We start from the raw sequence: 144,179 nt of genomic DNA, 5'->3' as shown, positions 1-144,179 counted from the left end.
TGATTTCCGTACACATCGGCCCATATAAGTGAAAATATCCATTATTTTAATTACATTCTTGCGAAATTTTGGCGATCTTGTAAAATCAATACATCTACAATCGCCTTTACCGAAGTGTACTACTACATTGAAAAAAAAATCAGAGGGGTTGTGTACAAGACACGACCGCATATATAGGTGACGCAGGACTACGTAAGACTCTTTGTAGTGATAGTAGCATGTATTCATGCTTGTAATCATTCGATTCTTCATGTATACATGCTATATGCAACATATATAGATGCTACATGCGTTGTATGTAACATTTATCAAAATAGTAACATTGCATACGTTCAATTCTCAAAAAATTGTGCATTTGAAAACAATTTAACAAAATCAAGAACACAAACTATTGCTTTCCTGCTACCTTACTGACATTAAAGATTGTTTTTATTACCCATGGTTCCCCACGTTGAAGGGATTTCACCAATTCAATCTTATTTTATCAACAGCACATCTTTTCAATACACTTCTAATGAAACGGTAAGCATGCGTATTCACGGGAAACTAGCAGTCATTGACTTTTCGTCGGAAATCCAAATTTCGGAAGCAGTTTTTCGGCCCAAAAGCGGGATTGTGTTTATAAAAATGTATATACCGCATACTTCTTGCCAATCTGAACATAGCGAATATATTTTCATAAACCGAAATTTTGTTTCAAACAAAAAAACTGCTTTTGATATTGGCAGAATCGATGATGACTAATTTCACCTTCATACAGAGTCGTATGATAACCGAACATTACAGCTGTAGCACATTTTTCCAACACAGATATCAAATTCGCCAAGGTTTAATCGTCTCGCAGAGTAAAGAATTTGCGATCTGTTGGGACAATGAACTTGTGTCACTTTTTCTGGCACACTTCCCTAACACAGACATCAAATTGGACTAGGTTTAATCGCGTTCGTAAGAAATCTGTTGGTACGAGGGGGATTTGTCACTCTTTCTGGAATACTTCCCAAGCAAGGACATCAAAATGGTCTAGGTTTAACCGCGGTGTTAAGAATTCTTGTTGAAATGAGGAAACTTTGTCACTTGATTTGGTTTACTTCCCAAGCACAGATATCAAATTGGTATAGGTTTAGATCATCGCAAAGAATCTTCCAACCAATCACGAAGCGAGAATTCTGGTAAAACATAGGCTCATTATTTTCAATTTTCAATAGTTCAACATTAAGAATCCATACTTTTCTTCATTTGGGTCAATTCTTAGAAGATATTCCGATCGATTGGTGTAAGAATATTGAAAATCGATCGGAAAACCGCTGAGCTATTAGCGCTCAAAACCTTTCATTTTTCGTGACGCTCGCATTTTTCGATTTTTTGGAATGACACCCTATCTCAAAACTTGCCGTAAGACGTAGTCCTACGTCAAAAACAACAACAATCTAGGTTTTTATCGTAATAATTAAGCCTAATTTCATCACATTTTACGTGACAGACATTCTCTAACGAATAAGGCGTTTCTACGCTTCAAATTACGGTGGCCCGACCTATATAATAAGCACTTTTGTAGTATTTTACCTTATCCTAACCAAACACCTAACTGGAAGGGATTTTTCTAATCTTCGTGTGAAACACAACACACTTAATACATTTTCAACATTTATCTCCAAAATTGCATTTCATGAATCGTTTCTCGAAGAAAAGTTTACTGCGCCTGCAAAACTTTTTTTGTCAGATTTAGTCACTGAATTCAGTACGCGTGTTTTGAATAAACGATTGAAACTCACAATATTGTGAAAAGTTAACTATCACAGTAAGAAGTATTACAATGCTTGTACATAGATATTATGAGTTACTAAAACTGTAAAAATTGAGATGACCCAATCATAACAGTGGCCCGACGATAACGACATTACCCTACATGCAATATTTATTGGGTATGTTTGGTAGAGACGATTCAGAATTACGCAGAAACAGCACCATATTACTGAGTAATCTGCCTTCTGTACCTAACAGCATCTAATAATTACATTTGAGTATTCCTACCCGCATTCAGTTACCTATCACAATTATTATCGCAATTGTAATTGTCAAATAATATAACCGATTTTTGCACTCCAAACACTATGTATGTTGTAGGTATCATAATTATACAATGTTCACACAAAATCAGCAAGCTTGCACCGAAATTTAGGCTCCAGCCAACTTGTTTTAATTGCTTAAATTGTTTCAATATGAGAAAGACATGCATGTCAGGACAATAATCGACGTGTGCGGGTGTGAATTTAACGAAAATTGCACGTTGGAGCAATTATGCTGCTAGAATACGGCATTTTGTATATCCTAACGAGATAATTTTCCAATTTATGCACCAGACGCGATGGTTAGCGTGCGGTTAGTTACCATACGATGGGTAATTTGCTGCATCGCATCAGCTGTATAGGAATTGTTTAACATATTTACGATAGCACATTTGCCGAAAAATAAGCGCCCAGAGTGGAGTGTGCACAGTCAGCTGAAAGTGTTAAGAAAACAAACAAAGTGTTGCTTTCCTGCCTTTCCTGCATCATAAATTCAAAACTGATTTGCTTGATCCACGTGCTAATTATGGGGTTTGTAGTTTATTAGCGACACTTTACACTGCAGTCGCCTGAATAAAGTAATATGAGTTTATGGTATAATTAAAATTCCGATTATTTCTTGCGGTTACTGTGTGTGAATGGGAACGATGGTGGAAGTTCATTAATTAATTCTGCAAAGTACAAAATGCTACGTTATCCGGAGAAAACACAAACAAATCAAGCAATCTGCAGGCAGCATTCGCTACGATAGCGGCAGTAAAAAGTGGTCGGCTGTTGTAATATCTAAAAAAACAATTAACATGAAAATGTGTGTAGGAAAGTTTATAGATATCCAAGTAATACATAAGTTAGCCAACGCCAACGCCAACGCCAGCGCCAGTGCCAACGCCAACACCAACACCAACACCAACACCAACACCAACACCAACACCAACACCAACACCAACACCAACACCAACACCAACACCAACACCAACACCAACACCAACACCAACACCAACACCAACACCAACACCAACACCAACACCAACACCAACACCAACACCAACACCAACACCAACACCAACGCCAACGCCAACGCCAACGCCAACGCCAACGCCAACGCCAACGCCAACGCCAACGCCAACGCCAACGCTTACGCCTACGCCTACACCAACGCCAACGTCAACGCCAACGCCAACGCCAACGCCAACGCCAACGCCAACGCCAACGCCAACGCCAACGCCAACGCCAACGCCAACGCCAACGCCAACGCCAACGCTTACGCCTACGCCTACGCCAACGCCAACGCCAACGCCAACGCCAACGCCAACGCCAACGCCAACGCCAACGCCAACGCCAACGCCAACGCCAACGCCAACGCCAACGCCAACGCTTACGCCTACGCCTACGCCTACGCCAACGCCAACGCCAACGCCAACGCCAACGCCAACGCCAACGCCAACGCCAACGCCTACGCCAACGCCAACGCCAACGCCAACGCCAACGCCAACGCCAACGCCAACGCCAACACCAACGCCTACGCCAACGCCAACGCCAACGCCAACGCCAACGCCAACGCCAACGCCAACGTCAACGTCAACACCAACTCCAACACCAATGCCAATGCCAACGCCAACGCCAACGTCAACGCCAACGATAACGACAATGACAACGAGGGAGGCCTCTACAACAAAGCCAAAGTCGAAGAGGACCCACAAGGATGATGCCTTGGTAGTGAAGCTAACAGGTAATCTGTCGTATGCTGATCTGCTTCATAAGGTGCACTGTGGTAAAGACTCACCCAGGCGAAGGAAATGCCCGACGGTCCACAGCTCGAAGTATAAGAAAAATGGTGAACAAGTCCCTGGGTGAGGCAGGCCAGGTCAAGGACCTGTCGCAGCGTACTCTTGCCGAGTGTAAAAACCTCGACGAGGTTACGACCTGAAAAATGCTCTGAGGGGCCAACTCAAAGTTGAGGTGGCACCCGCAGATATCAAGCTGCGAAAGGCATACGGTGATATACAAGTCGCAAGCATCAATGTACCAGAGACCATCCTCAACAAAATGTTGGCGTTTGGCAAAATTAAGCGGCGCGTGCAGCGCGGTTTTAAGTGCATGGGTTTCGGCCATCTGGTATGGAAGTGGCAAATCCCTTATTTGTCTAAGTTGGTAGGCGAAGTGGTAAAGAACGCCATTTCGCGAATAGGTGCGCTAAACCACCCACATGCTTGCTCTGCACATCAGAAGCGGGCGACAAGCACACAAGAGACGGATCATTGTGTTAGCAAGCACTAAAACGATAATGGTGCAGGTTACACAGATTATCCTCAACCACTGTGACACGGCGCAACAGTTGGTCTGCCAATCGGCAGCCGAGACGAGGTGCGGTATTGCCATTATTGCAGACCCCTAGCATGTCTTTCGGGGCAACGGAAACTGGGTAACGGACAATAGTCGGATGGCAGCGATTGCTATCATGGCCAGATACCCCATCCAAGAGGTGGTATCGACCTACCAAGAGGAATATGTGATTGCTGTGGTCGATGGCGTCTACATCTGCAGCTATGACGCTCCACCTAGGTGGTTACCAGAGTTCGACCGTATGCTAGATATGCTTACCGACAGGTCGCAAGCCGGTTGTCATTGGAGGCGACTTCAATGCCTGGGCAGTCGAGTGTTGTCGCAGGTTTATTACCCCTAGGAGGCAAAGCTTACTAGAAGCTTTGTCCAAACTGAATGTGAGTCTGGCAAATGTAGTTTCCGTCAGTACCATTTGCAGGGCATACAACAATTGATCATCGATGTCATCTTCTCCAGCCCAGAATTTCTAGCCAACATGGGCTGGAGGCTGTCCGGTAAGTACACGCATAGCGACCAACAAGCTACCCAAGCAACCAAAAGTTCGGATTTCGCTTAAGGAATGAACTCGGAAGTTCATATTTGGTTCAAATTTAGTTCCGCAGGACATTCTTGCTGAACAACATGATACTACATTTCTAAATCGAACTTGATTCCTAATAAAGTACCGTTAATATTTGTAGCAACTTGAAAGTTCATCATACGACTTGAGAGTTTAACATGCGACTTGAAAGTTCAGCAAGCGACTTGAAAGTTTAATATGCGACATGAAAGTTTAACATGCGATTTGAAAGTTTGAAATTGAAGCGAAACTTCAACGCAGACACTGAAACGGCATTTTGATTGAATAGTGAGATTTATACTCCGGTATTAAAACAAAAAATGGATTTTTCTAAAACAATAAAATGTTTGTTCTATGCCTGCGGTAAAGCGAGTGGTGGTTGCATTGGTATGGGTTGTGGCTGCAACGGTGCGGCGGTTGGTCGTAGGGGAGCGACTGGTGGTTCCAGCTTTGCAATTACTGGAGGTAAAGGCAGACCTGCACTATCCAGAACCAGCATGTTTTGAAAGCTCACAGGATTCTGGTTAACCTTTTTCTTGCGGTGTCTGTTGGCTGGTCGCGCATCAGATGAGGACCGGATGCCGTTTCGCTTGATCGTACACTTATATTTTAGCCATGCTTTTTTGGGGGTGATGTTGGCATCCCGAAGCATTTTGTTCACATCTTGAACTCGCTGTGAATTGGGCTACAGCATAATGTTTCCGGATTTGGAGCTTCGGATCCATTTTTCTGGAACCGCCGAAAGCTCATTGTGGCCCCTTGCGTTCATAGTCTCGACTACGGCAAACGGCATACGGCATGTAATCAATGAAACTGTAATTAATTTTGCGTCAGTCAATAGTGTTTGCATTGTATATAATTACTAACCTGAATTTTGCGAAAAATGTTGCTGCAGAAAAAATTACCGCTTGCTGCTGCTGAAATATTCAAAACAATCTGGTGAATTGTCAAACGCAAGTTCACATAAGGCACCGCGCGTATTTTTTCGAACCATCTAGTTCGAAAAATGTTTCGCGCGTACTTTTTCTGAACTGTCACGTTCGGATGAAGTTTCGCACGTACTATTTCAAAACTTTCACGTTCGGATGAAGTTTTGCGCGTACGATTTCTGAACTTCAAGTTCAGATCATCACTTTCAAGTTCAAAAAGAAACCTTGGGCTGTCCTTGATGTTACAGTAAATGAGAAATCAGTACATCGAGTGAAATTTATGCAGATCTCATATTTCAGCAATGGAGCAGTGGTTTGTGTCTAGGTTACCAAAAGGAGTACTCGAGTTCGAAACTCGTAGCAAGTTATGAAAATAAATGAATATTAATAAACAATCATTATTCTTCTGATCTAGGTTTTCGATCCAAGTTTATCATTAATAACCAAAACAAATGGTTTAGTTAAGGAAAAACAGGGAAAAGTGGAAAATTACTTTTTGATTTTGAGATTATCGAAGTTTTTTTTCGAGCTGAACAGCGTTCTATACAGCGACATAAGCAAACTTTTTGCGAACTTTCTAGTTCTGTATGAAAGCTGCTTAGCATTCCCACTTGAAACTTTAAAGTACGGTTAGTTGCTTAAAAATTAAGCTGAATAGAATTCTATTCATGATAACTTGGGTAGCTGATTAAGCTAAAAAATCCACTTTTATCTGAACTTTTGGTTGCTTGGGTATACGGTACACGACTGAATGACGAATGCCACGGCCACGCGAGTTGAAGTCGACAGGGAGGAGGTGGAAAGTGAAGTCCTTCGACAAAGATTTGTTCATTGAAGCACTCAGCGCAGAGAGCAACCGCTCGAACCTGAGAGCGTGTGAGCTGACCAACGTCCTAGTACAGGCATGTGATACCACTATGCCCAGGGCGGGGCAGCCAACGAACGGTCGTCGCTCGGTATACTGGTGGAGTGATACCATTGCCCAGCTCCGCTCTAGGTGCCACAGAGCGAGAAGGCTAGCGCAGAGGGCCCGGACCGATGCAGATGCTGAAGCTCGGGGGGTCGAACTTAGAGTGGCCAGGCTGGCGCTCAACAAGGAGGTTAGGCGTAGGAAGAAATCCTGTTTTCAGAAGCTATGCCGTGATGTGGATTCGAACCCCTGGGATGGTGCATACCAGGTGGTGATGAAAGAGATGACGGGTGCTTCCGCTCTGCAGGAAACCTGCCCCCAAAAGCTGAAAGTCATCGTGGAAGGGCTCCATACGGTCAATCGAATGAAGTCTTCATTCCGGTCACGAATGAGGAACTCATCGTAATTGCCAGGGGTTTAAAACGAAGAAAGCGCCCGGTCCTGACGTGATTCCGAACGAGGCACTCAAAGTGGCGATCCAAGCATATCCCAATATGTTTAGAGAGACGCTTCAGAACTGCCTAGAAGTAGGCGAATTCCCAGACAAATGGAAAGTCCAAAGATTGGTACTGCTGCCAAAGCTGGATCAATTCGCCTATTGGATACGTTAGGCAAATTGCTAGAGCGGGTAATCCTAAACAGGCTGACGCCTGTGGTGAAAAGTAATGTCGGATTGGCAAGACCGTGGTAGAGAGGGCCGAGAAGCCTATGAGACGGAAAAGACGAGGCGAGAAGTATAGTGCTATAGTCACAATCGACGTCAAAAACGCCTTTAACAGCGCTAACTGGGGTGCAATCGCGCTAGCGCTGCATAGGATGAGCGATGAGGGTACCGGATCATCTATGCAGGTTGCTTAAAAGTTATTTCGAGAACCGGACGCTAGTGTACGACATGGCGGACGGGGCGAAGAAGTACAAAGTGACAGTGGATGTTCCACAGGGCTCGATTCTCGGCTTCACGCTCTGAAATGTCATAAGACGGAAGCGGTGATGATCACCGAAAGTCGGCCTTACAGGCCAAAATCATCGTTGGAGGACAGGTGATTGTCTCCAAACGAAGTGTGAAGTACTTGGGTGTTATGGCAGACAACAGGCTGAACTTCACCAGCCATGTGGATTATACTTGTAGTAAAGCATCAACAGAGGCTACTGCGCTGTCCAAGATCATGCCGAACGGCTATGGTCCTAGCAGCAGTAAGAGACGTCTGATGGCCAGCGTTGCCATGTCGGTGCTACGGTAGACCCACACATAGAACGGATAAGTCGGAGTTCTTAGGCACGTCCTCCCTCCTGAAGTAAAATCTAACGGTAGCTCCGGGAGGGGTTCAGGAATGGGCTGCAGGAGAGTTTTTAGGCGCATGTTGGCACCTTGCGAATCCTGTTCGGCACCGTGAAGGTGCTGTCTATGAAGATTTTCTCCCTGCATAAACAATATAAAAAAAAGGAGGCAAAGCTTACTGGAAGCTTTGTCCAAACTGAATGTGAGTCTGGCAAACGTAGATCCCGTCTGCACCATTTGCAGGGCATACAACAATTGATCATCGATGTCATCTTCTCCCGCCCAGTATTGCTAGCCAACATGGGCTGGAGGGTGTCCGGTAAGTACACACATAGCGACCAACTAGCCTTCGATAAAGACCTATTCGTTGAAGCACTCAGCGCAGAAAGCAATCGCTTGATTCCGAGTACCAATGAGCTGAACAACGTCCTAACACGTGCATGTGACACAACCATGCCTAGGACCGGGCAGCCAACGAACCGTCATCGCTCGGTATACCGGTGGAACGAGATTATCGGTCTCCTCCATTCCAGACGCCACAGAGTGAGAAGGCAAGTGCAGAGGGCTCGAACCGAGACGGATGTCGAAGCGCGTGGGGTTGAGCTCTGAGCGGCCAGGTTGGTGCTCAACAAACAGGTCAGGCGTAGCAAGAAATCCTTTTTTCAGGAGCTATGCCGTGATGCGGATTCTAAACCTGGGGTGGTGCTAACCAGATGATGATGAAAAAGACGGGTGCATCTTCTCCGCCAGAAACCTGCCCACACAAGCTAAAACTCCTATTGGAAGGGTTATTTCTACAACACGATCCAGTGAGGTAGCCTCAGACCCTGTATGGTCAAGCGACTGACATCCTCGTTCCGCTCACGAATGAGAAACACATTAACTAACGGTTGTCAAGGGTCTACAAACGAAGAAATCGCCTGGTCCTGACGGGTTTCCGAGCAAGGCACTGAATGCGGCGAACCTAGAATATCCTGATATCTTTAGAGAGTCGCTTCAGAACTGTGAATTTTCAGACCAATGGAAAATCCAAAGACTGGTACTGCTACCGAAGCCGAGGAAACTACCATGGGATCCTCCCTTAACATTACTAGAGAGAGTAATCCTAAACAGACTAACGCCCGTTGTGGGAACCGTCAATGCCATCAAGTTCGTCATTGAGAGGGCCGAGTAGTCTATGAGACAGAAGAGGCGGGGCGACAGGTATTGTGCCGTAGTCACGATCGATGTGTAACACCGTAACACCGATAAAAGCCGTGAAGTAAAAGGCTGATAGCAGATAACAGCTCCTTCTACGGATTATGTAGTCAGCTTAGATCCCTTAGTCTGCAACTCCTCACGAAACTTGCGCTCTATAAGACTCTAATTCTCCCGGTGGTATATTATGGCCACGCAGCGTGTACGTTGAGTGAGCGCGACCGACGAACTCTTGGCGTTTTTGAGCGTAAGATCCTGCGATCGATTCTTAACGGCATATTAGAAGATGTGTGAACGCAGGCGTACGAACCACGAAATTTACCAACTATGCAAAGATTAGGATTTTATGATGCGAATAAAGCACGGCAGGATACAGTGGGCTGGCCACGCTGTTAAACGCCGCTTTGGCCGCCGCCGTACTTCCTGTTTACGTTGACTGTAACCAATTACGCAATGTAACGAAGGGGAACCAAGTGAACTTCATGGCATCTCGCACCGCCATAGACACAATTTGTATCATGCGTTATACCTTACAGAAATATTGAGAATACAACGGACCCATGATCGCATATACAATTTACGATTTCAAAGCAGCATACGATATAGTGTATCGAGAAAAGTTATGATGGATAATGAAAAAATACGGTTAACTGGGCAAACTGAAGCGACTGTTTAGAGCAACATGTTATGTGTGTGCGTCTTGTTCCTTCGAGATGCAGCGAAGGTTAAAACATGGTGATGGCCTATTCCTAACATCGATCTAAAGGGTGTGATACGACGTGCGGGCATCAAAACGAGAGGCACGATTTTTAGCAAAGGTAACACGCTCCTAGACTTGATATTATAGCCAGAAACGACTTTGCAATCTACGCTAGACAATAACTATAACTTTACGAAGACTATTTTAAAAAATCAGAGGGGTTGTGTACAAGACACGACCGCATATATAGGTGACGCAGGACTACGTAAGTCTCTTTGTAGTGATAATGGCATGTATTCATGCTTGTAATCATTCGATTCTTCATGTATACATGCTATATGCAACATATATACATGCTACATGCGTTGTATGTAACATTTATCAAAGTAATAACATTGCATACGTTCAATTCTCAAAAGATTGTGCATTTGAAAACAATTTAACAAAATCAAGAACACAAACTATTACTTTCCTGCTACCTTACTAAAATTAAAGATTGTTTTTATTATCCATGGTTTCCCACGTAGAAGGGATTTTACCAATTCAATCCTATTTTATCAACAGCACATCTTTTCACTGCACTTCTAATGAAACGGCAAGCATGCGTATTCATACAGAGTCGTATTATAACCGAACACTACAGTTGTAGCACATTTTTCCAACACAGATATCAAATTCATCGAGGTTTAATCGTCTCGCAGTAAAGAATTTGCGATCTGTTGGGACAACGAACTTGTGTCATTTTTTCTGGCACACTTCCCTAACACAGACATCAGATTGGACTAGGTTTAATCGCGTTCGTAAGAAATCTGTTGGCACGAGGGGGCTCTGTTACTCTCTCTGGCGTACTTCCCAAGCAAGGACATAAAAATGGTCTAGGTTGAACTGTGGTGGCGCGGTGTTAAGAAATCTTGTTGAAATGAGAAAACTTTGTCACTTGTTTTGGCTTACTTCCCAAGCACAGATATCAAATTGGTATAGGTTTAGATCATCGTAAAGAATCTTCCAACCAATCATGAAGCGAGAATTCTGGTAAAACATAGGTTCATTATAGGTTCATTAGCGCTCAAAACCTATCATTTTTCGTGACGCTCACATTTTTCGTTTTTTTTGGCTGACACCTTATCTCAAAACTTGCCGTAAGACGTAGTCCTACGTCAAATAAATTGCAACGCATTGTGATTATTTCAAATGGCGGCAAATTGGAGTCAGGTACGAGTTATCGACATTCATTCCATTAATAAGGCAACGCGTTTACTTGCAGGAAATAAAATTTATTCACAATTCCCTTCCATCCGACGTTGGTCGTTAGCTACTGTTTGACAGCGAACCAACAAATAAAGTGAATAATAAGTTGTCATGATGAACGGATATCCGTTTTGGTGACGCTGATGCAAACCATCTTTGAAGTGAATCGGCTTCATTTAATCAAACATATACCGTCGTAAAAAGCAATACGTACAACTGAGGTTAATTAGACTGTAAATGTACTGCTAATAGAAAACGGTAATTAGGATCTTAATAGTTGTTCACAAGCTGAATAAGTGTTGCCATAATGTATACAGTTTATTCACTAAGGATGCTCAAAATGAGATTACAAAAACCTTTAGATCTAGTGCGACCCTCGAACATATAACATCGTGCTCAGGTCGGTATAAAAAATATGTCTGCCAGTACAGAGACCCAAGCACCGAAACAAACTTGTGCTATCGTTAATCTGGTTCGTAAAGCTCACCAACACGCTCGTTCAACATGTTACTACACTTATGAAAGCCTCAACACCGCTTTTTATAAATCATTTCAGTAGAGTTTTTGTACTCTCTGTTTTCAGTTCGTTTCAGTACCTGTCAAACCGGTCAAGCTGAGAGACCACAGGAAAGCCAATCCACAGGGATTTATGGGAAATTTATTTGGCCCAGTTACACTTTCATCAAATTAACACGGCTACGACCCAATAAAAACGATTGTTTACTAGCGTTTTACGTACAAACACATTTTTACGGTCATTTTACTTGTCATAACCGAAGCTCTATTCCTGCGGGAAAAATTAATTCCAAACTGCGTAGAATTTCACATCGGAACGAGTTACTGCAACTCCATGATACCAAACAAATTCCAAGAACGGATTTTCTGCAGATTGCAACAATCAAACGAAAAGCTAGTGGGCTTTTCAAGAGTAAAACTATATGCGCTTGTGCTGCAATTAGCTCTGCGTCTGAATTTCACCGTTCGTTTCGCAGCGATAGAGTCGGAAAAAATGTCTCTTACTCGGAAACGTATTCACCCCGATAATCTCCAGATGTCAGCAAAATTCTGCTTCCATATTTTATAATAACATAGCGTTGAATGAAGCCACCGCACCGTTTCGAACCTATCCCGCATCGCATCTGAATCGCAGGACGGCAGTGCATTGCCGTTGCATCCCGGGAAAGCTCACACACCGCGCTACTGCGCTGATGAAATGGAATTCTTTTGCTGCTGGATTCCATAACTAGGTACACATACACATAACGTACCTGTATGATGAAGCAGTTAGATGCGAGATAGCTGGATGAAATATTTTTCGGCCTCGTGCCAAGCGATGTTATGGGACACCGCATAAAGTGGTTCTATGTTGTCGTTGGTTGAAGAGTTACAGCGAAAGCTGGCACGCTGGCTGCCATCCATATCATTCCACTTATTTTGCACACAAGATAGACGTACCTACAACAAGCCGGAAGTGGATATACACGAATACGCTTAATCCAATTTACCTTCACTAAAGGTAATAGCAATAAACAAATTACCCATTTGAGAATAATTAGCCGGGTGGCATTTTAGTTCTATTAGGCGGTAATTTCAGCTGTATTAACAAGTATCAGGTAATGATAAGAGTGTAAGAGTAGCTAGGAAAGTGCATTTTAACTTAATCGAATGTTTGCTTTGAATAATTCGGCCGTTTATGATAAGCATGAAATATTTTCTATTGACAATAATACTGGCTCTCAGATAAGTCCTGAATATGTTAAGTGAAAAAAATTACCATTTAATTTGACTAAAATTAAATAGATTCACTACTAACAATCTTCCTCAGCGTTTATGTGAGCTGTAAATAAGTGTGAGTGACACTTGGATAACATTTTTATGTGCGCAAATTTCCGAGGAGTACGGACGTGCATTTGAATGGTGCTGTGCAATTAATCTCTTTCTTCTTAACCGTTATGCGTTCCACATTGCCTAAATTAAATTTTTTACTAGTCCACTTGCAAGTCAGAGAATAAACAAGCTTGAGCCGTCACGCTATCTCTTGTGCTGAACCCCTGTCGGATCATACGAATGGTCACGTAGCATGATATAAATATACCTACTTTAAGCATATGTAAGTTACGGTCTGTGAGTTTAGCTAAAAAGAAATGCAGTGGAGAACGACTGCAGAAAACTCCCTGTAACAAATCATCATCAAACATAAACAAAAATAAACTGCAAAACATCACACACATATGCAGCAAACAGTTGAACAAAGTGAAAAGGGTTGAACAATATTTGCATTTAGAGAACATTCAAAGAGTCGGCTTGCTATTCGGTCTTTCAGCATGCTCCTCGTCAGAAAGGACAATAGATCAAAACTGGGCCGTTATTCAGAGAGCAGAAAGTGAAATTCTGCAGTCTTCAAGATGGAAAAATTGGTTTCTAATACAGAATCAGAAGGGAAGCTTTATATACGTATATACGATGGATTTAACCAGCATAAGGCCGACTTTATTGTGGATAGTATGAATTACGAAACTGCATTACATGCAGTCGTAACCAAATTGAAAATGAAGCATATTTTTCTGTTCAAAAATCAAATGAACAAGCTTCCTCCATCGAATCCAAGAAACATGTGGACGCATGGTTGTTCTTAAATTTGATGATGAACATTTAAATTATTATTATTATGCATAAATGTCATTTACCCACAGTTCTTTCAGGTTTAAGCTGCACAAGATCAAAGCGTTGGTCTCTTTTCCGCTTTTAGACCTTCATTTGGCCTACTTGGTGATCTGGATTCCTGTCCATCAGGACCTGTTTTGCACTTCGTCATCCGATTCCTTCGGCTGATTGTACAGTTAATGGTGTTACACTATCATCCATTGTATCGTATATTTGGGACAATTGGGACACCGACAATAATACGAGTAAGGAGATTCAACGACGTACTCAAGCTGGCGCCTACTGTTCCCTCAGCAAGACGCCTCGATTAAGGAGCATACGCCGCCGCGTAAAAAACTGTAACTGATGTAAAAAATGATGGGCTGGGCTGAGTGATGGGCTGGCAAAGGGTGAACATGTGCATTCCATAACCTCTGTTCATTAACTCCTATTCCTACCTCCACGAGGTGCCGGCTAGGGTACGCAACTTCGGTTGTCGTATGCTAACAGAAAAGGGGGCACAGTGGCTCCCGCCCACATTAAGATGGCAGCCCCATCAGCGGGATAAGGACCTTAGGTTAACAGCCTACTGTACCGGAACACAAAAAAGTAACCGAAAATGAAAGAAGAAATCTCTCTGGATTATTGGCAACGACCTTTAGCATGAAAACACGGACACGAATCGCAACATGGAATATACTGACCCTTGCCCAGCAGGGCAAGCTGGCTCAACTTGCAAGGGAAGCTAGCCGCCTGACGCTTGAAATCCTGGGGCGGCCGGATACTGGCGAACACAGGACATCATCCGGGCGAGTCTTGTTCTACGCTGGCATACGAGGTGAAAGTGCTGCTCGAGAAAGAGGAGTTGGATTCCTTCTGAGCCCAGGGGCACATGCGGCCCTGATGAAGTTGGAACCGATAAATAAGCGAATAATCGTTGCCAGATTCAGAACACGGGTTAGGAACCTCACAGTGATCCAGTGATATGCACCAACAAATGCTGTCGACTTGCAGGAGAAAGAGAGTTTTTACAGCCAGCTGAATAGCGTGGTTGAGAAAAACCCGAAAGGGGACATCCAAATCCACATGGGCGACTTCAACGCGAAGATTGGTTCAAACAACGCGGACCTTGAACGCGTCATGGGACGCCATGGCCTAGGAGAGATGAACGAAAACGGGGAGCTGTTTACAGAATTCTGTGGTACTAACGACATGGTCATTGGTGGATCGCTCTTCCCCCATAGACCAGTATATAAAGTCACGTGGGTTTCCCGCGACGGCCGAACAGAAAACCAAATCGACCACATCTGCATCAGCCGGAAATGGCGAAGAAGCCTTCTTGACGTACGCGACAAACGCAGCGCTGATATTGCATCCGACCATCATCTTGTTATTGCTGAGATACGTCTGCGCGTCGCACGTGTCCAACGACGGAAGGAGAAAGTTGGGTATCGCTACGACGTCCGCCGATTGGAGAATCCTGAGGTGTAAAGGGCCTTTGTCGAACAACTTGAATCTCGAGCCTCGGAGCTGCCACCTGGTGGAACCGTCGAAGAGCAATGGACCGACATCAAGAACACCTTCATCACGACCAGTGATGAAACCCTCGGCACAGCGCGCAGTGGGTGGAGGGAGTGGATTTCGGATAAAACTTGGAGTAAGATCGACGAGCGGAGAGAGGCGAAAGCCAGCATTAAGCGAGCGCGGACCAGATCGGCTAAGACAGCTGCCCGTCAACGATACGCCGAACTGGAGAGGGCTGCTAAACGTGCTTGTAGTCTGGACAAGAGAGCCTGGACTAACTTCCTAGCCGAACAAGCAGAAACCGCCGCCGCCAATGATGATATCCGTTTGTTGTACGATATTTCTCGCTGCCTTAGTGATGCCAGGATGAATACAAAGCTGCCGCTAAAGGACAGAGCTGGTCAGCTATTGACAGGCTGTACAGAACAGCTTAAGCGATGGACTGAACATTTTGAACAACTCTTCCGAGTTTCAAATGTCAGAAACCAACAAAACCAGCAGCGTATGACGGCTACAGTTGGTTGAAATTGTAGCAGCCATCAAAAGTATGAAATCCAATAGAGCGCCAGGGATCAGGGCTCGATAACGTCACCTTCAATTGCATAGCGTCACTCAAAAATGAAGTAGTGAAACTTCGGTTTCAACAGAAGCAGCACTGCTTCAGTTTTAAACTGGCTTCAGTCAGCGTCAGCGAAACGGGTTTCACTTCGTCATGACTATCGGTTTCAACTTTTCATTTGTACTTTTCTATCAAACATTCAGAAAAAGGCCGGCGATTAGGAATGCAAATGATTTGAATTTGACTAACATTTCCTACAATGCAACGCATATTAAAGTTGACCTTTTCAATGTCGACAAATCGTGCATGACTTTCTGCCGTCGTCAATTGAAACAGCTACCAACTTCAACTGAAGCTTGCTTGAAACGTTCTGTTCAATAAGTGAAGCAAGTCACTTCATATAAGAAGCGAAGGTAAGAGAAAGTCAGTTTCATTTATTTGTTTCGACGATGCCGGGCCCTTCCAGGGATAGACTGTATTTCAGCCGAAATGCTCAAAGCTGACCCATCTTTGTCAGCCCAGATGATGCATCAGCTTTTCAGCAATATATGGGAAACCGAACCTTGTCCGGTGAACTGGATGCAGGGCATATTGGCCAAAGTCCCTAAGAAAGGAGACCTAACTGAATGCGGTAACTGGCGTGGCATCACGTTGCTCTGTATTACTCTCAAAGTACTCTGTAAGGTAATCCTCAACCGGATCCAGGAGAAGATCGACGCTACTCTCCGGCGGCAGCAAGCTGGATTCCGTGCTGTCCGATCATTTGTGGACCATATCACAACGCTCCGCATTATATTGGAGCAGATCAACGAATTCCAGGACTCTCTTCTGTTGGTGTTCGTTGACTTCGAAAAGGCGTTCGACCGACTTAACCACAAAAACATCGGGGGCGCACTTGGGCGTAGAGGGGTTCCAGATAAGCTAGTCCATCTCATCGAGGCTCAGTACGAGGCGTTCTCGTGTAAGGTTTTGCACGACGGCGTCTTGTCCGACCCCATAAGGGTTACTGCTGGCGTGAGACAGGGCTGCATTTTATCACCGCTTCTGTTTCTCATCGTTATGGATGAGATATTAATTGGAGCAATTGACAGTAGACCAAATCGAGGATTGCCTTGGAATCCTCTAACGATGGAGCAGCTAAATGACCTCGACCTAGACGACGACATTGTCTTGCTCGCACAACGCCGAAACGATATGTAGAACAAGTCAGGTGATATCTCCGAGAGCTCCCAGGCAGCAGGTCTCACAGTCAATGTAGCGAAAACTAAGTCTATGGTAGTGAACACTGACAATTACACTAACTTCACAGTAGCGGGACAACAAATTGAGCAAGTAGACGCCTTTCAATATCTTGGTAGCCAGACAACGCCCGATGATCGTACCAAGACTGATATAGCCACACGGATCAGGAAGGCCAGGGGTGCCTTTGCAGGTCTGCGAAACGCGGTGCGTCTCAGCGGAGACAACGCAAAAACTTCAGGTATTCATTAACCGGTGCCTGCGATATATCATTCGTGCCTGGTGGCCTAATAACTGGATATCCAATGAGGAACTCCATCGTCGGTGTCATCAACGGCCGATAGCCACAGAAATTCGTGAACATAGGTGGAAGTGGATTGGACATACCTTGAGGAAAGGAGCGAACGAGGTTTGCAGAGAAGCACTTGACTGGAATCCACTATGACAGCGTAGAAGAGGCAGACCCACTGTCTCATGGCGACGGAGATTGGCCAACGACATCCGGGCTGTAGACGAGAACCTGTCCTGGCGACAGGTAAAAGCCATGGCGGGTAACCGTCAGCAGTGGAGATCTCTGATTTCATCCCTTTGTTCTGCCGGACCGGCGGACATGGACACATAAGTAAGCAAGTAAGTGATGTAAAAAACGTTAATCAGATCGATAGTGCTCTGCGAACTTTAGACAGTATTTGAGTCAAACGTGGACTATTTTTGGCGAAGTGCAAACGGCTAGTGGAGAGGGTCGTAGGTGTATAAACCACGAGTTGCAGGCACTAGAGATTGCAGAGATACCCATCGTACACCCGTTGAAAATTGGGAGACTACGGTGGGCCCGTCACGTCCAAAGGATGCCGAACGACTGTGCAGTGAAATCCGTTCTCTTCAAGAACTCCGCCAGTACCACGAATAGAGGAGCCTAACGTGCTAGATAGCTGGACCAGGTTGAAGCAGACTTGCGTGTGTCGAAACGCTCAACCAATTGACGACGAGTAGCTCGAAACCAAATACAGTGGAGAAGAATTCTTGATACGGTAAGAGACACCCCAGCTCAATGCTGTTAGAAGTAAGAAGGGAGGAAGTACCATCATTAATTGTACCCCAACCAAGTAGCAGTTTTACAAATCCAGGAAGCATCATTGAACTCCTGACGCACCAATTGCCACTATGGAAAACCTGGAGTCCCCCACCACAGACGCGCAACTCGTCGGTCAGCTTTCGTCGGTTGTCCCGGCCCTGGGTGTGGGAGTGGCGAAGGCGTTCTCCAAGCTGCCATGAATGGAAAGTATGTCTCTTCCACTTTTATCCATTCTCACAACCTGTCATATTGTTTACATATTTCTGTGTGCAACAACACAGTGCTTAGAAATCTCTTACTCAATTTGTGCAATACGCCTGAATTAATGCAATATTCCGCTCATTCTTTGCTGTTTGTTTTGAAATGAACTTAGCATTGCAAAGCTGAAACCAACGATTCGAGTGAATCACTTGCGTTCATGTTCGTGTTGTTCTCCACATTCATTCATTTTCAACAATAGCGAATGAAATCAAATGTGAAGCATTCATTCACTTTGAATCGCCGACAACGGCAAACGAAATTACAATAAACGTAAACATTGCTCCAAAGTGTTAATTTCATTCCGTCAGGTTTTCGTTGATTTTAAAAAGCATGCAATTCAAAAAACGAAACTTTGACATCCAAAATAACAGTCAAGAGCAAAAAAAAATTGACGGACAGGTTAGTCGAACAATCATTCAGCACTGCAATTCATGAATGAATCGTTTTGAAGGGTAGAAAATTGAGAAAGACAAACAATGTTAGTAGTTCAGTAGCTATGTCCATGAGATTGTCATCTCATGAATACTACCAGGAGTAAAACAATATGCACTGAATGCGTTTTATGTTCGCTTTCATGCAGGGCTGTTAATTTTTTCGAACACTGCCAGCAGCTATGCAACATTAACACTAACACTAACACTAACACGACTGATACAGTCACCGCATTGGATGACCATAATTTGTAAAGGTTCCTGTTAAAATTTGACGCCGACATGCACTCTTATACAATCCTCGTCTCATCTGAACGTCTCGTCTGAACAAGAAATTACCCAGACACGCTGACATAATTCATTCTTGGCTGTGGCTTAAAGCAGACCCAGGACGTATGTAATGCGACTGACAGACTATTCGTCTTGGTTTTCGTTAGCGACACTGACAAGATCGAACTTTTCGAATCGCTCTGTGGAGTTTTAAAACTCGACGCTTATCACACACGGTTTTCTATTGAATGTGATTGCATCTGAACTACTGAAGACACCATACCAGTTTACTATTACTATGACTTCAACTCCTGTGATGAATCTGTAGTTCATACACGCCTAACCATCGATTGGATAACGCTTGTACTCGATTGTGATGTTGACCACACCATTCTCCGGTCTTATAATGTGATCTTCGATATCATTCACGATTGTATCCAAATGAAACAGCGACTTCCCCGAGCGCAAAATTGCCAACCCTCCTGGACCTCTGAATTGCACAACCTTAGAAACAGATTACGAAAATCTATAAATCATTTTATTAGACTACAAATTGAGAAAAACATGCGGTATCTTCGTGAGATGGAAGAGATAGTGGCAATGAAGTGAACTTAAAGCGGGATCTGTCTACTTTCCAGATCTTTGTGAACGTAATAACGGCATTTCACACGACGGTTTCTACAAATAAATTTACGCGAACTCCCCTGGATCTGCGACCGAACTTTATGCAAGGTTCTTTAAGAATGTGTTCCTTCTCATACGTCGTACGAACGATGTAAATAGCTGACCGGTATAGCATGGAAACATGTATCTGCCAAACTTGACTGTGTAGAATCCTGCTGGACGACTTGAACGCGAACATTGGCTCAAACAACGCGGACCTTGAACGCATCATGAGCTTAGAAGACATGAGCGATAACGGGGACCTATTTTCAGATTGTTTTGACGTAGGACTACGTCTTACGGCAAGTTTTGAGATAAAGTGTCATTCCAAAAAATCGAAAAATGCGAGCGTCACGAAAAATGAAAGGTTTTTAGCGCTAATAACTCAGCGGTTTTTTTTTATCGATTTTCAATAGTCTTACACCAATCGATCGGAAAATCTTCTAAGAATTGATCCAAATGAAGAAAAGTATGGATTCTTGATGTTGAACTATCGAAAATTCTCGCTTCGTGATTGGTTGTAAGATTCTTTGCGATGATCTAAACCTATACCAATTTGATATCTGTGCTTGGAAAGTAAGCCAAAACAAGTGACAAAGTTGCCTCATTTCAACAAGATTTCTTAACACCGCGGTTAAACCTAGGCCATTTTGATGTCCTTGCTTGGGAAGTACGCCAGAAAGAGTGATAAAGCCCCCTCGTGCCAACAGATTTCTTACGAACGCGATTAAACCTAGTCCAATTTGATGTCTGTGTTAGGGAAGTGTGCCAGAAAAAATGACACAAGTTCGTTATCCCAACAGATCGCAAATTCTTTACTGCGAGACGATTAAACCTCGGCGAATTTGATATCTGTGTTGGAAAAATGCGCTACAACTGTAATGTTCGGTTATAATACGACTCTGTATGAATACGCATGCTTGCCGTTTCATTAGAAGTATAGTGAAAAGATGTGCTGTTGATAAAATAGGATTGAATTGGTAAAATCCCTTCAACGTGGGGAACCATGGGTAATAAAAACAATCTTTAATTTCAGTAAGGTAGCCGGAAAGCAAAAGTTTGTGTTCTTGATTTTGTTAAATTGTTTTCAAATGCACAATCTTTTGAGAATTGAACGTATACAATGTTACTACTTTGATAAATGTTACATACAACGCATGTAGCATGTATATATGTTGCATATAGCATGTATACATGAAGAATCGAATGATTACAAGCATGAATACATGCTACTATCACTACAAAGAGACTTACGTAGTCCTGCGTTATCTATATATGCGGTCGTGTCTTGTACACAACCCCTCTGATTTTTGGTAATAACAACATGGTCATTGGTAGATCGCTCTTCCCCCATAGACCAGCACATGAGGTCCTATGGGTTTCCCACGACGGCCGAATTAACAACCAAATTGACCACATCTGCATCAGCCGAAAGTAGAGAAGGAGCCCTCTAGATGTACGCAACAAGCCCAGCGTCGATATATCGCGATATTGGAACTGGACCTTGTTATCGCTAAGATACGCTTGCGCGTCGCACATGTCCAACGACAATTGGTTTTCGTTACGATGTCCGCCGACTAGAGAATTTCGAGGGGAACATGGCCTTTGTCGAACAACTTGAATCCCGCTCCCGTGTCTCGGAGTTGCACCAGGTGGAACCGTCGAAGAGCAACAGACCGGCATCAAGAACGCCAGTGACGAAACCCTTCGGCAATGTGCGCAACGGGCGGAGAGAGTAGATTTCAGATGTAAACTTGGAGGATGATCGACGAGCGGAGAGAGGCGGAAGACGGCATTGAGCGAGCGCGAAACAGAGCGAGTAAGACAGCTGCCCGTGAACGATAGGTTGAACTGGAGAAGGCTGTTAAACGAGCTTGTAGGCGGGACAAGAGAGTCTGGACTAACTTCGTAACCGATGATACGACAGAGCAGGTTAGTTACTGACTGACCGTACAGGACAGTTTAAGCGATGGACTGAACAACTGTTGAACTTGGACTGTTGGACTGAACTGTTTTGAGTCAAACGTCAGTGACCAACAAAATCAGCAGCGTATGGCGCTAATAGTTCGTCGCATCAATTCCCATCTTGGTCAGTTCAAACGATGCATCAACTATTCAGCAATGTATAGGAAGCCGCAACTTTTCCGGTGGACTGGATGCAGGGTATATTGGTCAAAGTTCTAAAAAAGGAAGACTCAACTAAATGCGATAAGTATCGTGGCATTACGTTACTCTTATAGTACTCTGTAAGGAAATTCTCAAGCAGATCTAGGAGAAGATCGACGCTACTCTCCGACGGCAGAAAGTTGAATTCCGGGCTGGCCAATCATGGTTGGACCATGTCACAGCGTTCTGCATTATATTGGAACAAATCAACGAAATCCTAGACTCCTTCCAGCTAATGTTCGTTGACTTCAAAAAAGGGATAAGTTAATCCATCTCATCGAGGCGAAGAAAGTCACTTATGAAATACTTGGTTGTCCGAGGGATACTCCTATTGTAAGTTAAACTTCGGAAAAGTCATAGATGGCGCTAGTGTTCAGGCAAAATGTGCGTGACGATATTTTTTGTGGGATTTTTTTTCGAAAAGTTATGTCTATGTCTTTTTTGAAAATATGCTTAGCCGTCTAGTACTAGGAATGACGATATAAGCCCATGAAATACTTTTACCAATTTTAAGTGCTCAAAAGTTACGCTTTTGTTATACATAATAACCCTTAATTGGATATAAGCAAAATTTAGCGTGCACGCTGCTACGTAGCTGCTCGTGGCAAACAATCAGACAGGTAACTACTATAACTTACGCGCTGTCGGTGATGCGGCTTCATCACTAGCCGGAAGCCAACTGATCATGTTAGGGAAGTTTGAATTTACCTACGTTGTGTACTTGAAGTAAATACGGATGAACGGATTCTACTAGCAATACGGTAATCTGGCTCAGTCGGTGTTTATTGTTTTATTGATAAATTTGTTTTGGCAGCTTTCAATTGTTTGAAAAGGCTATTTTTGAAGCTCGTTGAATATGCTTTAATTTTCGACGTGCTTCAATGTCTATATTGTTCCGAGTTAATACACAGTTTAAAATAAAGCAGGACCGTTTGAAAATGTGTTAAATCGAAACATTTGAAAAGTGTACATTATATTATAGGCAGGGATGGTCGGATCACTTGACTCAATTATGATTCATTTGACAGTACCTAGACGGTACTAGCCGAGCAAAATTTGACATTTGTAGAACTAGCTAATATTTTCAATTTTTCTGAATAAAGTTTTACTGTATCTTTTCTACTATCTTTTACGATACTACAATGCTAGTACCTCATTAGCAACTAAGTGAACGCTCATTTAGTCAATAATGTTATATTTTTCTCAATGCTTGTTTAATGTTTCCATACAGTTCTTTTGGTACGATTTATTTTTGGCCTTCAAATACAGCTCAGATTTCGTAATCGCTTTTCCAATGAAGTCAAAGCTTTTTTCATTGGACATTTTTTTCGGTATGCACACAAGTGGCAGCCAAATCAGAATACCACGGTAAGTGGGAAAACAATTCAAAGTGTAATTTATTCAAGTTTGGCATTGTTACGATCGAGCTAGACCGTTTCACATTGTATTGCTGCAATATCACATTTTTCATCACTAATTTATTAGATTTATTTAATGGCGTTGGCAAAATTAATCCTTTTTCGCGTTGCTGTCCACCCAACTGCTTTAATTTTGGACCGGAGAGAGAGGAAAATCCTAGCAATTGTGCGAAAACGGTTCCAAACAGCGAGTTGGCAATGCATTTTCGGGCTACTAAAAACAAACGATGCATCCACTTCGACTAAGCCCTTATTATTCACAGCACACAAAGATCAAATTTATTCTAGTTTTAAAACAGTACCCGATCATATGAAAATAACACATTTATAATTGAATGAATTTTAAATAGTAAGTTTTTTTTTTCAAAAAAAAGGTTTTTGTAACAAAATCTCCTTTGCGTTTTGTTATAAACTGGGCTTTTTTATTAGCAGATAAAATTATCTTCTATGAATATATCACAAATAAAAAGTGTTATAATTTGATTTTGTCTATATCAAGATTAGTTATAAAAATAAGAATTCTGTCCTCCTTTATAGCGAAAATGTAACTCATGAATTTTAAATCATGTTTTGGTGTGGCCTGATATGGAATTGGATTTGTTTCAGTGTATATGCCCTCGAAGATCGTCTTTAGCACTTGTGTCTCGAACACTCGCAGATCCACCTGTAGCAAAAAGACCTGTTTCGAATAATACCACCTTTTAGTTGCGTACTTGGCAGCTTTGAAGCTGTATAATTTATTAAATCATTAGTTAATAATATTTACGATAAGTAAGTAAGTGTACATCAATTACACTTTCAATGTGCTTTGCGTTATATGCCAGGTTTTACGTCTGCGGTCAACGGATTCACCGAGGGTTTTCTGCAGGTAAGAGTGGTAAATATTGTTCAATTTTAGGTTACAAATTCAATGCAACTTTATACTGCAGTATTACAATCACTTAATATACTAGTACTAGCTATTTACAGCTCGCTTTAACTTTTAACTTTAAATGATCCATAATTCTAAATCAATAAGATTACTTGAATAGTATTGTATTGTATTGTATAGTATTGTATAGTATTGAATTTGTCAATAAAGACAAATCAATAGTTTTAATTATATTCTCGAACGGCTTCAATTACAGACGATGATCAATTTTGCTGACTAATGCACTACTTTTTTTTGTTTATTCCCTTTTGGCACAGACCATAGGTGATCCATAAAGCTGCACTACTTTTTGTTTACATAAACACTGATCCGTCAATCCGTCAATGTATTTGGTCGTGATTAAAAGTAGGTTGTTCACTTCTTCCCCGTGACGAGGGACTCGTCGACATCCCCCGATCCGTGAACCACTTTTGTTTCTAAAGCGACTACCTCCATATTTTCACCGCCCAATACATCCAGCATCGCCAGTGTTTAACTGCAGGCTTAGCGAACACTCCTCTACTTGTCTGCACCTTAGCACGCCTCATCTGACTCGACCTAACCGAAAAAATTTGCAGTACACGCCCTCGTTCCCATGGATTCCTAGCATGTTTATCGGCAATCACGACTAGATCGCCCGCTTTCAGCGGCTTTATTACTTCGAACCTGTTTGTGCGCCTCGTTAAGGTCGGATGATATTCCCGCACCCACATGCGCCAGAAATTGTCTACGAGGTGCTGCGATAGCTTCCAGTTATCTCGCAGGATGTTTCCGCTAATCATATCAGTTATTGATTGTTTGGTACCGGCCGATCCGTACTGTAGGACTCGGCGTGACAGCTGTCGCGAGTTTACAATCGCTTCGGCCTCCGACATGATCGCTTCCAGTACCTCACCACTGAGAAGTCGCAAGCTTTCCGACACGACTTTCATCGCCTCCTTCATGGACTTAACCATTCGCTCCCATGGTCCTCACATGTGCGGAGTTGCGCACACATTACTAAAGGTAGTTGAAACAAACACAGTCCTTGACGACTCGCTGTATCTTCTGTCATTCTTCTGACAACTGGTAGTTAGCTCCCACAAAACTCGTGCCATTGTCCGAGAATACCTGCAACGGTACCCCTCGTCTGGCAACAAATCTTCTGAATGGCATGATGCCGGTTTTCCACGAAAGACTGTGAACCTGCTCGAGATGTATGATCCGTATCGTCAAATCCACTCCACTATCCACGTTTCCACCACTTTGCTTCCGAGTTTTACTTCGAAGGGTCCCATTTAATTTACTCCGACCTTGTAGTGCTGACAACTTATACCCACGTTCCGCACGAGAACCCGAAGCTTGGGTATATAATACCCCTTGCAGACCGCTTCACTGTTGGCGTATAAAAACCGTCGGTGAAACGACTGCAAAGGGTGTCCTATATCAAATTGCATCACGGAAGAAATGCGGTAGAAAATTACCTAACTGACCGGTCCTTTTCAAACTTTCAGATAATGAAATATAACCCCTGCAGTTTCGTCTGTACGGAGACCCACTTTTTCTTCATGTCTTCGTCAGATTTGACTTCCTTAGGATGCTTCCGCAGTGCCTGCATCATTATAGGCCAGTGTTTTTCATAGGGCCTTAGTTCCGGTGCGTTGGGGGAGTTCATGTCCTTGGGAACGAAAGTAACCCCGTTTGCTTTGTACCACTCCAGGACATCCTTTGAATAGTGGCACGAAGCTAGATCCGGCGTGTTGCTTGAAACAGAGATAGCAGACGTTTCTATAGACACTCCTTAAAGTAGATCTGCCCGTTTACAGTCCCGGTAGTCACGAACGCCGCACTAGGTTTGCCACATGAGCAGATCGCTTGCCAAATCATGTGTTTCTTGGCGTCATAACTAGTTCGCGTCAGTCCGAAGGAATACATGGTTGGTGACCACGGGTATTCCATAAGACTCGATCTTACGCCATGTACGGCGAGGTGTAGAGGCTCAAGCTGTCCGTTGGGGTCGAGGTCACCCGCTTCGCTGATGATATCTTTCTAAAAGTGATAGGCGAGGAAATGGAGATGCTGACATGGGATGGCTGACATGGAGATGGGGACAAGAACATGGCAGTTGGACGCATAGACTGAGCACTAACGTTGTCTAACTCATCTTGGATGGGCAGAAAACATTGGGAGGTTATTTTTTACCTTACATAACGTTTTACCTTGGATGTTATGACAAAGTTGGTAAGTTTTTTGGAGCGTCTTAGTAGAATACGAAACCTGAAAGTAAATAAAAACAAAACTATTTCAATTAAATTCTAATATGTGTATTTATTCGCGACAGATACGTATTTCGCCTATGACTTGCAGGCTTCATTAGTGTTTGTTTTCAGGATATAGGAGTTGACGAATAAGAGGTTAGAAACAGGGTGTAGGGTAGGGTGTATTTCATGATACGTTAGACACCGTTGGTACTGATCTAGCTGTTTACTAACCGAAGTACCAGCATTGCGAATTTGCGGCCCAGACGTATACTTTCAGTGTCAATATAGTACTTTAGGAAATGCAAATTTGTAATTGAATTGTTTTGAGTACCAATAAGGTACAAAAACCAATTAACATTGAGTCAAAAGTAAACGGTAAGAAAAATCATGTTGAATGTTGCCAGGAAAGCCTTTGAAATGGGTGATAGTGACACTCTAAGCCTGCCATATTTGGATCCAATCATTCCTCTTTCATGAATGCATAAAACTTATTCAAACGTACCAAGCATATATAAACTACACGCAAATGTTGTGTTAAGTATGTGAAAGAGCATCTATATCGTATGAAATTATTGTAAATTGAATCGTACATAAAAAATTGAGTGTTAGATCAAAATCTTTATCCAGAGTCATGGTTTATTTTAACATCCTTCAATAGTTTACGTTATGAGACGAACTTTTGCGTGTAGGTGCCATACTCTGGTAAGCTTTCCGATGTAGAAAAGTTCAATAGAGCCTGTCCCTTGTGAGCTTACTATACCATTAGCAAACCATAGATCGGCTCTAAGTGAATTGTTTTCGAAAATACAAAGAATGTTTGCACATGAATACATAAACATCATCTGCGAAAGTTAAAAAATTCAAAACGTAAAAGAGTCAGTAAATCAAAACAATGCTATGCACAGTAATGAAGTTTTCTTATGATGCCTTATGTATGTAATTTGTGTGTGCCCAACAACTCTGCAGAGAGTTCAATTCACTTTGCAAAGGCTCGCCACACATGGGATGCTCCGAACGGTTGGATGTAATCAATTCGCTCTACACACCACCAAAGTGGGGTCATCGGCCACCAGGTTCTGTTTTACCGTCCGGTCCGTGCGGTCGATGTGGCTTCGGGATTCAAGCTGGCTTGTGGAGATATGCCACTGTTGGTCCGTACCAGATGATATACCTACACTACACTGCCTCAAGAACGATGTTTGTTCTTAGGGAGAATTGCATGCAAGATGCGGCACAAATACGTTTTGCACATAAATTCAATTGTCGGTCTTACAATTGTGGTTTAATTTGCAGATAGAATCGAATGAAAACTTCCAGCCTTTTCAACGTTTCGCCTGGGAGCCCCTCTAGATTTGGCAAGTGACCAAGATAAATTTTCAAGTATATTTTTCTTATGAGTTATGAGCATATAGGCGCAATATCCTGAATGCATCGCCGAGGGGCGGAGTATGTGTTGAATAGAAAAATTGTCACCGCTGGATATATTTATGGTTTTGTCGGAGCATTGGCTTTTTACGGTTCAATTTTGTTTACGTAATTAAAACCGAGCTGTGATTTAGTACCCAAAGACCGATAACAATAGTTTGCAAAATATTTTTTTTTGCTTTGTCAACTTAGTAGTGCTAATTGGTGTGTAGGTATTAGTAGTTTGGTTGTCGATATAGGGACAGCATAAATTTTCACGCAAAATTAACGCCTGTTTTATTGCACAGGAAATTAAAAATAAATAAAAAATTAAAAAGGCTTTATAGCATATTGACATGTAGGGTAAAGAACTAGTTTTAAGCAGTCTAAGCGGGTCACTGATTGTTTTACCTTATTACAAGCGATGGGTTGACTAAGTGGGGGATATCAGCATACCAATCTTCTTGCTATTATCTTTAGTTCTTCAAGCTGTTACCATTGGAAGACACTATTGTTGAGCTAAACTTTTGATTTTTCGCTTTAAAAGTTGGAGCGGCGGAAATAATTTTGAACAGACCGAACCCATTTTCACCCGCAAGGTGCTTTCTTAAGCAATCCTGACATCTGAATTTTTTTACGTCCCCTTAAAAAATCCCTCGAACTTTTCCCCCTATTCAGTAAGTTCGCGTTCCTATCCGCGACCTACTAATCGGCATCTGATGCGTAATCGGCATAGCGTATCGGCATACATGCGTAAAATGCCATCTGTCTAAATTGTTTATCGGGGCATACACTCACCGCACCGTTCGGCAAACGGTATTCGTCGTCTCTTTTATTCTCTGCTGTTCTTATGGGAAACTGCGAGTTTGACGTCTCACTCGCTGTTCATAAGGATGATGGGAGAACAAAAGAGGTAAACATATAGCAGTACAAACGATCCGACTCAGAACAGTGTTGTCAAAGCAAATAACATTGAAACACATCGTTGCTTTATTAAATCACTGAGAAAATCTTCGAAAATTATTGAAAAAGCTGTCTTTTGTGTTGTTTTTAATAAAGAAAAATTAATTATGAACATACATTTCTCTTGAAAGTATTGAACCTCGTTTTCACCATAGGAGGTTTCAGTTAATTTCAAACTTAAAATTCTTATTTCCAGAACCGAAACAGTGTCTTGGCAACACGATAGTTCATCAGTTGTGCTGCAGCTGCTGCTAGTGGTGAACAGGTTCCGTCAATTCAGAATTTGTTTTCAGTTTTGTTATAAAATAATAAAACTTTTGGCTAGTGACAAAGCCTTAGATAATAGAAAAAAAGAGACTGAATAATATGGTATGTGACAATTGAGTGCTTGACTTTCAGAGTGGTTGTAATCAGTGCTGAAAATTTGATGAATTCGTTAGTAGCGAGGTGGCGATTGCTGAAGAGCAGCTGAAAAATGTACGTTTTTGGACAACAATTTTTAATTCATCATATTTCTTGTCGGAAACCCAGTTTGTTTGTGTGAATCAAATGTATGGTTAAGTGATTTGTGAAGATGATCCTATCAAAAGATTTTGAAAATATGAATAAAAAAGTGCATTTTCGGATCATTTATGCTCAACTGATTAAAATAGGTAACACTGCTTAACTCGTTCCTTACCCTATATACCAATTTGCGTCAAATGTTGCTATACGCAATTGTATCGACAAACCACCAATTATGCAATTGCATTGGTTGCTAAATATAAATCTTGCCTACGTTTCAAATATGCTGTTAAATATTTTTATCAGATTTTATCAGACGTGATTCAACAGAATTGTTGCTCAAGAATAAAAAATAGCACTGTCGCAACATAGATTTATATTTACACCATAGAAAGAATAAATATCAGCAAACAATAAAAACAATTAAATTTTTTATTTGATTTTGACTACAGTTTTCACAACTTTTTTGATGGCTTTCCACCAGTGTGAAAAACCAGTGTTTTTGGATTGTTGAGAAAAGTTACTTACATTTTCATCCAAAAATTTTTGTTCAAGAGAAATGCGTATAAGAAATAAATAATGTCAGAGAAAATTGGAACTTATCTCCTGTAACACTAAGGGAAGCAAAAGATGACACAATTGCTAGTGAAACTATCATATGAAGCAGTATCCTTAATCATTTTGCTCCTTAATCAGCCATGTGTTTGCCAAATTATCTTTGTCTTTTTTGGTTCGGTTTAAAGTGTTATCAATATAAATATTACATAATTGAACTAAAAACATTCGGTAATATACCTAAAAAGTGTGTAAAAATTGGAAAGTTTGTTCTTAAACTCTGAAATGTCTTTTTCATTTCGATCGATTAAATATATAAGGATGCATTGGAGTTGTATCTTTCATTTCTAGAAAGGTTCAGCTGAAGAAAATGAGGCTGAAGGGAGATATATGCTCTATTCTCACTTACCACGTATTCTCACTTGCCACTGGCTACCTTATTGCTTTCAATCATAAATCCATTAACTGTGCTCGTGTAGTTTATTAGTACTCTGGCCTTAGAACTAGACTCTGTGTACCAAACCTTTGCGATAATATTGATAATTGCTAACCCTTTGCCTTAACCCATCAGTCAGCTTGGTATTTGACTGCAAAATTCTATCAATCAATCAATCAATCTAATGTTCACTCAGCCAATTTGTTCATGGTGTTTGTCAGAGCTAATTTCAAACGCACATGTTGTCTGTATCAATATTTGCTATATACAGTGTGACACATATTTATTCGACCAAAAACAAAGTCATATATTTTTGTAAATAAAGTCCCATCACCTTTTGTCTGGAATCTGTATAACTCGCTTCAACCGCTGTTTGAAATCGGTACATGCGGTACGCACTGCTTTCCGTCCCATATCTTGTTGATAACTAACTTAAATTCATCCAAATTATGACGTTTATAATCCTTCAGCTTCTGCTGCAAGTACCCCCATATACAAAAATCCAGTTGGTTCAAATCAGAAGAACTGGATGCCATTTTTTTTCGATATCCAGATCCATTTTCAAAACTCGACGAAGAGATTCACTGTTGATTTTCAGCTCAACTGCCATTTTCAGTGTGGACCACAATACGCAATACGAAAATGAAACTACGTCAAGTAAGACTTGAGTCATGATGACACGCACACATATAGCCTTGATTTGATTGTATTAATTGTATATGCCGTTGAAAGCAACGTTTACCGCAGAAATGATAATTTAAAATGTAACAAAATCAAACATTATTTGATCAATGATACATTGTTTCGTCTTCATCTGTAGATTCGAATACAGATGAAGAAGAAACAAACTGTTCCTATATTTATAAATGTAAACATTGTGAGTATCATTGCTGGTCCAATCCCAATCCCAATCCCAATCCCAATCCCAATCCCAATCCCAATCCCAATCCCAATCCCAATCCCAATCCCAATCCCAATCCCAATCCCAATCCCAATCCCAATCCCAATCCCAATCCCAATCCCAATCCCAATCCCAATCCCAATCCCAATCCCAATCCCAATCCCAATCCCAATCCCAATCCCAATCCCAATCCCAATCCCAATCCCAATCCCAATCCCAATCCCAATCCCAATCCCAATCCCAATCCCAATCCCAATCCCAATCCCAATCCCAATCCCAATCCCAATCCCAATCCCAATCCCAATCCCAATCCCAATCCCAATCCCAATCCCAATCCCAATCCCAATCCCAATCCCAATCCCAATCCCAATCCCAATCCCAATCCCAATCCCAATCCCAATCCCAATCCCAATCCCAATCCCAATCCCAATCCCAATCCCAATCCCAATCCCAATCCCAATCCCAATCCCAATCCCAATCCCAATCCCAATCCCAATCCCAATCCCAATCCCAATCCCAATCCCAATCCCAATCCCAATCCCAATCCCAATCCCAATCCCAATCCCAATCCCAATCCCAATCCCAATCCCAATCCCAATCCCAATTCCAATTCGATCCAATCTAATTTAATCCAATGGAATCAAATTTTAACTACAGTGGTCTCTTGGAAATGTTAACCTTTATAAATGCTATGCGAATATTATCTCTCATGTAATGCTTTGAAAAGTTAATTTTCTTGATAAGTTTTCTGAGATTTTGAATTCCTTATATGCCTAAGCGTTCGTTTAGCCACATTTGTTTTCTTTCAATATCTATATTTTTAGTTCATTGTAGCATTGTGCACAGCTTCTAATTTAAAAATTGAATAATCAAATGTAAATATAAATCAAAAAATGCAAGACAATCTAGTCCAAAAGATCCATTCCAGTCTGGTTTAAATTCGATTACAGCAGTCCCTCGAGTTTCCTAAATTTCCTAAAATTGGGTAGGATTGGATTTGATCGGTGAACAACTTAAAGGAAACCTGCAAGAGCAGTTGAAGCACATCCGCGTTGCGATCAGTACCACAGTGCGAGAAGTGTTAGTTACTACTGCTTCAGCCACTTCCAGTGAGTTGTTCGACGCAGAGTACCAACGGATGACTGATGAGAAGCACCGAGCTACAAGTCGGTGATTTTCCTCACTTTGAGAATTGCTGCGTCACGTCACATGCACAAATATCCCCTCAGCACTGTTTCCGTGTGGCTGGCAAAGCGTGAACATGTGCATTCCATAACCTCTGTTCATTAACTCCTATTCCTATCTCCACGAGGTGCCGGCTGGGGTACGCAACTCCGGTTGTCGTATGCTAACAGGAAAGGGGGCACAGTAGCTCCCGCCCACATTAAGATGGCAGCCCCATCCGCGGGATAAGGACCTTAGGTCAACAGCCTACTGTACCAGAACATAAAAAAGTTACCGAAAATGAAAGAAGAAATCTATCTGGATTATTGGCAACGACCTTTAGCATGAAAACACGGACACGAATCGGAACATGGAATATACTGACCCTTGCCCAGCAGGGCAAGCTGGCTCAATTTGCAAGGGAAGCTAACCGCCTGAAGCTTGAAATCCTGGGGCTGAGCGAGGTCCGTACTGGCGAGGGGTACTGGTGAACACAGGACATCATCCGGGCAAGTCTTGCTCTACTCTGGCATACGAGGTGAAAATGCTACTCGAAAAAGAGGAGTTCGATTCCTACTGAGCCCAGGGGTACATGCGGCCCTGATGAAGTGGGAACCGATAAATGAGCGAATAATCGTTGCCAGTTTCAGAACACGGGTTAGGAACCTTACGGCAAACCAGTGCTATGCGCCAACAGATGCTGCCGACCTGTAGGAAAAAGAGAGTTTTTACAGCCAGCTGAACAGCGTGGTTGAGAAAATCCCGAAGGGGGACATCCAAATTCACATGGGCGACTTCAACGCGAAGATTGGCTCAAACAACGCGGACCTTGAACGCGTCACGGGACACCATGGCCTAGGAGAGATGAGCGAAAACGGGGAGCTGTTTACAGAATTCTGTGGCAATAACGACATGGCCAATGGTGGATCGCTCTTCCCCCATCAAGAACGCCTTCATCACGACCAGTGATGAAACCCTCGGCAAAGCGCGCAGCAAGCGAAGGGAGTGGATTTCGGATGAAACTTGGAGGAAGATCGACAAGCGGAGAGAGGCGAAAGCCGGCATAGAGCGAGCGCGGACCAGATCGGCTAAGACAGTTGCCCGTCAACGATACGCCGAACTGGAGAGAGCTGTTAAACGTGCTTGTAGGCCATCTCGCGCTAAATTATCTAATGTTACTATTGATAGTTTTTGGTGGTCTTGTTATTGATTAATGTTTCATGAGTGTCTAAAATTTCTCGAATTCGATTAGCTTTTAAGTTACGCAAAAATTTCTGTTTTATTTGTACGAGAGTCGTTATCCCCCTATCACAGGGGTGAGGGGTCTCAAACCATCATTAAGAAAATTCCTGCCTCCAAAACCCTCCACATGCCAAATTTGGTTCCATTTGCTTGATTACTTCTCGAGTTATGAGGAAACTTGTATTTCATTTGTATAGGAGCCCCCCTTCTAAAGTGGGGAGGGGTCTCAATTCACCATAAAAAAATTCTAGTCTCCAAAAACACCCACATATAACATTTTGTTCCATTTGCTTAATTAGTTCTCGAGTTATGAGGAAATTTGTATATTATTTATATGGGAGCCCCCCTTCTTAGTGAGGGGAAGGGTCTCTAACCATCATAAGAACCTTTGCTGGCCCTAAAAACCCCTATATGCAAATTTTCACGCTGATCGGTTCAGTAATTTTCGATTCTATAAGGAACATTCAGGCAGACAGAGAGAAATCTATTTTTATAGGCATAGATTTGTATGGGAGTCCCCCATCTTAGCGGGGGAGGGATTTCTAACCATCATAATAACCTTCCCTGGCACCAATAATCCCTTACATGCAAATTTTCACGCCGATCGGTTCAGTAATTTTCGATTCTATAAGGAACATTCAGGCAGACAGAGAGAAACCTATTTTTATAGGCATAGATTTATATGGGAGTCCCCCATCTTAGCGGGGGAGGGATTTCTAACCATCATAATAACCTTCCCTGGCACCAATAACCCTTACATGCAAATTTTCACGCCGATCGGTTCAGTAGTTTTCGATTCTATAAGGAACATACGGACAGACAGACAGACAGACAGACAGACAGAAATCCATTTTTATAGGTATAGATTTGCACCGGAGCCATTTTTACATATTGCTCTACAATATTTATAGCTAATGTCATTCATGCGCAATAATGTTTAGATCACAGATGTCGTGTAAACCTTTAGCTAAGATGCGGAAAAAAGTAAAGTGATAATATAAAAACTAAGTTATAGAAGCTTATACAAGAGCGATTCCGAAATTTAACTTCGTTGGTCATTTGTGACGGAACACCTCCGTGGTATCGTCTTCCTTGCTGGGCGATAAGATGCTATCGGGGGAGTGAGTGGTGGTAATAGAAGCTTTTGAAAATGGCAGCTGCAGCTGCCCCTGGTGGATGTGCTACTGCCGGTATACTGTACAGGGGTTAAGTTATGAAAGGTGTTGACGGCTCAGCTGGCTGTTGCTGCTATCTTGATCTGTCTCTTTCCCGGGTTACTGGGTACGATGCAACGTGCAATGGTGTAACGAACAATGCTCTAATCGGTTTGGTTTTACACGTGTTTTACACTTTGTAAGTTTGTGTAACTAATAAATGTGTACACATTTTTGCTTCGTTTGCGCTGTGTCAATTGCTATTAGTTTGTTCAACCACAGTGATTACTTACAGAGCCAGTGACAGTGTGCCTTTGGCCTTCTTGAATGATTCTATTTCTTACTTCTGTTAATTTTCCGGTAGATTCAGTGATCCCACTCACAGGACTCACTCACCTTTGTGTAGGCATTGTAATTGTTGTGCATAAATATATTAAAAATTTTCGCCTGTTAACTTATTTATATCTATTTTCATAATTCACTTTCCATCTCTATGTTCCGTCTCTTATTTTATGTAATTTTTGAATTATATTCATAGCAATAACAATATGAAATTAGGACCTACAATAGAACAGTCATTTATAAATCAACAGCTTGAAGTATAAATTATAGCATGAATTTCTTATCCATTCATCATGATTTATCTTTTCTCCGACTCTGGAACGACATAAAGGTATCATAGAGCAAAGTGTTGAAACGGTAGCGGACATTTCAGATTATTCACATTATATGAGGCTTAACACAATTGAACATAACTTCAGCAGTGCCAAGAGCTCTGTAATATATCATTTTGTGACGCCATTTTCTCTCATAATTTTTCTATTATTCCTTCGGATAAAAAGCGAAAAAGCGAGAACGACAAAGGACAAATCTCGAAACAAACATAGAGCACGTACTGTCCGAGCTACAAGATAAATGATAGTTAAATTTAATGTTAAATAAATTCCCTGAATGCATCCCGCATCCTCATAATTATTTAAAAAAAATTGTAAAATATTTGTCTACTTTTTCTACTCGGGGTACTTTCGACGTCGAGATTATTCCAACCTTCCTATCATTCATTAGAAATAAGTTTTGAAATAAAAACATTTTCTCTTAGTGCTCATAATGTTAATTGTGCAATTGAAACTAAATTGAGGCTCGACATCAAAATTAGTAATATAGCTTATCACAATACAGCTTATCAAAATAATGCCATTCAACACCGAGGGTATACCTTCAATTTAAAATTTTAAAATAACTACGACATGCTACAAATCGGTACGAAAACTAACAATTTTCCTGTGCAACGTTTATACAGAAACAACTCACCGGGATATATCCTGAAGCTAACATTCCTGAAACTGTTTGATAACAAAGCCATCTGGTGCATTATTCTGCCTTAATTACCACAGGCGGCAATTGTTTTCACAAATCCCCTAATAACTGGCTATTGTTGCTTTAAACGTTCGGATTAATGTCATTAGAGAACATTGTGCGACAATTTTCATCGTTGCGAATACTCCGAGGTTCAACCGGAATAAAATTTTTCTGATTTTTTGCTTCTATTTCGTTCATTTGTGCACGACTGAATGGAGTGAATGTCATACGAGAACACGCTCTACCATGAATGACGAAAATTGCCCGTACTTTTTTGGAACAAAGAAGTGTAATGGTAGATTCCTTACTTGAAAGTAAGGTGCGCCCTCTAAGCAGTTAAAACGATTATCTCACCGGTATGATGCTTTTTTGTACAGTTCTTTGCGATTCAGAAAAAAACTATGAAACGGACTTATTTGCGAACAGAATGTGTTAGGTTTAGTTCACGGTGAATCGATGACACACTAGGTAACAAAATCAGATGGCACAGTGGAATAAATCGTCTTCTGATTTCTATTTTAGTCTAATGTAGATTATTCATGTATTCCCAGAACGTGTGACTCATACTGTCCAACTTCAGCGCGAAATAAACAAATGTTTCGAACATCCAAAGTCCAATTCAAAGGATTGCTTGAAAAATGTAGAGTTGAACGTCTTCAAATTTGGCTTAATTCAACGAACCCTTACGACTCAATGTATAAGCCTTCATATGTGGCTATTCAAAGCATTGGTTTGGGTACCTGGAAATTGCGCTTAAAATGTATGCATCCAACTTCCTTTCTATCCGACCTCTTTCGCCAGAATTCCCAGTAAGAATTATTTATCAGACGTCGATCCTACGCAAGTAAAGCTCTTGCAAACGTCTGCCGAATTATTCTTACTGGGTTATCAGTTCGGTTTACTCGCTATTTAAAATCCAATTTCAAGCGGTTTTAGCGGTATGACAAAGTTTCCTTTGCATTAGCTGAAATAAATTAGGTTTTCGTGATTTTTTCTCTACATATATCAAAAAACGGTAGAATAAAATTTATTATTTCGAACGTGGGTAGCATACGTTCCACTTGAAAAAATGAGCGATTCATCATGTCTCAAGAAAGTTTGAGCGCGACGATAAATGTAAGGTAATTGCAACAATGTTGAAAGCATTATTTTATCAACGGTAAGATTAAAAAGCACCTCAGATATTCATCGCTGATTAAATAGTAAACTTCCACTTTACGCCACACCTTTAAATAGGTAACAGTGACAAAACTTTTCCTAAACGTTTAGAAAGTTACCAAAATGTGAAGGTACCCTTCTGCTTGAACACCCATAACATTGTTGATGACGAACCGTCGTTGCAGGAAGGTTGGCAAATGAAGCGCATTGTTTGGGTGAAGTTCTCCCCCCGAAGCATACTGCATAAAATTTGCCGACAACGCTTCTTGTGTGTCGTGGCATAGCATGAATCAACCTTTCTGGTTTGACTTGGATGATTAAGAGTTTTTAGGTTGCATTGAAAGTAAATTCAAAACTGCACCCACATTTTGCATCCAGAAAAAGGTTTCACTATAAATTAGTTTTCTTAAGTTTCACATACTATTATATGATCGAAACGTTTTCATGATTCTAGATTAATTTCAAAAAAATATTTGTTTGTAATTCACTGAATTCGAAAATGAACATATGACAACTGTGCCGCAACGTTTTTTCCACACACTTTGCAGTCAATTGTTAATGTCACTAGCAGTAACGAAATCACTCGGTCGAGATTCGAAAATACTACAACCAGTTGTATCGTACTACGAAAGCAACACATTGCAGTTCTGTGCAATGTGCTATCTATAAAATCGAACTTTTGCATTTGACATAATATGCATTATTTTCTGAAAACCGATGCTCAAACTTCATGGTTACTCACTTAGATTATAATATTCCTGCATATTCATGTCATGGTTCTAAATTATTTCCACAGGTAGCCATATAGTAATAGGCAGAAAGCAGAATGGAAATGACGGTAAACTGAATTAAAGCTCTATTATTCTATAGTTTATTCTTTCATTATTTTGGTTGCAGTACCGTGAAATTAGTAACAATCAATACTATATAAATATATATTAAACTACACAGCCGTTTGTTGCGAATAAATAAGTTTGAGTTTTACACTGACTGGAAATCACTATTCTTGGCATTATAAGAAAGTATAATCTAGGCAAATGTTCATCTGCTGGAGTCAAAGCATTCAAGCAGAATTTATGGTTGTAACAGGTCAGTGCTCATGTGCACCGATACTTAGAAATGGAATTGTAAAACGAAACTACTTTGATCAACCATAAAATGAATACGTTTGTTGCACACAACATCGGTACACCGTTTTATTTGAAACATGGATAGAAGTAAAGGTCAGGTAGTCCAATGCAGGATGCGAGCCGTCATTGGGTTATTTCAAGTCTATTCATAAAACAGCTTAACCTTTCGTTACTCGCGCCAACTTCGATTTAGAGACATGATAAAACCTAACAGAATTCACTCGAATACTTGGTGAAAAACTTATAAAATGTTTTCACCATTTGAAAGATCTTGGTCTGCGGATCAACCTTACTGCAAACAGTGTACCGCAGATGCAGTAGATATACCGAGATAAAGTGAGCGGTTCACAGTCGTAGTACAAAACACGAGACAACGCGAGTAACGGAGGGTTAAAGTTGTCAAAACCGAGTGAAATAAAATAGGAACAAATTATCGTTCATTTTTCATCTTTCATCTTTCATCTCTCATTTTTCATTTTTCATTTTTCATTTTTCATTTTTCATTTTTCATTTTTCATTTTTCATTTTTCATTTTTCATTTTTCATTTTTCATTTTTCATTTTTCATTTTTCATTTTTCATTTTTCATTTTTCATTTTTCATTTTTCATTTTTCATTTTTCATTTTTCATTTTTCATTTTTCATTTTTCATTTTTCATTTTTCATTTTTCATTTTTCATTTTTCATTTTTCATTTTTCATTTTTCATTTTTCATTTTTCATTTTTCATTTTTCATTTTTCATTTTTCATTTTTCATTTTTCATTTTTCATTTTTCATTTTTCATTTTTCATTTTTCATTTTTCATTTTTCATTTTTCATTTTTCATTTTTCATTTTTCATTTTTCATTTTTCATTTTTCATTTTTCATTTTTCATTTTTCATTTTTCATTTTTCATTTTTCATTTTTCATTTTTCATTTTTCATTTTTCATTTTTCATTTTTCATTTTTCATTTTTCATTTTTCATTTTTCATTTTTCATTTTTCATTTTTCATTTTTCATTTTTCATTTTTCATTTTTCATTTTTCATTTTTCATTTTTCATTTTTCATTTTTCATTTTTCATTTTTCATTTTTCATTTTTCATTTTTCATTTTTCATTTTTCATTTTTCATTTTTCATTTTTCATTTTTCATTTTTCATTTTTCATTTTTCATTTTTCATTTTTCATTTTTCATTTTTCATTTTTCATTTTTCATTTTTCATTTTTCATTTTTTTTTCAATACCACGGCAATCGATTCATCGACTTCGCTGCCTCCAAAAATATGGCCATACGAAGTACCTACTTTCAGACCGACTCGCAAATCGACCACGTTTTAATTGATGGAAGGCACTTCTCGGATATCATCGACGTTAGTACCTATCGTGGTTCAAACATAGATGTTGACCACTACCTTTTGATGGTTAAAATGTGCCAACAACTTTTCGTTGTTATCAACATTCGGTACTGTCGCCCGCCACGGTACAATCTGATTCTAGTTACCTGAAGTCGCTACTGAGTACGTACAAAGCCTTGAGGCAACGCTACCGGGCGAGAGAGAGCTAAACAAAGCCCCGCCCGAGGACTACTGGGATAGCGTTGTCATTGGATTCGTTCAAAGGTGTCGACGTAACCACTGGTTCGACGAAGAATTCTATAAGATATTAGAACGAAGAATGCAGCTCGGACGTCGATGCAGGGGATCCATTATGACGTGTAACGATATAGACAGAAACGAAGACAACAAACCCGGAAATGGAGTGCGAGGATATGAAACAGTTTTATCGTTTTCAAGAAATGCGTAAAACTACAGGAAACTGAATGTATTCCGAAAGGCTTTGTGCCACGAACCGAGACATGTCCGGATAAAGACGGAGGGATATTGTCGAATGAATGTAAGGTGATCGAAAGGTGGAAGCAGCGCTACAATGAGCACCCGAACGGCGCAGCTAAAAATACCAAGTCAGCTGGAGAAATGGCTACATCAATACGGCAGATGATAATGATGTACCGACTCCCGCGATAGGTGAAGTGATCGAAGCCATCAAGCAGCTCAAGAACAACAAGGGAGCTAATAAAGATTGCATCGTAGCGGAGCTTATTAATGTGGGCCCAGATAGGTTGGTTACCAGTTTGCACCTGATGATAGCAAGGATATGAGAGACAAAAATAATGAAAATCGATCGGAAAACCGCTAAGCTATTAGCCCTCAAAATCTATCATTTTTCGTGGCGCTCGATTTTCTGGAATGACCCCCTATACCAGCTACCTTCCTGAAAGACATAGTCCTACGTCAAAATTCAAATTATTGTTATTAAAATGGGACCAGAAAAGCTGGCCGTTTGTCTGCACCGATTAATTGTTAGAATTTGGGATACGGAGCAGCTACCAGAGGAGTGGAAAGATGGACTATAAAAAGGGCGACAAGTTGGACTGTGAGAACTATCGAGCGATCACCGTTCTCAATGCCGCCTATAAAGTGCTGTCCCAAATCATTTTCTGCCGTCTATCACCAATTGCGAATAGATTTGTGGGAACTTATCAAGCCGGCTTCGTCGAAGGTCGGTCTACAACGGATCGAATATTTACACTGCGGCAAATCCTCCAAAAGGATCGTGAACACAGAGTTCCCACGCATCATTTATTCGTTGACCTCAAAGCCGCATGATACCATCGACCGCTCTTTCGGATGGAAAATCATGGACGAGAACAGCTTCCCCAGGAAGCCCATCAAACATCAATCTACGATGGATGGTACACAGTGCTGTGTTTGGATTTCGGGTGGATTGTCAAGTTCATTCGAATCACACAGAGGGCTTCGTCAAGGTGATGGTCTTTCATGCCTGCTGTTCAACATAGCGCTACAAGGTGATATGAACCGAGCGGATCAACACGCGGGGCACGATATTCAACAAATCTAGTCAATTCGTCTGCTTTGCCGATGACATGGATACTATCGGCAGAACATCTGTAGCGGTGGCTGAACGGTACACCAGACTAAAGCGCGAAGCAGAAAAGATTGGGTTAAAAGTAAATACGGCTAAAACAAAGTACATGCTGGCCAGCGGAACCGAGGCCGAACGACACCGCTTGGGCAGTAGTATACTGATCGACGGCGATAAGTTTGAGGTAGTCGATGAATTTGTCTACCTTGGCTCATTGGTAACGGCGGACAATGATACCAGCCGTGAGATTCGGAGGCGTATTACCAGCAGAAGTCGTGCTTACTATGGGCTCCACAAGCAATTGCGGTCGAGCAGACTAAGTCCTCGTACAAAGTGCACCCTGTACAAGACGCTTTTTTTTCCTTGTGTGGACTCATTACTGCGACCAGTATAGTTGATCTATTGTAATATCGCCCGGGTGTTTGCTGTATGACCTGCACTGCATTTCTTTTTGCTATAATCGCTATTGAGTGAGCGATACGCTTATTGAATTTTTTATGCGTGCTTGCGTGTATTGCGGTTTACCCTTCCTTCAAAGCTTGGTCTACTTTACCCACTTATTCCTCGCTGCCAGCACTATCCCATATTACAATCGTCCCTGGCGAGGACTCACTCGTACCTCTGACCAGTACATTTAACTATATGAGGGACATTTGCACTGTCAAAAGGCTTCAGAGGGTAAATACAGAATTCAGCACGAAGGAAGGGTAAATGGAGGGGCCTGAGAATAAACCCATGCTAAAGTCACTTGACATCGAATGGCTTGATTCTACTAAGATTCGAACCCACGATCACTCGCTTGTCAAAGCAGACTCGGTAACCTTGCGGCTACGGAGCCCCCCCGTACAAGACGCTTATTAGACCGGTTGTTCTCTACGGGCATGAAACATGGACAATGCTCGAGGAGGACCTGCGAGTGCTCGGAGTTTTCGAAAGACGAGTGCTAAGTATCTTCGGCGGCATACAGCAGAACGGAGTATGGAGGCGGAGGATGAACCATGAACTCGCACAGCTCTATGGCGAACCTAGTATCCAGAAAGTAGCTAAAGCTGGACGAGTACGATGGGCAGGGCATGTTGCAAGAATGCTGGACAACTACCCTGCAAAGATGGTATTCGCCTCAAATCCGGTAGAAACAAGGCGACCAGGGGAGCAGCGAGCAAGATGGTTAGACCAGGTGGAGCGAGATCTGGCGGAGAGTACTCGGTGTCCGAGGAATTGGAGAGCGGTCGCCCTCAACCGAGTTATATGGAGAAACTTTGTTCAACAAAGCTTGGTCTTAGGACGGCAAGCCACCTAAGTAAGTAAGTAAGTAGTTCGGGCATCCTTCCACTCTTCCAGTGATCCGATGATCAGACGGTGCAGAATGGAGTAGCCAGCTTTTCCGGACCCGTAATAATAAGTTCCGCTTCAATGCCATCCTTTCGACTTCGGTTTATTTCCTGGCCCCCTTAACTTCGCCTATCATTGAAACTGGCACCTCTTTTACGGTAGTGCTCGCCATCTCCCGATCGTCTATCAAGATACCACTACTCTTATCCTGACACGCTTTGACTCGCGGTACCAAACTTTTGCAGTGCAGTTACTACAGCCTTTCATACTCATTCTTCAGCAGGCAGCACTATATTTCTCCCAAAAGACATGGGTTCACCACATCTTTTTCTATCTATGATTTTCTACGTTCTGACGAGCGTAGAGCCAGCTTTTTAGTCGCCACCGAAGCTCCATCACCCTCTGACATTGATCGTCCGTGGATAATCCAACAGTCCACGAAAAAGGGAATGCATCTAGCTCGCTCGCTTTCGGCAGCGCAGTTTCGAGCGAATCTGCGTAACTTTCGGCATCATCAGATCGCTTCAGTTGCATGGTACACGGACAGAAATTTAATCTCCAAAATGAGCAAAATGACTCATGATTTGGTTGGTAAATGGTTGGATAACGCGTAAAACAGACCCCATTGTGGTCCCTAGCCTCTTATCTAGCAACTCCTACCCCTACCTCCACGTGGTATCAGCTGGAATACGAGCAACCTTAGCGGAGACCGGGTAACCAACCCCGGTGGAAACTAAGGTCCTATACCAACAGGGGAGGAGGCACAGTGTGTCTCGACACTGCAAGATGGCAGCCAAAAAAAACTTGCAGCAAGAGTCAAGAAATATCTTCTCGGAATATTCGGCATGAACCAAGGCGACGAAATAAGGACATGGAATGGAGACCTGGTATCTGGAACTGCAGATCGCTAAATTTCGTTGGTGGCGACAGGGTGCTGCGCGATCAGCTAGAAACCCGAATGTTTGGCATCGTGGCACTGCAGGAGATCTGTTGCAAGGGCGAGAAGGTGTGGAGGATCCGTGGCGACATAGCCCGATTTTTCCAGAGTGGTGGAGCCACCAACGAGCTGGAAACGGGCTTCGTAGTGTTGGGCAAAATGCAGGATCGCGTAATGGATTGGAAAGCGATCATCGAGAGGATGTGCGTGTTGAGGATAAAAGGCCGTTTCTTCAACTACACCATCATAAACGTGCATTGCCCACACGAAGATAGACCCGACAACGAAAATTAAGGGTTCTATGCGCAGCTGGAGGATCATCTGACCAACGAACCTCGAACCAAACCGACCATATTCTCATCGAGGGCCGGTTTTTCTCGAACATCACCAACGTACGCTCCCTACGGAGTGCGGATATTGACTCGGACCACTACCTAGTAGCAGTACATGTGCGCTCAAAACTATCGACGGTTTATACCTCACGACAAAGTCGCCCTCCTCGGCTAAACATTCGGCAACTAGACAACCCGCGAACTGCCGAAAACCACGCGCGCGTACTGGATGAAGCTCTGCCTTCTTGTGTGGAGCTAGATGCTTCGACCCTCGAAAACGGATGAAGTAGGATACGCTCGGCCGTCAACGAGGCCGCAACCGCGGTGCTAGGTGTGGAAACCTCGAGTGCACGAAATGATTGGTTTGACGGGGAATGCCAAGAAGCGATAGAGAGAGAAAAAGAGCTTGGGTAAACTATCTGAGCATATCCACGAGAGAGAATTTGGCCAAGTATCGACGAGTGAGGAATGAGTTGACCACGATCCTGGGAAGGAAAAAGCGCCAGAAGGAGGACAGAGATCGTGAGGAGCTTGAACAACTATTCAGGGCTAATGATACCCGCAAGTTTTACGAGGAGGCGAACCAAACTCGCATGGCCCACACACCAAATCCTGACATGTGTAGGGACGAGGGAGGGGATCTTATCACAAACGAGCGCGAGGTGGTCGACAGGTGGAAGCAGTTCTTCGATGAACACCTCAACGGCGATATAGCAGCAGGAGACGCAATGGAAGTTAACCTCGGAGTACCTAAAAACGACAACAGCGTACCGGCTCCCGATCTCGAAGAGATCCGACAAGAAATCGGTTTGCTGAAGAATAATAGAGCCGCCGGGAAGGACCGACTTCCGGCAGAACTCTTCAAAAATGGCCAAGAACCGCTAGTAACGGCACTTCACTGCCTGATTTCAAGGATTTGGGAAGAAGAGAAATTACCGGAGGAGTGGATGGAAGGTGTAGTCTGTCCCATCTACAAAAAGGGCGACCGGCAAGACTGCTGTAACTACCGCGGCATTACGCTGGTCAACGCCGCCTACAAAGTGCTCTCCCAGATTTTTTTTGCGTCGCCTATCCCCAATAGCAAGAGAATTCGTAGGGCAGTATCAGGCGGGCTTTATGGGGGCCCGTGCTACTACGGATCAAATTTTTACACTCCGACAAATCCTTCAGAAATGTCGAGAGTACAACGTGCCCACGCATCGTATTTTCGTGGATTTCAGAGCAGCATACGATACTGTTGAACGCGAACAGCTATGGCAGATAATGCACGAGTACGGTTTTCCGGACAAACTGACGCGGCTGATCAAAGCTACTCTGGAACGAGTGATGTGCTACGTGCGCGTTTCGGGGACACTCTCAAGCCCTTTCGAATCGCGCAGGTCGTTGCGGCAAGGGGATGGACTGTCCTGTATGTTATTCAATATCCCTATTGAAGGTGTGATCCGGCGAGCGGGCATCGAAACGAGGGGAACGATCTTCAGTAAAAGTAGCCAACTCCTAGCCTTTGCAGACGACCTCGACATCAGAATCGGACTAGAAACCGTGGGACGGCGGAGGTAATCTACGCCAGACTAAAAACGGAGGCTAGGAGGATAGGGTTACAAATTAATGCGTTGAAAACCAAATATATGGTAGGAAGAGGCACCCGAGATAGTAACGTTTGCCACGGACAGTGACTATTGACGGCGATGAACTGGAAGTGGTTGATGAGTTCGTATATTTGGGATCTCTGGTCACCGCCGACAATAATACGAGTAACGAGATCCAACGACGCATTCAAGCTGGAAATCGAGCCTACTTTTCCCTTCGCAAGACGTTTCGATCAAGGAGCATACGCCGCCGCACAAAGCTGAAGATGTACAAAACGCTAATCAGACCGGTAGTCCTCTACGGACTTGAGACAGTAACTTTACTTACGGAAGACATACGTGCACTTGCCGCTTTCGAACGAAAGGTGTTGCGGACTATTTTTGGCGGAGTACAGACGGAAAGCGGGGAGTGGCGGAGACGTATGAATCACGAGCTACAGGCACTGCTTGGAGAGATTCCCATCGTACACCTGACGAAAGTTGGGAGACTACGGTGGGCCGGCCACGTTGCAAGGATGCCGGACGACTGTGTAGTGAAATCTGTTCTCTTCAAGAACCCCACCGGCACCAGGAATAGAGGGGCTCAGCGTGCTAGATGGCTCGACCAGGTTGAAGCCGACTTGCGTATGTCGAGACGCGCAACGAATTGGCTACGAGTAGCCCAGGACCGAGTACAATGGAGAGGAATTCTAGATACGGCAAGAGCCACCCCGGCTCTCGGCTGAATAAGTTCATGTAAAGACTCATGATTTCAGCTTTCTAGCTTATGCTTTATGGAAATACACCATGAATAATACTCATGATACCGTGAGCTTCCTGCAGTACAACGCAATGCAAAATCATGAACTACTATTCATGATTTTGTGCTGCCTGGTATAGAAGTTCAGTCATGATTTGACAGCAATTCAAACTTCATGATTTCATGATTACATTCATGGTATCGGAATCGGATTTCTTTCCGTGTATTTAAGCGAGATTGGCGAGGAAACCGAGTGATGTTCATAGCGCTTTGGGCGTATCTTGACCATCACTAGGTAGTGATTTGAGACAACACTAGCACTTAAATAGGATCTGGCGTCGACGATGCCTAAGAAATGCTGACTGTCGATCAAAGAATTAGTAATTCGAGTGGAATGAAAGTATTACGTACGACCATTTTCTTGGAGCTAGCCAAGTCGATACATCTTAGGTCCATTTCGTTGCTCAGCAGGTGTGCGCTGTACTTTCCAAGCACAACTTTATATTACTCCTTCAAGCCGTCGTGGGCGTTAAAATGCCCGACAACTGTATTGATATCATGTTTTTGTCAATTGTCGTATTCACGTTGCAACTGCATGTAGAATTCCTCTTTGCCATTATCGGAACTTCCGAGGTGAGGGACGTTCAAAATGCTTATGTTTAGGAACCGGCCCTCGATTCTAAAGCTGCACTCGAGAACAGATTGATCATCACCCAATCACCCGTTTCCGCATCTCGCCTATCATTATGAAAGCACTGGGCCCTGTTTGTGTGCTACGCCTCAGCAAATGGCAAATGGTAAATGACCATCCCTGAGCGTACGTGCCGTTGTGCCCTTTCAGTACGGCTCCTGTTGGGCTACAATGACCAGCTTGCGGCTTTTGAATACCTTGGAGAGCACTCAAGTGCACCCATGTTGTTCAATTTGAGAGATCGGCAGTTCCACGTTTGGAATTTCCAAACCACAGTTCATCTTTTGTCACATTGCTCCTGTTCCGATTAGTACGATCCGATATTTTTTATATTTTTCTACTCTTCTATATTCTGTATTCAATATCTTTTATATAGTACTCTACTGTTTTGAATAAATTTGAAACAAAAAATTCATGTTTGAGCCGTAGGGTGCCACCATTTTATGAAATAGCCCCGCTCTGGGGGTCGTCGAAGATGACTAATTGATGGTGTTACTCGATGAAGATTTAAAGTTGATTGACATCCATTTTGAAAAACGGATCGAATTAATTTGTACTCCCAATGCATAAGCAGGCAGTACGAAATTCATCTGCGTTTGGGTGGCATTGATTTTTTTACTTAAAGGTTTTATTTTTATAGAGCGAGGAATAAATTTTTATTCTGCCATTTTATATTCGTGTAGCGCTATAAAGATAATAAATATATTCATTAGATGGATCAATCAAGCGTTCATTAAATATCGCGAAGCATAATATCATCATTTTCATTCCCTTATCTTTAAAACGCGAATAATCCTAAACGGTTTCCCGGCTGTACTGCTCCTCCTCCTCCTGAACTTGTATCGCATATGACAAAACAATTCCGCGCTACCATAAAGTAGGTAATAATGTTTGTCAATTCTCCGTCTCGTATCGGGAATCGGGAATCATCACGGAAATATAAACTTCACAGTAAACCGGATGGTTGGGTTTGCGGCGAATTAAGTGCACCAAGAGTGTTCTTTTCGAGGTTTCACCACAAGAAGCAGAAGGCAACGTGAATGTGAAATTTCATCGCCTCAACCGGCGGCGCGGCTACTCAGTGGTGCGAGAAAATACTGGTAACTCATTTTCCGACGCTCATTCTCACTCGCTCTCGCTCTCTCTTTCTCATTACTTTTGAGTGGCAGACCAGGATTCCACCGGATCCGGTGTAGCAGATTCGCAAGTTCAGCTGCGATGGCCTCATGATTCAGTTATATCACAGCACTTGTTCGGACAACATTGTTGTATCGGAGCAGTTGCCTTTTCACGAACTAGGATGCTGCTTAACGGTTCAGACGGCCAACTTGCTCCTTCGCCGTGAACGCTTCCGACCGAGAACGTGTTCCGAACCTCCATGTGATATATGTTCTGTGTTCAGTGCTTACATCTGGAGTGAGGCGAATTAAGGCGCTATTGTTGCTATTACTTTCACTCTTCACTTTTGGTTGGCAAGCTTTTTTTCATTATTTGTCAGTACGTTATCTCGGTTAAAGGATGGAGAATTTTATGCCCCATATCAGCTTGTGCTTGTGCATCAGTGCCTCAGTTTAATGCAGTGCTTGCAGTATACTACAGTACAGTTTAAACGATTAAGCTTAAAGTGATTGATGAGCTTTTGATGTGCGAAATCTAAATATACACGTGCGCGCACTTACCGTATCGCGTGAAGATGGATAAGAAATGCAGCATTTTTACGACAACGGCTGTCGTGTGCAACAACAAATTGCGGTAATGCATCATTTACAGCTCCTGAAATATGTCAACGGGTTCCCGGTACCAGTGCGGAGCATGTGCAGCAGAAGTGCATTGCAATAAAAATTTTAATAAAGCCGTTTTTGGGTGGTAGTACCTACCGCCAAGTGGTGAGCCTGGAGAAGGCATCTAGTGATTCATGGTGCGATAAATTACGAAAACGAAAACTAAGAAGAATTATAATTGCAAAACGGGCATTCATTGTGTGTATATTCGTTTTTGTGCTGCCGGAGTCTGTTTTCATAATGATTTATTAACGCGAGTAACAACAACGTGGATGTAACGCGATAATGATATATGGAAAAAATTGAAAGCTTCATTTTGAGACAGCAGCGTGTGTGTGTACAGTCAATGGATTAATTTTTGGTGGATGGAATGGCCATTTCTCTGCACGGTGCCAACGTTTGACCAGCAAAATGGAGCTGCGGATTATTGGTGGCATTTTTGGATTACTGATTATCGTGCCACATATTGCTGGCGACGATTTAGGTAAGCACCAGTGCTGCAGTGGGATGATCCTGGCTTGACCACTTAAATTAATAATAATAAAAAATCTGAATCAAAGTGCAGTGTGGATTTCCATGAATGTCCGTGTTTGTCCGTGTTGCTATGGTATTAATGAGAATTAATTCTGGAGTTTGAAATTTTAAATTAATCTGATACTCGAAAAGTACTTCGTCATGATTTTTTCTGTCGTATAAAATGGACGGCATATTATAACCTGCTTCTATGGATAGGGTACATAAATCATAAAACGTGAAAAAGTTGGTTGTCAGTTTTCCAAAAAATGACAATTAATTGCCTACAATTTGTTACGGTCAAACTAACTATAATTGGAAAATATGGCTCGCCCTGACAGAAAAACTTCACGATTGAGCTCAATGGAGGCATAGGGTAATTTATGTATTTTGGACAAGCGTTACGCGTACGCTATTTTGGACATTTACGACCAAATCAAATGGAAGTGTTCAGGATAGCGTACGCGTAACGCCTTTCCAAAATACAAAAATCACCCTACGATGGATAAGATTCTTGAGTAGTCAAGCCTTTTTGTCTTAACCTTAATGAGGCCAGGCGTGTTATTTATTTGAATGTAGTTTTTTTTACAATCGACGGAGATGGTATACGAATGTAATGCAACAAAGGTGTTGATAGTATCCAAACAGAACGGGACAAGGTGTGAAGGGGCCAGTGCGGAAAATTGGGTACCGTCAAAAAACTACAAGATATACAGCCCTAAGGGTTATACGAATAGGTAACGTAGGACTATATCAGATCATTAGATCAAAGACTAATGTTAACTGAATTTCTGGCATATGTATGTTTATAAGAATCTACCATTGTTTAAGTGAATGTTTAAAAGAGAAGAGCGAAATATTCAGATTCAATTCTTTATTGAATGCAATGCAATGGTGGCTTTGAAAATATGTGGATGGGGGTTCATAAGTACAACGACTGCAGCCATTGAGACATAGAAGATTTCTTTTAAAAATCACTTGTGTGCAACATAAAGGTTGAAATAGTAATGAATGACCAGATGACCAGCCCACAGATTATTGTATTAAATATGATTATGCGTAGGTTGACACGTTTCAATAATCTTACTTTTACTCGCTTGTGGCCTTTAAAAGGGCCATTGCATTGGTTACAAATAACATTAAAGCCAAAGCACGTTCATCGCAAATATGACGTGCCATTCGAATGTTCTTCTCTTTGGACATGAATGGCAACAGGCAGTTAACGACGTCGATTCACTGTCTTTTGCTCCGAGAAGGTTTTACTAGTTTACTTTCACAGCTTACCGCTTGTTACATAGCAGAAAATATGGCACACACGCAAAAATTTCTGTTTTATTTGTATGACAATCCTTATCCTCCTACCACATGCGTGAGGGAGGTCTCAAACCATCATAAAATAAATTCATGCCTCCATAAACCCCCACATGCCAAATTTGGTTCCATTTGCTTGATTAGTTTCGCCATAACTCATGATCTTGGTAATATAGGAAGTTGTTTTCTTCGGAAAGGTTGTTTAAGTGACAGTGGTTATTTAACTAAAATTGGGAAATTAGCTAACAGTTTGCTCGTTATGCCACACAATGTTGATCACTTAAAAAAATCTGTGCAACGGTATATTAGTCGATAAAATTATTTCATTATTTCAATCACTGCTCACAATAAACGTGCAAAAGATATGAAAAATATACTACATCACGAGAAAGCTGAATAACTAAAAATAACGTATACCATTATTTTCACATTACTGATGATGTGTGATATTAATGCCTATTGCGTTTTTGCAAGTTTCGATTGTAGAAAAAAATAGTGATAAAAAATGTAACAATTTTCTATGACTATAACATTTTTCATGAATGAATAGAAAGTAGTTGGGAATATGTTCACGTGACTGAGACCAATTGAATAAGTGGGTTGGTAGGATTTTTCTGGTCACTTAGGAAGTAGCATTGATAAATGGTAAATTAATACGATGGATTTTTTTGCAGGCAGTAAACGTTGCTAGAGAAAAAAATAAGCGTAATTATTTTTCATAGTTTTGTAGTAGTGAGACAGTTCTGTACTATTTCCCATACCATTTTGAAGCTGACAGTCATTTGAGTAAGCTTCTCGAAGACCGCAACTTTCTAGATTGTTAGCAGCTCAAGGTATAGCCTGTATAAGAATATTACATATGCATTAGCGCCACGTAGTGAGTTAGTTCTGCACAATTTTGTGCAAGATACAGCCTGTATAGGATAATATATATATATATACACTAGCGCCACGTAGTGAGGCAATTCCAAAACATTTCAATGCAGCGGAAACCCCTTGATCTGCTGAACAACTTTGTCGAAGACACCAACGTTTTCTACGAAGACTCCAGTAAGGACGTTCGACCGCCATAATAGAATCACTCGAGACTGTCCCTATTGGAAACGATCTTATTCCAAATCGCCTTGTTTGGGGGACTGCTGTAATCTTAACGTATGCAGGAAAAAAAGGGGACTTTTTCGGATGCTGATAGAAAAAAACCTAAGACAGCTAATTAAGTTTGATAAATTTCTTATGGAAGGTAATTATATCAGCTTACTTGCAAACAAAATTCTACAGCTCTATCAGTCGTACTCTAACCATTCAGAAGCGTGCGTGTTCAAAGAACAGTATCCCGCCGCGTCGATAACGAACATCGTGCGGCACTTTGTGGACGGACGGATGTGCCGGTTACGCCCGTTCCGGCATCTACAGTATCTTGGCACTATTGGACAACAATCAGAGCATCGAAAGAAAGCCCGGTTCCGGACGGCCGACGACTCTGAGCGACAAGAAGCTCCAAAGGATGCTGAAGAAGAAGATCGACGGAAAAGTGGCTACATCGGTGCATTCGCTTGGCCGGGAGGTCGGTGCAACCGGCCAAATAGTGAAAAAGTACCTGGCGAACATGGACATACATGTCAGGAATCGGCAGTCCCGTCCACTGGTCTCGGAGCTACAGGCAATGACGCAGCGGCAGCGGCTGAATAAGATAGTCAAGACGATTTTCTCGGCGAATCGCGACGTGGTGGTGGTGATGGACGACGAGACCTATCTCACTCTGGATGGCAACGACTGGCAGGGCACTTCGTATTTTACTTCCCTCACGAAGGAACGCACCAAGTTCTCCAAGAAGGTGCTACTGTGGCTGACAATCTCAGCGAGAAGGGGATGTCAAAGCCGCTCTCCTTTCGCTCCGGACTGGCCGTGAACAGGGAAATCTGTATATAGTACGAAGTGTCTGCCGGAAGTTACGTCATCTAGAAATACCATAAAAGTGAAGACGCGGTGTTCTGCCCGGATTTGGCGTCGGCCCCGTACTCGAAGCGATCGTTGGAGCGAGCCCGCCCAACGTCTTCCAGCTGCGTCCCTGGGACGAGAATTTCTGGGCAAACCTGAAGCGTAAGATCTACTCCAACAATTTTGTCGCGAAAACCGAGCAGGAATTGATAAATAAAAGGAAGAAATAACTCAAAAGCATGCCTACACGCATGTTTTCGAAATTATTAAAAATATCAGCATTTTTATGACACACAATGCAAAACTAGTTATTCTCTAATATTTTAGTTTGTTGCCAATCATACGCGAACTGAGATCTATTTAAATGCTTTTTATCATTAAAGAAGTCCTACCAGCCAAATTTCCTCCGATTCCGACGAAAAATTTTGATGGACGGATTTTAAAATAGTACGACGAATTTAAGAAATAAAGTCAGTTACGTAATTTCAATAATATGCTTTAACAATCGCTTTTCGGTGGTTTCAAAGTTTACGGATCGGAAGGTAAGTGTATTTTAATCAAATCAGCACACGAACTTTTGGAGTATTTATTAAATCCATCCAACTAATGATGAAAATTAGAATGGCTTTACTTACTACGACGAGAATTAAACACAAAGCCTACGTTAATTGTGGTGAATGGCGTCCGATCGGCAATGCACGGTTCTCGTCAACAATGGCAGCTCGTCGTCGTCAGCAACAGCATAGAGCTTGGGAGGCTCATGCTGTTTTAACCCTTTATAAGGCAGTGGCAACTATATTGCCACCAACAAAAGTTTTTTATTTTGCTTCTATAATTATATTGATGTCATTATAGACGCAAAACAAATATTTTTCGTTGGTGGCAATATAATTGCCACGGCCTTATAAAGGGTTAAATCTTCATTCAACTCGACCTTGGGCTACTTATCGTCAATTTTACAGGTGTCTCAAAAGTTGCAAATCTCTTTCGACCTGGTCAGGTCAACTGGGGACCTGGGGTTGTGGAAGAAAACGTTTTCGTCGCACTGTCGTCCGGGACCCTTACGATGTATCCAGCCACTGTAGCCTACCGACTTTCACCAGATGTTTATTTGTTTCGTCAAACTTTGTAGACTACAAACTACATGTACGATGGGAATCTCAGCAAGCAGTGCCTGTAGCTCGTGATCCATACGGCTCCGCTACTCTCCGCTTAGGCAGGTATGTCCTCTGCAACCAGCGTCACAGCTTCAAGTTGATAGAGCACTACTGGTCTAATAAGGGTTTTAACTAACAAGGTAAGATTCGTACATCGATATATGCTTCTTGATCGTAGCATTTTGAGAATGGCAAAGTAAGCCTGATTTCCCACTCGAATGCTCGACGCTGGATCTCCTTTTTAGTGTTACATATTATTCGCGGTCATCAGTGATCCCAACTACGCGAACTCATCCACCACTTCTAGTTCATTGCCGTCAACGATTGCCGTTCGTGAGAGGCCTGGTTGTCTCCTTTGAGCCTCTTCATGAGTTTGGTCTTTGACGCTTCTATGTTTAGCCCAATTCTCCTAGACACTGTTTTCAGTCCGGGGTAGATTGCCTCTGCAGTCAAAAAGTTCCTGGCCATGATAGTATATAAAAGTCATCTGCGAAGGCTAGGAATTGACAACCCTTGTGAAAATCGAGCCTCTCATTTCGACGCCCGCTCGTCGGATCACCCCTTCAAGAGTGATGTTGAACAGCATGTAGGGTAAAAGGTGTCCAGCATCAAATTGCATCACGGAAGAAATTATGTAGAAAATTACCTGATTGACCGATCCTTTTCAAACTTTCAGACAATAAAATATAATTCATTAGTAAGCTTTTGGCATATTTCTTTTATTCAGTTTCAATACCATAACCGTACGCTCACACCCTGTGCTTAATTCCACTCAAAAAGTTTTGTACAACATTTGGTTGCAGCTTCTTCTGTAAGGAAACCCACTTTTTCTTCATGTTTCCTCAGATTTGACCTCCTTGGGATGCTTCCGTAGTGCCTGCTTCATAATAGGTCAGTATTTTTCATTGGGCCTTAGTTCCGGTGCGTTGAGGGGGTTCATGTCCTTGGGTACGAAAGTAACCCCGTTGGCTTCGTACCACTTCAGGACATCCTTTGAATAGTGACGCGAAGCTAGATCCGGCCAGAAGATTGTAGAGCCCTCGTGTTGTTTCAACAGAGGAAGCAGACGTTTCTGTAGACACTCCTTGAGATAGATCTGCCCGTTTACATTCCCGGTAGTCACGAACGGCGCACTCTGTTTACCACATGAGCAGATTGCTTGCCAAATCATGTATTTCTTGGAAAGTATTGAAAGTTTCTGCATCTCTACTTCCTCCAAAACATCAAACTTGTACTGGGCGGTGAAGTACAGTATCCCCGGAAGCTGCCGGAAATCCGCCTTGACGTAAGTCTCATCATCCATGATGAGAGATTTGAAAATTTTCCAGATGCTTGCGCAAAATAAATTCGCGACAATACAAAAATACAATGTAAACAATACACTCTAAACTACTTCCGCTCAAATTTTCAAGAGAAAATACCCAATGGGTAATTTTCTACGGCATTTCTTCCGTGATGCAATTTGATGTGGGACACCCTTTAAGCCGTCACTTTGTCTCAACCCTCGCTCCATCTCGAAGTAACTCGAGAGTGTCCCCGAGATACACACGAAATACTTCACTCGATTCAATGTAGCTCTGATCAGTCGCGTTAGTTTGTCTGGAAAACCGTGCCCGTGATTTAACTGCCACAGCTGGTCTTGATCGACTGTATCGCATGCTGCTTTGAAATCAATAAACATGCGAAGCGAAGGCTCCATGCTCCGAAAATAGTTACAGCATTTCACTGAAAAACAGGGAGGAGGAATCGAGCTCCTCTTGATTTCTAGTAGGTTATGTTTTCCAATTAACGAAGAGCATATTGACATATTAGAATTTTGACGGAAAGGTAAGGATGTAAATTGAAATCTAAAAAGTAAAATCGTTACCAGGGGTGACATTGCGATTCTCGTTTCAAGTGATTTTGGTTCGTTTCGCCCATTCGTTTAACGTGGTCAAAACGAACCAAGATCACTCGAAACGAGAATCGCAATGTCACTCCATGTTTTAATAAGCGCTATAACTCTTTTATTTATTAACTAGCTGATTGCCCGATCTCACTCGGCGCCCCTTTGTTACTCAGTTACTTGGACATTTATTTTTTATGACCAAAATTTCCCTCCAACTATTTCCCTCATGATTTCCCAACTTCAAGGCAAGACTTCAATCATAATCGCAGCAAAGAAAATTATTACATGAAACTGACATTGTGACAATAATGAATTATTTAGGATTTTACATATGCCGAAGAAGGCATGCGTTATCGTTTCGTCTCGTCAGTCGTTAGTAACCGAATAAACAATGTAGCATCGTGTAGCATCAAATAAACATCGTAGCTGAAAAGACAATCGCACAAGCTACACATTTTATTCTACAACCAACATCATGGTACTAACCGAAAGAGCGTAGGTCCAAACCCCACCTGCCATTGCACAACTCACTATATTTTTGGTCTATATCCAAGTCCAAGTCCAAGTCCAAGTCCAAGTCCAAGTCCAAGTCCAAGTCCAAGTCCAAGTCCAAGTCCAAGTCCAAGTCCAAGTCCAAGTCCAAGTCCAAGTCCAAGTCCAAGTCCAAGTCCAAGTCCAAGTCCAAGTCCAAGTCCAAGTCCAAGTCCAAGTCCAAGTCCAAGTCCAAGTCCAAGTCCAAGTCCAAGTCCAAGTCCAAGTCCAAGTCCAAGTCCAAGTCCAAGTCCAAGTCCAAGTCCAAGTCCAAGTCCAAGTCCAAGTCCAAGTCCAAGTCCAAGTCCAAGTCCAAGTCCAAGTCCAAGTCCAAGTCCAAGTCCAAGTCCAAGTCCAAGTCCAAGTCCAAGTCCAAGTCCAAGTCCAAGTCCAAGTCCAAGTCCAAGTCCAAGTCCAAGTCCAAGTCCAAGTCCAAGTCCAAGTCCAAGTTCAAGTCCAAGTTCAAGTCCAAGTCCAAGTCCAAGTCCAAGTCCAAGTCCAAGTCCAAGTCCAAGTCCAAGTCCAAGTCCAAGTCCAAGTCCAAGTCCAAGTCCAAGTCCAAGTCCAAGTCCAAGTCCAAGTCCAAGTCCAAGTCCAAGTCCAAGTCCAAGTCCAAGTCCAAGTCCAAGTTCAAGTCCAAGTCCAAGTTCAAGTTCAAGTCCAAGTCCAAGTCCAAATCCATATCCAAGACCAAGTCCAAGTCCAGGTAAGCTCAATTCCAAGTGCAACTCTAAATCCAATACCAAACAGCCTGCTCCCTAAATGCTTTACAAAAGCTGAAACTAATACATGTGCACCTAAACTACAGTGGGTACTAGCACCTCACTCTCGAACAGGGGTACGAACACTCTCTTATGAAGGACAGGATTTACTGTAGGCCCAAAAAAGGAATTGGTGCTATAAACATAACAATATTGTACTGATTTTTGTACTGCTGTCAGTGTCCTGGTTAAATCCCTAGTGCGGAGTTAGAGATGACTTGAACCAATTGTGCCAGATCGAATCGATGGCTCTTTTGATAGTTAGTTATTTAATCGTATATGACTATACGTGGTCATGATGTAAACTATTTCGAAAAAGAAGGGAGATTCTGATGCGAAGAATGATGGATGAATGGATGAACTGGAAAATATCGACATAGACCCAAAATCCAACCAAACCCACCAATATCACCAATATAGACAACCCGATAGTGCAATGGTAGGTGGGGCTCACGCCCACGCTCCACAATGGGACTATTGTGGAAAAAGGCGGTCAAAAGTCTTTTCCCGCTTTTCCTGACGTTTTCGAGCTTAGGTGTTTTAGGAGAAGTTTCATAAAAAAGTATTCTGCATCTAATGACATTTTCATATAATTAGATGTTAAGGGGATAACAAATTTGAAAAAATTAATTTTTTATTGGAACTAGATAGCATGGTCATGTGTTCGGCAAAGTTGTAGAATTTTGAATTTCATTAAACGTTGCCGAAGATACTAAGTACCGGCATCATATGGTTTATGAGATATAATTGACTTTCTGTCGTACACACAATCATGATTCATCACTGTTAACATACGTTGAACATTTACGTGCACGCTTTTCTCTAAAACGTTTTATGTCTTTGTTACGGCACTCTTGCGGTTCTTCCGAAAGACGAACGACTGGTAGAACAGTTGCATCTAATATTTCTGCACCGTGAATTAAAATTCTATGAACCGATTGTGGCATATAATTTAGAAGATTGTTAATGACATCGGATCCATTGATTTTAACTTTTTTAAGGCCAACAGCAGCGTACAAACTTTTACAAAAGTACCAGAACGAAAATAATTCTGCAACAGATAGCGAAACAGACGTGGATGAGGCCCTGTGAAATTATTATGAACATATACGAATAATAAAACCCTGTTAACTTACTAAAACCAGCATATATGCATGTAATTCATAATTGAAACAACCAAAATGCCCTACCAGACCCGGCCGAGATTTTTGGCACACTTATACTATATTCTATGGTGGTTCAAGCGATGCTAACTTTAGCTGCCAGTAGGTGCCTATTTACTGAAAAAATACTTGTAAAAACGGTAAAATTTATGCTTCAAATCAATTTTAAAAGCAAATAAAGCACCAAATGATATTTACAACTTCTAGAAAGTTACGTATTTTGATAGTATCCAAAAGTTTGTAGAACATGTAGAACCTGTTAGATGAGGTTTTGTGTACAAAAAGTTTAAAAAACTGATTTTAAGGGGGTCACGACAGATAGTCAATTATATCTCGCAAACCATATGATGCAGATACTTAGTATATTCGGCAAAGTTTAATGTAACTAAAAGTTCTACAACTTTGCCGAACAGATGATCATGATATCTAATTCCTATAAAAAATTATTTTTTTTCAAATTTATTATCCCCTTAATATCTAACTATATGAAAATGTCATTAGATGCAGAATACTGTTTTATGAAACTTCTCCTAAAACACCTAATGTCGAAAACGTCAGGAAAAGCGAGAAAAGACTTTTGACCGCCTTTTTCATAATGGTCTCACTGTGCGCTCTTTCGGTTGGTATCCGAATGTTTTACTCTCTAAACTATTGCTGTCTCGTTATATTAGATAGTCTAATACCTAATTTTGTTTTCTTCTCCCAATTCTATTATTTTCCGTATACGCACCACATACTTCTCATGCGACAATATTATTTTTGTATGACTGCTCTTTGTTTCTACCACCGCCACCGATAAGATAGACAGTTATCTAGTCGGATAGTGCGATAGAAACAAGCAGTGCGTAGCCGACAGTCACTGCAGCTGATCTCATGATTGAAACTATCATCGGGTGCATTTTTTCTTTATTTTTATTTAGTCGTCGTCGTCGTCGCGGTCATGACGTAAATTACTTTGAAAAGGGAGGAAGGGTTTGATACGAATAATGATTAGTTGGATGAACAGAAAAATTTCGATACAGGTCAAAAATATATCGGCTTTTCTCAATCTGTAGGCTTTGGTTTGATGTAACGTTTCTCTTTTACTGAAGAAAAACTCAATAAATTTCAAGCTGAAGTTTTAAGTTTGAAGACTACACATAGAAACATTGAATACCAGACACAGAATATCAACAATACAATTATTTTTTTGAAATTCTGATGTTAACCCGCTTAATAATCAGCTTTCCATTTCAACGCTCAGGACATTGTTCTCTGCAGTAATCTGCAAATTTGTAAACACTAATCGGGCCAGGAGCAAAACTATTTGATCGGCTCGAGAGTTAATTCGAGGATAACGATTGCACTATGCTTTTCTGCAGCTCGTTCTATTATGATAACATTTCACGTTTCTACGATTACTACCTTAGAATAAATTAAAACACAAAGCTACCAGAAATGCTTGAAAGTTATCATTGCTTCAGCGATCAAAGCTGCAACACATTAAAGCTCTGCCAACGGTGTTATGGGACGAAGCAAAACCGCCACTGGGATTGGAATTACTTCCGAACCGCAAGAGATTCAAGCATCTGCAAATATTTTTGCAGCTGTAGCTCTAATTACTGATTCGAAAGACTTCCAATAACATTACCAGGGAAAGCTGAGGGGCTAAACTAATTGTGAATGCACGTTATAATGCGCTAACTCTTAGCAGTCAAACCACGTAAAAACTCCCTAGCAATATACACTATGAGACATGCATCATAAATTTTGCTACTGCAAACATGGGCAATTATTTCATACTCGCCAACTGACTCGAAAGGGCAGTAAAGTTGATGGTAAAATAATTTGCTCAACATTAGCAGAATTGATGTTTTCATTCCGCACGGCAGCGACGAAAGGATAATCAGTGACTGGTGGTTTTCGACTGATAACAAAGGCACCACGCAGGTCGGCCATAAACATTGATTTCCAAAATGGACAGAGAAAAAACTGATTGAACAACAGTCGAGCGGATCGCAAACGAGATTGAGTTGATTGGGATTCAGGTAATCCATGCCGTCCAACCCGGCGCAGCTTGTCGTCGTCGATAGTTTGCATCTGTTTGCACAATGAATCCCCCTGTCAACGCCACTGTCTCATCGGACCACATACCAATAAATCATCCCCAAAAGGGGCAATGGATCGTAGTTTGTCGACAGATGCATTACGGTCATTTATTGCGAACAAAATATCGCTGCTGTCAGATTATATGCACACGGAAAACATTAAAAGACATTTTGTTTCCAGGACCGAGGAAAAGGAAATCTGTTTCAACCAAACCGTGTCCACTGCACTGCGGGAATAACGAAGTGTAATCTCAATTAGTGCAATACCGGAGCGCATCTAACAGCTGGCGGGTTTATTTCCGCAAGAGGTAATAACAAATGGTTTTCCCCCTTTCTGTCATGCTAAATATATCTCTTGGAAATAAAATGTGCAAATACTTTTTGTCCTTTAAAAATGTGTCTCCATAGATCATTAGCTGAAATTAACGGGTTGTAAGTCTTCGTTTTAGTACGTCTGTTAAAACACTGGAGCGAAAAGTAAAGTAAAGTGAAGTTATCTTTTATGGTAATGTGTGAGACACGTGTCTCCCTAATATCCTCAACTATATAATTTACATTAAAAGACTTTCCTACAAGTTTGCTCACCTTTACTGAAATTTTCTTCAGCTGTAGCTGTAAAGGGTGTCTCACATCAAATTGCATCATGGAAGACACGCTGTAGAAAATTACGTAATTGACCGATCCTTTTCAAACTTTCAGACAATAAAATATAACCCATTAGTAAGCCTTTGGCATATTTATTTCATTTAACGTCAATATCATAACCGCATGCGTTGGGTACGAAAGTAACCCCGTTGGCTTCATACCACTCCATGACATCCTTTGAATAGTGGTATAAAGCTAGATCCGGCCAGAAGATCGTAGGGCCCTCGTGTTGCTTCAACAGAGGAAGCAGACGTTTCTGTAGACACTCCTTGAAGTAGATCTACCCGTTTACAGTCCCGGTAGTCCCGAACGGCGCCCACGGGTTGACACATGCACAGATCGTTTGCCAAATCATGTATTTCTTGTCAAACTTTGAAAGTTACTTTCTCCGGAACATCAAACTTGTGCTGAGAGGTGAACTACAGTAGCCCCGGAAGCTGCATGAAGTCCGCCTTGACGTTAGTCTTATCACCCTTGATGAGAGAGTCAAGAATTTTCCGGGTGCTTGCGCAAAATAAATTCGCGACATTGCTTTTCTGGTGACGCCATTTTTTCCAATTTTCGAAAAACTGACCGCGATAAAAATAAAGTGTGAACAATACACTCTAAACTATTTCTACCCAAATTTTCAAGAGAAAATATCCAATGGGTAATTTTTTGCGGCGTTTCTTCCGTGATGCAATTTGATGTGGGACACCCTTTAGTTTCGTCAGTCTTTATGATTGTCCAAAACTTTTCAATTGTTCCAGGCTATAGTGAACAGAGTAGTATCACGTTTTGTAGCACGTAATCCGAATGGCCAACCTAGTTGTCCTTCCATACGTTTCGAGTGTGAAGATACCATTACGGGTTCTCAGAAATAGCATGAGACACCTCTTTTTTATTGTGCCTTGCAGAAATTTTACGATTACTACGCAAATTCATATTTTAATAATAATTATCTTGTACTTACCAAACACATTGGAAATATGCTTGTCAAGCAAGGAGTGGTGCAGTGGGCCAATAATTTTTGCGTGGAAGTCTAAAAAGATGGAATCTCCGCAATATATATTTCTTTATTGTTACGCAGAGAGCGGGTATTTTACCACTTCTTTAGTAAGGCAGTCTAATGAAGATTCTATTTCCAATACATCTTACACAATATTCTAGCAAGCAGCCTGCGAGAATCAATACAAGGAGAATTCTCTACCAGTTCAATTATATGAGTTTTGTTGCGCTCTTATTGTGTTTTTACGATTTTAGTGATAATTTCGGTGTTCGCTATAAGTTTGTCATAAAATCAACATTGCTACTGGAGTAATGTGCTAAAAAACACGAATATCAATTTTAATGTTGACGTATTAAGGACTACAGTTTACAGAAAGTTGAATGTCATTCTTGAAACCCAATAATACGAACGTCAAGCAAAATTGTTAGATTTTGGGGGCTAATAACTCAGCTACCTATTTTCAATATTTTTGCATCAATCAATCTAAAAATATTCTACACATTTGTTACAACGAAGAGAACTATTGATTTTGAGTACATTTGCTAAGAAAACGAGTTGTTTTATTAGCACAGACACGAGATTGGTCATTGTGAATGCAACTAGAGTCATTTTCTTTACGATTTCTCAACTTTCCCAGCACAGACGCTATAGCTGTATATGGTCTGATTAGCTTATTATAGTATAGCCTCCAATACTATAGTCGCTTTTCGGAATTTTATGGTAATTTTATGGAAAATATGGAAGGTTGCTAACTACTTTTAACATATCTTTTCTAACCTTCCTGTTGGCTTTGAAGTACCTTGCTGGTCTTACGAACCAGTCGTCGTATATACGAATTTCGCCGGGATGTTGCTGTTAGAATCAATAAGATTGCAGCACTAGTCCCGCAATTGTCCTGTACGCTATCAGATGGTTGTAAAGTCTGTTGAACAAAAACAGAAGGTTCAGTTACAAAAACGCTTTGCCTGTTATTTGTTCTAAAATAAAATAAAATGCTTGATTTGATGGCAGGCAAGAACAACAAATAAGAGTTTTCATTGTTTAGAAAGAATACAAATTATTTTCATACTACAGCTCGGACTCGGTTATCCAGGTGTTTAGAAAATTCCTTTCTTTTTCACTGATGGTGATGATGATGATGATGATGATGATGATGATGATGATGATGATGATGATGATGATGATGATGATGATGATGATGATGATGATGATGATGATGATGATGATGATGATGATGATGATGATGATGATGATGATGATGATGATGATGATGATGATGATGATGATGATGATGATGATGATGATGATGATGATGATGATGATGATGATGATGATGATGATGATGATGATGATGATGATGATGATGATGATGATGATGATGATTGTAACCCGGGGCAGTTGGAACCGGAACGTCATGCAAAAGTGAGCGGATGGCTTAAGCGCCACTCCCGAAAGAGACCATCCACCTTGTTGGGTTTGCCCAGCTAAATGAGACCACTCCTACGGGCGGGTTCAGTTTGTTTCTGACTTTCGGTTCGAAGACGGTTCAACTGTACCGGAAACTACCTCAGCAATCCACCAAAGACTCTAAAAAAAACTCGGCGGCGTCAGCCGACCGTTACTCAAAAATAACTATCAGGGGGGCTAAGTAAACTTACTTGCCAATTATCATCACAGGGCCTGTTCTCTGTCCACTTACTCATCGAACGCTTTAGAGACCAACAGTGCAGGCTGAAAACTCTGAGTCAGCCCAACCCAAAATATCACAATCGAAAAAGATACTCTTAAAACGGTAACCGAAGGGCAAAATTGTTTAACGAAATAATAACTCAAAAATAGCTTCCTAATAGATTTTTAATTGTAATCTGTTTGTACGTACATAATTTATTCATTGCAGAAAAAGGAAAAAAATTCATACAGTAACGGTTTTCACGGGTCTCGAACCCAGGCCTATCGACTAACCCTAGCGAAATTATGCAATTCACATTAGACTGGTGCCTTAGCTCTCGCGGCTATCCGCTTATCTGTGCTAAGCGTTTGTTTAGGGCCTATCTGCAGTTACAGCTCGTTTCGGGGGGGATTTGAGTGCGTGAGGCAACGGTTACTCAGCGATAGCATCGCTGACCTAGGATTTTGGTCTCAAAAAAACGTTTATCACAGGGGGTGGTGGTCTCGAACACTCATCACTCAATTTATGAGTTTTAGCAGGGAATTTTCCGAGGCATTCAGTGCACTGAACCGGCCGCTCTTAGCGACGCCGGGCGAATATATGCGGAGGGGGAAATTTTGTTCATGCGCATGACAAAAGAATTAAATCGTACTCACTACCATGGTTTTACGTGATACCTCCTGTGAATGCTGCGATCCGCGTGGTATGCTCGGTGTCCCGCGAAGGCGGGAACGTGCTGACCCGAGCGCGGCTTCCAGGTAACGCGCGTGGTTTTTTGGCGGACGGCGTTCTTCTGGTCGTGGATGACGGATGACCAGGAAACTCTGACACTAGACGTGGTATAACGGCGTGGCTTACAGCTGAACGGGAACGGTCGATGGAGCTCGGATCGATGGCGTCTGTAGCACTTTCTACCTGCACAAAAGATACGGCCAACATCGTAATGTCGGAATTAACCTCACGCACTTGCACTCTTCCTACTCAAATACTACCTTCTTCAGGAAATCGGATTGCCGATTCAATCTTGTCTGAATCCACTAACTTGCCCCAAAATCGAACGAGCTAACCTATCTATAAGAAAAACTACATTAAGTATTACTAATTAAACTATCTTGCCCTTACACGTGATACCTTTAGATCACTACGCGGCGCGAAGCAAGAAACTTTAAACCACTGCCGAACTCTTCCACGGTCTAGAACAAAGTGGCAGAGTAACAGTTTGCTGTCCCTCAGATCAGCGAGGCATCGTAAAAATACATCTTAACCGGAACTACGTAATCATTTACGAAAGTCCGTTTTTCCGAAGTTATTTGTTAACGACGGAGACACCGCGAAGCAATTGAAGGTATTGGTTTCTTGCATCCGAAGTTTCGGATCCAACCGAACCGTTTCTCTTGAAGCCAGAAACGAACCCGAGTCCTCCTTCTTTCTTTGGGCGAATTGCCGAACAAGGGTTAACTCATCTTGGGGAGGTGCGTACTCGTCGCCACCACCCGCTCCCACATAACTTTCCAACCTATCCCGAGTTCCAGTGGGCAAACAACTCAGTGGCAACTCAAAGTACTCACATCTACTAAACGTACCACAAGTTGGTACTCTTTCTCACTTCCACTCAACTAGCATAATTCGGAGCAGACCGTCGAAACGAGGGGCTGCTCAATCTAACTTTTACTTAACTAGGTGTAATGCTACATCATTCCCTCCTAGGCTTTCGAAAATTTGATTGGTTTTTGGAAAGACATTTTCCTCAAACCAATCAAATTTTCGAAGTTACAATTGTGTATCTTCGTGGTAACCCTACTGTCGGGGTCATAAGTGGTCATCATCAAAATTTGACTCTTCCTCTGCTTGCAGACAACGTCTGTCACTAACCATCAACGTTATACAACTCCGGTTTCCAGCAACAATAAAAGAATATCACGAAAGATAAACATTAAGCCTAGCTATGAAAAAAGACTTTACAACTTATATACGGAGTAAATTATTCTCTCAGTTAACTTGACTCAAACTAACTGACAAAAACTTTCTTGGTAATTGGTAGGTCCTCACACATTCGGCTTTAAAATTGATAAAGCAAATTTCACACTATCCTGCATAATCTTCACCTAACTCGTAGCTTCAAACTTAAAAGAGTGAATCATAGGTCCATACATCAGTATAACAACTAAAAGAGACGCTAATCTTCACACCCGAAAAATTTCCTTCATTTTTAATGAAATAAATTCTAGCAAATTTTACCATGCTCCATACCCTAGATTTTTATCTAAGAACGTTGAATTTGGCAAAATTTCCCATAAAATTCTTATCCTGTCTGATCACGTTCACTGCCCTGGAGATTCCCAAGATTCTGTGAACTGATCCTTGAACATGATATTATACTCGTGTGAAGTTCAAACCGTTAACATAACAGTCAGTTTTGAACGACTCACTTAAAATAATTCTGTAATCTTTTCATCCATAAACCCCTTCCTCACATCATTGCATTTCGCTCAATCGCTCACTCTCTTGCCACTCACTCTACCAATGTACCAAGAAGAACTGTCAAAATCAAAAACATTATCGTCACCTCAACGTGCTGTCTGCTGTGCAATCTGTATAAAGTTTACTGTTAATTTACGGTAAATTAAGGAAGAAAATTACTTATCTGCCAAGGAAGACCGCTAAAAACTGCTGCTATAATGAGGAGAGTATATTTAGTATCGTCTCATCGATGTAAGTTGAAGATATTTTTTTTTTTCAGGGTACTGGATCCTGCTACTACGTATTTCACTCTAAATGACCTGGAAATACGCTGGGGACCTAATACTCCTATAACTAAGTAGATGAAATGGAATACGGCTACCAGAATGTCTACAAAAAAACGGGTCAGAAACTGTATCTGCCAACTAATGTTGATCCCATGGAACTATACATTCCTAACTGCGCAGGCGCTGCTACGAAATGCATCTTATAGAGCGCGCATCTGAAGCAAAAGGAAGAAGATGGAATCTCAAAAGCCAACATCACTCGACACGGCCAAAATTAATTTCAAAGGAAAAAAGTCGTATGTTTTAAACTCTAACTAACCCTAATCTAAGGCCTAATCTTAGTGAATAAGTACTAGGACTTGATTGTAGAAATCGTTTACTAACCTAACTTAACCCTACTATATACATTTATTTACAGACGAACTAGTCGTTTTGCGATGCATTTTTGTGCATCCAGCATTCACGAGGTCATGCATCATGTTAAATGATGGCACCCTCTCTTCTGTCTTCCATGTAGGTTCTCTACCATGGCAGTTTTCAATTGAAAATTCCTTGCTCTAGCAAAAGTACGCTCCTCTGTCTTCGCAAGTGCTTCTCAACCATCCGAATCAGCGACGGGCTCGCTTTAAGATTCATAGCACGAGGCTATTACTTTGCACAGGTCATCGCCCTGCTTCTCCATCGGGATCATCACCGCTTTACTGTTTCGATTCCTCACGGACTTTGACTGAACTTTGTAATTTCCAATGAATGCTTCCATTGGTTGATTGCTACATTGACGTTTTCCCCGTAGGTGTTTTTTAATGAATAATTGTCTCTAAAAAGTTACATAGCTGTATGACGTGCATCTGCAATATTCAGATGCGACGTTGGTTGAAATTTCTTCAATTGATCGGCAAAGAAAACTCCGATTCGTTTGCCTGAAATATTCTCGAGCTCGTATGTATGTGAACCGAGAACCTTTCTAACTACACAAGGTTCAAACTTAGGGGCCAATTTCTTACAGAATCCCTTCGATTTATCTGAAAGATCGAAAGTCTTCTTCAGAACCGTTTCTCCGGCGACATATCGCGGACAGCTAATATTGGAGCGCAGGTTGTAGCTTTTTTCGTGCCGTTTGTATGCATTTTGCAAATTTTTCTTCACCTCTTCGTACAGTTCGGCTCTTTTCATTTTTATTTCTCCTTCTGTTTGGTCCGCTGAGGTGTAATTATCTCGGATACGAGCGTATTCTCTTCCGTCCGATACCTGATTTCGACCAAAGACCACAAAATAGGGTGTGTACTTTGTCGATTCGTGCACCGCGGTACGAATTGCATTCGCGATGTTCTGTATGTCGTCTGCCCAATGCTTATGATTCTTCTTCAGCGTTGCTCTGATGGTTGTGGTGATTACTCTATTCACACGCTCGGTGTTGTTAACCTGTGGATGGTATGCTGGAGTTAACCAGTGGCTTACATGGTAATTTTGCAGAAGGTCTTTAAACGTTTTGGAGATGAACTGGGTCCCATTGTCTGTCAGTATTATTTCCGGTACTCCGAACAATCGGAATATCATGTTTTCTACAAATTCCGTTAGTGGTCCTGCTGTCGCATCACGGAAGGGTTGCACAAGGACGAATTTGCTAAATACGTCTGTTGCGACTAATAAACATGTGCATCGATTCCTACCAGATGCAGGTAACGGTCCAATGTAATCCAGTGTCACAAACTGCCACGGGTATTCGACTGGTTTCTGCGACCCCATTGGGGGAGTGACATTACTGTTGCCGGCTTTGCTAATTTGGCAACGATAGCATTCGCGACAATACTTCCGTATCTGTTCGTTCATCTTGGGCCAAACGTAGTGTTGTTTAATAGAGGCCAACGTCTTTTCGAACCCGAAGTGGGCTACATCATGCTTCTGTTGAATGATTTCATTCCGTTCCTCCGGTTCAGGAAATTGTTTCCACGCAAACCGCGGATCCGTCTGTCGACCTAGATTACGTACATATTTCCATATTTTCCCATCTATGACGCGGTAGTCAGCATATTTCACAGGATCAGCAACTATTTGGGTCACTAGATCATCATAGGCCTGATCTGGCTGAGTTACTTTTACGACTTCGATTGACCTTGAAAGACAATCAGCCGTAATATTGTTCTTGCCCTTTCGATATTCTAATTGAATATCATAAGATTGAATTCTCAAGGCCCATCTTAGCAGCTTCGAGTTCCCCGACTCTGCTCCAATCTTGAATAACCATAAAAGGCTTCTCGCGTCCGTTATGACCTTGAACCGCGTTCCCTCGACATAATGACGAAAGTTGTCCACTGCTAATAAAACACCCAGGCACTCTTTCTCGACCGCAGAATATTTCCGCTGCGTGCAGCTGAGCTTTTTGCTAAAAAATCCTACCACTCTAGTTTCCCCATCCTGTTCCTGTACCAAGGCTGCTCCTACTGCATTTTCCGATGCATCCGATTCGATAGTAAACGGTTTACTAAAATCGGGGTTCGCTAATACTAGGGCCGAAGTTAAAACTGATTTCAGTTCGTTGAATGCTACTTCGGCCTCTTCGGTCCAAGCAAATTTCTTTTTCCCTTTTTTCAAGAGGTCGGTAATCGGGGCAGTTATTCTACTGTAGTCGGCAATAAAACGTTGATAGAATCCCGCTAAGCCCATTAGGCGACGAATATCCTTTACTGACTTTGGACGAGCGTAGTTCAGTATCGGTTGAATTCTGGATTGATCAATTGAAACACCTTTTTCCGTCAATAGGTAGCCCAGGTACATTACCTGTTTCCTACAAAACCTCGACTTCTCTAGAGAAATTGTCAACCTTGCATTTTTCAGTCTAGTCGCAACTATTTTTAAAAGTCTTAGATGTTCTTCAAGTGTTTCCGTTGCGATGACAATGTCATCAAGGTATACGAAAACGAACGGTTGGAGATCGAATCCAATTACTTTGTTCATTAACCGACACATAGTGAACGGGGCGTTGGTTAAACCAAAAGGACATACTTTAAATCGAAATAGTCCTTTGGGCGTTCGAAATGCTGTATAGTTCCTACTCTCTTCCTTCAGAGGTATCTGGAAGTAGGCGTCCTTCAAGTCTATTATTGAATAGTACTTAGCCCGTCCTAAGCGGTGAAAGATGTCCTGTATGTTTTGCATCGGATATGCATCCTTTACAGTCATCGCGTTTATCCGTCTGGAGTCCAGACAGACTCTTATCTTCCCGTTTGCCTTTCTTACTGGAACCAGTGGATTCGTCCACTCACTGTAGCATTCTTCGATTGCGTCCAAACTCTTGAATCGCTCTATCTCTGCATCTATTTCCTGTTGGATGTACGGTGAGCATTTGTAAACCGGTTGGTTTCGTGGTTTGGCGTCTTCTCTAAGGGTAATTTCATGCTCAATCAAATTGGTACGACCCAGCTTGCCTGGACTAGTAAATTCCATTTGCTTTATCACCGATATCAGCTCCGCTCGTTGATATTCCGTTAACTCATGCTCTGTCTCTATACTCTCTGGCACTGGTTCTTGCGAGGTATCCATTGTGGGAACGTCTAAGGTTTCGTCAGGTTCTCTGTCTTCTATTTTTGGACATTCGCCTGTCGGTTCAATGCTGAAACAGAGTAAGGCATTTATGTCTGCTTTTGTCGTTTCTATTTTCTCCGGTCCGTTTCCTATGTCAATCATAGGGGTAATTCCAAATTTCTCCCAGAAATCTGTACCCAGAATCAAAGGCCTGGACAATTCTGGAACAATAATAGTGGGTACCACTTTCGTTTTATTTTTATACGTGAATGGCAGATTGAGATACCCTAAACACTTGTATTCCGTTCCATCAGCCGTGCTGACGCGGACAGCAGCTGGAAGGATCTCCAGTCCATACTGGTGTGCAAGGTCGGTCGAATTGACCACGCTAACACCTGCTCCAGAGTCGAGTAATGCATCCATCTCTGTGTCAAATACTTTTATGCGGATGTGTGGGCACTTGCTGACGCTAATTCGTATTTGATGAATCCGTAGTAACGGATCGAATTCAATTTCTGGTTTCTTCGCTTCGGGAATTAGTTTGCATTCTGGGACGGTTGCATTCCCGTTTATCCATCCCATTAATAGTTTCCCTGCTGGTTGTGTGCCGGTGGGCGGTTAGCTGTTGAGCAACGTTCACATGATCGAATCGTTCTTCCCAGGTTTCCACACCCATAGCAAAAGATTACTCTCGGTCTAGGGCAATTACTCCAACTGTGCCCCTCTTGTTGGCAATTCCAACAGACCCACGTTCGTCTCGCTTGCATATTGTCGTCCTCACGTTCAGGAGGGTTGTTCATTTTGCCGGTTGTTCTTGGCTGTGTTTGCGGGCTTGTCTGGTTCATTTGTTTTCTCCACAATTCTGTAGGCTGCTGCATTTTAATCGCGTTTATGTCTGGTATATCATCATACTCGACATCACTTTCTTCTACCTCTACATTATTTACCGACCGTCTTGGTTGAGTTTCCCAGTTCTGCTGCAGATTCGGGTCTGCTGCGTCGATACGGTAGTTCAGTTTCATTAGCTGTTGCAGATCCTTCACTTCCACAATCGATATCTTCGATCGGTAATGCAGTCTCATGTTATCCCATATTACTTCAAACTTCCTGTTTTTGGATAACGGTTTTGAGAGCATTCTATTTAGTTTTTCTATCTCAGTCACAAATGCGATGAAAGATTCTCCGCGTTGCTGTTTTCTATCCTGAATCTTTTGTCGGATACCTTGGTCCTGGTTTGGATTTCCAAACCGATATTTAATTAATTTTTCGAATTCCTTCCACGTGTCAAAATCGTCTACGAAGGTGAAAAACCAGTCCGATGCTTGTCCATCCAGTAGTAGGTGTACATCTCTTAAAAGCTGTCGCTCGGAAACACCTTCTCTTTGCGCTATTTTATTCACTTTGTAGAGGAAGTTTTCTACGCTTATTGATTTTGAGTCTCCCGTGAACCTCAATTTCCATTTTTCAACTCGGTATTGCTGATCTCGTCTTCCTGTTTCGTGGCCTCGCCGATATTGGCGGCGTGCATGGTGTCCATCCCTTGTACGTCTATCGCCTTCACGACTAGAACTGGAAGATCTGTGGTTGTATCGTCTGTGCTCATCTGAATCACTCTCGCTGTTTCCACGTCTACCTAAATTGCCTGACCTATTTCGGCGCCTTCGGCTGTATCGTTCATTATGCCTGCTCTCTCTGTCCTCTTCACTAGACGACGGGCTGTCCCGTTGTGAGATTCCCCCGAACATCGTATCTTTCCGCTTTTTTACCACTTGCGGTCCATTATCACCCACCATCAACATTAGGCTAGTCAACATTCTTTCCACATGGTTCACCTTCAGCTCCAGTTCCGTACTCTCCTTCGTTTGCGGAGTACTCGTCAGTATCTCAGGGCGCTTTGGAATTGCTCCTGTATCTTTCCGAATGTTATCGGTATTTTTTCGCTCATCGTCATGTGGCTGTCTTCCTTGCCCGCTACCACCTGTTGCTAACTCCGAATTATTTAGCACGTCGTTGATGCGCTCTTTGACCAATGTGGATGGCATACTAATTTTGTGATCCTTCATACAGTCTTCGATACGACGCACTAACTCTCTCCTCATCTTCTTCTGATCTTCCGTTTCCGCTTTACAACGTTTCGTACGGTACCAATAGTGTAATAACCGTGATTCAAACCTTGGTTCGACGCCTATTCGGGCCAATGACCTGGCTAAATCGGCCACCCATCCTGATATATGAGGAAATTCCTCTGAAATATTGTACGGTGAACGATAATTTTTACCCTCTTTCAAATCTGTTTTAAACAAAGTTCTCAACAGCCTTTGTTTGCCAGCAAGGTCAAGTTCGTTAACTGATCCATTCAAATATCCGCGTATAAAAAGTTCATAGTCTACTTCTTCTGAGTTTAGATGTTCAGCATAGGGAAACCTATCCATTTTTTCCATCCACTTGAAAATCTCGTTATTTAATAGAATGATTTAATGTACGAATACTCAAAATTGTAATTATGTAAATAGTATGAAAGCAAAAATATAATAAACTAAATCTAAGAATAATAATGTATAGCATGTACAACTCAAATTGTAGTTTTCAATCTTTATATTGAAAAGGAATCATAATAGTATAACCTAGTTATTCTAAAGAAAGGGAAAAACTAAAACAATATTTTCCCACAGAGAGAAATATACCAAATATAAAGTACAATCTACTCAAAATAAGGCCAAATCTCGTTGGGCGCCAATTGTAACCCGGGGCAGTTGGAACCGGAACGTCATGCAAAAGTGAGCGGATGGCTTAAGCGCCACTCCCGAAAGAGACCATCCACCTTGTTGGGTTTGCCCAGCTAAATGAGACCACTCCTACGGGCGGGTTCAGTTTGTTTCTGACTTTCGGTTCGAAGACGGTTCAACTGTACCGGAAACTACCTCAGCAATCCACCAAAGACTCTAAAAAAAACTCGGCGGCGTCAGCCGACCGTTACTCAAAAATAACTATCAGGGGGGCTAAGTAAACTTACTTGCCAATTATCATCACAGGGCCTGTTCTCTGTCCACTTACTCATCGAACGCTTTAGAGACCAACAGTGCAGGCTGAAAACTCTGAGTCAGCCCAACCCAAAATATCACAATCGAAAAAGATACTCTTAAAACGGTAACCGAAGGGCAAAATTGTTTAACGAAATAATAACTCAAAAATAGCTTCCTAATAGATTTTTAATTGTAATCTGTTTGTACGTACATAATTTATTCATTGCAGAAAAAGGAAAAAAATTCATACAGTAACGGTTTTCACGGGTCTCGAACCCAGGCCTATCGACTAACCCTAGCGAAATTATGCAATTCACATTAGACTGGTGCCTTAGCTCTCGCGGCTATCCGCTTATCTGTGCTAAGCGTTTGTTTAGGGCCTATCTGCAGTTACAGCTCGTTTCGGGGGGGATTTGAGTGCGTGAGGCAACGGTTACTCAGCGATAGCATCGCTGACCTAGGATTTTGGTCTCAAAAAAACGTTTATCACAGGGGGTGGTGGTCTCGAACACTCATCACTCAATTTATGAGTTTTAGCAGGGAATTTTCCGAGGCATTCAGTGCACTGAACCGGCCGCTCTTAGCGACGCCGGGCGAATATATGCGGAGGGGGAAATTTTGTTCATGCGCATGACAAAAGAATTAAATCGTACTCACTACCATGGTTTTACGTGATACCTCCTGTGAATGCTGCGATCCGCGTGGTATGCTCGGTGTCCCGCGAAGGCGGGAACGTGCTGACCCGAGCGCGGCTTCCAGGTAACGCGCGTGGTTTTTTGGCGGACGGCGTTCTTCTGGTCGTGGATGACGGATGACCAGGAAACTCTGACACTAGACGTGGTATAACGGCGTGGCTTACAGCTGAACGGGAACGGTCGATGGAGCTCGGATCGATGGCGTCTGTAGCACTTTCTACCTGCACAAAAGATACGGCCAACATCGTAATGTCGGAATTAACCTCACGCACTTGCACTCTTCCTACTCAAATACTACCTTCTTCAGGAAATCGGATTGCCGATTCAATCTTGTCTGAATCCACTAACTTGCCCCAAAATCGAACGAGCTAACCTATCTATAAGAAAAACTACATTAAGTATTACTAATTAAACTATCTTGCCCTTACACGTGATACCTTTAGATCACTACGCGGCGCGAAGCAAGAAACTTTAAACCACTGCCGAACTCTTCCACGGTCTAGAACAAAGTGGCAGAGTAACAGTTTGCTGTCCCTCAGATCAGCGAGGCATCGTAAAAATACATCTTAACCGGAACTACGTAATCATTTACGAAAGTCCGTTTTTCCGAAGTTATTTGTTAACGACGGAGACACCGCGAAGCAATTGAAGGTATTGGTTTCTTGCATCCGAAGTTTCGGATCCAACCGAACCGTTTCTCTTGAAGCCAGAAACGAACCCGAGTCCTCCTTCTTTCTTTGGGCGAATTGCCGAACAAGGGTTAACTCATCTTGGGGAGGTGCGTACTCGTCGCCACCACCCGCTCCCACATAACTTTCCAACCTATCCCGAGTTCCAGTGGGCAAACAACTCAGTGGCAACTCAAAGTACTCACATCTACTAAACGTACCACAAGTTGGTACTCTTTCTCACTTCCACTCAACTAGCATAATTCGGAGCAGACCGTCGAAACGAGGGGCTGCTCAATCTAACTTTTACTTAACTAGGTGTAATGCTACATGATGATGATGTGATGATGATGATGATGATGATGATGATGATGATGATGATGATGATGATGATGATGATGATGATGATGATGATGATGATGATGATGATGATGATGATGATGATGATGATGATGATGATGATGATGATGATGATGATGATGATGATGATGATGATGATGATGATGATGATGATGATGATGATGATGATGATGATGATGATGATGATGATGATGATGATGATGATGATGATGATGATGATGATGATGATGATGATGATGATGATGATGATGATGATGATGATGATGATGATGATGATGATGATGATGATGATGATGATGATGATGATGATGATGATGATGATGATGATAATGATGATGATGATGATGATGATGATGATGATGATGTTAATTAAACAGCCCATTAAGATGAAATTAGTCGTCATCGATTCGATGCAAATTCCAAAAGCATCTATTTTTTTTTTTGAAACAAAAATTTTGTTAATGAAAATATATTCACTGTGTTCAGATTGACAAGAAAAATGCAGTGAATACATTTCTATAAACACCCTGCTTTTGAGTCCAGAAACTGCTTCCGAAATTAGGCTCTCCGGCGAAAAGTTATTGACTACTAGTTTCCCGTTAAAATTAATAAATGCTTCGTATAGCGTTTTGCCTTTCTATAGAAATCGTATAGAAAGGTATAGAAATCACTTGGAAAACCGGAAATGGAAAGAAGGTCCTGCGGACCGAATGTCATATACCATTCGACTCAGTTTCGAAAACTGAGCATTTTCTGTGTGTGTGTATGTGTGTGTGTGTATGTGACGCTTTTAATCTCACTCACTTTTCTCGGAGATGGCTGGACCGATTTTCATGTTTTTTTTTTCGAACTTCCAATGGTGAACTTTGAGCTTTGAGGTATTAAAAGTGTAATTCTCATTTTTTAACCATTTCCAACCAATCAAGTACAAAAGTTCCAATATTTGAAGACCTCGTGTCAGCAGTGGCCCCAATGCTATTCAATTGCAAGCCAATGTAATGCTTAAAAAGTACTTTGGCAATATACAGAGCTACTTTACTGCTAATCCTCCAATAGTGCTGGCAATGCTTATTTGCAGCTGATTACCGATAAGAAGAATTTGAATAGAATTTTGGATGCCAAATTATTGCGAATAGGCTGTCAAAAAGCTAATAAACAACAACGCCAGATATGCTAATAAGCAGCTGATTTACTGCTTATGCTACTGCTTGTTAGTTACCTGGGTACGTTTAAAATAAATCATTTTAAACAATTCTTTCAATTCTTCCAGTCTAAAATCCCGGATAATCGAGTTCCCGGGCAGTTTTATATCAGTAAGCTGATTTTTCATGTCATCATCTATCCGTCTCTTTTTGCCTGCTTACCTGCTTCATTCTCTTTTTTCAAGCCTATTTCTATCTCTATCTCGGATCTCGAAGAGATCCGGTAAGAAATTCGTTAGCTAAAGAATAATAGAGCCGCCGCAAAGGACCGACTCCTGGCAGAGCTCTACAAAAATGGCCAAAAGCCGCTAGCAGCGGCACTTCATTGGATAATTTCTAGGATTTGGGAGGAGGAGAAACTACCGGATGAGTGGAAGGTGTAGTCTATCTCATCTACAAAAAAGGCGATCGACTAGATTGCTGTAATTACCGCGGCAGCACGTTGGTCAACGCCGCCTACAAGGTGCTCTCCCAGATTTTGTTGCGTCGTCTATCCCCAATAGCAAGAGACTTCGTAGGGCAGTATCAGGCGGCCTTTATGGGGTCCGTGCACCCTCGGATCAACTTTTTACTCTCCGACAAATCCTCCAGAAATATCGAGAGTACAACGTACCCACGCATCATATTTTCGTGGATTTCAGGGCAGCATACGATACAGTTGAAAGAGAACAGCTATGTCAGATAATGCACGAGTACGTGTTTCCGGGCAAACTGACGCGGCTGATCAAAGCTACACTGGAGCGCGTGATGTGCTACGTGCGCGTTCCAGGGACACTCTCGAGTCCTTTTGAATCGCGCAGATGGTTACGGCAAGAGGATGGACTGCCCTGAATGTTATTCAATATCGCTATTGAAGGTGTGATCCGGCGAGCGGGCATCAAGGAGGAGCGAGAAAAACGCTCTTCAGCAAGGGTATCCAACTTCTAGCCTTCGTAGACGACCTCGCCATCATACTAGAAACCTTGGGACGATGGAGGCGGACGTCAGACTAAAAACGGAGACTGGGAGCATGTGCCGCCGCACAAAGCTGACGATGTACAAAACGCTAATCAGACCAGTAGTCCTCTACGGACTTGAGACAGTAACTTTGCTTACGGAGGACATACGTGCAATAGCCGTATTTGAACGAAAGGTGTTGCGGCCCATTTTTGGCAGAGTACAAACGGAAAGCGGAGGGTGGCGGAGGCGTATGAATCACGAGCTACATGCACTGCTTGGAGAGATTCCCATCGCACACCTGGCGAAAGTTGGGAGACTACGGTGGAACGGCCACGTCGCAAGGATGCCGCACGTCCGTGCAGTGAAATCCGTTCTCTTCAAAAACCCCACCGGCACCAGGAATAGAGGGGCCCAACGTACTAGATGGTCCGAGCAGGTTGAAGCCGACTTGCGTGTGTCGAGACGCGCAACGAATTGGCGACGTGTAACTCAGGACCGAGTACAATGGAGAGGAATTCTTGATCGGCTGCTAAAGAAGTAGAAGAAGAATGTCTTTTGAGGTCAAACTGCTTAAAAGCTCCATTTCACCTGCTTAAATCCAAACGTCCTAGTTAATGGTCTATTAGTACCTACCAATTTCACGTTGTTATCCGTCAACCATGAGGCCGTGTTTCAGGTACACAATCTATAGGCACATATCAGTCACATATGTAATACCAGAACCTGTTTTTCAGAACGATTTTCTTTGCATAGGAAGGAAGAAGTATCATTTCTATCAAACATGCTTTACTGTCACACGCACCGACATGGAAATGCGGTTCACAACTCCACTCCACCAATTGATAGTAAAAGACGCTTGTTCATTTCAACAATCTACTCCCACATTGAGGTCTTCCTTTACACCATTCCAACATGGGAAAACGTTGTCGTTTATATCGTTTCAATATGTGCAAACAATTCTTACAGAATAGGGAACTTGCAATGCAATTGCTTTGTGAGTGGTTGCGTTGTGACATACTGGTAATGTGGTTTTTTCTTTAGTCAAAAATTTAAAATTTTGTATAATTCAACGTTAAAAATTGACAGAGGTTGTTTCCATTGAACATTGAATTTGTTTACTGTTTTAATGCAATAGTTTTCAAACAAACGTAAACTGTGAAGCTTGGTACTGTAATCTGATTTACGGGCGCAAATGGAAAGTAACTGGTCAATTGTGCAACCAATTCCATTAGTGCTTTTGCTTTGGTTTGCAATATCGTTGCATCCATCGTAGATTAGGTGCACTGCGACTTTACTTATTCAATCCCGTAAGATAATGGTACCAGAAAAAGTACTTAATTCTTTAGCATTGTTGGAATTGAATTTTTAGTAGCTGTTATTTCCAATCATCGAGTTGTTCGTGTTTCATGTTCATGTTCATGTTCGTTGAATCAAATCTACGACTAAATTGAATTGAATAGCGGACTATAAAGGTTTATCGTCTGCTTTAGCATGAAGTTAAATACCCTGTTTATTAATGTGAACTGTTTTCGCACTGTCTCAGTTCACAATTTATATCTTAATCATGAGGATAAACTCAAAACAGAAAGATTCGAGAACCAAAGCGGTTTTATTACATAATAAAAAAGTTTTACATAATGTAAATATTTCCTATGTTAATACATGCCAGATTAGGAAACACTCACATAAATAATAAATCAAATTTTATAAGCATGCATTGATACAAAACTAATAGAGCTGGTTATCGGCAATATTGGGGATTAACTTCACACCGATACTACCCCACGAAATGGCACTTAGATTTTTTTTAAAGATTATGTTACTTAACGAAAAGCATACCATATATACTGTTACCATATCATACCATACTGCTATAATACCAATTTTCTCTTCCCTCCTAAAACCAATCTATCAGCTTCTGATGGCAGACATATATTATAAATGACATTTCAATTGGAATTGAAGGACTATATTTTGGTTCTGATGTTGGAGGCAAAACGCGTAATTGTTTTGGGGGATTTTTTCACAGGTAATCCAATCCTTTGATATGTTGGCACTTAAATTTGTATGTCTCTGTTGAAGGCTGTTTAATTTATTGCTGCCAGCAGAATTAAAGCCGGTCTTCTAAAACATGCTTTTCTTAAATAGATGTATGTCATTCGCATCTGTTATGGTATTCATCAATAGATTGCTGAAGGCCTTAATTTTCGAGGCATATTTCTTAAATTTTCTTCTCTATGATCCAAAGCTCAAACGTTTCTGAAAGATCCTTTTCCTTTCTTTTGTTCCTTTTAGTTTCTTTCACTAAGTATGTTAAATTGGTGGGACTAGTTTTGATACTGAATAAGTATAATAAGAAATAGTAAATAAAACTGGCTGATAATTGACGTTAAATAAATAAGATTTTATCCAAAGAACCAAAATACATTGAAATACATATCGCGAAATAGTGGCTAATTGAATTTAGCTTTAAATGTATATGGACTTCGGTACAAACCTTTTTTGTAATGAAACAATCAACTTTTCGATAGCATAATGCTTTTTAACGCCCCCTGATATTAAAAATTTGATTGAGTTCAACGTCAATTAACATGATTGAACTTTTATTGTTCCCTTTTAAACAATATGTTCGAAAAACGAAAACAGCTAATAGTTTAATAGATTCAATTAATCAGTCAAATTGGAAAGAACTTCCACCTCGAGTGGTACCGTGTCGGCGCCCTATATAGCGCTTGATATTTTATCCGCCCGTTGTTCGGAGATTCGGATCGTTCTCTTACTTTCCGCTTTAAATTATTTCGCTATTTGTATGCCACAATTTCCACAGCATCCGGTTTGTGACTGGCATGCTTTCCGTTGGTCACTGGAGTTCACGTTTTGCCTATTTTTTTCTGCTGACCGATTTTCAATAGCACAACCGCTAGCACGTATCTTCTATCAAGAACGATGACTTAATTTAGTTTTTTCATTTTTTTCCCTGTTCTGCTAAGTTATATCTTCATTTGCCAGTTGTTATCTTCGCTTGTATTTTGCAAAGCCCACGGCGAATTCAATAAACTACAATTTTAAATGTTGAAAGAATATAAAGCAGATAGCACAAATATTGCTTTTAGCAAGAGTATGAGGCTAATAACAGACACCTAAGTTTTGGTCAGGTAAGTAGTTAAACTTATTATAGAAAAAATATATTCAAAAATAACAAGGCTAACCCAGGCAACTATGCGAGTTTTTTGTACTCTTATGGTGGTCCAATTTTGGTCTTAAATGCCATCATAAGAGTGTAATAAAACCTAAATTGTTACTTGGGAAGTTACTTTTTTCCGCAACAACGATTGATTCTATTGAAAACATCATCGTACACTTCATTGGTTGGAATACGTGCAATAAATTTAATACGTTTTATACGCCCGCTAGCATGGCAATTCAGCAGACAGCTCATCGTCGGAAGCCGTAACCAATGACAAGCAAACAACATCATTACTGTTGCTACCCAACATGATCTTCTGTCATAGAATATAGAGGACTGGATCGCGAGATATGCAAAGCCCTATCCAGACTCATCTTACGAAACGTCTTACGATCCTTCGTCACTCTTTCGGCTATGTTTTCACTCTTACCAATGTAAAGTTGTCGGATAATGATAGTAGATTGTTAAACAAATAAATAAAAGCTGTTGACGGAACACGGATCTTATATGAAGTAAATTTATCGACAACTTGGAAAATTAGAAATATTAATGTAGTTTCCAAATTCGCAATCACTACCTTAGACTTGACCTCGCCAATTGCCAATCTTAAGAAGTATAAAAACGTTACCGTTCTCAACAAGATCCACATTTTTATGAAAAAGAAAACAATCCAGCCAGTTTTTCCAGTCCGCACTGCGCCGGTTTGTCCGCTCCGCTCGATTAACTGAATGTAGCAAAATTCGAGTTCAGATTTTTGCTGGAGCAGAATAACTGCCAGCCATCCAAAAGTTCCAGAACTAGTGCTCGACACATGGTCATAGAAGTCCAATGACACCATTTTGAGCAAACACCGACTAACAGAACGTCAAACAGAGCTAACACCGTCGGGGCGTGATTTAGAATTCCTCTTGAGTGCACGACCTTTCTATCGCATTCTATAACGATGGTTTTAATCACGAGACCAACAGTGCGACTGTCGACAACACACTGCTTTGTTTCTATCGCACGGACTGAGTAGAAAACAGTCTCCTCAGTGGTAGAAATAAAGAGCAGTCATACAAAAATAATATCGTCGCATGGGAGTGTGTGGTGCGTATACGAGAAATGATAGAATTGGGAGAATAAAAAACAATTAGGTATTAGACTTGACTGAAGTTTTTGAAGCGTCTTAGTAGAATACGAAGTTCAAAAACAGACACTGAGGAAGCCTGCAACTCGTAGGTGAAATACGTATCTGTCAAGAATAAATATTCATAGATTGGATAAGTTTTCTTTTTATGTATTTAATTCCAGATTAAACTACTTAATATAACAGGCGGCAGTGCAGTTTAGTGATTAAAACATTCTGGTACCACTCAAAAGAACGTGGGCGCGAGCCTCACTTGCCATTCTACATAACCCGATATATTTTTAGTCTATATCGAAATTTTCCAGTTCATCCAATTAATCATTCTTCGCATCAGATACTTTCTCCCTTTCCAAAATAAAACCTACACGCAAGGTATGTAATGGCCTAGCCAGCCACCCGTCGTATGTTTCAATCTCGACTGGGAGTGTCTATGATCGTAGCCCTAGCCCCGCAGTTGTTCAGTCCTGAATACTAACGTGTAGCTGCAAATTCTGTCGAATAACAGTCAACAGTCAAGTTTCTTAAACACAAGCTAGCAGCGATATTTGACCATCGCTTTATCCCGTATGCAGCAGAAAATCAGAAAATCTCTTAATCATCATTATTCAAGGCATCGTCCGGAACGACAAGACATTGCTGAAGTGGAAAGAGGTCACGACAATTATTGCTCATTGCATTGAAACTTGGATTTTGAGCACACTTCTCAAATCACACATTGTAGGTAAAAATAGTTGCCAGAATTTCATGGAAAATAAACTTGGCTCTTGACTGTTTACTTTGCTGTTTGTTATCCAAATTTAAGTCGTTATACCGTGGACCCCCGTTCGTTTGACCATTTTTAATCTGAACACTTTTTAATTTGAACCCCGTTGGTTTGCACGACGTGCAAATTAAAAATGGTTCAAATGTCATTCTCAACATGACATCATTTGTTCGATTCGTTTGTACTGACCTAGCGTGTTTAATCGGTTTCACATTTCGTTTTCCTAACGATTAAGAGAGAAATCCGATCGGAAAATGCAATATTCGCACTTGCAACTGCCAACTAAAACAAACCACCAAAACAATAACAAAGATCAGGGCGGCCAGTTCACACAGGTTTCAGCATATTTCGGGTTACCAGTTGTTCAAATTAAAAAGTAACCCCATTAGTTTGCATGAGGAATCGTTCAAACGAACGGGGGTCCACTGTATATAGCCAATTAAGATGCTAAGTATTATACAAATACAATTTCGGAAAATATTATTTATAATTTAAATGATTACGCAGCAGATATGAAATAAATACAAATGTTTGTTTGTTTTTCCTATCAACTGGTATCACTGCCAAATCAAATTACAGTTCAGACGTGAGAGTTATTGTAAGAAATATCGATCAAAATCTGTGACGATAATTATCGATGTTGATGAAGTTTTTTACTCGGTAAATAATGATGAATAACTATAATTTGACAGCATGCGCAAAATTTATTAAAATAGAACAAAAATGTTAAAATACTATTTAAGCAGATTACCGGATTTGTCATCAAATTTTAATATTCATCTGTGACGATAAGGCTTGATGGTAATATCGATATGAGACTAATATCGATATTATCAATAACACTCCCATTCTCACTCAACAGCCATCACAGCCATAAACAAAAACAAGCAGGAGGATAGGAACAACAACAGTAGTTTCTGCTTTGGTTGGACGTTATTTGCATGACCTGTGAATATTTTGATAAAAAATTTAGTAAAAACTAGTGCGATATTGGTTGCTGCCGGCTCGTTTAAAACCAACTTAGTATCAGGTATGGTTTGAATTATTTTCGTAATTTGTTGCATTATCCGAGGTGTTTTATTCCAGTCAACTGCGCCATGGAGGACGGCTTAAGGAGCAACTTAGTAGATAGCAAAAGAATGAAGATGAATTACGCTTCGAAGTCGATTACACAACCGTGAATGAATGTGAACCCGATAGTGATCGAAAGGATACAGGAACCATAAAATGCACGACAACATCAAATTTCTCGCTGCGTGCAACGTTTTACAAGCGTAAGTTTGTAGGGGAAACTTCCGGATGCCAATTTGCTTCAGAGGTATTGTGTGGTGATAGTGTGCAGCAAGTTCTGGAAAGAATTTGGGAGGTTATTAAGCCTATTATTCGAAGAGAAATTATTTTTGAAGAAGACAATGGACATCAAATTCCTACCAGGACAAACAACGAGCCTACTTTTGCAGATTTGGGAAAGTTTGTTTATTTGCAAAACCAAGCGAATCGTAGACGAATCGATATCGATAAAGTGGACAGTAAACTTCTGATCAGCTGGCGTTTAAAGGATATTCGCGTTCATGTTCACATCTACTCAACGGCAGTCAGTTCGATCAGTTCCCATCTCGGAAGCTGTGCAGCTGGAAAGTACCCGTAATGGACTTTCGGTTGCCTCAACTATAAATGAAGGATTTCGGACGGACCTTTCGATACTGGAAGATGAAGTTAATGAACTGCTCACTTTGGGGACAACGTATTAAACACAGGATTGGAGGGTTGCGCGCTAGATGTTCGATTAATACTAGTATTGTTACAGCAATGCAAGACTCTATCAAGCCAGGAGAGGATGAAGTTAGTCGGTCTCTAGCAGAGAATGTCTCTGATATGAATGATATAGATCATTGCGAATAAAATAACACGTTTTTTTCTGTTTTTAACTATAATTCGTTAATAAATATCAGCACTTGAAAGGTTAATTATTTGTAGTATAGATCGGTTCAATTAATATTCAGCTCACTGATATTGTCTGATATTCCATTAGAGGGATCGAATACTCCGCCAGAAGAATATATACAATGTTTGAATAACTTCGTAAAATCATAATTTTGTAGTCCCATAAATGTTTCCAGCGCAACATGAGACATATTGGCATTGGTGTTTTCTGTGTAAATTCTTTTGATGCGTGATTTTGCTGTTCCAAAGATCAACTCAACCGGATTGAAAAATGGACAATAAGGGGGCAAAAATACAGGTATAGTACCAATAGAGCGTAAATACATTATTATATTGGGATCACAGTGAATACGCGCTCCGTCCATAATCCAAACGGAATTTATTCCAGGATAGCGGTTGACTTTATTGTTACGAAGCGCGAACTCACGACAGCATTCAAAAAATATCTTTCGGGTAAAGGTTCCTTCCGTTTCGAAGCTGTCAAGTACTCTTTGAAGGCCCAGAAAGCACAAAAATGAAGCCCTTGGACGTCTGACAAATTCACCGTGAAATATCAATCGTTTTCCTTTTACACCGTAACCACGATTTCGCAGGATTCCCCTATTATCCAAAGAAACCTCATCGAGAAATACTAGATTATATATATCCCAATCGAAAGCATTCATTTCTGCACAATATCGTAGTATTTCTTTTTCCTTTATCTGCATTGCCCTGCGCTCTAGAGCTTTCCAGGTCAATCCTTCAGAGTGCAGGATTCTGCATACGGTTGCTCCGCTTATTTTCCTGTTGAACTGATGATGGAAAAGGGTTTGGCATTCATCTAAATAAAGAACCGGATTCTTATGATAAAGCTCTACAATCCATCGTCTCTGTTCAGCGGAAAACTTGCGGTTTATTTGCTGCCGCAGTTTGTTAGCCACAATTCCGTTTTCCTCATATGAAGAGATCCAATTGCTGATTGTAGATTTGCTTTTCCGATACACCGTAGCAAGTTTTGCTCTAGTTAGACCAAGGAAATAATAGCCGTAAAGACAGTGGAACTTGGTATTGATAGAGGCTCTTTTTTGTTCCACGTTTCGGAGGATTTCATTACCGGCTACCATTTTGAACCTAAAAGTATATATTTAATTCGCCTAGTTGTGTGCACTTATTCGAAGTGAAATTTTTTACAATACTATATATTTAGACAAATCAACAGTTTATGCAGTTTAAACAGTTTAAATAAATAAATAAAAATGAACGTCTGTCATTGAAGTGTCAAATTTTGACAGATCACACTTTTCATCACAGTTATGAAAATTGCACTTCGTAACCGTGCAGTCCAATTGAGTGTGAAGAGCGCAATACCTACCTTTAACAAATGACCCAGAAAAAGTGACTCTAGTCGATCACTCGTCTACGGATCCGTAATTAGTGCTGGACGTCGATGCACCGAGCGGTGCTGGCCCAGAGAACTGAAAGAGGTTGTCGACGAGAAACGATAAGATCCGAATCTGGATGCGTACGGAGATACAAAACATTACACAGACAATCTGGTGACTTCGGTATTTATACGTGCTACAAACTTTTCACAACGGAACGCGAATTTGTTCTCTGTATATTTGTACATTTCAACATGTATTTCCAGTAGAATTGTAGTTAAAATTAGTTTAAACTGATTCAGCGTTGTGCAACGATTTGGCAGGAAGTAAAATCACTTCAAAAAAAAAATGAATTTAAATGATTAAAATCAGCTCAAGAAATTTGAATTCGTGGCTGTTTATGTGGCTGTTCTAATGCCCTGTTGTAATTTGCAATAAACGATGTATCCCGTTGGACGATATAAGAGGTGTTCAGTGCCGATTGCAATTGCGGTTTTCGAAGCTTAAGAATGGGGTTTCATTTCGTTTTTCCAGTGGGAGACGAGTATTATCGCTCGTGCGTTTTGTCAGGCTCGTACGGTTTACCTGGTGAGAGATCGTAACAGAATTAAGAGTTGAACGAAAAGTGCTATCAATCGTTAGGATAGGCGGATGATTTGGAAGTTCGAATGAAGGGTATATTTTGGTATTGGGGAATACTGGTGAGATTGTTCCATTTGTACTATTACAATTTCATATTCCATATATAAACATATATTTATAATAGATTATATGACAAATGTAAAGGAGGGTAGCAACACAGGGGCATCATATGAGTGGAACACTAGCGGAAGGAGTGACTAGTCATCCTGAATCACTGAGAGGAAACTTCTGAAAAACCGACATAATGTTTATCTTGCGCCATTTGAAAGAATAAACTTAAATTACGTAGATTGAAGCTGGTACAGCGAAATAAAATATTACATGAAAAGATGTTAATACTGGAAAAGGATTTCCATAATCCAGGACTGTGCACAAGTGTTTTTATTTGGGGGTCCGCTAAATCCCTTTACGCCCTTCTACAACAGCTTTAGTGCGAAATTCATTTGATAATCAAATCTGGATCTACAGCAGTCTCCCGAATAACGCGGTGGGTGGTGGTGTACGCCCCTGGCGATTTCTTAGTTGTCATCGCGATGGGCATACAGCATCACCCATCGCGTTATTCGGGAGATTCCTGTACTGTAAGTTAATCCACATGCCGCGTGCACTGGTAGGACCTTGAACTGATGGTGATTCGCCCCCATACATGCTGAAGTAGTACCAGTGTTGTCAATGTTCCAAATTTGTCTGAATCTTCAAGACTTTTTGATATTTCTAGCCAAACAAAAAAGTTTCCAAAAATTATCGTCCTATTAGACCAAATGAATGGCAGATGGTAAGGATACGTCAAAAACTATCTATTGTGAACAACATACGATACCGGCGCCCGCCACGGTATAATCTAGCGCGACTGAAGCAACCGGATGTTGCCGAAAGCTACGTGTTATCTTTCGAAACCGCGCTGCCGCCAGAGGATAAGCTAGATGAACCCCCTCTTGAAGACTGTTGTAATGCCGTGAAAACAGCCATTAACAGCATAGCGGAGAATGTCCTAGAACGTGTGGCACCGAATCGACATAACGAATGGTTGACAAAAAGTGTCAGGAGATATTGGCTGAGAGGAACGTAGCGCGGGTACAACAACTGCTACGAAGAGTCACCCGTCAGAATGATACGTGAAGCGATACAAACAGAAGCGGAGACAGCAAACCCGATTCTTCCAGGAGAAGAAACGCCACCAGGAGGAGAAGGAGTGCGAAAAACTCGAGCAACTGTATCCGAGCATCCCTGGCGTTTTATACTGCAGGTTGCTGTTTATTAGCCTTTTGACTGCATAACTGTTGTAAATTGGCTTCCACAATTCTATTTAAATTCTTCTTGTCGGTAACTAGTTACAAATAAGCATTGTCAGCACTAGACTAATCTCAAGTTTTTAGTCTTGACCTTCAAGGTCATACATATATATTAATATTTTTTGAAACGATGGTTCTACAATTGATGAAGGGACGGTAGGGGAAAGAAAAGAAAATTTTTTGGTGAAGGAGGGGAAGAGCGGAAAGGAAGGGGAGGGTCAAGAAGGTCTTCAAGGTCGAGACTAAAAACTTGAGATTAGTCTATTTCATAGGAACGAGGCCTTCCTTCGAAAACCCGCGCCGAGAATCGCGGCTAACACATGCTGACAGACGAACAACGTCACGTGCAGTACCTTGTAAGTCGTAAGGGCCGGCATAGTGTCGTCGTCCTGAAAGTAAAAACGAGTTAAATTTAAACTTCTCGCTCGGTGATAATTCTCCAATAGATGTAGGAAGGGCACAATATGTGTCGATAACCCAACCAAACGCGTCGCTATTCTTGAGAAGTGGATTTTGCGGTCTCTTTTTGTCCAGCGCCTCTATGGTTCAAAGGTACAAGTACCAGCGAACCACATGCCCTGGCGGGTGTTGTGGGTTCAAATCCGGTTATAATCTCAGATTATGGCTTGGTTCAACTCATGCACCTTCCAGCATTGGATAAAAGGTAGGAGTCAAAATGACTACTTGTCAAGCGTAGCTACCAATATCCCCCTTCCCCTCCTTTCCGCTCTTCTCTCCTTCACCAAAAAATTTTCATTTCTTTCCCCTACCGTCCCTTCATCAATTGTAGAACCATCGCTGTCAGCACTATGAAAGGGCTAGCAGTAAAGTAGCCGCATATTTTGCCAAAATAGTATTTAAGTAGGATTTAAGGCAACTTAAATGCTTATTGGTTACCTGGGAAGTAACGAAGATGTGCCACCCCCTTCGATAAGCGAAGTTGAAGAACAAAGCAACGGAAAAGGATGGCATTGAAGCGGAACTTGTTGAAATGGGCCCGGACAAGTTGGCCGGCTGTCTGCATCAGCTGATTGTCAAGATTTGGGATACGGAACGACTAGAGGAGTCAAAAACAGGGTTATTTGCCCTATTTAGAAGAAAGGCGATAAGCTGGATTGGGAGAACTACCAAGTGATCACTATCCTGAATTCCGCCTACAAAGTGCGGTCCCCAGTCATCTTCCATCGACTATCGCCAATAGCCAATAGATTTGTGGGAAGTTATTGAGCCGGCTTCATGGAGGGAATTATATGCTGGCGGACGGGACCGAGCGTGACCGCGGCCGGTTGGGCAGTACGAGTACCGCGGTAATCGATGTGGATGAATTTGTGGTAGTCGACGAGTTCGTATATCTTGACTCACTGGCAACAGACGACAACAATACCAGCCGTGAGCACTTGCGGTCGAACAATACCAGCACTTGCGGTCGAACAATCTGAGCCCCCGTACAAAGTGCACACTGTATAAAACGCTAATTGGACCGGTTGTCCTCTAAGGGCATGAAACGTAGACACTTCTAGAAGAGGACCTACGAGCACTCGGAGTTTTCGAACGGAGAGTGCTGGGAATCATCTTTGGTGGCGTACAAGAGAACGGTGCATGGAGACGAAGAATGAACCACGAGCTCGCGCATCTCTAGAACGAACCCAGGGTATTCAGAAAGTGGTTAAAGCTGGACGGATACGTTGGGCAGGACATGTTGCTAGAATGCCGGACAACTATCGTGCAAAACTGGTTTTCGCAGCGAATTCGGTAGGAACAAGACGAAGAGGGGCACAGTCCAAGTAGCACACTTTAGGTCCATTTAGTTGAAGCAACCGAGTTACGACTGAAATTAGTTATATTTTGGTTACCACAATAGCTTTACAACAACCGTGCTATTAGGGAGCGAGCAAGGTGGTGGCAAGACCAGGTGGAGCGAGATCTGATGAGCACTGGATGCCCGCTGAACTGGAGACCAGCTGCCATGGACCAAAATAGATGGAGAAATTATACTGCACGGACCTTGTAGCAGGCCAATTAAGTAAGTAAGAATGGCAGATTTTTCCAGATCGTTTGCCAGATTTTCGTAAGAACCGGTTGTCAACGCTGAGTGGTATTGTCTCTATTCTTCATTGTTCTCTCCAAGTTTGTCATTATTTTTAGTTATACAATGCATGAATCTCAGATGAACTCAAGTAATTCCGATCACTTATCTAAAGTTGCCGATTTTTAGAAGATTGAATCGGAAACCATAATGGTTAAAATTCATCGCCACACTTATTGCTAGTAGCTTGCTGAAGTTCAGACGGGGGCGTGTCTAGCCAACCCCACGCTACGACGCTGCGTATTCCAGTCGAATTCGACCTTTTCATAAGTACATTTCTATTTAAATTTAGAAGAGAAGGGAGTAAGGAACGAATTGTATGACTGTTTGGCACCGAAAGTGAAACCAAATCTTATATAAAAGTGCAGTGAAACCGATAAACTCATTGTTTTCAATCGACAACCAACCAAATTATCGGTACTGATTCGCTCTTCAGTTTCTAATAGTTTTGCTGCCAAACTTCCCTACTTTCCTTCTCCCTTTCACATCACAGTTGCAACCGCGTAAAATGTCAAAATCTATTCGTTCTGCGCAGCCAACGCAACGTTCGCCATTCTCGCTCGTATAAAGCTGGATTATTCAGTATCCAACAAGTTCATAAATGAAATAGCGTAGCACCGCCAATGTTTCTCTCGCACGGTCGGAATTTTTACTGAGTTCCTACCACGACTGCAGTCCAGTGGTATATGTAGATGTTGGGGATGCGAAAAATATGTGGGTTTAACGTTTATAACTTTCCCATGGTTGCTAGGCGTCTATTACGAACGACGTGCTTTCTAATTTGTTTGGAAATAATAAATTCATTGTCATAAATCCGCAACTGCGAATCTATTAAAAATTGTTTTATTTTCTACCGAGTATAAGAGCATGGATATTATTTTTGATTTGGCCATTGCACAAATGCTATTTATTTTTAAAAGCCTTTCGTATTCATTTGTATTAGCCCAAATCGATTAAGCTACAAAATATGAACGGAAGTGGCAATTATGTAGCAATATGGCAATCCATGCCCCATTCTGTCATTGCTTTTAGCCAACGGTCAAATATTCAAACAACATAATAGGTTTATTATGGGTGAAAGATCCCTTCATTCGTAGTTTTGCTGGAATTCGGTTAGTGGTGCGGAAAATAGTCTATGCGTGCAGAACCCATTATTGACTGAACGACAGCATTAGCATCAGCATCATTAGCTTCTTCCACCAACATTAATCTTAACACATCGGTCGATGAAAATTTTAATTGAATCTCTATTTATTCAAGCAGAATATATTACCTACGTATTGCGTTCTGGAGACTGATTACTCAAAGTATCCACTGGAAAATTTATAGTTTCAATGTTGCAATCAAAATAATTTATAGAGATATGATATTGAGGTGGAAAATTGGCTTAATTGATACCTCAAATGAAGTTGACAGGGTTATTTCAATCAATTAATTGTCAATATTAGTAATTTGATTAATGGAATGAAAAATATCGGTATAAATTTTCAAGCAATCATCCATTTAATTATTTTGAGCACGGAAGAGCCCTTTTCACAGGAATGATAATCAGCTGAAGTTTTCAAGAACAATTTGGAAATGAATTCCTTTTGTTCTACTAGTTTTTACTATCAACAGGAATACGCGTATTTCAGCAACGACTTGTAGCCTTCTTAAGCATGTGGCAAGTTACTGCCACATAGAAACTTGAATAGTAAAAGATAGTAGAACTAAAAGGAATTCATTTCCCAGTTGTTCTCCGTTATTTGAGAGTTCTACTAAGACGTTCGGAAAAAATTTCAATTATTCGGATTTTTTCAATCGGCTTACTCAGGAGTTTATATATCAAAAAGCATCCCACCAGACTCCCTCTTTATTGGAAAGTATTGCTAGTCCTGTTTTAAGTAAACTACACTCAAGTACTTTTTTTACACGGTTTAGTTTTTTGAGTATTAAGAACGGGGTAACTTAGAGACCATTCATTTATTTCTCAATACATTTGGGAGTAGCTCGACATTTCTCATGTAGATTGTAAATAGTTTCATAGCTGCACCGTTTTCGAGTAATCGAAAAAAACAAACCGTGTAAAAAAAGACTTGAGTGTACGTTAATATTTATTAAGTTAAATTTTCACATTCGTTAGAGTTGGAATAAAAATGCTCTTGAAATAAAAATCCAGACCTTGTATGTCAATCTAATGATTTTTTTCATTCACTACCGACTTATCCCAACAACTTTAATAAATTTCATATGCTTGTTGGATGCTGCTGAAAGCTTTGAACTGATTAACTCAGTTTATTTTTTTAACCTCCAAGTTTTAATCCGATTATTTCTATACTGCTGCTCTGTTTAGAAAGTAAGCAACAACGATGGATGCTTTCTTATTGTGTTTACATTAATTTGAATGTAAATCGCCAGCAGGTGATGGAATATTTTATATTTAAATAAGTGTTCAGTATTAATGAATGTACAGAGCGTTTTGAAGTAATTAAAGCTCTGAACTTTGTTTTCAACCTATTTCTAAATCATAACTATTTTCCTCTTGGAACATCTGATTTTCAATCGTAAATTATACTGGAGATCAGAGGGTAACTAGATGAATGCGGTACATATTAGGCCGTATGAATAAAACAGTTTACTTTGCTTTTCCCGTTTAAATCGTATGGGAGCATTTGCTCGATATCTTTTATTCATACGGCCTATTGTATGGCAAATGAAAATAAATAAAAAATTGGTTCTGTAGTTTATATACAGACTGGTAGTAAAATTTTTCGTTGGCCGGAATCTTGGAAAACTCTTCGAAATTTTCAGAAAAACATCATGTGTGAATTAAAAAAAACAATAAATGATCGATGAAAAATAATCAATCTATGCGAGAAAATTACCACTTCCAGAGACACTAGGTTATCCGGGACAAGTCAGTTTTTCGGGAGTTTTCATTAACAATTTCATAAAATCTCTAATAAAACTATTAGCTCCACCAGAGCTTGCTGATGACCGCTATAAAGCTGCTTCAGCCAAGTGCCCTACTCTTCAGAAGGTTCAGAATCAGGTTAGTATCCTTTTTTTTTCAACGAGTAGGGAAATTTGCTATCAGACACCTGAGAAGACAACTCAGGGGGTGGGGTTTGGTATCCCGACCCCCTACTGGGGCGTGAGGATCCAGACCCACTAAAACCCTACTCGAGTCTCCAGCCTCAATCCCCCCTGGCACAACCTTATCGGTATTACTTCAGGGAGGGGCTATTGTGCTTAATGCACACTCTTAGATAACTACTGGACTATGGTAGTTAGGCTGTTTATTCGCCGTTGATCGGCTTTCCAGCGGTTTTGTAGCTCAAGTACGATCTGGGTAGCAGCCGCATTGACCACTCCCCAGACGTCCGCGCTAGAACACATCCTTTGGACTAGGTTATCTGGAGTAGTGTCCTGTCCGCTCACTGCCATCATGTTGCTTCTCACGCCCGCGAAACGAGGGCATATGAAGAAAGCATACTCTGCAGTTTCCTCAACGTCCACGCATTCGGGACACGCGGGGGACTCCGCATGCCCAAACTTGTGCAGATACTCTCTAAAACAACCATGCCCTGACAGAATTTGTGTCAGGTGGAAGTTGACCTCGCCGTGGCGCCTGTTGACCCATCCGGATAGTTCCGGATAGCAATTTCTCAGTCATCTCAGAAGTCGCAAATCACTTCCGATCTAGTCGAACCATTTTGCAGGTTGAGGTCTCTGTTCTTGGAGCCGGTGGAGTTATTGAAGAGAACATTTTTCGTCGCACTGTCGTCCGGCATCCTTACGACGAGTCCGGCCCACCGTAGCCTGCCGACTTTTGCCTGATGTACGATGGGAATCTCTCTAAGCAGCGCCTGTAGTTCGTGATTCATATAGCTCCGCTACTCTCCGCTTTCAGTTTGTACTCCGTCGAATATTGTTTGCGGCACCTGTCGCTTAAACACCACTACTCCACTTCTACCACTTCTAGGTGGTCGCCGTCAACGGTTACGAACCGTGGGAGGTACGCGTTTATTTCTTTTGAGCCTCTTCGTAGCATGAATTTGGTCTTTGATACATTAATTTTTAGCCCAATCCTATTAGACTTCGCTTTCAGTCTGGCGTAGATTACCGTCGTCTGTTCCAGCGGCTCTTATGTATTATATGAAAGTCATCTGAGAAGTCTAGGAGCTACCTCTAGTGAAATTTGTGCCTCGGGTTTCGAAGCCCGCACGTCCACAGTACAACTACGAGGCTACAGGACGAATTTGGGGCTAGTGCAATTTTTCTACTGACACTACCTGCACCACTCAGCTGAGTTTCGAACAAACCATGACTGACTTGATAGCAAATATATTGCATTAACAATATAGTTCACTGTTCTACAATCCTGAAGGTTACCATTTGACACGGTAAATTGGTAAATTTGACACGTCTCTCGGAAATAACTCAACTTTCAGTATAGACTATAGCCAATTCTAGATAGAATTAACAAAAGGGCTTGGGGCGAACGAACCACCGGTTGCAAGCCCCATCAAATAGTAAATAAACTAATAAACAAAAGGGCGAAAGTCGTAAATGTAAACAAAACCGGAGAGGGTCCAGCATAAGAAAATAGCAGTACTCGCTAGGTTTGTTCGCGCTTGCGACATTCGCCGTTTTGTTAGTTCTATCTTCAATTCACGACAAAGAAGCACTATCATCCTTTTTTCACTCATAGAATAGACCAAATCATCATGCCGTCAATTGACAGATACCGGCACCCTTGTTTACATTTTGAACTATTTTCTTTTTTATTTATATCGAATGTAGTGTGTGTGCTCTAGTGGCACTAGGTACAATGAATCCGAATCGAAAAAACGATTGGTTCGACGGCGAATGCGAGCAATTAGTGCAGGAGAAGAATGCAGCACGTGCGAGAATTCTGCAACACCGTACGAGGGCGAATGTGGAGCGATATAAACGGAAGTTCTACGAGAAGTTAAATCGTTCGCGTAAAGGCTATGTGCCGCAGGCCGATATGTGTCGGAACTCAGACGGTAATTTTCTCATTAACGAACGTGAGGTGATCGAGAGGTGGAAGCAGTATTATGGCGAGCACCTTAACAGCGATGTAGCTGAACATGAAGGTGACGATATGGCAACAGATCTTGGAGCACGTGCAGAAGACGACAGAATACCAGCCCCCGACCTCCAGGAGGTAGCAGAAGAGATCGGTCGACTGAAGAACAATAAAGCGGCTGGGGCTGATCAACTACCCGGCGAGCTGCTGAAGTACGGTGGGAACGCACTGGCTAAAGCGCTGCACTGGGTCATTGTCAAGATTTGGGAGGAGGAGCTACCAACGGAGGAGTGGACGGAAGGCATCGTGTGTCCGACACTGTTGAACGCCGCCTACAAGGTACTCTCCCAACTTTTATGTCGTCGATTATCACCATTTGCAAAGGAGTTCGTGGGGCAATATCCAGTGGGATTCATGGGTGCCCGTGCCACCACGGACCAGATTTTCGCCCTTCGGCAAGTGTAGCAGAAATGTCGCGAATACAACGACTTCATCGACTTCAAATCGGCGTACGACACGATCGATCGAGATCAGCTATAGCAGATTATGCACTACTACGGATTTCCGGATAAACTAACGCGATTGGTCAAGGCGATGATGGATCGAGTAATGTGTGTTGTTCGATTATCAGGGGCAGTCTCGAGTCCCTTTGGATCGCGAAGAGGGTTACGGAAAGGTGATGGACTTTCATGTTTGCTGTTCAACATCGCTTTGGAGGGTGTGATAAGAAGAGCGGGTATAGACACGAGTGGCATGATATTCACGAAGTCCGTCCAGCTTCTTGGTTTCGCAGACGACGTTGACATCATTACACGTACCTTTGAGAGGATGGCGGAAACGTACATCGAACTGAAAGCTGAAGCCAAACGGATTGGACTTGTCATTACTGTATCGAAAACAAAATACATGAAAGGAAAAGGTTCTAGAGAAGTGAATGCTGACCTCCCTCCCCGGATTCATTTAGACGATGATGAAATCGAGGTGGTAGAAGAGTTCGTGTATCTGGGCTCACTGGTTACCGCAGACAACGACACTAGCGGAGAAATACAAAGACGCATTATGGCAGGAAATCGTGCCTACTTTGGACTCCGTAGGACGCTGCGATCGAACAAAATTCGCCACCGCACGAAGTTAAGCATCAGCTGCTTAGGGAACCACCCATCGCTCACACCGTAAAATCGGTCGCCTGCGATGGGCTGGGCATGTCGTGAGGATGTCGGACGACAGCCCGGTTAAAAAAGTTCTCAATAACCATCCGACTGGAACGAGACGGCGGGGCGCGCAGCGAGCAAGATGGATCGATAACTGGAAGGCGACCTGCGGACCCTACGTAGACTACGTGGCTGACGAATTGCGGCCATGGACCGAGTGGAATGGAGACGACTTCTTCGTACAGCAGAGGAAACCACCGCCTGGAGTTGATTAAAGAAGAAGAAGAAGCGTGTGTTTTTAACATTTTACAAGTATATTGGCTTTTCTAGTTCATTTATGCTGCTATTTAAACGACAAACATGCCGTTTAAACAACTGGATCTTTGCTGGATTCTGTCGTTTGTTAAGAGAACCAGTATAGTGTGGATAGTAACACAATTAATTTTTATACCTAATATTACAATCTAGAAGAATGGCGTCATAGCGTTAGAGATAGCACATTCTATCTACCGCACCTTTTTCTTATGCATTGGTTGCAAAAATTTTTATTACAAAAAGCTTTTAGTCACCTTTTTGTCCGCAAGAGGGTGTTACTTTTGCGTCTGTTTGGATGTACATGGGATTTTGCGAAGTGAACTATATTGATAATTTAATATATTTGCGTGATAGACCAGCAACGTACCACGAAACTAACTGGGAGGCCCCGAGATGCGCACGAAATACATCCCTCGAATCACTGTAGGCCTGATCAGTCGCGTTAGCTTGCTCGGAAAACCGTGTTTGTGCATTATTTGCCACAGCTGATCTCGATCGACTGTATCGTATGCTGATTTGAAGCCAATACAGATGTGATACGTGGGCGTGGTCTCGACTTTTCTACAAGATTTGTCGGATGGCAAAAATTTGGTCTGTAGTGTCGCGAGCGCTCATAAAGCCCACCCGGTAATTTCCTACGAAACCTTGTGCTATCGGCGACAGCTAGCGTAAAAGGAGAGTACCTTTACGTTTACCAGCTGCGATAGTCAGATCACCCTTTATGTAGATGACCTACCACCTCTGTCTATAGACTCCTTCCATCCATTCCTCCGTCAGCATTTCCTTCTCCCAAGTTTTGGAAATAACCTAGTGTAGAACAGTTTTCAGCATCTCTTGGCCATGATTATTATCTACTTCAGGCGTTCGCTACCACTACCAGCGACTTTGTTGGTCTTCAGCTGCCCGATCAAAATCCTCACATTCTCCTGTTGATCACCTTCAAATCTATCGTACGATCCTGCATTTTGTCTAGCACTACAAAGCCCACTCCTAGTTCGTTGGTAGAGCCACCGGTCTGGTAAAACTGGGTCTTTTCGCCGTGGATCTTTCAAACCTTCTCTCCTTTGCGGCAGATTTCCTGCAGAGCTACGATTCCGAATTTGCGAGGTTCAAGCTATGCGTGCAGCACCCGATCGCCACCTGCGAAATTCAGCGATCTATAGTTCCTTGTATCGACTTTGCCTTCGTCCTTGTATCGTTGCCTAAGGTGATGCCGAATACTCGGTTCCGTATTTGTTTGAAATTCCGTATTTGATTTATTAGGTTGCCTTACTAAGACCACGCTACCAAATCTCGTCAAGGGGCTGCTATCTTAGTTTTAGTGCTAAGATACCATGTTTCTTAATTAAATCGCTCACTTTAGATCAGACGCTATCGTAAGCCGCCCCCAGCCTGGAATACTACCACTCACCTGGTTGAGTAACCGTCAAGCCATCAAGAGCTGCACCTAACATCGGAACCCGACGCTCAAGGTTGACAAGATTATCCCTCGTTGCTACATTCAGCGTTTGCATGCACATGTCGGTGTATGACCTTAGTCTTCACCGGGGTTAGTTACTCGATCTTCACTAAGGTTGCTCGTATTTCGGCTGGTACTACAAGAAGGCAGGGATAGGTGTTACTGGATTACAGGCTAAGGACCACTGTTGGGTCTATTTTATACCTACAGGCACATGAAGTATTGATGTCACGCATTATCCAGCCATTAGGCCACCCAACCATAAGACCAGCATAAGACCGAAATTCCGTTGTAACCCAGGTAACAATTCGAATTTTGTTACACTTAAAAAGCAAAGCCTGGGTGCTAATTCCGTTATCGAAATTAGACCTTCTGTTAGAATACAGGACAGTGCGGGGTCAGTGCTACGATCCTATTGACTCTAACAGCCTCTCCCAGCCGAGATTCGAACATACGACGACTGGCTTATTAGACCAGCGTCTTACCTCGAGGCCAACTGGCGGCCTTGTTACACTTACACTCTTATAATGGTATTTATGATCAATTTCAGTCATAAAGACCGCCCAGTTAGCTTCGAGATACGATGCTGGTCTGACAAGCCAGTCGTCATATGTTCGAATCTCGGCTAGGCCATGCTGCTAGATAGCGTCAGTAGAATTTTCGCACTTGCATGGGTCGAACTAAGCTATAATCAGAGATAATAACCGGATTTGAACCCACAACACCCGCCAGGGCGTGTGGCTCGCTGGTACCCGTGTACCTTTGAACCATAGAGGCGCTGGACAAAAGAAGTCTGCACAACCCCCCTTATTAACCGTAGCGACATGGGTTGGGCTATTTTTAGACACAAATTGTGCCTCTTCCTCTGTGTACTGTGATGGAAACCATCGACCGAGAAGTTTAAATTTAACTTGTTTTTACTTTCAGTTCTGCAGACACTGAGAAAGCCTGCAAGTCGTAGGCGAAATACGTATCTGTCGTGAATAAAATATACATAGAAGAATTAAATTAGATAAGTTTTCTTCTTTTTATTTAATTTTAGGTTTCGTATTCTACTAAGACGCTCCAAAAACTTCAGACTAATATTTATTTGTTTTGCTTTAAGATGACTTTCGCGCATGTCTTTTGGTATCTAGCGACTACTCGAGCGTTTTTTAAACGAATCAAATAGATTGATAGCTGAGAGCTGTTAGTTTTTGTTGTCGGGAAATTGACTTCTGGTAATTGTTCATATCGATACTTTGGATCAAGGATGATTTGATCACTTTGACTTAATTTTGATGCATTTGCCAGTACCATCTCAGCCGAGCAAAATTTGTCAAAGTAACATATGGGAAATTTATAGAATTAGGTTCTACAATCTACAATTTTGCTGAAAAAAATTTGCTGTATCGCTTGTATTTCTGATGCTAAATCAGAATACTCAGAATGGAGTTTATTTGTAAGAAAGGAAAAATTATAATACGCACTTCCAACTGGTTCAAGTGAGGTCATTGTTGCGGCACAGAAATATATAACACAACAAAATAGAACACAATACCAAGCTATTTGGCCTATTTTTATTTTCCTTCCTATTCTTAGTATACTCCCTGTTCTCGCATTTTAACGAGAAAGCTATTACAATTTCTTGCCAAAACATATTCTTTCGCTTGCACATCCACGTTTCGAGGTGATAAATTGGTTTTTTAGGTTTACGAAACACAAAGGCACAAAGTACCGAATAAATGGAAGCCTGCCGGAAATACCATCCCATGCCACACTATCTTTCCTTCTGCCGTATTAAAACCCTGTAGGTATATAAATGTATATGAATCATCTTATGGATGGTACAGCTACCCATTTAATAAAATATAAGTTCTCAATTCCACAATATTGTTATGCTAGTATAACAAAGATCTCTTTCACTGTTAGGTGTATTATAATAAATGTAAGACTTTTTACTCGTACAAAAGAATCCTGAGGGGAACGGAATTGACGGATTAAAATTGTTTCTTTTTTGCAGGTCTGCTTTCCAGCACGCTGCGTGCATTTCGGAGAACTGGTTGCGAGGACGAGCTCATGAACTTATCCTGTCCTATTGGCACCAGCATAAGCGTTGAGGTGGTGCAATACGGAAGAACAGGTTCGTATGTTGGTCCCATAATATCCTACGAGAGATAGTGTTGAACAATATCAGGGAATTTCATTTATTAAATTTTTCTTTCGAATTCTTGGCTAACGCTGTCATATAATAAAATCATATCTGCCCAGAAGGAAAGATTTACCTCGTATACACTGTTCTTTCACAGAAGAAAATTCTTCGCTGCAATGCTCCTTCACCGAGAGCAGTCGTGATAGTAACTACTATCTGGAATCAACCACGTTGGCGGCGGACAGCATTTTCCTCCTGGGCAACGTGACATATTCGCTAATGGATACCGGTCTCAACGAAAGTGCTATCGTGCAGGAAAAGGGAAAAATGAAATGCACACAGCACTATGTGCTCCAGGTGAACTTGAGCTTGCGACCCATACATATCAATCAGGAAATCCAATCGGAAAGTTTTGTCCTCCGAACGACACAATTTTGGAAACAACGCGAAGGGGAAAATGTATCGGAATTTTTTTGATTAAAACCTGTAAGTTTTGAGCTCAATAAGTTAGTTTTCAAGCTCGATGGAAACGCTGTTGGTGATACGGCTATATGTAATATGAACTTTTTATTTTCTTGGCCTCTTCGAAGGGGAACATTCAACAATTACGATTATTTCTCTGTCAAAAAATATGATTACAGTTTATTATTCAATTATGTCATCTGAAAAAAACGCTTTTTCATGGAGAATGAATCATGAAATTTTATATGAATCATGAAAATTAGGTACTGAAAAGTTTTATATAGGGTATTCCACTTGTTTTTGGCAATCTAATTGACTGGCTTATTTGAAAATGTCAGTAGTTTTGAATTGCCAGTTGATTATCGTCCTACTTATTTATTGTTTATTTGCACACTTATTTATATTACTGAGAAAAACTTTAGTGTTTCAATATAAATAATAATAAATAATAAAATGGATAAAATAAATATTTGTCTGATAACTCTAACCGCACCGCTCAGCCGAGACTCGAGTATACGACGACTGGCTTGTTTGACCAGCATCGTACCTCGTAGCTATCCGACAGCTCTTGCAGAAATGCTTGGATGCATCACATGTTTATTGACTTCAAAGCAGTATACGATACAGTCGATCAAGACCAGCTATACCAGATAATGTACAAACACGGTTTTTCGGATAAAGTGATGCGACTGCTCAGACTGCACATTGTATCGAGTGATGCGTTTCGTGCGCGTCTCCGGCACAGTCGAGATGCGACGAGGGTTGAGACAAGGTGGCAGCCTATCCTGTCTATCCAACATCGCTCTGGAGGGAGCGATTCAACCAGCGAGTATCGAAACCAGAGCCACGATCTATAGTAAAAGTAGCTAACTCGTAGGTTTTACCTTGGTATTATAGCCAGGAACTTTGTGACGGCGAAAGCAATCAACGCCAGACTCAAATCGGAGACTAGAAGGATTGGGTTAAAACTAAATGAGTTGAAGACAAAATACAGGAAAGGAGTAGACTCAAAGTTGGCAAAAACTCGCGTCTCTCGGACGGTAATCGTTTCTACCTGATTTGGTGAGCCCCAGGTATACTTGTGTAGAAGTTTATGCTGGTAATCACCGTTTTGAAGTTCTTCTCTTTGCCGACTTAAGCATTGATTTTCCCAATGACGGTCATGATAACCGGCAAATCAATCACCGGATAGTGATCGGAGGAGTTCGAAGACCTCTGATACTGCGGAATTAGTCACGTTCGTTTAAAAGATATCCAAGATGAAGTGGACCCTTGATCTGGAGATTGTAGTTGGACTGTCCGGTTTTTTTTAACGAGTAGGGAAATCTGCTATCAGACACCTGAGAAGACAACTCAAGAAGTGGGGTTTGGTATCCCGACCCCCCTACTGGGGCGTGAGGATCCAGACCCACTAAAACCCTACTCGAGTCTCCAGCCTCAATCCCCCCTGGCACCACCTTATCGGTATTACTTCAGGGAGGGGCTATTGTGCTTAACGCACACTGGACTGTCCGGTGCCAGGACGTTTTAGTGGCCAGCCTCGAAATCTTCCGCCAATATGGTGCCATTCTGATTTCTTCTTTGGTTGTCCCTCACTTCATGACGAGCATTGAGGTCACCGGCAATGATGTACTTCTCCCGCCTCCGAGTTAGCTTGCTCAAATCGGATCGTAATTCAACGGCAGTACGGTCCCAGGCTCTGGTATGTTTGGGGCAGTAGGCCGTAATTATTGGGCTTTGACCTAATATTGATTAGGTTGATTGGGCCCATCGATGTACTGACCTCGACTCCTATGGCCTCGACGACTTTTAGGTGGCGGAATTTTACGTTGCGCCTCACCGCAACGACTACACCCCCTTCTCCTGCACTTTTTGATCAAGTCTCAAAAGTCGAATATCGGAGAGGTAGAGATTAACCTCTGGTTTAAGGTTGGTTTCCGTGATGACTGCGATGTCGATCTTCTCTACGTTGAGAAAGGCGAGTAGTTCATATGCTTGCTCCTCAGTGAGCAAAAAAAGCAAAGCCTTAGGTTTACACCGTCTTTAGACATTACCCTTCTTTATCGACAGACTTCGCAGTCGGGTCCTGTGCAACGATCCTACCGACTCTATCTAGCAAGCACCATCTAGCCGACATTCGAACATACGACGACTGGCTTGTTAGACCAGTATCGTACCTCGAAGCCAACTCAGTGAACAGGCGTTCCAACTGACTATAGAGAGGGTTCACGGTTCATATTTGTTGACGAAGGAGATTATAGCTTGGAGCTGCTCAGCTAGATATTGAAAGTTTTACAGGAACGCTTAATGGTGATTGCTTGTGAGATGTACGAGTTGGACGAGCTCTTCCGTCATGAAAGGGGCACTGCCGGGCACACCGGAGGCGACACCGTCATATGACAGACCAGGCGCGGTAGAACCTAGATCTGCAAAGGTATCTGCAGCAACGAGGCGCGGCAGAGCTGAACGTGAGTTAGTGAGTGTTTGATGAGGTGTTGAATTTGTGGTGGCGATTCGTTGGTTGTTGAGGGGAACCGGAGGTAGATTTCCCAAGTAACAATTTGGGTTTTATTACACTCTTATAATGGAATTTAAGACCGAAATTGGTCTTGAAGTCTACCATAAGATTATAATAAAACTCACATTGTTGCTTGGGTTGGGACCTGCTGATGGGGCTGGAAAGCAGGATACTCGAAATCCGTAATGACCGGAGGTCAGCGATCGGTTCGCTTGCGACCAAGCTGGTCGTTAGCAGACGCTTGTTGTCGAATACGTTTAAACTCCGACCGCTTGGGACAGGTACGGCTGATGGTATCCTTTGCAGTTGACACACTTCAACTCGTTGTCATCGGGATGGATGCAGATCGCAGTTGAGCGCACCCCTGTACACTTATCGCATTTTTGGCACCGCGGCCAAATCGAAGGCATTTTGTCTACTGGGTCACATCACGATGCTGCGGGCGGTAGGGCTTCCACTTCACGGTGATTCGAAATAAGTCCCGGATGTTACGCAATGCTCCGATGGTGGTGGAGCGCTTGACGAAGTGGACCAGAAGCAACTGATCCCGAGAGCTGTCCTAGGCTTCAGCTCGGCATTTTTAAGGGTAGATGGCCTGTGCCTTAGGTCCAATCCTCTCCAGGTTATACGATTGCCACCTCCATTGGCGGCAGACCACCTAGTACCACCTTTAGTGGTTTCATCAAGGTAATGTCGCGCGTGTAGTACGGTGTTTGGGCTTCAACAAGAAATATTTTCACCTGCTCGAGCTGTTGCAGGTATGTGCACTTGATTTTTATACCCATACTACACAAATGATAGTGAGGTCACAGGCCTGCTATGATCAGCTCGGCCTCGAGCTTGATGAGATCCCTATTAGCGGTGAAGAGCGAGGGCACGCGTTCCTTTTTGGCGACAGAATCGCCGCCAACGAAGTCCTCCGGGAGGACCGAAAATTGATTGCTCTGGTTAAAGCCGTACTTCTCTTTTGTACATTTGACAGACAGACAATCCGCGAGTTGCCAAGAACTGCTCGCGAATTCTGGCACAGTCTCCTCCGAGGAGTTATGTGCTTCAACCCTTAAAAGTGGTTGAGGCAAAACACGCTCGGCCTTCGGAAATCCGCTACAACGGTACTAGTTAAAAAGGCACGCAGTGATACAAAATGATGAAGAAGAATGCCACCAAAACGATTCTCGCGCACTATTATCGTTTACTTTTCCAAACATCAAATGATATGTTTATCGACCCTGAGCCCTTTTATAAGTTCGGTCAGTTAAAAATTGAATCTTTAAAAGTTTTTCAATTTTTAACAATCTTTTGTCCTAGCAACCATTATTTACTGTATAATACCCTATGGCTCTGAATACCTTGGTTGTGTTTCTCATGGTATCTGTGGGCAACCCTGTAGGGGGGACCCCTCCGTCTATCGGGGACGTGGAGGGTTATCCCACTTACAGAGGAATCTTCTGGTTGTATTTGAAAAGGCCTCGCAAAGCGAGAGACTTGGAGGGATATCACCCACTCAGTAGACAGCTTACTCAGGTTGTTTTAGATATGACCGAACAAGCTTTCCCGTGTGAGTGACCACTCCACCCGAAGGTTTGGAGCGCTATCAATCACACAGTCGACAGCTTGCTCAGAGATGGACTTAGGAAATTTGGATTGGGAATTATGAGCAGATTGAAATAAGCATGTTAAATTGGCAGAGCTAATTTTATAAAAAATATGTAACCGAAGGTTACACTATTGAGAAATACTGGGCAATCATGAAGAGGAGACTCAAGGCAAAGGGAAAAGTTGTCAAAGACATCAATCAGATGAAGACCTGGTGGAATAAGATAGCCAAAACGATGGACAAAGAAAAATGTGCGCCGCCTAATGAGCCGTATTACAGGAAAAGTTCGAGAATTGCTTCGAAACCATGACGAATAATTCCGTATTTTTTCTTAAAAGTATGATGAAAATGCTATATTTGTATAGGAAAAGATCTTGAAATCAATAATAAATAACTGAAAAACACGCAATTGTTTGTGCTCTAATACTATCTGAAGCAAGCTTTACTGGAGCAGTACAACGATCTGTGGTTTCAGCGATGAGGAGAATCTGCTTCGATTCCAGCGCGGTTTGAAGGGAGAGCTCTCGAGACAGTTCGAAACCGATTACTGGATCCAGTGTAACTTGTATAGCCGCCTTGAAGAACCTAACGGAAAACGCCAGCGCCAAAGACGGGAAAACTAGAAACTCTGTTCGATTTCGGTGTTGCAGTCCAGAATATGTGTGCAAGGATCGTAGCCTGTGGGTTGAATAAGCATCTATGTAATGTAGCACTCTTTCAAGAACTTGCCGAGACCCTTTCACCAACTGTGAAGCTCGACTGGGCCAATCATCTTACTTACTTATGTGTCCATGTCCGCCGGTCCGGCAGAACAAAGGGATGAAATCAGAGATCTCCACTGCTGACGGTTACCCGCCATGGCTTTTACCTGTCGCCAGGACAGGTTCTCGTCTACAGCCCAGATGTCGTTGGCTAAGCTCCGTCGCCATGAGCCTCTGGGTCTGCCTCTTCTACGCTGTCCTTGTGGATTCCAGGCAACAAAACAGTTCCAGGAGTAATTATCTGAGGATTGCAACTAGCGAGAATTTGTGCCAAATTCCAACGAGCACGTAATCAGTTGACCACGATCCTGGGGAATAACAATCATCAAAGGGAAGACGATGAACATGAAGCATTACAACATTTATTCCGGGTTAACAACACGCGCAAGTTCTACATTCTAAATGTCTAACCAATCGCATTTGGGTTAAACACCGAAACCTGACATATTTAGGGACGAGGATGAGAGTCTGATCACAAACGAGCGCAAGGTGATCCATAGATGAAAGTATTTCTTTGGTGAGCATTTCAATAGTGATACAACAAAAGGTGGAACCGAAGTTAATCAGAGAGTGCGCACAAACGACAGTAACGTCTCGATTTTTAAGACATCCGGCGAGTAGTCGGATAGTTGAAGCCTGACAGTGTGACCGGAAAAGGCCCTGACAGAGCTCTAATAGTAAGGAACCATTTATAGATTTGGATAATTTCAAGCATTTGGGAGGAAGACGTACTAGGACGGAAGGTGTAGTTTGTCCCATCTACGAAAAGGGCAACCGGTCAAATTGCTGTAATTACCGCGGTAATGCGTTGATCAACGCCGCCTACAAAATGCTTTCCTAGATTCTGTTGCGTTGTCTATCCCCAATTGCAAGAGAATTCGTAGGGGGTAGGGCAGTATCAGGCGGGCTCTATAGGGGGCTACTACGCTACTACTATCAAATTTTTACTCTCTGACAAATCCTCCAGAATTTAGATTTTAGGGCGCGTATGCTCGCGTCGAGCGCGAGCAGCTATGTTAGATAATGCCCAAGGTTTTCCGGACAAGCTGACGCGGCTGATTAAAGCTACCCTGGAGTGAGTGATATGCTACGTGCGTGTTTTGGGGGCATTTTCGAGCCCTTTCGAATCGCCCTGCCCTGTACCCTGAACTGCTCTGTATGTTATTCAATATTGCTATTGAAGGTGTGATCCGGTGAGCGGGCATCGAAACGAGAGGTTCAATCTGCAACAAGAGTAGCCAACTCGTAGCCTTCGCAGATGACCTCGACATTATTACTAGAAATCTTGAGACGGGAAATAAATGGATTAAAGAGGCTTCAGAGAAAGCAACGTTTGCCTCCACGGACAGTGAGTATTACCGGTGTTGAACTGGAAGTGTTTGATGAGTTGGTATATTTGATATCTCTGGACACCGCCGACAAAATTACGAGTAACAAGATATTCAACGACGCATTCTAACTGGATGTCGAGCCTTTTTTACCCTTCGCAAGCTGCTGCTTCGTTAGAGGACAGGTGATTGTCTCCAAACGAAGTGTGAAGTACCTGGGTGTTATGGCAGACAACAGGCTGAACTTCACCAGCCATGTGGATTATGCTTGTGGTAAAGCGTCAACGGCGGTTACTGCGCTGTCCAAGATCATGCCATACGGCTACGATCCTAGCAGCAGTAAGAGACGCCTGATGGTCAGCGTTGCCACGTCGGTGCTACGATACGGTGCACCGGCATGGGCCCCGGCTTTAGAGAGTAAGCGTAATCAAGCATGTCTGAACAAGGTGTTCAGGCTGTTAGCATTGCGAGTTGTGTGCGGCTACCGTACCATATCGTTGGATGCGATTGGGGTTATTGCAGCCATGATTCCCATATGCTTACTTCTAGGTGAGGACACCGAGTGCCATAGGCAGAGGAACGTCAGGGGCGCTATGTACACAGTTAAGCTGGACTCTATTAGACGTTGGCAGGCGGAATGGGATCGCACCGATCATGGTGGGCCCACAGGCTGATCAAGACCATATCGTCCTGGATCGGTAGAGGACATGGTGAGGTAAACTTTTTCCTTACCCAGTTTCTGTCTGGACATGGACGCTTTAAGAAGTATCTACCTACGCGTGGGCGGGTAGGCTCACCCTTTTGCTCCGTTTGCACGGTAGCCGAGGAAACGGCGTAGCATATGATGTTTCATTGCCCGCGTTTCACGACCACTCGGCGGGTGATGCTTGCGGTCGTTGGGGAGGACACCAACGCCGACAACATCGTGCAGATAATGTGCGCTGAGCAGCGCGCATGGGGTGCCGTCGATAGAGCGGCAACGGAGGTAATAACGGAGTTGCAACGGCTAGAACGTTTGCAACGACAGGGTTTGACATAGCTGAGCCAGGGTCAGTAATGGGCTGATTGGGCAGCCCAGGCCCTAGGTGAAGGGTAGTGGCGGTATGAAGTGACAAGGGGGTTGTGTGAACCCACATACGCAACGGATAAGTCGGAGTGCTTAGGCACGTCCTCCCTCCTGAAGTAAAACCTAACGGTAGTTTCGGGAGGGGTTCAGGAACGGGCAGCAGGAGAGTTTTTAGTAGGTAGGCGCTTGTTGGCACCTTGTGAATCCTATTCGGCACCGTGAAGGTGCTGTCTATGAAGATTTTCTCCCTGTATAAATAATACAAAAAAAGCTGCTTTGATCAAGGAGCATACACCGCCGCACAAAGCTGACGATGTAAAAACGCTAATCAGACCGATAGTCCTCTTCATGAGGCGGTCCCTTAGGGGGGCCAGCTTTCTAGCTAGAAAAAAACAAAACTACTACGAATCCTTCCGATTGGTTGGGTAGGTAATCAACAGTCTTTTATTCTGACACACGCTAAGTGCTAGGCCTAAACCTACCCAGTTCTCTTTCCCTCCTTCCCCTGACGTTCATTTGAATGAATCATTATTCGGCGCAGGCGAAATGTCTTGCGCATATTTACAGAGACAAAAATTGTACGGAGCATCGCGGAAGTCGCTCACGTAAATATTTCTTCACAACCACACGGAAGCCAAAGTAGCTAGCGCCCACCGTTGCCTTCCGTGTCTATGAGGCAGAAAATACGCTGACAAATAAATAAGGAAAGAGTGCACCACGCTGGCCTGCTGAGTTGCGGCCGCTATCAAAATCTGGGTCATCCTCCACATATAAATGCATACGAATGACGAATTATATTATATCGGCTGATATAATATGTGATAATATACGGATTTGAGGCAGTAACTTTGCTGACGGAAGGCATACGTGCACTTGCCGCATTTTAACGAAAGGTGTTGCGGACTATTTTTGGCAGAGTACAAACAGAGAGTGGAGAGTGGCGTAGGCGTAAGAACCATGAGCTGCAGGCACGATACTATGGAGGGAGATTCCCATTGTACACCTGGCGAAATTTGACGGTGGGCCGGCCACATCGCAAGAATGCCGGACGACTGTGTAGTGAAACATGCAAGATGGCTCTACTAGGTTGAAACCGACTTGCGTGTGTCGAGACGCTCAAGGAATTGGCGTCAAGTAGCCCAGGACCGGGCACAGTGGAGAAGAATTTTTGATACGGCAAGAGCCACCCCGACTCTCGGTTCATAGCAGTGTAAGTAAGTATGTTTTAGCTGGTCTGGATAGACTGTATTGCATATTCATTTGAAATGTACGAATATGTGATGCAAGAATCTATTGTACTCTTACATTTCTAGAGTATCCGTTCCATCGTAAAAATCTGATCACTGGCGGTGTGCGCTATTTTGGTGTGTGTTTCATAAACCTTTTAGTTATCTCCTGTGAATCATCTTCCTTATATCTTCGGACGACCTACAAAATCTGAGAGTGTATTCTTTAGTGAAGTTATTCATTCGCCAGCTTGTCAAACTCTCAAATATTGGAAATAATGAATAATTTAATTTAAATTACATACTAGAATTTCTTGTATACATTTATATCCGACATCTTTGCGAATAAATCAATATAATAATATTATACCCATTGTGATTCAAAGGATTTCTAGCTGAATATTCTTTGTGGTAACACCAATTGAAATCAAAAATTATTAGCATGATCAACCGATTTTAAATTCATTGCACTACGTTGCTTAACCAACAATGGATTCACACTGTAAATGTCACTCTCCTTTGACAAAACAAATGTCAATTTGTTGCACGACACGAAAAGTCAATTTATTCATGCAAGCCGTAAAAATGTTAATAGGCATTATAACAAAAAGGAAACACGCATACTTACGACCACCTGAAACCGCAAACGTAATAAATGAGTCCCGAATGCTCTCGAGAGTCAACGGCAATAAATGTCCCATTACGAATCCCATGATAAATTTATGACACATTTCGATACTCTCCCGATCGCAGCCAGTTTCGATTATCGTATCACATGTAATCACATTGCGGACAATCAAACAAATTGATGGTTTGGCTTTCGGCTGTTTTATGCGTGTATCCTTGCCATTTTATGCCGCCTTGTTTATGACGAAACTCGCCAAAACGGCCGCTGCTGGTCGCTGTTCGCCGGACTGAAATGGCCGAACATAAAATGATGCAAACTGACCCCTATTAATCACGGCTAATGAACTATGCAAAACGAATCGCAAGCTTCTCTAAGAGGTCCAGCGATCGTTACAACCCACCTTACCGGTTCGGCTCGGATCAGTGAAAAATACTCCCAGTGGGTTTGAAAGTCGGACAGAATGTGCTATTGACTGTCCTTCGCATTTATTTTCATCTTGTGTCTGTCTGATACTGGTAGCGTTCAGGATCAATGGTTTTCGTGTCACCTGGCCAAATAGGTAGCGGCTGGTAAAACAGAGAAAATAGTCGTTCGCTAGATACGTATGATTCAGAAATTCGTCGAGGAATTGAGGATAAATCAGCACGCAACAAAAAAAAATCTATCCAAATACAATAGTGTTAAAAGAGACATAAATCAAGGAAAAAGGTCGGCGCCAAATTATGCGTCCCGCCGGTGATAACGGAGTAGATTTTTCACAATTTTGTACGCCTTCTCGCTACTGAAGTGGAATAAAAATTCACAAGGTGTACGCTATTCAGTGAACTGAAAATAGGCAATCTTTGACGGCAGGTCGTGATGAAAGGTACAAGACAATTTACAGGATGTTACGTCGTCTATTGGAACAAGACAGATTACCAATAGTTTAACATATACCAAGAATTTTTTTCCTTGATTGGTTTTTTTAAAAGTTCCACCAGTTAGCACTTTTCCGAGATATTATATTTAATTATTTTCCTAGATTTGCTTTCAAACTCTAAAAAGTTCCAAAAAAGTTTGATCATAATTAACTTGAACTTCCAAACTTCGTGCAAACTTCAGTTGTTTTGACATCACAACACAAATATCGATCACATCCGAATGGTGGCTATGTTAAACAACCATACAACATTAACAGACAATATGTCAGTCGCGTCTGCTTGGATTTCGATTGTCTTCCGTTGTGTGCCGGCTTCGAAGAGATAGAACTTATCCGATTGAACAAACATGGCAGGGACCCCTGGTCACTAATGTAATTATTTGCAGTACTCCATCCTTCAAATCGTGGTCGAGGCTTGTCAGAAGAAGCGAAAATGTACATTCCGCACGACACCGAAAACCTTCGACAGCGCCCCGTGCCCCGGTATCCACAAACTGGTGGAAGTTAGCCACATATGTAGACCCTGTAAGCTTTCACTTTCGCCCAAATCAGCTAAATTGATTCATTCATTAAAAGTGTATTTCTCCGACTTCTTTTCTTTACCACGCCTTCGATTTCGCTGGCGGACCATTTCTCGAAATGAAATCGTGATGTTAAACAAAACGTAGTCGAATTCCGCAGTCTGATTGCTTGTGAGAAGGATGTGATTCGCTTGGCCTGCGGTCGTTACACAAGAGTTGCCATTTACAGCGCAAGCTACGGACGGACGGCCTATGAGAGTTCCCACTGTACCCAGACGGTGGGCTCCAAGGAGGAAAGTAAGTAAACAAGACGTAATTGGGCCTTCGCTAGTCGACTTGTGTTAAAATTGCGTTTGACTTTGCAGCTTGCCTCTCAATCCATGCCAGCCACACATTGACGGAGATTTGCCAAGGGCGGCGTAAATGTACGGTAGCGGTGGAGGGTTCCACCTTCGGTCAGCCGTGCCCCGTCAATGTCCGGGTTTCGCTGAAAGTTGTTTACGCATGTGGTAATTTTCCCATAAGGCTTATCTGGACCACAATGGTCTTTTATACTATTATAAGTAGAAAAGTTTTTCCTTTCTTTTTGTAATATGTTGTTTTTTTTTGTCGTTTTCATTTCCCACGCTGGCTGTCGTAATGATACTCACCAGTCTCACGAAATGTGTTCCGAGATCGCTATATTACCCCATTGGAGGATGATGAATTGGACCAGCAATTCGAGCTCAACGAGCTGTACGATGATGAATTTACTCCCGCCCCCAACCAAGTGGAGGATACTTCCAGTAACAGCATTAACGGTCAGATGAGCCATAAATTTTCCGATGAGCTTGAGGCAACAGTGAAAGCTGAGAACATTCTCACGCAAAGCAAGAATGGTAAGCTTAATAGCTGATTATTGCTTTCAATCTATAGTTAAATATTTACCCTTCATCTGCCTGTTATATAACTCGTCTTATCTTTCTCTATCGTTTCTCACATCTCTATTGCAAATGCTTCAATCAGCTAAAACGAATAGTACGATTGATAGTCGCCTGCTGGTTACCGTCGTTGCTGTGGTGTTCCTCGGATGTTGTCTATCCTTTGGCGCTCTGGTGGCTTACAGGATGAGATTTCTGTCGTCCACGGACCACGTCTGTATCAAACATTCAGAATCGAGCGACCCGCAGCAATCCAACAGCACTAGCAATGCACCGAACGAGGATTTCGATCTGGTCGAATGCGTTGCGGAAACGATTCCCGTGGCGGTTAAGATAAAGGTAGGTCTAGTACATTGTCATCTAGAATAACAGTAGGTACGACACCGGTGGTGCACGCGGGTATTATGCAACCGGCGAACGCAACAACGGCGGAATGTTATTTATTCGCAGCGCACCTGACTTCCGACGTTCGTATGTGATAGCCTTGCGCTACACTGCCGACCGGAAGTTTGAAATTAGTCTTGAATAATATTGCAATTGGGTGCACCTTCGAAATGTCCCAAAATGTGTTACGTAAATCACGTGTCCATTTCGATGCAACGATTGATTTATGTTCAACAAGTCTGTTCCAGATGCGTGCATGCCATTGTAGACTAGAGTTATGAGTGGAAACTCTGGTAGTAAATATATTGCATTCGCAACAGATTTTACAGGTTATAGTAACGACCATTACAGTAGGATACTAAGTGTTGGTCGACATATTCAAAATGCCGTCATACTAGCTTAAAAATATAAGAAACAAACTACTTTGACCCATTAATGATATTTTGGTTTTATGAGAATACCGTATTTTTACCAAATAATCGTCATTTGCAAGAAGTGTTGATTTTCGACGGCTGAAGCACATCGAAAGGTTTAGAAAATTTCCACAGCTACTGCTTTAAATTGAACAACGTGCTGTGATCGGCTCAAACTCTTCAAAGACTTCGATTTTGACGACCGTCCCTTGACCTTTGATGGCACTGAATTTAAGACATTGCTTGATGAAGATTCATACCAAATGCAAAAAGAGCTTGCTTGAGCATTAAGAATTACCCATTAAGCCATTTCCAAGCAATCGCATGCGCTGGGAATGAATAAAAACCATTGAACTTGGATTATTTGTTATTTAAAGTCAAGGTCGGTTTTTTGTTTAGTTACTTTTTACTTTTTACTCTTTACTCTTTACTCTTTACTTTTTACTTTTTACTTTTTACTTTTTACTTTTTACTTTTTACTTTTTACTTTTTACTTTTTACTTTTTACTTTTTACTTTTTACTTTTTACTTTTTACTTTTTACTTTTTACTTTTTACTTTTTACTTTTTACTTTTTACTTTTTACTTTTTACTTTTTACTTTTTACTTTTTACTTTTTACTTTTTACTTTTTACTTTTTACTTTTTACTTTTTACTTTTTACTTTTTACTTTTTACTTTTTACTTTTTACTTTTTACTTTTTACTTTTTACTTTTTACTTTTTACTTTTTACTTTTTACTTTTTACTTTTTACTTTTTACTTTTTACTTTTTACTTTTTACTTTTTACTTTTTACTTTTTACTTTTTACTTTTTACTTTTTACTTTTTACTTTTTACTTTTTACTTTTTACTTTTTACTTTTTACTTTTTACTTTTTACTTTTTACTTTTTACTTTTTACTTTTTACTTTTTACTTTTTACTTTTTACTTTTTACTTTTTACTTTTTACTTTTTACTTTTTACTTTTTACTTTTTACTTTTTACTTTTTACTTTTTACTTTTTACTTTTTACTTTTTACTTTTTACTTTTTACTTTTTACTTTTTACTTTTTACTTTTTACTTTTTACTTTTTACTTTTTACTTTTTACTTTTTACTTTTTACTTTTTATTTTTTACTCGTAACTTTTTTCTTTTTACTTTTTACTTTTTACTTTTTACTCTTTACTCTATACTTTTTGCTCTTTAGTTTTTGCATTTTTCACTTTTCACTTTTCACTGATCACCTTTTACTTTTTCTTCTTCGTTTTCTCTTAAAACTTTTCACTTTTCACCATTTACTTTTCAATTTTTATCTTTCATCTTACAATTTTAACTTTCCTCTTTTCGCTTTACACGTTTCACTTTCACTCCACACTTTTTATTCTTCGCTTTTTACTATTTTCCACTATTTACTCTTCAATTTTCGCTTTTTTGCTTTTTTGTTTACACTTTTACTTTCTACAGTTTATTATTCACTTTTCGCCTTTCACTTTTTATTTTACGTTTTTCACTTTTCGCTATTCATTTTTTATTTTTACTGGTCGCTTTACATTTTTTATTCTTCGCTTTTTATTTTTTACTAGCCACTTTTCACATTCCACTCTTCACTTTTCGCTTTAGCTTTTCATTTCTCTCTTTTTGCTTTTTGCAATTCGCATTTCACTATTTTTCCCTTTTTACTTTACGCTTTTAACTTTCGGTTTCTTCGCTTTTCTCTTTTCGCTTAACACTTTTCACCTTACATTTGTTACATTTTGCTCTTCAGATTTCACTTAGCGCTCTTCACTTTTTACTTCTCACTGTTTACTTGTCACATTTCACATTTCACTTTTCACTTTCTGCTTCTTACTTTTCACCATTCGTTTTTCACCAAGCGCTTTTCACTTTCCATTTTCCACTTTGCGCTTTTTACGTTTTCACGCTTCATCCTTCACTTTTTACTTTCGCTATATACATTTTTCTTTTTACAATTTCCTGAAAATTGACGAACGCGAATCACTGTTGTGAATGATATTGCCTCTTTTATGACTATTTAGACACCTGTGATAATCATTTAATGAATCATACCGGATTTTGCACTGTTAATCTGACACTAGATTGGCTTTTAGTTCAATCAACTTATGAGTTTGACTTATTTTTGCTTCTTGCCCTTCTTTTTCACTTCATTTTCCTTGAGCGAAATCGTGTGCGAGATTCGACTGTGATAATCGTGTAAATCGGGGTAGTCTAAATAGGGGCAAATGTCGCAATAACCCAGACAAGTTATTTATCTTTCCGATTTAACCGTATTTATAAGCAAGCTCCTTAAGTAAGCTAACTTCGTCAACTGCATACTGAAACTGGCATGCCAGTTACTTAAAGTTAACTAATGCCACAAATCATGCAAAAATGGTCAAAATGCGAAATCATCGCCAATCATTAGAAGACGAGTTAATTGTGGCCTCAGGGTTTAACTCTTAGTGGAACTACAAACTTCAAGAAACTGATAAAAAAGATATACTGTCAATCCACTGTCATGGGTCACACGCAATTATGGGTCAAATTAGCTTTATCTGTAAATTATTGCATGAATATTATACTAATTGATTAATAAAATTGTTATTCATAAGTCTTCTTCTTCTTCTTCTTCAGCATAGAGCCGGAGTGGCTCGTGCTGTTTCAAGCACTCGTCTCCATAAAACTCGGTTTTGGGCTACTCGTCGCCAATTTCCTAGTCGTCTCAAAAGTCGTAAATCGCTTTCGACCTGGTCGAGCCATCGTGCACGTTGAGCCCCCCTGTTCCTGGTGCCGGTGGGATTGTTGAAGAGGACTATTTTCGTAGCACTATCGTCCGGCAACCTTACGACGTTTCCGGCCCACCGTAGCCCGTCTTTGTAGATGGGACAAACCATCCATTCCTCCGGTAGCTTTTCCTTCTTCCAAATCCGGTCCTCTATGAGAACGTGGTCCATTTAGTTCATTGTACGTTGGTCAGGAGATCTCCAGGTGGCTTTGTGGATATCCTTGCGCGGGAAAAAGGTGCTTCGGATCACCAGGCCTCGGGAAGCTGCGAAGTTTATACATCGTTGGCCGTTATCGTTTGTGTCACCGGTCTATAAATTTCTTCCCTACCAACCTGGGCGTCGGACGAGCAGTTGTCGTACGTTGCCTCCAGCCTCGCGTAGAACGCTTCTTTCTCATCGTTGGGTCTACGTTCGTGCGGGCAGTGCACGTTAATGATGCTATAATTGAAGAAACGGCCCTTTATCCTCAATACACACATTCTCTCGTTGATCGCCTTCCAATCTATCTCGCGATCCTGCATTCCGCCCAACACTACAAGGCCCGTTCACAGTTCGTTGGTAGTACCACCGCTCTGGTAAAACTGGGCCTTTCCGTCACGGATCTTCCATACCTTCTCTCGTTTGCGACAGATTTCCTGCAGAGCTACGATGCCGAATTTGCGGGGTTCAAGTTGTTTAATCAGCACCCACTCGCAACCTGCGAAATTTAGCGATCTGCAGTTCCAAGTACCGAGTCTCCATTTGTCGTCCTTGTTTCGTCGCCTAGGTCGATGCCGAATATTCCGCTCTGATTTTGCTTGAGTTTTGTAAGTGTGATTTAATTTAGGTGTGTAGCCGTACTGGGGCAACACTACCGCGTCTCGCGATGGAGATTCACTATACCTCCTTCCCGGTCAGTATACGACCTTAGTTTCCATCGGTGTTGGTTACCCGATCTCCGCTAAGATTGCTCGTATTCCGCCTGGTACCACGAGGAGGTGGGGATCGAAGTAGCTGGATAAGAGGCTAACATTCTGCATTGTCCAGCCATTTACCACGCATAAGTAGCACTAATAATTTGATCAATCATTAGGTGATATTTATACGGAAATCAGCAGCTACAGCTAAAATAACCCATAATTGTGTGTGACTCATGATTTGATTGTGGATTTGACTGTACAGAGTGCAGATATTTAGGATATATAAACTTAAATTCATTCAACAAATGTTTATACATGTTTTAGGGCATTTATTACAACACAGTAAATTATAAATTTGCGTAACAAACTACTGATATATTTTTAAATTATCAAACATTGTCGAATTGTACTCGCATTCGTAGTCCTACGTAAACCTCTCGTTGGCACAGACCTTATCTCTTGACTTTTTGGGTTTGACCTTTGAATGTTCACATTTCACCTTTCATTATTCGCTTTTATTTCGCACTCTTTACTTTTAACTTTGCACATTCCACTTTCCACCTTTCACTTTTTTTCTTTTCTCTTTTCACAGTTTGCTTTTCAGTTTCACGTTTTTGCCGTTTAAATTTTGACTTTTCACCATACACTTCATTGTGACTTTAAACTTTACTAACTTTAGATTTTGGACCTCTAACTTTAACTTTTGACTTTTGTTTTTTCAGGTTACACTTTTCTGTTTTCACGCTTCACTTTTCACCTTTGATCTCTGAATTTTCACTTTGCACTGCTCTCTTTCACTTTCTACTTTTTATATTTTACTTTTTATTCTCAGCTTCTACCAGTTATTTTACACTTTTCACTTTTAATATTTCACTTTTCCCCTCTTGCATTTCAATACCTCTTTTTTTACTTTTGAACTTTTAATATTTAGTTTGCCCTTCAACTTTTTACTTTTCGCTTTTCCATTTTATTTTTTGCGCTTCACTTTCACTTTGTGGTTTTCAGTTGGCCCTTTCGTTTCAATTTTATCCTTTTCACTTTTAATTTTTAACTGCTTGCTACTTATTTTCTATTTATCATTTTGCTCATTTCGCTTTTCATCTTTCAATTTTCACTTTTCATTTCTCACATTTTATTTTTTATTTGTCTTCTTTCATTTTACACTTTTACTTTTCATTTATCACTGTTTTCTTCTCACTTGCTCACTTCATTAGGACACCATCATTGTCAGATGAATTAATTTCAAATAAACAAACAAATAAACAAACTTCTCGCTCACACTTCTTCTCACTTATCGGTTTCACTTTTTGCTTTTCACCTTCTATCTTTTACTTTCCATCTAATTTTTTTTTCATTTCACTTTTCATCTTTAGCTTAATATTTCGCTCTTTTGACTTCTGATGTTTCACTTTTGAACTTCTACTATTCACTTTTCACTTAGACTTTTGACTTTTGATTCTTCTCTTTAACGGTCAACATCGTAAAAACGATGCGATCAAGCTAATGACTATTTTGACGTAGGACTACGTCTTTGTTTACTATCTGAGACTGGGTAGCACTTTGTGAAAACGAAAATAGAAGTGTAATGTTGGAATGAAAGATTTCAAATTCTAATAACTACTTAACTACTGAACGAAGCTGAACAATTTAAATGCCGTTGGAAAGATAAAATGATCAGCAATTTTATGGACGGCGTAAGAGGGGGGCTCCTATACAAATAAAAAATAAATTTCCTCAAAACTCGAGAACTAATCAACTAAATGGAACCAAATTTGGCGTGTGGGGGTTTTAGAAGGTAGGATTTTTTCGATGGTGTACCGAGACCCCTTCCGCTTCTAAAAGGGGGGGGGGGGCTCCCATACAAATGAAATACAAAGTTCTTCATAAATCTAGAACTAATCAAGCAAATGGAACCAAATTTGTCATGTGGGGGTTTCAGAAGGCAAGAATTTTTTCTATGGTGAATTGAGACCCTTCCCCCCTTTATGAGGGGGGGCTCCCCTACAAATAATATACAGATTTCCTCATAACTCGAGAACTAATCAATCAAAAGGAACCAAATTTGGCATGTGGGGGTTTATGGAGGCATGAATTTATTTTATGATGGTTTGAGACCCCTCACCGCTGTGGTAGGAGGATAAGGATTGAATCTGAATATTTCGCTCTTCTCTTTTAAACATTCGCTTAAACAACGGCACTCACCGATTCTTATAAACATACATATGCCAGAAATGCAATTTACGTTAGTCTTTGATGTAATGATCTGATATAGTCCTACGTCACCCTTTCGTACAACCCTTAGGGCTGTATACCTTGTAGTTTTTTCTTGAATATACACTCGAAAGAAGCTCAAAAGTTGATTTTCATTCAAAAATAATTTTCTGAGCCAGTGCTAAGCAAGAAATAGTGAACAACATGTCCAACAATCTGTTCACATTTTTTTTGTTATTTCAAATAAATTATATTACAAAACTCGAACAAACCATGTACACATAGAAATATTGTAGGGTTAGTTAGACTATCTACATTTCCTTAAAAAGCAAAAATATCCAACATTCACGACTTTGTTTGCAATTTTCATGAATTATTTTTGTTGAAAGATGATAACTCTTGAGCGCATGGACAGAATGTTACAACCTTGGTGCCAAAACGTTAAAAAAAAATTTGCGATCATGACAGTCTACATCATTTACATCGCCCGTGTGGAGATGACAACATTTAAAATGTCGGTAGAACGGTATTCTCGCCGATAGTGTTGGAACTATAGTAAAGAGATCAGAGTATAATTGAAAACACCTTTTCCTAGAATATTTCTGCAGTTTTCGTTAAAGATACTTTTAATCATGCACTCATAATTTGCTTTCAGGACATGCACAAATTTTCTTTTAGTCGCCTTTCTATATCGAATAAAGGCGGGAAACATATAGAATGTACGAATGCGCTAGAAACTTGAAATAAAAAGTATTTAGTTAGCGTACTCTTTATAGATCAATGATATAAGAGCCACTCATCCGATAAGCAACGTAATAGCAACCCACTTCATGAAGACTGTGCAACCATCGTTTCAAGCAGAGCGAATTTTCAACTTTCGAAGAAGAAAAATATAGTGAAACGTCGATTCCCACGCTCTGATGACGCTTCTAGATTTGTTCCTGAGTTTCTTTTATTTTTTTGCTCTTCCGAGCGGTAGACGGTTTCCTGGTGAGCACGTGACGTAAGCATCGGTTTTCGGAAAAGGCAATGAACTGCCCAAATGCCAGCTAGATTGACCAAAATGAACACTCCTCAGGCGAAAGCAGGAAATCGGAAGTCCTCTATCAATTATATTTGTTTCTGAGAATTTGTACTTGTAACTAATAATAATCAATGCTTCTTTATTAGAAAAGAAATTTTGAGTCTCTTATAATAAAGCAGCGTTTCTGATTCATATTTTTCTGCTACAACGCTGTCATGAAACTTACTCAACATACATCTTGTGACATAAGATGTTATTGTTGTATGTTGAAAATAACAGTCAATTTTCTTTGTTCCGAAATCAAATAAGCATAAAAGCTAAAGCCAAAGAAATATTCTGATAAGATATAAAAAAGATCCTGATTTGCTTTGACGAACGAACTACAGCGAGACAGCTCAGCAAACATAAAACAACTTCACTTAACTCCACGAATTGTGAAACTGACACGGATTTATATTGTCTGTTTGTTGCATTTTGTATAGCGAATCAAAAAAGTTTATTTGCTGTTTGTTTCGGAAGTCCGCGGCTCCGGTGCCGGTGGAAAGTTTTTACACATTAAAGTTTTCTTAATAGCCTCTTTTTTATCTGACATCTCCTCTTTTCTCGGATTTTGTTGCAGCAACCGAACCTGGAGCATCCATCAACATCTGCCTCACTCCTGCCAACATTCAAAGTTTTTAATCATCCCGACGCCGTACCGCAGATTTCGACCACCATGTTCATCCTGCCGAATTATATAGTCAGCGAGGGCAACGGTTTATTGGCTAGTAAAACGATCTCGTCAACAGGTCAGTCCGGTTCGAAGAATCCACTCCTAACCACGATGGACGTAGCTTCCTCTGCTGTCGGAGCCACTGCCGTTGATCCGTTTCCGTGTAGTACCTCATGTGCTCAATGTAACCTTCTGAGCTGGCCGGCAGCCAACCTGATGGTGGAGCAAAAGACCAGCTTTCACCACAATCAATCATTCAAGACGCCAGTCAGCGAGCGTCAACTTTGCCAGCATGCGAATTCTTTTTTATGGCTGGGCTTGAAACTCGGGGTGATGTAAATTTGTAGGGTAAAGCTGTCAAAAACCATTTAACTGTTTGCTGAAAATTATTCGCAATATCGTTTACATTGGTTACGATGCATAACAAAGATGCAACCAGTTGCACTGATGCTTCTGCCCTCCATTCAACATTAGATACTAGAGATCGTAATCCTCTTGGCAGCTTTACCCATTCACAAGTGCGCTTGCGATGAAGCGTCAAAGCAATTAAAACTTTGCTATTGGCATCCAACACGCCGAAGTCGTACATGCAAAAATTCTATGCTATTTCTGGGAGCTGGAATCAAAAGTATTTCCGAACGGTACGTGTTCAGAATCGTGCGTCGTCACCACCGAGAGATAGAGGAAAATAGGAAGTTGAAGCAACCTAACTCAAATCCATAGATATACATACATATATGTTCGATAAGGAAAAACTCGCTCTATCATATAGAGTATCTCGTTTCACATTCTGGAAAAGTGTTTTATTTCCTGCTACCTGTATGCATTATACTGGAATGTACGTCGGGAACGTTAAACTTGCCGAGATTATTTCTCCAAGAGCCTTCCCGTACAGTACAGCTAAGGTGTAGCGAAGTTTGAAACACGAAGAAATAACGCAAAACTTCTCAATTTAAAATTCAGAAGCAGAAGGAATATGTCCGTCTCGACAAGTGTAAATAGAAAATGATTAAAAAAAAACAAAAAGAATCGTGCGCTATACTAGTAGGTTAAGGTATGCAATGGTGTTAATATAGTTCAATAAAGATTTTTTATTTAAAATCAAAATCACTTTTGCTGTGAATCCGTTCGTCCTATGTTCATTGCCCGAAAGAAAATTTTAAGATTCAGGACAGTTTAACCAAACACTTCGTTACTCCAGTGAAACAATTTAGAGGAGAAATACTGTTGTTACCTTATTTCTGCTTTCTTTTATTCTTTGATTTTTTTCTAGTGTCTGTGTTTAGTTTTTATTTCGTTCACAAGTAGATTAAATCTATGAAAAAATAAATGAATAAATGAACAATTATATTTATCAAATAGTTTTCAGTTTATGTCCTTTCTAACTATTCGCGATTCTTACTTTCAACGTTATAAGCAGCCTTCTTTTTGCTCATCTTTGCAATAAAGAAGCAAAGAAACCATTTTCCCAGGACCCAGGACAGTGGCTTACAGTTTTCTGTCTAACTATTTACTCTACTCCGAATGATGACAATACTGTTTTCTCTTCCAACTATCGAACTATCGATTCTCTTGTATTTATCGTATCAAACCCGAATTTGCAGGGTAGTTTTATATATATAGGGTATGTTGCTGCTTCATCGTAATTGCCTATTCCCGTCCTATCCAACACGTATTATTAAAAATATCAGCGTTTTTATGACACACAATGCAAAATTAGTTATTCCCTAATATTTTAGTTTGTTGACTATCATACGCGATCAATCAAAGTGACCTGAGATCTATTTAAATCATGGGCGTAGCGATGAGGGGGGGGGGGGTAGAGGTTCAACCCCCCCCCCCCCCCCCACAACAAAATTTGTTCGTCATTTTCTAGCTTGAAATTTCACAGCCATCAGCTTAGAGCAGGGCCCGACAACATCACTTTCAATTGCAAATTGTCACTCAACAATGAAGCAATGAAGCTTCGGTTTCAACTGAAGCAACACCTTCAATCTGCGTCAGTAACACAGGTTTCACGTCAGCATGACGATCGGTTTTGAAGTTTCATTTTCACTTTCCTATCAAACATTCAGTAGAAGGTCAATAACTTTTAACGGAAATTAATTGAATTTGAGTAACATTTCCTACAATATAACGCATGTAATATTTAACCTAGTCAACATCGACAAATCGTGTTCGTGCCTGACTTTCAGTTGTCGTCACTTGAAACAGTCATCAACTGACCCATTTCATGTATGAAGCGAAGGTAGGAGAAAGTCAGTGTCTTTTATTTGTTTCGAGTATGCCGGGTCCTGGTTTAGAACACAAGAAAATTTGCGGGGCTGGTTGTACGATCTTCGTCGTCGTTGTCGTCGTCGTCGTCAGCAGCTTAGAGCCGGGGTGGTTCGTGCTGTTTTAAGCTTCATTCAACTCGATCTTGGGTTATTCGTCGCCCATTTCCCAGACGTTTCTGAAGTAGTAGTCCACCGTCCTCAAGGGCGTGTATGTCCTCATTGCGCATTGTCGAATCCCCAAAAACTATTGGTCCAGAAGGAGGTTTATACATTGTTAGCTTCATACGACGGCTTATGCCTCTTGTGCTGTTTTACGAAGTAGGCTTGATGTCCTGCTTGAATACGTTGCTGGATTTCCTCATTTGTGTTGCTGTCCGTGGCCACCAGCGATCCCACATACAAGAGGTCATCTGTCACTTCTGTTTCGTCGCTGCCAACAATTGTCGTCCACGAAAAGCACACGTTGCTCTCGTTTGAGCCTCTATCGTACATGTATTTGGTCTTCGACGCATTTATTTTAAACCCAATCCTCCTAGGCTCCGCTTCCAGTCTAACTGCAATCTATTTGCACTAGTGCAAATGGCCTCCGCCGTGACAAAGTTTCTGGTTTTAATATCAAAATGCGTAGCCTGCGTAGTTTGCTATATTTACTGAAAATCAAACTGCTTTTTTCGATATTCGCTTATCGAATTACCCCCTCATGAGCGATCTTGAAAAGCATGCAGGATAAATTGTTAACTTGTTTCGACCCTGGCCGCGTCTCGAAGAGGCTCGATCGTATGAACTTTTACAGCCTCTCCCAGCCGAAATTCGAACACACAACATACCTCGATGCCAACTGAGAGGCAAAATTTTAACATTTGTCTGATTTTCTTTCAATTCGATTTTTTTGTCAAATGGAGAACACTCAATTTCAACCTAAACAGCTTTTAACTAAAAATAATTTCCCATTTCTTGAATAAACTGCTTAACTGCTTAACTACTTAACTTTTGCTTAACTGCAAACAACTCTTCCACTTTTGTAAACGTTCTTAAACATTCAGTCATTGGCTCGCAAGATCCAAATGCTGTCCGATGGAACTGTGTCTGCAGCAGTCCCGTTGAGCGTAAAGTTCGTTGCGATGCCCGGAAGTTGAGCATGGCTAACAGTTGTGGACAGTCAATTTCCCCGTTAAGCATTTTAGCTACAAATATCGCCTGTTGAATTTTACTTTTGTGTTCCAGTGTGTCGAGATCAAGTAGACGACATCTATCTCCATAGGGTGGCAATTTTCTGGATTTCGCCAAGGGAGATGACGCAAAGCAAGTCCAATAAATCTTCTTTGTACGTGTTCAATTTGTATGGTCCAAGTAAGCTGCCTCGGAAACCAAACCAGCTTACAGTTCTCCAGAAGCGGTCGAACTAGGGCGCAATATAACGATTTAAGGCAGTGGGCGTCCTTAAAGTTTTTCCCAATCTTGGAGATAAATCCAAGTGGCCGGGATGCTTTAGAGATAATTGGTTCACGGTACAAATTAAATGTCAGTTTAGTATCCAGTAAGACACCGAGGTCATTAACTTGTTCGACTTTGCGCAGCTCAGTACCATCGATAATGTAATTATAGTTTATCGGGTTTTTGATGCGATAAAAGCTCATCCCTTCGCATTTTGCAACGCTGACTATAAGCCAGTTTAGTTTGCACCAGCCGACAAACACATCAAGCATATCTTGCAAGCGGCACCAGTCGTCTTTATTACTTATGGTAGCGAACAGTTTTAAATCATCAGCATACACTAACTTGCAGCCAACACCCAACAGTAACGCAACATCGTTAAAGAACAGTAGGAAAAGCAAAGATCTCATATTACTGCCTTGAGGGACTCCAGATATATTGGTAAATTCCGATGAAATACTGGATCGAAGTTTGACTCGTAGCACTCTACCGCTGAGATAGGATTTTAGCCATTCGACCATTTGTTGGTAAGCAGCAAGTCGGGAAAGCTTCCGCAAAAGTATTACATGGTCAATTCGATCGAAAGCAGCTTTTATAATGCAGTCCGTATAAATGACATCAACTTGTTTCTTGTTTTCCATTTGCGAATGCACATCGAAGTGAATTCCACCAGATTAGTAAAGATCGATCGACCAGGCATGAAGCCATGTTGAACCGTTGAAATGTAGTTCTTAGTGCGGGTATTACACCACTCACGAGAATTTCGAACAACTTTAATGCCGCAGAGAGACTGGTTATTCCGCGATAATTCCGTACATTATGACGATCGCCAGATATATATACCGGAAACATATACGATTGTTTCCAAATGTCAGAAAATTTACCTTGTTCGAAAGACTTATTAAAAATTGAACACAACGGATTCGCCAAAACTTCTATACATCGACTTAAAACTACGGCAGGAATACCGTCAGGCCCTGCAGAGAAGGAGCGCAGTTGCAGGAGGTTGCATTTATCACCAGATCAGTAGTCATGTCAAACAAACTCAAATCTAACCACTTGTTCAACTGCTCTCGTTCCAAAGAATCGCATCCCTTTTCCCATTTGAATCTTTTTCCCCCTTGCAAGAGACCGTATCCTTTTTTTGTCAACCACCCAATGCTGATTTCCTTATGTCAAAGAACATGTGTGCCATGTTTGATGAAGAACCATCCAGGCGTTTTAGAGTTACGGCTTCCCTACCCCTGTTAAGAGCCCCCTTTTGTCAACTTCCAAGTGCTGATTCCCTGATGTCAAGAAACATGTGGGCCAAGTTTGATAAAGAAGGGTCAAGGTGTTTCAGAGTTACGGCCTCTCCCCTATTAGGGATCATCTCCCCCTTTTTTGTCAAGCTCCCGCTCAATGGGCTGAAAATACCCTCCCGTACCCTATTATGGTTTTGTTAGCTACTACTGTGCTAATTTCATGGATTCAAACTTCGCACTTTTGCCCCGCAGTGTTTGCATGTTTACCCCGCAGATGGGGTAAAAGTGCGATTTTGCACTTGATCAGAAACATGGAAAATTTATGTTGCATAACACTATTACTCTAGAGGATTTATAGTTTAATGTGAAGATATTGAGTAATTGCATCAATATAAAATATATTTTATTGCTATGCTTCTTCGCTCCGCCCTACTCTAAAGGGTGTCCCACATCAAATTGCACCACGGAAGAAACGCTGTAGAAAATTACTTAATCGACCGATCCTTTTCAAACTTTCAGACAACAAAATATAACCCATTAGTAAGCTTTTGGCATATTTATTTCATTCAACTTCAATACCATAACCGTATGCTCGCACCTTACGCTTAATTCCTCTTGCCAGCCGACTAATATTGAACGATAGTCCAGTCTCGCTACGGCGAAGGAGGACCTTCGAGCCACCGTTGCGAACCAGGAACTACACGCAGAATGAGCCTACGTCCCGCTTCATGAATGCCTACAATACACTGCGGGAAATTGTCACCATTGATATGAGGCCAGATACAATTGGACATAAGCTTAGATTATATTTTAGAGAACAATTGTATTAGTGTCTTTATTGTTTATATGTATTACTCATTTTAAGAAGTGTGTTTTATGTTTATGTTTTGTAACTAGGTTAAGATTGGCTAACGGGCTCAAAGCCTATATTCAAATACATACAATCAATTCCATTCAAAAAGTTTTGTACAACCTGGCTATAGCTTCATTTGTACGGAAACCCATTCTTTCATCATGTCTTCCTCAAATTTGACCTCCTTGAGATGCTTCCTGCCTCATAATAGCCTAGTATTTTTCAATAGGCCTTAGTTCCGGAGGGTTTGGGGGTTCATGTCCTTGAACACGAAAGTGACCCCCTTGGCTTCGTACCACTCCAGAACATCTTTTGAACTGTTGCACGAAGCTAGATTCGGCCAGAAGATCATCGGTCCCTCGTGTTGCTTCAACAATGTGTCGGGATAAGACTGGCAGTATTCTGACGGACGATCGTGAGGTGAGCGATAGATGGAAGCAGCACTTCGACGAACACCTAAATGGCGCCCAGGCGGAGAACCATGGCGGCGGGGAAAGCGATTTCGACGGTGCAACAAACGGGGAAGAGGTGCCAGCCCCAACGATAGGCGAAGTTAAGGAGGCCATCATGCAGCTAAAGAACAACAAGTCAGTTGGAAAAGATGGCTTCGGAGTGGAGCTTATTAAAATGGGACCAGAAAATCTGGCCGTTTGTATACACCGACTAATTATTAGAATTTGGGATACGGAACAGCTACCTACAGCAGTTGAAAGATGGGATTATCTGCCCGATCTATAAAAAGGGCGACAAGTTGGACTGTGAGAACTATCGAGCGATCACCGTTCTCAATGCCGCCTATAAAGTGCTGTACCAAATCATTTTCCGCCAACTATCACCAATCGGGAACAGATTTGTGGGAACTTATCAAGCCGGCTTCATCGAAGGTCGGTCTGCAACGGATCAAATATTTACACTGCGGCAAATCCTCCAAAAGGGCCGTGAATACAGAGTTCCCACGCATCATTTGTTCGTTGACTTTAAAACCGCATATGATACCATCGACCGGAAAGAGCTTTGAAAATCATGGACGAAAACAGCTTCCCTAGGAAGCTTATCAAACTGATTAAATCTACGATGGATGGTACACAGTATTGTGTTCGGATTTCGGGTGGATTGTCATTCGAATCACACAGAAGGCTTCGTCAAGGTGATGGTCTTTCATGCCTGCTGTTCAACATAGCGCTACAAGGTGCTATGAACCGAGCGGATATCAACACGCGGGGCACGATATTCAAAAAATCGAGTCAATTAGTCTGCTTTGCCGATGACATGGATATTATCGGCAGAACATCTGTAGCGGTAACTAAACGACACCGCTTGGGCAGTAGTATATTGATCGACGGCGACGAGTTTGAGGTAGTCGATGAATTTGTCTACCTTGGCTCACTGGTAACGGCGGACAATGATACCAGCCGTGAGATTCGGAGGCGCATTATCAGCGGAAGTCGTGCTTACTATGGGCTTCACAAGCAATTGCAGTCCCCGTACAAAGTGCACCCTGTACAAGACGCTTATTAGACCGGTTGTTCTCTACGGGCATGAAACATGGACAATGCTCGAGGAGGACTTGTGAGTGCTCGGAGTTTTCGAACAACGAGTGCTAAGAACGATCTTTGGCGGCGTACAGGAGAACGGAGTATGGAGGCGGAGGATGAACCATGAACTCGCACAGCTCTATGGCGAACCCAGTATACAGAAGGTGGCTAAATTTGGACGGATACGATGGGCAGGGCATATTGCAAGAATGCCGGACAACTACCCTGAAAAGATGGTGTTCGCCTCAAATCTACTACTACTACTTCTACTCAACTTTTCAATAGAAAATACCCCGTGGGTAGTTATCTACAGCGTTACTTCCGTGGTACAATTTGATGTGGGATACCCTTTATATTGGGAATTAAAGCCTAAAAGTTAAATGAAATAATACGACATCTATTGGCTGTTATCGTAAGTATTTAGCGAAAGCAAACTTGCTGTTCGGAATGCAAATTCGAGAATATTGAGTGTACAAAATGCCGTAAAATATTGTCTGTAGAAAAATATCACAGACAAACCAGTATTGATCCAAGCTCTGGCATCGCTTTGCATTCAATTCTCTCGATGTCAACGCGGATTACTTCAAACCAATACACAATATAACAATTGTGCTCCTACCCGAATCGAACCATGTTTTCATTTTCAGATCCCAAAATATACGCACGTGCCACACCGTGCCGGCTGCCGCGGCACGGCGGTCGTACGATGAGATTCGATTTTGTGTGTTGCGATGACAATAAATCACGTCAAATTGTACGTAGTAAACTTAATTGATGCTGGGATACTAGCGTGCCAGAGCACGGTTTGGCTTGTAAAAATCAGCTTATTGCATAATTACGGTTCTATTTTTATACAATAACTCAACTTAACGTAAAAATACCGAAGCCTTTTGTCAAGGGGAGGGGTCTTCAGTGCCTTAGTAAACCCAGCCTGGGCACATCAGTGTGATGAGTGCTTGCACGAACGTGATTGCAAAATAAAGTGGTGAGCATACGTACTACATAGACAGCGCAACAGTGTCCTACCGGTATCATTTATTAATTCACGCGATGTCATAGGATTTTGGCATTCAAGTACAATAATTTATTGGTTATGAGAAACACTAAGAGTTCAATAGAGTACCTAATTTTGACAGCTGAATCAGGCGGATTTAGCTACAACTGGAGCAATGGTTGGCTCTGCTGAAGCTGAAGCTAATAAAAGTTTATGAGTATAAAACATGGTAGTGCGTTCTATTAATTTTCATGTTTATTGCGACATATAGCACAGCAAAGCAAAGCAAAGTCGAGGTGCTGTATTCCATTTTCAGAACTTGTCGCACTGTTTTTTATTCTATAGATTTCGAAGCCAGCTGCTAGAGTACAGGATAATTACGGGACTAGTGCTACGATCCTATTTGCTATTTTATAGTTCTCCCAGTTGATATTCGGTCATATGACGACTGGCGTACTACACCAGTGACGTAACTCTGGACCATTGCTTCATCTATTGGCATCTTAAGAGCAAACTACAGGCTACAGACGTCTGGAATTCAGCGATATCGTAAGACCAACCCTTAACGGAACAACTCGAATACACAAACTAGAAATTCTTAAAAAAATAGCAAATTATGTAAATTTTATCGCAGAATGTAGAAATAATGTAGGCTTACCTAATTTAAGATTTGAACTCAATTATAATAATTAACTTACTATACGTACAATAAACTTAACAAAAAATCTAAAAAAAAACTAAAGGCTTACGCTATCCTGGGCTTCATAAAAAGTAATACGCAGTAGTTCGACGATATTTATTGCCTGAAGTCGCTCTACTGTGCGATCCTACGCAGCATTCTAGAATATGGTGTGCTTGTATAGGCACCCTACCATGCTGTCCATATCAACCAGATTAAACGAATCCAGCATCACTTCATTCGATATGCTCTGCGAATGCTACCCTAGAATGATCCAATTCGTCTGCCTCCGTATGAACACCGATGTGCTCTTATACGCCTACCTACTTTGATCAATAGGAGAACTATGTTGCAACGCTTGTTTATATACGATCTTCTGGAAAGTTATATTGATAGCCCGGAGCTGCTAAGCCAAGTTCGGTTCAACGTGCCACCTAGGCATACCCGACGAGCGGATTTCTTTAGACTGCCGTTACATTGTACTCTCCTCGCCCGAAGTAATCCAATTGACGTGTGTTCTCGTGAATTTAATATTGTGTCTGACTCAGGGGCGTAGCCAAAAATTTTTCTTAGGGGGGGAGACCTCAAGGAGTTTATTCGGGAAATGGGGAATTTCTTTCAGTCATCATAAGCTATTTTGATTAATATTCCGGGTTCTTCATTTGAAAAAAAAATCAAATTGATATAAAAGAAGGTAAATGTTGAAATTGCGCCTCCCAATTGACATCGTGGTACATTGTATATTCAAACCTTGGCTGGGACAGACTATTAGAGTCAATAGGATCGAGTCCTTTGCAGCCGCGGCAAAAGTCGAAACAAGTTAACAGTTTAACCTGCAGGCTTTTTAACATCGCCCTTGAGAAGATGATCCGGTGAGCAAAATCGAAATGAGAGATTCAATTTTCAGTGAACGCAGCAAACTTCTTGGCTACGCAGATGACTTTGATATTGTAGGCCGAAACTTCGCAATGCGGAGGTCATCTGCGCTAGACTGAAAGCGGAGGCTAGTAGGATTGGGCTAAAAGTAAATGCTTCGCAGCCCAAATACATGATTGGTAGAGGATCAAAGAGACGAACGTGCACTTTTCGTGGACGGTAACCCTCGGTACGGTAACTTGGGATCGCTGGTGGCCGCGGTTAACACAAATAAGGAGATCTTGCGGCGTATTCAAGGAGAAAATTGAGTCTACTTTGCCCTTCGCAAAACGCTTCCATCCGCTAGCAAACGATAGTCACCGTACGATGTTGACAAAGTACATAGCCCTTTTAGACTGGTGGGTTTTATGGATTTGACGATACTCACAGAGGGCACGTCCGCACTTGCGGACGATATTTGACGGAGCAAAAGCTGGAAGCGGAGAGCAGCGGAGGTACACTAGAACAGAGGAGCCCTATGTGCGAGATGGCTCAACTTGTTCTTGCAATTTGCGCCTTCTTAAACGCCTGGGAAATAGACGACGAGTAACCCAAGATTGAGTTGCATGCAGTCGACTAGTTGAAACAGCACGAGGTCTATGCTACTGACGACGACAACGAGGATCGTATAACTAGTCCCGTAAATTTTGTTGTGCTCTAAGCAATTGGTAGCAGAAATTTCAAGCTTCAAAGTGTAGAACAAATTTTCGTCGCTACGCCCAAGGTCTGACTGTTATGATTTTAAAGTAACCAGAAGTACATTTGAACTTAGAATAAGTCTATATTAAGAACTGTCTGTGCGACATAGTCGAAGACCAGTATATAAATAAATATGGGTCATTCCATCTCAAACGTACACAAGGTTTGGAATCGACCATGCTAAAAATAGACAAAAATTAGCAAAACTTGATACTTTCCGATGGCTATTAGGAAAGAGGTGGGCACCGTGGGATTCGCCGGAAAATTTTACATAAGATCACTAATATTTCATCTGTTGGCAGACCATTTCTGAATTTCGTTGGTTTTTAGACTAGTTTTTCCCATAGTGCAAGTGTTTATAAAGCCATTTTCAACTTTCGAAATTGCTTCGAACTTTCGAATAATCACGGGAGTGAAATGCCACATTAGTCGAAATAACAATGCATTATATCGCTCAAATAACTTACTTACTTTACTTTAGTGGCAATGGTCCGTTTCCGATCCTGCGTACCGTCGGTCCTGGGCTGCCTTTCTCCAATCCCCTCGAACACCAGCTGAACGTGCATCGTCTTCGACAGCACACACCCACCGGGTGCGGCATCTGCCTGGTTCTCTGCTGAAAATAGTTTTGGCTACTCTTTCATCGGGCATTCTGGCCATGTGTCAAGCCCACCGCAGTCTACCACATTGCACTACTTTCACTATATCAGCATATTTGTATACTTGGTACAGCTCGTGATTCATGCGTCTGCGCCACACTCCATTTTCCATTTTGCCACCAAGTATAGATCCATTTTGCCACCAAGTATAGCACTCGCCGATCAGTTTCCTTTAGCGTCCATGGTTCGTGTCCGTAAAGGGCCACCGAGAGGATTAGTGTTCTGTAGAGCGCCAGTTTTGTGCGAATTTGCAAACTACGGGACTTCAGCGGGCTACGTAATCCGTAGAAAGCCCGATTCGCGGCTGCAACTCGTCGTTTCACTTCGCGGCTTACATCGTTGTCACATGTCACGAGTGTACCAAGGTATATTAATTCCTCCACTACTTCATATCGTTCCCCATCTAACTCCACCTCGGCACCAACACCACTTGGGCTCCCACGTTCCCTACCAGCAACCATGTACTTCATTTTGGCGATGTTAATGGTAAGTCCCAATCTCGCCGCTTCCCTTTTAAAAGGCCTGAAGGCCTCTTCCACTGTGAGAGTTCATGATGATAGTTCCATTCCCTTCCACGTTTGCCCTTCGTAATACACCTTCCAAGACAATGTTGAATAGCAGGTTAGAGAGTGCATCCCCTTGCTTCAGTCCATCCAGCGTCACGAAAGCAGCTGAGGTCTCACCCGCTATTCTAACGCATGATTTGGATCCGTGCAGCGTCGCACGAATCAGCGTAACTAGTTTCGTCCGAAAACCATGTTCTAGCATTATCAGCCACAGCTCATTTCGTTTAACTGAATCGTACGCCGCTTTAAAGTCCACAAACAGATGGTGTGTCTGCAAGTTGTACTCCCGGAACTTGTCTAGCAACTGGCGCAGGGTAAACATCTTATCCGTCGTGGAGCGACCCTTACGAAAACCAGCTTGGTACTCGCCGACGAAGGACTCCGTTAACGGTCTCAGTCTGCAGAACAGGATAAGAGAAAGCACCTTGTAGGCAGAATTAAGTAATGTAATTCCTCGATAGTTTTTACACTCCAGTCGGTGTCCCTTTTTGAAAATTGGGCAAATGAGGCCATCCAACCACTCCTCCGGCATTTGTTCTTCCTCCCAGATCCTGACAATGATCCGGTGGATTGCTTCGTACAGCCGCTCGCTCCCCGCTTTTAGAAGTTCAGCTGGGATACCGTCCTTCCCAGCAGACTTATCGTTTTTCAGCTCATTGATTGCCTTCTCAACCTCCTCCTGTGCTGGTGGCTCCACAGCTTGACCATCACTTACAATTTCTATCCTGTCCCTGCTGATCTCCGCATTTACCTCTCCATTCAATAGTGTCTGAAAGTGCTCCTTCCACCTGGCTGCTACCGCCGTTTTGTCAGTAAACAGGTTGCCAGCACTATCATTGCACATCACAGGCATGACAAAATTCCTGCATCTCACCGTTTTATAGAAACTCTGTGTGTCGGTTCTGGCGTTTCGCTCCTCTGCGCCGGCGAGCACGTGTTCCTCGTACTCGCGTTTCTTTAGACGATGGATTCTTTTTTCCGTAGCTCTAGTCTCTGTGTACCTCTCTCTGTTTTGACGCGTTGCCGCAGTGAGCATGCGACTCCTGGCCTGGTTCTTTTCATTTGTCACTCTCTGGCATTCGGCATCAAACCAGCTGTTACGCTGTCTTCCACGCGTCGTGCCTACCACCTCTCTTGCAGCTGTTTCGATGGCTCCATGGATGTTCCTCCACAGCCCATTTATATATCTTCTCCTTCTACCTGCTGTTCTGCGAGTCGTTGCGTTGGTCAAGCTTCTTGGCGTACTCCACTGCTACGCCGTGTGCCGTTAACCGCTGGGTGTTGAAATGCAGCGCCCTTTCAGTGCGAGCTTTCGCCGTGTTCGACAGCCTTGCGCTAATCTTACTCACTACGAGATAGTGGTCAGATTCGATATTTGGTCCCCGAAAAGACCGTACATCGATAACATCCGAAAAGTATCGACCGTCAATCAAGATATGATCGATATGAGAGCTAGAGTCTCCATTTGGATGCCTCCAGGTGTGTTTTCGAATATTCAAACGTGGAAAGTAGGCGCTACAGATGGCCATTCCTCTGGCCGCGGCAAAATTTATGAGCCTCAGACCGTTATCATTGGTCGACAAATGGAGGCTATTTCTTCCAGTAACTGGACGGACTGCGCGTTTGCATCTCCGATGATGATTTTCACGTCGTATTTTGGGCACTCTCCATAGGTCCTCTCTAGCCTGTCGTAAAACTCGTCTTTAGCATCATCGGATTTATCATTTGTCGGTGCGTATAAGTTGATTAGGCTATAGTTTGCCCTTAATCCTCAACACGCATATACGGTCATCTACGGGCCTCCACCGGATAACTCGTTGCTTTTGTTTTCCCAACACTATAAAACCGACTCCATGTTCTGCTTTTTTACCGCCACTGTAGTAGATGTGGTACTTGAAAGAAGTGCCTGCAATAGGGTCTACTGCACGAAACTCCCTTTCTCCGGAAGTTGGCCACCGAACTTCCTGAATAGCAGCGATCTCCACTCCGAGTTGATGCAACTCTCGAGCAAGCAAGCCAGCCCGTGCCGGTTCATGGAGAGTTCGGACATTCCAGGTACCAAGTTTCCAATCATTATCCCTTTATCGTTTCCTTGTCCTTTGCCGTGTCCTATACCGATTGTTCCATCCTGAATTTCTTTCTTCGTTGTTCGTGGTAATTGAGTTTTCGGTAGACTACTTCACCGGGGTCGCGATACCTACATCCCGCTGATGGGTCTGCCATCTTAGGTATAGCTTGCGGGATACAGCATTTCATATTCAGCCGCCCGTTACGAGACCGACGCTGTGTGAGCCGCCCCTCACCTGGAGAACAGGCGTTCTAGCTCGCACCTCCTAGCTTAGCTGCTTCAGTAAGTACATGAAGCATTTCCGGGTAAGGCCATCGACCGTCATCATTTGACTTAGATCTGTGTGGAGGCGCCAGGTGGGAGCTTGAGAGAGCAAGAGCTATATTTGATGCTCCTTCCAGGTAACTTTCTCCATTTCATGCAAATTTGTACGAATTTGTTACTGTTATTATTTAATTATTTAAATATATATATATATATATATATATATATATATATATATATATATATATATATATATATATATATATATATATATATATATATATATATATATATATATATATATATATATATATATATATATATATATATATATTATACTAGCTGACCCGACAAACTTCGTATTGCCACAAAGTAACCTGTGTTGTACATAAATCATGAATCTCGGATGATCTTTGTCACAATCTCGAGTTTTGCGGCGCTTCCGACGGCGGGTCACCGGCAACACTCGCGACCGTCTCGTCCTGAATGATCTAGTGTTACTATAGATAGTTTTTGTGGTCTTGTATTGACTAATGTTTTATGGAAGAGTCTCGAATTTCTCGAGTTCGATTAGTTTTTGAGTTTCGCAAAAATTTCTGTTTTATTTGTATGAGAGTCCATATCCCCCTACCACAGGGGTGAGAGGCCTCTAACTATCGTAAAATAAATTCAAGACTCCAAAATCTCCCACATGCCACATTTGGTTCCATTTGCTTGATTAGTTCTCAAGTTATAAGGAAATTTGAATTTCATTTGTATGGGAGCTTCCCTCTTAAAAGGGGAAGGGGTCGTAATTCACCATAGAAAAAATTTCTGCCATATAAAACTCCCACATGCCAAATTTGGTTCCATTTGCTTGATTAGTTCTCGAGTTATGAGGAAATTTGTTTTTCATTTGTATAGGAGCCCCCCCCCCCCCCCTCTTAAAGTGGGGAAATCCATAGAAAAAATATCATAGAAAATATTCTTGCCTACAAAAATACCCACATGATAAATTTGGTTCCATTTGCTTGATTAGTTCTAGAGTTATGAGGAAATTTGTATTTCGTTTGTATGAGAGCCCCCTCTCTTAAAAAGGTAAGGGGTCCTAATTCATCATAGAAAAAATGGTTGCCTCCAAAAACACCCACATGCCAAATATGGTTCCATTTGCTTGATTAGTTCTCGAATTATGAGGAAATTTGTATTTCATTTGTGTAGAAGCACCCCCTCTTAAAGTTGGGAGGGGTCCTAATTCACAACAGAAAATATTTTTGCCTCCAGAAACCTCCACATGCCAAATTTAGTTCTATTTGCTTGATTAGTTCTCGAGTTATGAGGAAATTTGCATTTCATTTGCATAGGAGCCCCCCTTCCTAAAGTGGGGAGGGGTCCCAATTCATCATAGAAAAAAATTTTGTCTCTAAAAACACCCACGTGCCAAATTTTGTTCCATTTGCTTGATTAGTTCTCGAGTTATGAGGAAATTTGTATTTCGTTTGTATAGGAGCCCCCCCTCTTAAAGTGAGGAGGGGTCCTAATTTACCATAAAAAATATTCTTTCCCTCGAAAACTTTCACATGCCAAATTTGGTTCCATTTGCTTGATCAGTTCTCGAGTTATGAGGAAATTTGTATGGAAGCCCCCCCTTTTAAAGAGGAGAGGAGTTATAGTTCCCCTTATAAAGAGGGGAGGGGTCTCAATTTACCATAGAATAAATTATTGTCACCGAAAACACCAACATGCCAAATTTTGTTCTATTTGCTTGATTAGTTGTCGAGTTATGCAGAAATTTGTGTCTCATTTGTATGGGAGACCCCCCTCTTAGTGGGGGGAGGGGTTTCCAACCATCACTAAAACCTTTCCTGGCCCCAAAAAACCTCTACATGCATATTTTCATGCCGATTGGTTCAGTAGTTTTCGATTCTATAAGGAACATACGGACAGACAGACAGACAGAAATCCTTCTTTATAGGTATAGATGTAAGTATCGAGAACATCAAAATTTATTATGCTGACTCTATGTTGAACATGCATCTTTTTCAATAAAAAATAAAATGTCCGGAAGTTTCAGTAAACAGGTAGGCCTGTTTAAATATACTTTCGTTAACAATTCAGTTAAAATTACGCATGCCCCAGATATTCAAAACGCCATATCTCCCAAACTACCAATATTGTTTTGACGTAGGACTACGTCTTACGGCAAGTTTTGAGACAGGGTGTCATTCAAAAAAATCGAAAAATGCGTGCGTCACGAAAAATGAAAGGTTTTGAGCGCTAATAGCTCAGCGGTTTTCCGATCGATTTTCAATATTCTTACACCAATCGATCGGAAAATCTTCTAAGAATTGACTCAAATGAAGAAAAGTATGGATTCTTGATGTTGAACTATTGAAAAGTTGAAAATAATGAACCTATGTTTTATCAGAATTCTTGCTTTGTGATTGGTTGGAAGATTCTTAACGATGATCTAAACCTATACCAATTTGATATCTGTGCTTGGGAAGTAAGCCAAAACAAGTGACAGAGTTTCCTCATTTCAACAAGATTTCTTAACACCGCGGTTAAACCTAGACCGTTTTGATGTCCTTGCTTGGGAAGTACGCCAGAGAGAGTGACAAAGCCCCCTCGTACCAACAAATTTCTTACGAACGCGATTAAACCTAGTCCAATTTGATGTCTGTGTTAGGGAAGTGTGCCAGAAAAAATGACACAAGTTCGTCGTCCCAACAGATCGCAAATTCTTTACTGCGAGACGATTAAACCTAGGCGAATTTGATATCTGTGTTGGAAAAATGTACTACAGCTGTAGTGTTCGGTTATAATACGACTCTGTAAGAATACGCATGCTTGCCGTTCCATTAGTAGTGTAGTGAAAAGATATGCTGTTGATAAAATAGGATTGAATTGGTAAAATCCCTTTAACGTGGGGAACCATGGGTAATAAAAACAATCTTTAATTTTAGTAAGGTAGCAGGAAAGCAATAGTTTGTGTTCTTGATTTTGTTAAATTGTTTTCAAATGTACAATCTTTTGAGAATTGAACGTATGCAATGTTACTACTTTGATAAATGTTACATACAACGCATGTAGCATGTATATATGTTGCATATAGCATGTATACATGAAGAATCGAATGATTACAAGCATGGATACATGCTACTATCACTACAAAGACACTTACGTAGTCCTGCGTCACCTATATATGCGGTCGTGTCTTGTACACAACCCCGCTGATTTTTTGACGTAGGACTACGTCTTACGGCAAGCTTTGAGATAGGGTGTCATTCCAAAAAATCAAAAAATGCGAGCGTCACGAAAAATGAAAAGTTTTGAGCGCTAATAGCTCAGCGGTTTTCCGATCGATTTTCAATATTCTTACACCAATCGATCGAAAAATCTTCTAACAATTGATCCAAATGAAGAAAAGTATGGATTCTTGATGTTGAACTATTGAAAAATTGAAAATAATGAACCTATGTTTTATCAGAATTCTCGCGTCGTAATTGGTTGGAAGATTCTTTACGATGCTCTAAACCTATACCAATTTGATATCTGTGCTTGGGAAGTAAGCCAAAACAAGTGACAAAGATTCCTCATTTCAACAAGATTTCTTAACACCGCGGTTCAACCTAGACCATTTTGATGTCCTTGCTTGGGAAGTACGCCAGAGAGAGTGACAAAACCCCCTCGTGCCAACAGATTTCTTACGAACGCGATTAAACCTAGTCTAATCTGATGTCTGTGTTAGGAAAGTGTGCCAGAAAAAATGACACAAGTTCGTCGTCCCAACAGATCGCAAATTCTTTACAGCGTGACGATTAAACCTCGGCGAATTCGAAATCTTTGTTGGAAAAATGTGCTACAGCTGTAGTGTTCGGTTATAATACGGCTCTGTATGAATACGCATGCTTGCCGTTTCATTGGAAGTGTAGTGAAAAGATGTGCTGTTGATAAAATAGGATTGAATTGGTAAAATCCTTCTAACGTGGGAAACCATGGATAATAAAAACAATCTTTAATTTCAGTAAGGTAGCAGGAAAGTAATATTTTGTGTTCTTGATTTTGTTAAATTGTTTTCAAATTCACAATCTTTTGAGAATTGATTGTATGCAATGTTACTACTTTGATAAATGTTACATACAATGCATGTAGCATGTATATATGTTGCATATAGCATGTATACATGAAGAATCGAATGATTACAAGCATGAACACATGGTACTATCACTACAAAGAGACTTACGTAGTCCTGCGTCACCTATATATGCGGTCGTGTCTTGTACACAACCCCTCTGATTTTTTCTACTTAAGTGATTCTTATGTAGAATTTTCTGGCGAACATTTTGAGCATATTCATTTGAAAATAAAATTGGGGTGTTTTGAGATATTCGCATTTTTCGTTTCAAACTGCAAAAAAAAAAATGTATGATGTTGATAAATTAGATAAAAACTGATAACATCATTCGATTGCGCGGCCAAAAATCTATAGAAAAAGTATATTGGCATGTCTTCACATCAAACTGTTTCAGAGATATTTGAACCCGGAAAATGATTTTTTTTGAAAATCTGTAAAAAAGGAAGTAGCACTGCTGCTAGGGGGATTGATCAATCGGCATAAAACTTTGAGAAATTGGTTGTAGGGTCGTAATGAACAATTATGTCAACTTTAGTTGAAATCTCTGATGGTCGGATCCAATTTTTCCGATTTTTGTGTACGTTTGAGATGGAATGACCCATATATTAAAATACTTTATTCACATGTGTGTTATATGACAACCATTTTTTCATCTACATTTTGTATCAAATAAAAAAGGTGTTTAACTGATGGCGGTCTAGAAAAGAAATATATTATCAGTGCATTAAACCAGTAACTAAGTGACTCTTACATCTGCATATATAATTTAGTGCCATTTTTAATTGTAACTTATTCAGGTATGTATTCGATCACAAACGAACAACTGTGAAGCATGAAAACATGAATTCACTGAATGCGTACAAATTTCACGAGTAGCAGATACCTACTAATTAAGTACACTTCCGGCGTAAATTTATGAATACACAATAATAAAGGCACGCTGACGTACATTTTCCGACTGTTTTTTTTTTTTTGCGCAGTTGATCGAATAGTTTTCCAATAGAATAAAAAAATAATTGAGTATAAGTATGGGGAATGCAAAAACCAATAAGTGAAAATACTTCCGCGAGTGATTGCCATGGTATAGTGAAACTCATGTTTTGGGAGATTGTAAAGTTTCGTTTGATTGATGCTATGCTGCATTTGTAAATGTAAACTAACGAAACTAGTTTCGGTTTGAACCAAATGGATTTCCGCGTAGTTTTCGTTTCATTAGCAGTGGTGTTTTCAATTAAATTAATCAGAGCTTACAAACTAATTCCGCGAGTAGAGAAAACTCATCGGAATTTAGCTCTTTTGGCTAATGGATGGGAATACACATTAGATTTTGATATATTTTCCTGTGTTCAAAATACAACTGTTTATATAGGCAACACAACAGTTATTGAAAAAGATAGCAAGTATTGCTAATGCGTTGCAGTATTACCGTTGCAGACCTTCGTCATACGTTATACACGGCATGAGTTTTTAAAAGAATTATATCTGTAAATACTCAAGTTTTTGACACGAAATGAATTTTACATCAATCAGTAACAGAAGACTGTGGTAGTTTTCTGTAATAATTGGATCTCTGGTTAGGAACATAAAACTAAACAAATTGAGGTTCTTTAATCTCTTAGGCATTATTATTGGCACAAACTACGGATTTGTGTAACTAATTATGTTATGTTATGTTTTGCTAGGTTAAAATAATTCTGTCAGAATTTTTTTTCCACAATTACAATCGTTTTTTATTGACTTGATTCACGTTAAATTTACTCCGTATTTAATATTTTGTTTCCATAATTCTACTAGATCAGTCCATTTTATTCAAACATTCTAATTTCTTTTCATATTCATTGTGCCTTTTACAATACAACAACTGTCGATGAGATATCCTTTCCGTAAATCAACTCTTTGCTGGCAACTGATGAGATACAAAGAGTGCATTCTTCAGACGTACCCATAAATCTTCTGATCAAGAATATACAGTAAATTTTGTCTTTTCCAATATGTACCTACCCACAATATTTTTCTACATCTGGTTTATACGTGTGGCAGAACATTTTCAATCTGATTGGCATCTGTTCGAACATGGAAATAATATAGTACACATCAATTGCATCACAATGCATCTTGATTTGATGAGCAACTGCGGATTTAGCACCGTTGCACTCACTGGCGACGCCACAATTGTCGAAACGCCCTGCAGCTTTCCACAACGTGATAACTTTGCATTTCACTTCATTTGCACCATGGCGTTGTTGAGATTTTTTGTGCTGTTTTGATTCATATTTTCGCAGAATATTATACACGTCTGGCTATGTTTTTCAACGTTTCCATTTTCCCCACAGTTATCAGTCGCGCATGTTAAAGGCTTTGATGTTTTGGGTAAAATTGGATAAAACACCAACGTCAAACAACGGAATCACTGCTGCGTAACCAAAATTCCGAAGTTACTACCGCGTGTGCTTTCACAGTTAAAAAATTTTAATCTACTGAACTCACATCGATTTGTTTATTTATTTGTTATCAAGCAAGATACATAACTAAAACTGAAAAATTTTCACTTTTGAGTAACTTTTAATTGCAATAAAATTTAGCTCCCGTCATTCAAAGGCAGTGTGCTAGATCAAAAAAGTGCCAGCGTGTTGTTTTGAATCAACGTTTTAATCTCGATTTGATTGAATTAACCTCATACTGACTGTACATCCGGCTGGCGAAACAATGGCCGTAAAATGCGAGGCGCGCAGTTACCACGAGGTCCTCGCTCTAGTGTCATGTACACCCAAATGAACGTCACCGTATTCTTGTTCGTTTCAATTATGACATTATTTGAGGACAACCAATATTGTGTTTATGAGATGCACCATTTGTTCAAGTGCTGATGCTGGAGAAAAAATAACTGGGGTCTTTTATGCGCGGTTCAGAACGACAGATGTCAGACCGGGATGTATCGCAAACTATTTTTATTTATTCCGCAAATATCAGGATGTTCGGGGCAGTGTCGGAGTTTGTCAATGCAACTTTTGTACCGGGAAATTTTTATTTGAGTGTACCGATCCATATAACTCTATCTATCTGTCGCCATTAGGGAAGCGCACAGCATGCGGCTAGCAAAAATGACACACGACAGTCGGTGGAATGATTTAAAGTGGTAATAAATTTTCATTTCCATATCCTGCCATTGAGACAACGATCACACACTGCGCGGGAGGAAATAACCTAGTTGAAACATGCCGGTCGTTAGAGCCTGTTCTACTTCTATGTGTATGCTGGTAAATCAATTTATAGCACTGAAATTGAACAATAATGTAGCCTGAAAACGGCATTGCTACCATTGCAAACTCTCGATCGTAAACCGATGGTTTGATAGAACCTCGGTAAAATATGACGATATAAAAGAAACCGAACAAAAAAATACTCTCCGCAGTTATCGTCCCTAATCCCTCGTTTCCAGCCTTTTCATCGCGGGAGCATAAGATTTTCATCCTCGGAACGCAGTAAAAATGGGCACCGCCGCTGTGTGTTTTTCTGCTCTCTTTGGTTTCGTGATAATTCTGCTTTAGCAAACGCAATCCTCAAATTCCCTTAAGCATGTAATAATAATCGTAAACAATAGATTTGTCGATTCAATTTAAATGTAAATTGGGCCTTTATTTGAGTCGGGACCCGTTGAGGGGCCATTGAGTGATGAGTCGTTCACGAATTTCCTGCAAATTTCGCTTTCAAACTGAATCGTGTTTATGCTAACCGAAACCGCAAGCCTTCGAGCCAACGGCATTTAATAACCCCTGCCATATAGCGCCTGGAATATTGGATTATGTGACGTACGTTTTTCACAGCATTAAAACCCTAATGATTATACTCACACTGGTGAGTCCTCTCGTAATTTTCGTGAAACTTGTTCATTCCAGAAAAAGGTTTCCATGAAACGGAAATGTGCTTAAATTTTAATTAAATTAAACTGTATTCTAGCAGCTTGCTCGGATAGTTGTCGAACACCATAAGTTTGCCATTTGGCTCGTTTAATGGTGTACATTGAAGCTGTTGTCAGCTGTGCACAGGTGCACCTTCCTCGCCGAGAAAAGGCAATAATTTCGCTTCGAAGATACACCTTAATAGGGGTTTGTGGAAAAACGTCATATATTCCATTAAACTCGGTTACGATAGTTTGGTCAAGTAGCGTTTTGAAACTCTCCAATTGGAACATGAGAATGTCATAACAAAATGTATCTGTGACGAGATCATTAGTTGAAATGATACAGCGGTTACACATTTGAATCTTTCGAAAATGAACTCGATTTTGTCAAAGTTTTTTTTGTTCAATCTCAAGTCCTCTTTTTGTCATTTTTATTTGATATACTAGTGATAATATGCTTGCTGGCAAATAATTTGTAATAATTTATTTAATGTTTTTGTTTTGGGATTAGGTTTTCTCGGCTCATTGGTCAGAAAAAACAAACGCAATTTAGCTTTGCCCTAACGTTTCAACATTATATTGTGTCATTTTCACAGGGCGGCAAGAGCTTGCAGCAAATTTTGTTGTTTTTCTGACTGATAAGCCGACAACGTAAAATGCTTTTATTTTATTTTATAAAAATACGTTCAGGTATATGTTTAACAGTATTTTTTATTTGGCACTTCGAGCGTCGTTTTCTGCGATTTTTTTTTTACTTTTTTTAAACTGAGAGACCTATACATAGTACATCAAATATTTAGAACCGTAAAATTTTTCACGAAGCAGAGCTTGGTTTTGTAATGGAGACGCGTGGTACATTATTTTCAATTGCAAGGAAAATTTCAAGGAAGTACACAATGCGCCTCCATTGAGTTACCAAGGCTTAGGCGTTGTACTAGCTGTCGCCCCAGCCCCCTTCCTGAAATTGGCTTTAAAAATCGGAGGACAAACAAAAAATCGTTGGAAATGAGTGAACATTTTTGTACAAAATCAAGTGTCTGTTGGCTTTGTAGCTATAGTTAAGTTGTAATAAGTTCATTAGAGTATTTGCAATAAATGTTTATTTTAACCGGCAGCGGTAATTTTTTTTCAAAAGTCGCAAAGAATTTGTTACCGAAATCATAAGCTTGTAGCGAAACTGTATTAAAACAAGATTTTTTTTTTACAAAAATCGTAACTAATTTGTCATAAGCATCGCAATTAAGATGTTGGTAAGATTATGATCAAAATATGTGTATAAGAAATTGGCAACAAAAATTGTAATATCGTGTACCCCCATTGGTACGACCTTGTTTAATCTAAACATTTTTAATCTGTACCCCGGTGGAATGAATGCGTTCACATTAAAAACCGATCAAGCGCCATACACAATTGGCGTTAAAGTTGGCCGTGTAAATTGAAAAAAAAAAGCAAAAAATCTTAATGCGTTTCCTCTTGCTCAAGAGCTTTGACAATATAGCTCATTAGGAACTTACCTCTCTCCAGCACTCAAAATAGACCATTTTAATCGAAACTGCCGTGCCAATTACCTCTTCTACAAACCGGATGTTTAGAATTCGCGTATCTTTGAAATGTTTTCAAAACGTTTGTTTTCGTCAAATCAAAACAACAGGTTCATAGGGTGCGCGTATGTGGAAATGAATAGAGTTACCAAATACAGTCGATATTTGTATAACGCGGGTAATTGGGACCGCGTTATAAGAAGCGCGTTATACAAGTACACGTAGCATATGGAAATTGAGTTAATTGGGGCTATACCTGAATTTTACAAAATTTCGAATCAACACGACCATGGTTCCTTTGGGAAAGATGTCAAGTATATATTTTTCCATCTTACAGATGCTTGGTGAGACAGAAAAAATCGCCTCTTGGTCTTCCAGAGCTTCCGGATCATCCGGTAAATTTTCATTTCTGTGAAGTCTTCTCATAGCTTCAAAATTCTTTTTAAAGTTCCTATGGCTTATTATTTGGCGTAATATAAGTAAAGTAAACAATACGTGCTATTCCAAAGCCAACATGCGATTCTCCGACAAATACGGAACATCCGTAAAAGTGGTCAACGAGCGAAATTGTTCTTTGAGTTCGGAATTATGTTCATCCAACCTCGAATTGAACAATATGAAATGGGAATATAAATTCATCGCGTTGACGAAAGCAACAAAGTTTTCGTAGCCTGTTCGCTCTTACAAGAAGCCCCATTCTGAATTGTCCAAGAAAAGGTGAAAACAAAAGCAATAACACTTCTCTCTCACTTTTTCTCAGGCAAAATCCATAAAAATATAAGATACCGTCAACGCGGATTTCGGAATGGCCATGGCTAACTACGATGGTTAGATTTCTGTTAAAATTTTCCCAGA

The 144,179-nt window shown here is 41.3% G+C and overlaps 2 protein-coding genes across 2 annotated transcripts; both read left to right on the top strand.

The window, feature by feature from the left end:
• Positions 1-2,872: 2,872 nt before the first annotated feature.
• On the top strand, positions 2,873-8,688 carry LOC128739902 (circumsporozoite protein-like). Its single transcript, XM_053835404.1, has 2 exons — positions 2,873-3,151; positions 8,548-8,688. The coding sequence occupies exons 1-2, from the start codon at positions 2,873-2,875 to the stop codon at positions 8,686-8,688; spliced, it is 420 nt and encodes a 139-aa protein (XP_053691379.1).
• Positions 8,689-49,336: 40,648 nt separating this feature from the next.
• Positions 49,337-119,918, top strand: LOC128743461 (protein eva-1 homolog C-like). Its single transcript, XM_053840053.1, has 9 exons — positions 49,337-49,409; positions 99,099-99,218; positions 99,385-99,584; positions 110,119-110,257; positions 110,401-110,550; positions 110,619-110,762; positions 110,907-111,131; positions 111,259-111,512; positions 119,487-119,918. Exons 1-9 carry the CDS (start codon positions 49,337-49,339, stop codon positions 119,916-119,918), a joined length of 1,737 nt encoding a protein of 578 aa, XP_053696028.1.
• The last annotated feature ends 24,261 nt before the right edge of the window (positions 119,919-144,179 follow it).

Source organism: Sabethes cyaneus, chromosome 3, assembly GCF_943734655.1.
Source record: "Sabethes cyaneus chromosome 3, idSabCyanKW18_F2, whole genome shotgun sequence".
Taxonomy (NCBI): domain Eukaryota; kingdom Metazoa; phylum Arthropoda; class Insecta; order Diptera; family Culicidae; genus Sabethes; species Sabethes cyaneus.
Note: the sequence above shows the minus strand (reverse complement) of the source record. Positions and strands in the feature narration are given on the sequence as shown.

What these genes read in the sequence shown, in the direction of transcription:
- LOC128739902 (XM_053835404.1), top strand. Translation starts at nt 2,873, where the DNA reads ATGTGTGTAGGAAAGTTTATAGATATCCAAGTAATACATAAGTTAGCC. An exon ending in ACGCCAACGCCAACGCCAAC is followed by an intron (nt 3,152 to 8,547) that starts GCCAACGCCAAC and finishes AACCATGCCTAG; the next exon opens with GACCGGGCAGCCAACGAACC.
- LOC128743461 (XM_053840053.1), top strand. Translation starts at nt 49,337, where the DNA reads ATGGAGCTGCGGATTATTGGTGGCATTTTTGGATTACTGATTATCGTG. An exon ending in TATTGCTGGCGACGATTTAG is followed by an intron (nt 49,410 to 99,098) that starts GTAAGCACCAGT and finishes TCTTTTTTGCAG; the next exon opens with GTCTGCTTTCCAGCACGCTG. An exon ending in CCGTGGCGGTTAAGATAAAG is followed by an intron (nt 111,513 to 119,486) that starts GTAGGTCTAGTA and finishes ATTTTGTTGCAG; the next exon opens with CAACCGAACCTGGAGCATCC.